This window comes from Phyllostomus hastatus, unplaced genomic scaffold (assembly GCF_019186645.2).
Source record: "Phyllostomus hastatus isolate PE091 unplaced genomic scaffold, TTU_PhHast_1.1 phas_scaffold_501, whole genome shotgun sequence".
Classification (NCBI taxonomy): Eukaryota; Metazoa; Chordata; class Mammalia; order Chiroptera; family Phyllostomidae; genus Phyllostomus; species Phyllostomus hastatus.
Window position 1 is genome coordinate 65,413,422 of NW_025334033.1, and position 142,096 is coordinate 65,555,517.

At 54.1% G+C, this 142,096-nt stretch overlaps 1 protein-coding gene and 1 pseudogene across 1 annotated transcript; both read right to left on the reverse strand.

The window, feature by feature from the left end:
* Positions 1–50,207: 50,207 nt before the first annotated feature.
* GSC (goosecoid homeobox) lies at positions 50,208–52,039 on the reverse strand. The gene is made up of 3 exons (XM_045823417.1): positions 51,600–52,039; positions 50,875–51,134; positions 50,208–50,560 (listed from the first exon to the last, which is right to left on the reverse strand). The coding sequence occupies exons 1-3, from the start codon at positions 51,961–51,963 to the stop codon at positions 50,405–50,407; spliced, it is 780 nt and encodes a 259-aa protein (XP_045679373.1). The 5' UTR covers positions 51,964–52,039; the 3' UTR covers positions 50,208–50,404.
* Positions 52,040–53,307: 1,268 nt separating this feature from the next.
* On the reverse strand, positions 53,308–81,670 carry LOC123807917 (annotated as a pseudogene).
* Positions 81,671–142,096: the final 60,426 nt, after the last annotated feature.

The following is a 142,096-nucleotide window of genomic DNA, read 5'->3' on the forward strand; positions in this document are numbered from 1 at the left end:
CAGAGGTGACGGTGGCCTCGGTTCACTGCAATGGATGCCTTTGGCACGAAGCTAATATTTCTGGGGCCCTTGCATCTCAAATTTGCAACCCAGGGACGGCCTTCCCTCCCTGCGTCTCAGTTTCTCCCTGGACGGAGGGAGGCGCAGGCGCTACAGCCCCCTGAGGCTGCGGGCCCTCTGCCGGGCTCGCTTCTGTCCAGCGCAGACTCCAGTCTGAGAGCAGAGGTCCCCAGGCGACCCCTGCCCGAGACGGGTCGCAGTCGGGGGCGTGGCTCCCAGGTGTTCGTGCAGCCCCCGCCCTTCCGGTGCTGCAGACCCTGACCAGGCCAGCCCACTGCCTGGTGCCCGGCTCAGGTTAGCTGCCCTTGACGGCTGTGCCGGGGGAATCTGCCGACAGAGTGCTCTGGGAGATGTCTGCCTGTTCTCTGTGGCCAGGACGGGCGGGCACACCTACTCTGTTCTTTAGGCCTTGGGATAGGACTTGGACCAAGGGCCCAAGCAGTGACCCTTGTCAAGCCTAAGTGATTCTAATGGAACCTGTCCCCTGGCCATGAAGCATTTCTTAGTCTCTTCTAGGCCCTCAAGGTCCGGCCAGTGGACACCACCTCCAGGAAGCCTCCCCTGTCTTGTGCAGCACTGACGGACCGTCTACGTCCTGCCGGGCACTTTGGAGAGCCAGGAGTGGTGGTGTTCCCTCTGCTCTGAGCTCCCGGGCACTCTCCGGCCTCCCAGCCACCGGCTCCGTTGCTCTGTGGCTTCTCTCTGATGGTTACCTGCCCTTTCCCGACTTTGCCTCTCTGCCCACCATCCCCGGAATATGCACAGTTTAGTGCTCAAGAGCCAGGCAGTCTGGGTTCAAATCCTGACCCTGACGCTTTGGGCTGTGTGTCCTCAGACAACTTACTGAACCTCTCTCTGCCTCGGTTTCTTTACACTCGTAATGAGGATCATAACAGTATTGGCCTCATAGGATGTCCATGAAGATAGAAAGAGGAATTCTGGAACGCTCTCAGGACAGCACCTGGCCCTAGGTAAGCACCAGGTAATAAAGCATTGGTAAGACAGGGCACGCATGGTCTCCCCAGGGGTCTCACACCCCCACCCCCACGCCTGGAGACATCAGACAACACGCACATGAGCAGAGGGGGTGCTGGGGGAGCCCGCGGCAAACCCGAGGGGTCCAGCCTGGTGAGGGCAGCGGCCGCCCTGCTCCTGGGCTCTCTGTGCTGTGGGACTGAATGTTGGATTTCCGTTTTCCAGAGAAGCTAGAAGTCCTGTCTGAGGATTTATTTTTAATGTGAAATCTCTCGGCTTTGTTTCCCACTGATTTTAGAGAGAGGAAGGGAGAGAAAGAAACATGGATGTGAGAGAGGGGCACCAAGCAGTTGCCTCTCGGACACACCTGCACCCAGGGTTGCATGTGTCTGGACTGAGAGTCGCACACTCCGGTGCCCGGACCAGGGATCGAACCTGCCACCCAGGTATGTGCCCCAACCGGGAACTGAACCCTCAACATTTCGGTTACGGGACAACGCTCCAAGCAGCGGAGCCGCACCAGCCAGGGCAAATCTCTCCACTTTTCAATGTTGGCAGCTAATTTAGAAAAAGTTAGAAAACTTATGTCCACACAAAAATCTGTGCATGGACATTTATTCCGCTTTACTCATAATTGCCCAAACCTGGAAGCAACCAAGGTGACCTTCAGCAGGTGAAGGGATAAACACCCTGCGGCCTGTCAGACAGAGGAATACAATTTAGGGCTAAGAAGAAATAAATTAGGGAGCATTTGAGACATCGCTCCCCGGCATATGTCATCAGTTTGGCTGAAATAGACTCTTATTTAAAAAAAAAAAAAAGAAGAAAGGAAATGGACTATCAAGCCATTCGAATACACGGAGGAAACCTAAGTGCACGTTACTGAGCGAAAGAAGCCAGCCCGCAAGGGCCGCGTGCCGGGGGAGTCCGCCGACGTGACGACCCAGAAAAGGTGAGATGGTGGCGACGCCAGAGATATCCGTGGGTGCCAGTGCTGGGGAGCAGGGGGCGGGGGTCGGGGTGGGGATGAAGAGGTGGACACAGCAAATTTCCGGGTGGCGAAGCTGTTCTGTACGGGACTGCGGTGGCGGACTCACGCCACCACACATGTGGCAAAGCCCCCAGCCCGTGCCCCACCGAGAGTGAGACTGAGTGTCAGCTACGGGTTTGAGGCAATGATCATGTCGGTTCCTTGGCAACCGGTCTGGGTTGGGGGAAGCTATTATCGGTGGGGAGATGTGCAGGGGAGTGGGAAACCTCTGTACTTTCTGCTCCGTTTTGCTGTGAATCTAAAACTGCTCTAAAAAATAAAGTCTGTTTTTTAAAAAAGTCAACACGTTGCTGGCCGAGCCGAACACACGTATGGGCTGGATAAGGAAGACCGGGCTGCGATCTCAGGGCTGGGCGGGGTTTGCTCGACAGCCGGACTGCACACGGCATGCAGGCAGAGGCTCGGCTGCTCTCGTTCCCAGCTCTGTCCCCAGGCAGGGCCTGCCGCCGCGCCGGGCAGGAGCGAGCGCGGGAAAGAATGAATGAACTGCACGTCCTAGACAGGAAGCGTGATGGAAACCACGTCTCCTGAGTGCCAGGTATGCAACAAGCACCACTCTGGGCACTTGCAGGCCCGGCTCACACGGATGCCACTTAACCCTCTCCCGATGGAGCTGGTATCAGCTCTGCTTTGCGGGGATAGAAACAGAGGCTCAGAGGGGTTGCTTTGGTTGCCCAGATTCACACAGCAGGTCAGCGGCAGAGCCCGGGACGGGTGGATGGACAGAGTGGACGGACAGTCGGTGGATGGATGGATAACCAGAGATGGCTGAACGGACAGTAAATGGTTGGGTGGACAGTCGGACAGGTCGATGGGTGGCGAACGGGTCTGGAGAGCCCTTTCTCTGATGAGATGTCCAGCACAATCTTCCTTTCCTTTTTCAACTCCCATCTCTGCGGAGACTCCACTCTTCCCATTAGGCAGCTAAAGGAGATCCCCAAACAGGGTTCTTTTCACACTTCACAACAAAGCCAGCTTACACTGGGCTGGGGGTGAAGAGAACACCTGTCTTTCCCCTTCGCACCTGGCCAGATGTAAACAGTATAATTAGGCTAATCACAGAGCCATCCCCGAATCCACATTTCCTAAGCCCCCAGTGAGGATCAGGAAGAGCTGCCCCCCCCTTCCTCCACCACCTCCCCAGGATGACGGGCCCTCCTGGGGGAAGAGGCGAGATGCACATAACTCCCCAGACATTTCCACACCCACTCTCTTCCCCTCTGTGTGATCTGGGGCAATGGTCTTAGCCCAGCTGAGCCTCTACGTCCTCATCTGCGTAAAGGAGGTAAGTCAGACTTTCCCGGCTGTTCTGATGCCAAAGAGAAGTTAGCATACATGTACAGTGCCGAGCGCGGAGCAGGTGGTCATGAACTTTTAGTTTCCTTCGGCCCCCTTACTCAGCCCTTTCCTATACAGTTAATTCAAGTTCATGGTAACAGAGCAGGGGCTGGCCATTTCCTTCGATGAATTGAACGACGTTATCTTCTTGCAAGAGGCTGGTGAACACCCATCTGGGTCCCAGGTACTTCTGGCCTGGGGTCATGCCGAGTGCAGAGCTAGACTAACCCTTTCAGTCTGAGCCAGGCGGTGTGTCCAAGGCTACTTTTGCCTCCCCAGGTGCCGGCTTCCCCACGAGCGCTGGTCCTGACCTCAGATGCTCAGGGCCCCCACTTGCTCCCCACTTAGGTACCTGAACCAAGAGTTCGGTTAGCCTCCGAGGGAAAAGGACATTCTGCTTGCCCCCCTGCGCCTTCCTGCCAGGACCTGCCTCTGCCTATTCTGTGCCCCACTGGACACCCAAGGTCTTCTTCAGGTTATATGGTGATCACGGCTCCCAAGTCAGCGGAAAGCATAAGCCTCTCCCAGAGTCCCCGAAAAGAAGGTCCTAAACCTGGGCCATAAAAATGAGACCCCAATGCAGTGAACTAGAGTCCTGGAAGCAGCGCAGCATCATGGGAAGAAGCGGAGGTCCATGTCCCAGGAAAGTTCCCCACGGCCCCTGCCCTTGCCCTGACCCAGCCGAGGCACCTAGCTCCTGGGCCCCAGGGCCCCATCTGTACTGTGGGGTCGCCACCCCCACCCACACTGCTGTGGCCCATGGGTGCTGTGTTCGTGCATGCGTTCACCCAACAGGGACTCAGGAGCGGTCTGCTATGCGCTAGGCGGCAGGAACAAGTGACGCCATCCCGTTCCTACACAAACCTTCTGAAGTGGGCACTAGTGTCTCCACCTAAAGAAATGGGACTCGCAGAGAGCGGGTGCCTTACCCAAGGCCACACAGCTAATGAGGAACAGAGCGGTGGCCAAATGCAGGTGTCTTTGGTGCCAGCACCTGTATCCCTGAAACTGAGCAATGAAGGTCCCCATGGAATGCTCGGGTCAGAGCCAGAGTGACCTCAGGAGGGTCCAGGTGAGAAAACTAAGGCTCAGAGAGACGGTGACTTGCCCAAGGCCACGGCTGTGTTTGGGACCTCTCCGGAGGTGGAGGCGGACATTGTCACAGATGATGGCCATGATCTCCTGTAACACTCCTTGTGCAAAAGCAACGCCCGCGGTATGCAGCAACCTCTGTCTGGAGCAGAGACACCCAAAGGCAGGGGCGGGCCAGCGGTGGCTGGGGAAGCCCCAGACAGCACCTTGAAGAACAGCCACTCCGTGGGACGGTTAGTCCGTTTAGGGTTCCTTTCCAGTCCTGCTGACTATGTCAAGGGGAAGAGAGGCTGGGCTGGGCTAACGCTTTGAATGCCTCTCTATCACCTGCTCGTCCATCCTCCAGCTGAGAGAGAGCCTGTCTCCCGGGCCCATCCTCCAGCAGACAAACAACGGAAGTATACAGAGTTGCTTTTCATTTTGCTTCCTTTTACAGGGAAAGATGACTTTCCGTGTATAGCAAGGAAACCTGGGAGCCGCCCTGCTGTTCATTGGGGAGGAGCCCAGCCTCGGAGAGGTGTCGGGACTCAGGAGCCGAAGACCCGGGAAGCGCCAAGCGGCGGACGTAATTAATGGCAGATTACAATGTTGGCTTTATCAGGACGGCGGACGGGAGAGCCAGGCTTCCATGTGTGGCCCGGTCTGGGTCCCTAAGACTTCCGCACAGAGTTCATTCTACCACGCAGCTCAGGCCTCTCTGCTCCCCAGGGGAGGGGCTGGGATGCACCCCCTGCTCCCCACCCCAAAGTTACTCCTCTTCCCCAAGAAAAGATGGAGTCGGGAGCTGGTGAGAGGCAACACTGGCTCCCTCGAACTTCTCTGTCCTGCAGGGGGGAGAACAGTGTCCCCTCCACGGACGCGTGAGGAGTGTGGAGTTAACAGGAGGGACTTGTCTCCGATCACACGTCGGCTCTTGGTGGCGGAGCTGGACTAGAGGGAAAAGAAAAATATATTGAGCACAACATATTGAGAGGCCAGGCAGGAAAAACGGTGGCGAGATCCACAGTTAGCGTCAAGGAAGAGGGCCCTAAAGGGACCGGTCCTGGAGTGGGGCCGAGGCAAGGGGACCAGCAAAAGAAACGCAGTCCCACCCCTCAGGGCTGCGATCAGACTGCAGAAAACTGTGTTACTGGAGCCCAGTGAGAGCTGGAGCCTGGTAGGGGGCTGCCCAGGTCGGAGCCATAATCGTAGAAGGACTCAGTTACCCCCGAGGTGCCAGCCGTGTGAAACAAGCGAGGGAGAGGGGAGGGAATACCCCAGCCTTTCCCTGCTGCCACCGGCTGACAACGTGCCCTGCCATTGGCTGAGGCCACAGAGCAGGGGAACCTGGGAAATGAAGTCCACAGGGGTAACCGTCCCAGGCACAGAGCAGCAGGGAATGGATCTGGAGGGCCCTGGCGGCACCGAAAGGATGCTGCAGGCAACAAACATGGCATGAAGAGCACGAAAGCTGACTGTGCCACGTCCTTTCTGTATTTCATTTCATCCTCCCAGGATGCTTTGAGGTAGGAGGCATCTGCCCCTTCTACAGATGCAAAAGCTGAGAGGCTCAGACTGGTTTGGAAACTTGGCGGAAGGATCACCGTGCAGCGTCGCTGGGGCCAATATTGGAATCTCCATCTTCAAAGTCTTTCCACTCCCTCACCGCAGTGGGACCATCGAGCTTCCCGGGGTTCCGCCTGGGTCCCCGCCAGGCTGGGAAAAGGCTGGCTTTTCGAATGTTCCAAAGTTCTATAAATTCGTCCTGCATTCGCTCCAAGCGCCACTTTATCTGCCAATTCTGCAGTGAAGTGCGAGTCTCTGCTAATCAAGTCCCCAAGGCCATCGACTCCGAGAGCTTTCAGCTTCATTACCCAAGCGCACCCCTCATTGCGATTCTGCAGACGTTTAGAAGTGCTGGCTCAGCATGTGGCTCGTGCAGCAGTCAGACGCTCCACTTCGGGAGAACTCAGATGAACGCATCAAAGACGGTGAGGAAGGACGGAGAGCAGGAAGGGTGTGAGAAGAGGTCGCCCCGACCCCAGCTGAGATGCTGGAAAGTCCTGTGAAGCTGGGGTGCAGGGAGGAGGGCAAGGAGGGGGGTGCTGCTGTCAGTATCTGCACTAGCAGCTGCTTCAGAAATTCTTCTGAACTGAACATGCCCGGCCTTGTGCCTGTACATGCAACCTTCCGGGGGCGGGGCCCAGCAGAGCCGGAAGTGCAGGCGCAGGGGTGGGGGGGGGATGAATGCCGTAGCTCCCGGCGGGGTCTGGGTTCGGATCCTGCCTGCCCTGCTGGGAGACTGTGTGTGATAGTGGTGAGTACTGGCTTGTCCTGTCTCATTTTCCAAATTTGTGAAATAAGATTCATGAACATGAACCAAATGACCAGTACCTACCCCACAGGATTGGTAAAAAAATATTAAATGAGCTAAGAGTTGGGAAATAGTTAACCCTGTTACAGGGGTGTCCAACATTTTAGCATCTTTGTGCCACACTGAAAGAAGAGTTTTCTTGGGTCACACATTAAGCACTCAAACACTAATGAAAACAAAAAAAAAATCTTATAATCTTTTAAGTAAATTTATGATTTTGTGTTGGGCCAAATTCATAGCCATCCTGGGCCTCATGTGGCCTGGAGGCCGTGGGTTGGACACCCGTGGAAAGCATACAATAAATGACACCTGTGGTTATTTTAACGAGCTACGTGATCTCGGTCTCGGTTTCTTCATCTATAAATGGAGATACAGTGGTACCCACCTAATCAGGTTGTCGTGTGGATTACATAAATAAGCACGTGCACAGTATAAATTTCCTAAATGCCAGCTGTCTTAGCAGCAACCATCATCATCAGGCTGATGCGCTAAAGTGAGTTTCTCTTCCCCTACCCAACTCTAACTCATCCTACAAGGGCCACCTCCTCCAGGAAGGCCTCCTGGACCTTGCTCTGGAATCGCAAAGTTGCACAGCTTTCACCCTGAACAGGGCACCGGGAATGTAACTGAACTCGGTATTTGATGGGTAAATGAGTGGAGAAATGAATGAATGACCCAGAGGACACACCAGCAGTGTGTAGTGGGGCTCGAACCTGAGCCCAGATGGTCTGAGTGCTCAGAGAGAAGGAGACCCAGCCTGGGGCCAGGGGGCTGACAAGCGAGGACATGACAGGTAAACACGTGATGAGAGTGGGACAGGTTCGTGAGCCAGGACAAGTGTGACAGGGAAACTGAGACATAGTTAAACAGTCAAGCAGTTTACAGCCATTAATCAATCACAAAATCCCGTCTTCCCCAACTAAGGACTCTGAAGAGGAAGTGGTTTGCACTTCTGCTCCCGAAGCCAGGGTGTAAAATAGTTTAAACCACCCTACTCAAGGGACTAGATAGTAAAAATCCAATTAGTGCCGTGGGTGCCAACCCCACCCAAGGACGGATGAAGCCAGGAGGACAAACCTCACTTTAGCGCATCGGCCTAAAGCTGAAGATTATTCCATTGAGACCCTCCCCCTAAACACCCGGCCTTAAAAACCCTCCAGACGAAGGACCCAGCTGATGCTTTCTTTCCCTCTGGGAGCATGTTGGCACCTACCCTTCTGCCTCCTCTTCTCCCGGCACGTTACCTTGACCTTTCTCTTACGTTCTGCCCCTGTAACCTGTTTCCTGAGCCTACACAGCCCAGCCGGTTCACTTCCACCACCTCTGTACCTTTCTTTTATGACCTGAATTCTTGCATCTGAATCCTTTCTTTGCCAAACTCAAGAGCCAAGTCCAGCTTCTCCGGTAACACCTCCTGCCATTTTGCAGCCAACATCCTCAGTAACAAGATGGTCGGTAAAAGTTTTGGGTGCTTTGTTTGACACCTAGAACATAGAAGCCATCGGTAACTATCCCAGGAAAGAGGAAGGTGGGAGGGAAGGAGAAAAGTAAGGAAAAGATTGAATTCGCTCTAATCAGAAGTTCTGCTATTTCATTCATTCAACCTGATAGCTACTAAACACAACCAGGCATCAGGCCGCAGTCTTGGTCCTGGGTCAATGAGGCAGATGAAATCTCTGCCCCGGTGTCCCTCACATTCCAGGGGGGAGGGGAGGACAGTAAATGAAGAAGGATTTTTAAAAGCAAATGACACTGTAATTTGGCTGATGATAACGCTATTGAGAAAACTAAAAGCAGAAAAGTTGTTTAGGGAGAGGGGGTTGGAGCGGGGAGGACACTGTTGCCCTTTTACAGCTATGACATCCTAGAGCAAGAAGCTTTACTTGAGTCTTTTCTAATTAAAAAAGAAAAAAAAAACACAATCCCGTTTAGGGATGCCCACAGGTGCCAGGCGGTTTGCATCAGTATCTCATACTTCTCCTATATGGGGACTCATTGTATGACCAGTACTAGCCCATTGTATAGATCAGGTTCAGAGATGTTAAAGACACTTCCAGAAGTCACAATTAGCAAGTGGCAGCCTTGGTTATCTTCTCTCAGCTTTGCATCCACCCGTCCACACTGTGTTTGGGCAAGCTGGGCTCTGGGGCGGCACGCATCATTCTCAGACCTATCAGGCAGGTGGCTCCCTGCTGGGCTGTGCCAGGCGGGGTGCCTGAGGGACCGGATGTGAGGAGGCAGTGGGAGGCGCAGCCTCCTTCCAGCTCTCGGCTGTTCCTATTGGTCCCGCCCAGCTACGTGACCCTTCACCCCAGCTCTGCAGTCAGTTGCAGGCTCATTTCTCTCTCCTTCCAGGGCTCTGTCCCCAGTCCCACACGCCTCTCCTCCAGGTTCTCATTCCCCAAGAGTGGCTGCTGCTTCCTGCGTTGCCACCTGGCTCAGCTCCTTGCCCCACTTTCTCTCTTTTAGGTCCCTGTCACCTGTGACAACCACCCCTGTACGAACCCCCTTCCCCAGAGCACCTCCTGCGGCTTGTTTGCCTGGGTGCACCCCAACTGATACAATCTTTGCCAGGAGTTGTGAGATAGAGAGCCACAAAGACAGGCTTTGAATCGGCATGGCTATGCCCTTGGTCTTGGACTCAGTACGCACCCTAATCTTTGGAAAGCAGCATCTGGTGATCCTTGGTGGCAGGGTGGCACGCTTGGACGGCTTGGGATGACAGGCCTTCTTGGCGCTTCCTGCTACTTGCAGTGATCTTGTTCATGAACTTGTTCAGTCGTTCCTCACCTGTCAGCGCCGTGGGTGCCAGGCCAAGGGCATTCTCCCAGTGCCAAGCACAGGACCTGGCGCAAAGTAGGCACACGTTTGCAGATGGACTGGCTGACTGCAGGAGGTCTGAAGGGCCCTGTTAGGGTGGTCGGTGCTGCAGTCTGTGAAAGGATTCACAAAGAGAACAAAGTGTAGAGGGTCAAGCTTTTATCCACTCTCCAGAAGAGCAGAGGGGCATGGTGCGGAGAGAGACGCCAGCACTGCGGAGTGGGGGCTTTGAGCTCTCATTGGATTATAATTGGATTTTAAAAAGGTGGGGGGTGCTGGGCTGTTGGGGCGTTGTAGCTGGATAGCCAGAGCTGCGGCTAGAGGTCCTTTGGGAAGGAAACCCCCAGAGCCTGGACGCTCTGGTGAGTGAAGAATATGAGGTATCTGAGGAGACAGGGCCTGACCACGAGGTAGAGGAAAAGGCTTCTCTAGGTCCTAGGAAGGGAATTAGCCAGGAAAACCAAGACCAGATATTGGCCTTAAAATCCCAAAAAGGGAGAGGGGGAATGGTCAGTGAATTCCATACAGCTGACACTGCATTGGTCTTTCTCAACGATTCCAAATCAAAGGATGAAAAAAAAAAAAAAAGCAAAACCTTAGCTTGGAAGGAAACTAGGAAAATGAGGATTCAGTCAGTTCATGGGTGACAATTGCACATTGGGATTTCCACCGAAAACACAGTTCCTCTCCCCCAAATCACTTTCACTTTATTAAAGAGGCTGCGTTAAGTCTGGTTCCGACTTGGCCTGATTATTTGCACGATCACAACAAGAATAGTAATTGATCACGCAGGTTCTTTTAAATCTGCTTTGCTGGAATTTTCCGAGGACCCTTCAGACCGAGCTTTAGTCAGCCTCTTAGGGCACAGAAGCCAAGCCGCACGGTGCCGTCTGGCTTTGCCTGAGACGCCTACATGTTTGGGGGGACTCCTCAAGTGCCTGAGGTCCCCAAAATGTCTCAAGGTTCCTTCCTTGCCATCTTTCAGGAAAGCAACCTTCGTTCCTTGCCTGGAAAGACTCCCCTGAACCACGTGACCGAGCAAGGTACCGGGCTGTTTCTCCAAGGGGATCTTGTTGGCTTCCGAAGTTAATCTTAATTCCTTAGGGCTTTCCGGTGACACGCAGAGTCCAAGCGTGACTCCTTCGATCGTGACATTCCAGACAAAGACTTGATTAATAAAACCACATTTTGAAACTGGTGCTATTAAAAAAGAGGACAGATTCTTATTGGGTTCATGCAAGCAAACACATCACTGTGAAAGTAATGCTTGACTCATCAAGAGTTGCTGAATTCTAGAGGGATTCAATAGGGAGAAAACAGAAATGTTTTAATATTGCTTATGAGGATAGAACTTAAAAATTGTTCTGGGAAAAAAACACAAGTTTTCTTCTATCTGGAAAACAAAAAGAATTAAAATTAGCAAAAGTTTGAACACCAGTCATAAGAATGACAGTTATCTGTACTTCATTCAGTCCCGTGTGACCGACTGTATTTGTCCTGACTGTTTGCCAATGTTTCCACCAATCTAGTTATTCCTTCGGGTGCCATAAATCTTTTACTTTAAAGCCATGACCTATGTAGATATCTGTAATTTAGAGTAAGTCAGAGTCTTCTTCCTGAACCTATCCAAAGAGACATTTGCAAATGCATTGCAGCAACAAAGTGGACTGTTCACAAAAATGACCACATTTAAAATGACGCGGTTGTAGATTTTACTAAAAGGCAGTCGGTACTAAAAAGCAAGCAACCGGCATCCCCTAGATTGACTTTTGAACACAGTGCAGGGCCGTTAGCAGCACAGGTTCCTCTCTTGGCCGGCACATTCTCGCTCGCAGGAAACACACCTCCAGCAAAGCACAAGGCGTGTGTCTACGGCTCCAGGTTCACTTCACAGCCTTTTTGTAATTAAAAGCCAAAAATAGGTCTAGCGAGCTATGTTTTGGCATTTCACGGGATTTCAAAATACCTAGACAGTCAATAGTTTTTATCAGAATTTACTAATTTGGAAAAGAATGGCTGGAATGAATTAAATTAACTTGCTCAGATATAGCAAAGGTTTTCCCCCTTTTGATAAGAATTATCTTCCCCAAATTTGTGTTTTAGAAGATGGCCTGGACAAGAGTTCTTAGAGAAGACCAGGTGTTTACACTTCCAAAAGGCAGGGAAAGAAAAACAAGCTTCTCCAGGAAGGAGTTCGTTTTATCAGGCGAAGGGGCAGAAAAGCAGCTTGAGTTTAAAATGTCCCTTTTCCTCTGCCTGGAGAGGCAGGCCCAGTTTTGCCCAGGATTTGGCAGCTCCCTGGTCTCCAGGAGAAGAATGTAAAGTGTTTTCCAGTCGGGGAGGGGCGTGAGATTTTCTTCCTCTTTGTAACCCTGTTTTTATTAACTCGGGCACCATGGGGCCAGGTCGGAGCCAGGCGTCCCTGGGCCCCGAGAGCAGACAGAACCAGCAGGGAGACGGCTGGAGGCATCCCTCCCCGCTGAAACCCTGCGAGAGTGACAGACCCAGAACAGGGGTTTACAGCGTCAACAATGAGATGAGTAGGATGTTTTCCTCCGGAGATTCAGAGAGACTTCACTGACTGCTGGCTGTGAAGACGGTGAGGAAGAGGCCGTCGGCAGGGTCCGGACGGGCGGAGAAGGATTAGAATCCTCTCCCCAAACCTCGCAGAGACAGGGCTGGGGGCTAGCCCGGAGGGGGCTTCCACCTCCCATTGCTCCCTTAGTTGCAAATCTCAGGAGGTCCCAGGGAGAAACAGAGAATGTCCCCATGACAGGCCACCAAGGGTTAGGGTTGTCTGTGACGCAGGCTGTGAAGGAATTCACAAAGAGAGAAAAGCATAGAGTCAAGCTTTTATTTACTCTCCAAGAGAGGAGAGAGACATGATGTGGAGAGAGACACAGCACTGGGGAGTGGGGAGTGGGGGCTTTGAGTTTTCACTGGATTATAACTGGATTAAAAAGGGTGGGGGTGCTGTGGCGCGGCCCCTGGGCTGTTGGGGTGCTGCAACACAAGGCTGCAGTTTGTTCCGACGTTATTTTCCACCCGTGGCTGTAGGGAGCAGGTAGTTCTGCTCTTGCTTCCAGCCATTTCCAGTCCTGGGGACACAAGCTCAGAGGAGTAAATGGCCGTCGTGTTCAAGAGGGTCACAGGCCTGCTGGGTAAATGCTGCCGCAGAGCTCATGGGGCTGGCTTGGTCCTTTTGGGCCCCTCGGCCCTGGTGGGGATTTGATTGATTCTAAAGGAAGAATCATTTGCTCTGATTCTAAAGGAAGGACCAGGTGACCTGCCAAGAACCAAGATGGGACTTCCACCCTTGTCCCTGGCCGGGGTCCCCAAACTTGCAGAGGGAAATAAAAGTGACACGGGACAGTTGGAAGGACACAGGCTGAGAGTCAGACCCCTTGGGCTCGAATCATGGCTCAGCTGCCGGGCTATTTGGGAGCTTAATAACTCCTCTAAGCTTCAGTTTTTGCATCTGATGTGGCATAATAATAATATCCACCTCTTTGGGTGTTCATGAGGGTAAGATATCACTGGTCTATTATCGGGCTGCACGGAGGAAAATTACATCAAGAATTCCAAGAATCCAGGAATCCTAGTTGTGATGTAATCGTGACACCAATTACATCAAGTTCAAGGATTCCAGGAATCCTAGTCTTGGAAGATAAGCAGACATCTGCTCACAAAGGCAACAATGAAATTGAAATTAACATTCACTCCTGCGGTCAGCAAGCTTTTCCTGAGGTCAACCAGCTGATCGCCCTTTCCTTCCGCCTCCGACACACCCAGCCCAAGGTCTCAATCTCCCCCAAACTCTGTCCCCAAACTCAGGTTCCTGGATCCTGACAAAAGTGACCTAGTGACCTTTGGGCAAAGCACTGCACCTCTCTGAGCCTCAACATCTGAAAAATGGAATAGGCGATTAAATGATACTAACATCTGTTGAGCGCCTAGAGGCAGGGCAGTACAGGGCTGGTCTAGATAAGCGGCATCTGCTTGCTCCTGGAATTGCTTTATTTCTGCCACCCAGGCTCACGTGAGGTCCTCTCATGGGTGGAGAGGATGGGAGGAGCAGCTGGGGGGAGGCCCAACTCATTCATTCACTCATTCATCCAGTGAAGTGCATACTATAAGCTGTGTGAAAAGGAGAACCCCGTGGGGTATCCTCATTCCCCAACAGCGCCCTCTAGGCCAGAGGGAAATGGCTATCATCCCTGCCCCCAGGGGGCTCCGGTCTGGGAAGCCAGGCCTGAACGGCAAAGGAGATACAGTGCAGGAACGACCCCTGGGGCTAGGGGGAGCCCACAAGGGGAGGCGACTCCCTCCCACGTCTCAAAGTGTGTGAGGGGGATTCAGATTCTATGAGGACATTCTAGACAGAGGGGACGAAATTATTGAGGCGTGATGGATTCAGAGAGGGACCTGCCTGTAACTCAGCACGGAGGAGAAGGCTCGGTTAGCATGGGTGGGAACGTCAACCAGTTTCAACGGCGTCAAGTCTGGTGGTGTCCACACGCCCTGTGGACAGAACTCCATTTACTGGGCGCCAACTATGTGTTGGCGACTGTTGTTGAGCTTTTCCTGTGATCCCCTAGTGTTGTTCTGCTGGCAAGAGGAAACATCTTTTGTTCTGATGATAAACCTAATGCGGACTACATTTTGAAAAAAAAAAATCAAGCGATACAAAATGAGGGAGAGGCAAAGACGGGCATGCTAGAGAGTGGAGGGACCAGGGCTGGGTGTGCTGGAGCAGCGGTGTCAGACTCACTGTCACCGGGGGCCACAGCAGCCTCCCGGTTGCCTTCAAAGGGCCGAATGTAATCTGAGGACTGTATAAATGGAACTACTCCTTAACAGTTAAGCGAGAGCTTGGCACTGCTGCCGGGTAGAAACAAGGCGCTGGGCTGGATAAAACAAGGCGGAGGGCCTTGTGTTGGCCACCTGTGTGCTAGAGAGTGAGCAGATCAAGGAGAGTATGCTAGCGAGCAGGGGTGTTAAGGGTGGATATGCTGGAGAGTGGAGGGACCACGAATGGGCACGCTCGAGAGAAGATAAAGGGTATGCTGGGGGGGGGGGCACATCTAGGATGGCAGTGTTCGAGAGAGGGGGCGTCAGGAGTGCAGGGCATGGGCCTCAGAGCTTCACAGGCAGGTCTGGCCAGATTCTGAAGGGCTTTGGATGCCTGGTTCCAGCCTATCACTTTATCACACTGAGGCCACACCCCCGCCGACTGCTAGGGGATCTGGAAGCCAATTTGCAAGCGCTACGGTGAAAAAAATTATGCATTAACAGCAAGCTTTGTGCTCATCAGAGTCCTAATTTCCACTGGTTTTTTGGTTTTCAGCTCTATAAATCCTAAATGTGCCTTTCATTTCAGTTTTCCAGCCTTTGAGGACATCTGTTTGGCATTTGCCTTGTATGACTGGGAAGGTGGGAAGAGGGTGCCAAGTAAGTTCCTTTTTAACTTCTTTGCATTGAAGTAGGAGAGGCCTCAAATGTGCCCCCGAGCGTGGGGCCACAGCCACTCCCTCCCGGCTCCCCGCGGCCGCTGCGCACCTCCCCATCCTCAGGTGCTTTGTGAAGATGGCTCAGTTTCAAGTCAGTGCATCAAAAACACCATCTCCACGCCGGCACAGGGCAACTTCACGTGTTTCCAATTTATGGTTTGTTGCATGGTGTAATATGGATTTTATATACATGTACAGTCAGGGTTTTTTTTTTCTCTTTTCTCTCTCTCATTTTTTTTTTCTCTCGATGAGCCTTACTTTGCCTGTATGTTTCCATTTTAATTTGGCCAAAAGTTGCTTAGCCGGACCTGTGGGCTTTTTCAGTAAGGACAAATGCTAACATAAGGATCGGAGTTGCTGCTTGGGACTCGTGATATCAAGAGCCCTTACAGACAGAACTTCTCCTGAACACCCACTGTGTGTCGCTGGCTACTGTGTTTTTCACCTTTTCTACGGTCTCTCGCTCTTTCGTTTTGTTTTTCTTTCGGCAAACTACATCAATGGGTGAGCACACATGTTTTCACTCCTATGCACGGGATGGTCCTGAACCAAACGTCTTTGCCTTTTGCTCAAATTACTCATCAGGCTCAATTTCACCAGTGGAATTACTGGGTCTGAAGATATAAACGTTGTTGATTGGAATCACCAAGTCGATACTGTTGAACCAATTTCCACGCCACTGACTGTGCAGGAGAGAGGACCTCTCCCCCAGCCCCTCACCTCATCATCACCTCATTTAAACCTTAGCTAACGCTGCAAGAGAAAGCTTGTTTTTCCCTGTGCCCCTGAGAAACTGAGGCTGATTCAGCCCCCGGAGTTCGAGATTCAGACCCGCCTACACCCCTCTAGAGATATCTGCTGCAGGGAAAATATGCAAGACAAGAGGTGATCTGGGCTGTCCTTGCTCCGGACCTGCTGACTCCATGGAAACCCTGCAGCCCGACAAAATTGCTCGAGAAAGGGAGACCAGATGAGCACCTACAGGGCGCCGGTACACGAACTGGAATAGGGCGCCCCCTCCAGGCGAAGGCAGCCTTGCACCAGGCAGCATGGTTTGGGGAGCTGAGCAAAATCCAGACGCTCACCCCACCCCTAACCCCCTCCAGGGAACCCGCACAACCTATGGCGTGGCTCTGCCAGGCACCTGCCCTCTACCTCAGTTTCCCCATCTGTCAGATAGAGAGCACGATGACCCGCCCTGCGGCCCCTTGGGCCTGCCATCGGGGTAGATCCCACTGAGGACGCGGAAGCAGACGTTTCTGGCTGGTTTCCTTCCCAGATGAGGAATCTGGGCCTAAAGCCCGCCCGGCCCCTGCCTGGCAGCCGCCCCTCCCCTCCTCCGTTGGGGAGACCGATCATTTCCCTCATCTGCCCCTCGGCCTGCGCGCTCCGCCGGCTCTGCTCTCGCTTGAAAACTCGAGTCCTTTTTATTGAGTTATAAAACCAGGATTGTTTTTGGATTGAGTTGGTAAAAAGGTCTGGAAACTTGGTAATCTGAACTTCTCAGGTTTGGAGACAGATCTTGTTGCTCGGAGAGATAATGAGGGCTGCGTTTGCAAGTATTAAATTATTTCCATTTTTGAAGATGGTGCCAGAGGCGACTGGGCCCTGCCTCCTCCACCGCGGCTGCGCGACGCGGAGTGGGGCTTAGGGCGCACTCCACGGACCGGACCTGGCAAGGCTGGGCCCACCGACAGGAATCACCGCCCACCCCCAGCGTGGAAGTAGACGCAAAGGTTGTCTGTCCCAACCTCCTTTGCGGGATGTGGGGGGCGGGGCCTGGGGCGGGGCCCAGATTGCTGCAGTGGCCAATGGGTGAAGAAGACCTGAAAGGTGCATTCATCAGTGCCCGGTTGCCCCATTATCCTGCAGGGTCAGCAGTTTCCCCGAGGCCACGGACTTGCGTGGCAGAAGAGGGATTCGAACCTGCACAGCCCTGCCTCTCAGACAGTGATGAGGGACTGGATCCCGCAAACTCTGGTCCTTCTGCTTTGCACAGCTGGTGAAAACCTGGGGGGGGGGCGGGGCTGCTGTGTTACTAAGAGTTGTAGAAGAGAGACTGAGATAGGGCCCAACCACCGAAAGAAGCAGGGGGCTCCAGGTCAGCGCGACTGCCTCCTGTTCCAAAGTTTCCAGGCCTGTCTGCCTGTGAGCGCCGAGAAGGGCAGGCGCATTCTCCGAGGCGAAGTGCAGACCGTGGCCAATCTAAAGTTCCACAAGCCCCCGGTGCCAATGGGAAAGCACGCCCCGTGCCAAGCCCACTGAGCCCTGCAGCCGGCAGACCCCTGGCCCTGGAAGAGCGGCGGCGGCGGCCCAGGGACTGCATTCTATTTCACGTCGCTGGCACGCCGGGCCCAGAAACTAAACAGCACGCACAGGGCAGGACTATTTCTAGACAGCAGCTCCCTTATAAAATAGGGCGCCTCTCCCCGAGCCGGGCTCTGGATCCCGTCAAAACGACGTGTGTCTTTCCTTTCCTTCCTCGAGAAGGTGAAATACAAGCCTGTAATAACACCGGGCTCCTGTTCTCCTCTGGACAAAAGTCAAAACTCGAATCTGATAAATCTGAAATCAGCGCTCATTTTCTAATTGGACTTCACGGGCTGGCCGTGGTGTCAGAGCCGGGGGTGCCGCACGTCGTACGTTACAGCCCGTGCTGACAGAAGAAATGAATCTTTCAGGAGATGCAAAAAGAAATGAATATTTCCATGAGTCCAGGGAACTACATGCCTCCTCCCACCCCCATTCTGCTTACTACAAAGGGGCCTATGTCCGGCCCTTAACACTTGGCAGTGACCCCAAAGGCAGACCTGAGGGTGACCTTCTTCACCCCTCCACACCCATGCGCAGACCCAGGAACCCTCTCCTCAGTTTTATCTCAATCTGAAAACCTCCTCCTCACCTTCCCAGACCCGGCTGAGAATGCCCCTTTCTGGGAATCCTTCCCCACTCCCCTAACCCTGTGGTCACCTTGACCTAGCCCATTTGGAGACCTCGCCTGGCTCCTGCCCTGCTCCAGAAGCAACACCACAGGGGCGGGGGGGGTACCCCACTCTTCGGTTCTTCCTGTGGTCCCCAGAGCACCCCCACAACAGCCTGGAGGTGCCCCCTGAACACTTGCTGGCCGAACGAGTAATTATCACTCTCATTAGTAGTGTGAAGCGGTGGTTCCCAGCCGGCTGATTTTGCACGCCTCCCCTGACCCCTGGGGGTCACCTGCAGGGTCTGGAGACATTTCAGAGGGTCGCCGTTTTGGAGAGGAAGGCTAGTGGCAACTACTGGGCAGAGGCAGGGCCATCCACTCTGACTCTGTGGGCGCTACACCTTTTCACCCATTGCGAGCCCCTTCCTCTGTAAAAAAAAAAAAATCAAGCATTTTCTTTTAAAACTAAGTTGGTGTGAAGAAAACTATAACCCAGGCTGGGTTCCTTGATGTATATTTATTATTGTTATGTGCGTTTTTTTCTTCTGATCTTAAAGTGAAATTAAAATGGAAACATTTTTGTAAGCCCGGAAAAGAACCAGCAGCCTTAGGCGCGGGGGTACTGTGGTGCAGGGGTGAGGGGGCCCCGGGTAGAGGCCAGGGAACCTGGGAGCCGCCCGGCACCACGAGGAAGGGCCCGGCCCCGGACGCCGACAGGGCCCGGGCTGAGACACCTGGCGTGAAGAAGCCCGTCATGGAAAAGCCTGGAAACTGCACTGCCACAGCCACCGTAAGGCAGCGCTGGCCGACCGGTGGCTTTTGGTAATTAGCGCGGCGCTGGGGTAGGGAAGGAGTCGATGAACACAGCGCATACTTTCATGAGAGCATTCATAAAAAATCCAAATGTGTGTTTTCTCTTTTTCTCCAAATGGTGGATAGAGCACGGAACACATATTTTGTTCATAGTCAGCTATGCAGGCAATGGGCAACACTTCATTATTCAGACAAATTGGGGAAGTCCCATGATGCCTCCTGCCTCGTGGTCAGCTTCTCATTATCTTGAAACAGAGCTCGCCGCTCAGCAGAGCGGCGCAGAGGCCCGCTGTGCGCTCCACCTGCCCGCTGAGGTGAGCGGGCAGAGGCGGGCCTGCCCCAGGGTGGGTGTCTGGGCCGACTCTTCGGAAGGAGGTGTTGGGCAACTCAGGGTTTGGAGGAGGGCTGGTGTTCACTGGGGGCTCTCCAGAGAGGTAGAACCAACGGGGGGGTGTGTCTGTGTTTGTTTGAACATGTGGAGGCGGGGCAGAGAAAGGGAGGGGAGGGGAGGGGAGGGGGGAGGAAGAAGAAAGGGGAAGGAGGAAGAGGGAAGGGGAGGGAGGGAAAGGGAAGGGGAGGGAGGGAGGAAGAAGAAAGGGGAAGGAGGAAGAGGGAAGGGGAAGGAGAGAGGGAAGGGGAGGGAGAGAGGGAAGGGGAGGGAGAGAGGGAAGGGGAGGGAGAGAGGGAAGGGGAGGGAGAGAGGGAAGGGGAGGGAGAGAGGGAAGGGGAGGGAGAGAGGGAAGGGGGAGGGAGAGAGGGAAGGGGAGGAAGAGGGAAGGGGAGGGTGGGAGAGGGAAGGGCAGGGAGGGAGAGGGAAGGGCAGGGAGGGAGAGGGAAGGGCAGGGAGGGAGAGGGAAGGGCAGGGAGGGAGAGGGAAGGGCAGGGAGGGAGAATTAGAAGGAGGGGGAAGGGAGGAGGGAGGGAGGGATGCATACTTATGTTAAGCAATTGGCACACACAAGTATAGAGGCTGAGGAGTCCACAACCCACACCGTAGGCTGCAGGTAGGAGATCCAGAGTTGCAGTGTGAGTCCATGAGCTGGTATCTTTCCTTCTTGCAGGGGGTGATGGGTCTTTGTTCTATGCAGGCCTTCACCTGACTGCATGGGCTCCCCCACACTAGGGAGGGTAATCTGCTTTACTTACTCAAAGTCCGCCAAGTTAAATGCCAATCTCATCCAAAACAAACAAACCAACAAACACCTTCACAGCAACATCCACGGTACCCAGTGTCTGGGCACTGTGGCCCAGCCAAGTTGACACATTCAGTTACCCATCACGGGTTGGAACTGCTTTTATTCTCGGTTGCCCCTCCCCTCCTGTCCCTGAAAGGCCGATGACTAACCATGCTGCGAGGGAAAGTGCACGAGGTTTCACGTGGGAAGGAGGCAGGCAGGTGCACTCACTGAGCGCTTCCTGCGCACCTGGCATTCGCAAACACGAGCTCATGCGGCCCTCACTGGCGTCCGTGGGGCGGGGCAGGGGCATCATATCACTGTCCTCATCTGACAGTTACGTCTCTTGTCCAGCGTCCCACAGCTGTCGTCAGCAGAGCCAGGACTCAAACCCAGGTCTCTCCTGAACCCACAGCTGTGGGCGCCCCACAGCAGCCGCCTGAACACCACCAGGGAAGGGACAGAAGGAAGAGGCCCAGGTCAAAGTCGTGAACTAGTGGGGACCCTGGGCAAGTCCTTCACTGCTCAGTCACCGTGCACTCTGCTCCTGTTCTCACACTAGGCTCTCCCTCTGTCTCCTGTGCACACACAGACACACACTCACACACACTCACACATGGGGAACATTTAGATAATGCATACAAGCTGCCTAATAGTGCATACGTATTTTGTGTTCGTTAAAACGATGGTCGTTGTTACAATAACTGTACGGCAATGTATGCGAGGTAGTGAAATGGTCCTATGTCAAAGGGGAGGGAGGAGGGGCATAGGAAACAAAAGATTTTGGGAGGGGACTTAAGATCAGTGAGACTTTGGAGGTGAACCCATGGGATACCACAAATTCCCCCCAAATGAACAATCAACAGATTCCTCCTTTCAAAGAAGGCCTTGCCTGCCCTGAGCCAATCCCCCAACAGCCTGGCGGAGTGGGCTGGGCGGGCCCCCTCCACCCATTCGATTGATGAGGAATCGGGGGCTTAGAGAGGCTGAGAGCCTTGTCCCAGGACACAGAGCATTCCGCTTCGGGCACTGGAGCAGGCCTCCTTCCACGGCCGTCTCCCTGGGGAGGAGACAGCCCAGGGGAGCGGGGAGGCTGGGGGGCCTCTCGGAGGCTCAGACATCTGCCTTCTGCATCTCTCAGGTCAGCCTGGGATCCGAGCTCCCTCCTCACGACCAGGAGGCCACAGAATGAGCCGCAGCTTGTGCAAACGTCCCCTCCTGGTATTCGGCACAAGATGGGCAGTAAGTAATATTGGTGAATAAGAATCAAATTGCAGTTACTATTGTGATTGTCCTCGTTCTGGCTTCCAGGTACGGCAGTTGGCACTGCAGCGCACAAAAGGCGAGCCCTGGACGGAGGCGGGGGAGGAACGGACCCTGTGAGTGCGCCCTGCAGCCCCCCGCTCCACCCCCTTCTCCCGGGCTGGGCTGGAGATTCCCCAGGCAGCCATGTAGCGATTCCCTATTTTTCACCTCCAATGTTCCTATTTACGGTCTGCAAATGTTGGCAGGGATGTGACGCGAGGACTTTTTCTCATTTTCATCCAGAAGGCCCGTAGCCATTACATCATTCCGAATTTCCCGGGCTTGTTCACAACACACCCACCCTCACTGTGCAGACACCCGCTTGATTTTCCGCATGACAGGCGGGGCCGGGAGAGGTCAGCACAACAGCCGTGCGCGCTGGGAAGGAGATGCGAAATCTGGATCAGACCTTCAGCGGGGACAGGGGAAGGCAGGCCTGCAGGCGGCCAGGGCGCTAGGGAATCGGCTCATTCCCTGGCAATGGAATGGCAGCAGACTCTGTTTTCCTTAAAAAAAAAAAGGTATTTTTTCCTTTGGGGAAAGGTGGTGGTGGAGTTCGTCACGCCACTCACGCCCTGGCGCTCTCCCGTCGTGGGGCCCTTCAAGGCCTCCGTCTTGACTCGTCATCGACTTTTCCCTTTCCTCCTCGCTCCCCGCCCCAGCCCCCGTCCCCTGGGCCATCACTCTGATGCATGTGTTTGTCAAGTTTTGAATTGACATAAGCAACATTGGGCCACAGGTCTACTTCTTACTTCTTTCACTCAGTGCTACATTATTCAAGATCTGTACTTTTTTTTAAGATCTTATTTATTTATTTTTAGAGAGGGAAGGGAGGGAAAAAGAAAGAGAGAGAGAAACATCAATGTGGGGTTGCTGGGGGTCATGGCCTGCAACCCAGGCATGTACCCTGACTGGGAATCGAACCTGTGACACTTTGGTTCGCAGCTCGTGCTCAATCCACTGAGCTACGCCAGCCAGGGCCAAGATCTGTACTTTTGCTGAGGGCTACCGCAGTGCACAGCCCGCGGTGCCTGTCTGCCATGCTACCCCAGGATGAGCTCCGAGGCTGCCTCTGCATGCCCCAAGGAGCTTGTGGTGAACGCTGCTGAGAAAGCATCCCGGGTTGAACTGCCGGGCCCTGGGGTGACAGACACACCCCTGCTGCACAAGGGACTCCCCAGGACAGCTGCACCCGTCTGAACTTTCCCACCAGCCGAGTACGCAGTTTCCTGGGTCCCCACATCTCTGCCACCTCTTGCATCATCTTGCTTTCTGTTTTTGTGTTTGTGCCAATCTGACAGGTGTAAGTGATGTCTCATCATTGTTCTAACGTGCATTTCTCTGCTGCTGAGTTGGAGCCTCTCTTCATGTGCCCGGTAGCCTTCTAGGTGTCCTCCTTCGAGGACTGACTGCTCATATCCTGTGCCCGGTGTTACCCCGCAGCTCCTGTCTTTTCTGGTTCTGCAGAAATTCCCTGGAGTATTTTCAATATTCATCCCTTGTCCATTTCTGACCTTGCAAACACCTTCTTTTGTTTCATTATTTGGGACCTTGCTCCAATGCGACCTTCACTGAGCAAAATTCTCTAATTGTATTATAATCAAGTTCACCCATTTTTTTATGGTTTGTGCTTTGGCAATGCCTCCCCCCACACACACATCAGTAGTTTCCCATACAAAAAAATGCTATAATATTTTTCCTATGTTCTATTGATAATCTGGCCTTACTTTGGAATTTGTCTCACTCCGTCCGCCACCATCTTTGTAAGCGGAATCAGGGAACCCAGGGTTCTGTTTGCCTTTATCTGGTGGTGCAGTTTTTCCACTTTCTGGCAACTGAACTGTCCCTTCTTTCCCCCACCGTCTTGTGGGAGCCCCTTTATTGTACCTCGAGTTTTCACGTGCACACACGGGCCAGCCTCTGAGTTCTCTGTTCTGTTCCACGGTCCAATGGAAAGTTGCTTTTCCACAGTGTTCTCATGACGCACCAGGGACAGGGGGCTCACTGCCTGAGAAGATAGCTCACAGTCGTGGAAGGGACATGGGCATTGGTGTCAGGCACTCCTGGACACTGGGCCACCCTACAGTCTGACTTATCAGCCGTGAACTTCAGTTTCCTCATCTGTCAGGTGGATGAAATAGCTGTGATAACCATATGAGATACATCTCCACACAGGGCCTAGAATGTACCAAGTGGTTAATAAGCGTTACTTTTTGCACCCGGTTGTGCCTTTGCATGCTGTAACTTCTACCTGAAGGCCCTGAACTTATGGGCAGAGACTGATCGGCCATGGTCACTCCCTCGCCCTGGGGCTCCATGCTCACATCTGTGCAGTGGGCGGTGCCGCCGGAGCGAAGCTTAGACTGCTCGCCCTCCGCCAAAGTCCGTGTGCAGACACGCTTGGCATTTGACCTGCATTTTTTTCTTTCATAACTAAAATGTATTCTCATTTATAAAAATGAGATGATTTCACCTGAAAATCAGGAGTTTTAGCATCTCTTAAGGAATAAACGATTTAGCAATACTGGGCCATTTCACTCATGGTACCTACTTGCGTCCATGGGACATGTGCTCTCAATGCACTGCAGTCCCCACCACTCCCTATTGCCCTGCTTCCCTCACTTCTACCATTTCTGGCTCCAGGAAACACTGGACTTCACAATTTCTATGATGTATGAGCTCCCTGGCTCCTTTCACCTCTGCTGGTCTCTGAATCCTGGAAACCATGAGTTGCTGCTCACAGAGGAAACTTTGTTGATGAATTACCAGAGGAGGATCTAACTACTGAGGGTTGGCTGCGGCCTTGACTTAAAACAGAAACCCTCCTGGCCTCTGAAGGAGAGTCTCTTTTGAAGAAATCCGTAGCCACCTTGTTAAAGTTAGTGGGAAGGCTGCTTTGATTTGCAAACCCCGTGAAGACTGAACAGGTCCAGGGCGGAAGGGGACACGGACTGGGAGGCCTCACGAGGACTGGTGGCCCGGGAGGGTGCCCCTGGGGCACTGTGACATCACGGAGCAGTCCCAGGCTCTCCCTATGGGGCTGCCCGATTCCCAGCACCAGGTGTCTGGAACCGACCCCCAGGAAGTAGGTGGTTTAGAGGGGTGATGTGGGGGTGACGTGCAGACACAAAAACGAAAACAAAAAATGGTGCTGTGGCCCACCCTGGAGATAAAGCTGCACCTCCCCGGTTAATCTCTGCGGGCCATCTACCTGTGCGGACGAAACCCTCTCCTGAGAATCTCTCCGTACAGATGACGCTGCAGGGTGAGGAACCCACAATTCAGACAGAGCTGACGCTTAAACACGCGCACGTGACCTCCGACAAGGCACCCTGTGTCACCGAGCCTCGGTGTCCTCATCGGAAAAATGGGGACAGTGAAAAGACCTGCTTGCTGGGGCGGCTGCCCGGCAGTTAATGGGTGTCTACTGCAACCCCGTCGTTGTGTCCATGACAAAACAGGCGTGTGGGAGGGAGAGTTGATTGGCGGCGCGTCCCTGCTTTGGGAAGTGCCTATGGCTGGCGAAGATGTAAACCCATTAATCAAATCCAAAGAGAAAACTTATTAAAAGCAGACCTCCGGGATAAACAAGAGGGTACTCTCCAGCCGGGGAAAACCAACACGCACACGTACTCCGCGCTGGCCTCGTTCTAGTGAGACAGCACACACGCGGTGCCGTGACGGGTCTGTCCTGTCACCAGTGGGGACCCACCGTGTCACCCGGGGGGGCTCTCCGTGTTCGTTCGCCGCGCTGCTGACTGAAAAGCGATGTGGCCGTCGTCTGGAGGGCCATGAACATGTTCATTATCTTTGCTCTTTTTGGCTTCCCTCCTGGAAGTTCTCTAATGACCCCATCTTATAGGGGAAAAATATATATATTTTAAAGGAATAATGTCTGTGAACGATTCAAGTCAGAAAATGCTTTTCAGTGTTTTCCAGGATCATGCAGAGCACCGGGTTGGACAGTGAGTCCCCAGGGAACTGCCATGGGAGCACAGGCCGCTGCCGCCACGGGAGCACCCGCTGTCGCAGTGAAGACCTGAAGTCGACCGTAGGCAGTGGTGGGGACACGTGCAGACACGAGGCGCCGTCCCTCGGCGTTTGGGGGGGGCACTGGCTGCCTGAGGGCAAGTGTTCACATTATGCTGTTACATCCCAGAAGGGAAGTAAAAGCCGTTCCGGAGGCAGCGATGAGGCGCAGGGGCGTGGAGATGAGTGTGGGAGCAGCAAGGGAGGGCAGACTGAGTGGGCATTTCCTCTCTGCGGCTTTTACAACCCGCACAGCTAGGAGAGAGGCTGCGGTCTGCACGCCATCAGGACTCGGACTGGGGCCTCTTGGTGCCACCACGGACTTCCTGATCTTTTCCTAGTGGAAGCCACCCACTAAGCTCCCACTGCATGCTAGGTGCACACTGTGCGGGGTGCTCTGCTGCGCCCGTGGGGGGCTCCCGTCTCGGCTGACCGGGTCTCAAAGGGAGGACTCGGCGCCGCTGTCTCCATCTCTAGGAATGGAAAAGCTGAGGGCAAGAGCTTGCCCAGGGGCCCACGGCTGGGAAGGGCAAAGCAGGGGTTGAAGCCCTGTGTGGTGTGGGGACAGAGTCGGGTCTCTTTCCAGCACCCAGGGTCCCCCCCAGAGAGGTGGGCCAGGGAGGAGGGCATTGAGCAGCCTTGACTGACAGTGCCTAAGGTCCTCCTTGTTCAGCCCTTTCGGGACTTCTGATGACTTCTGGAAGAAAGAGGCTCCTTTAGAGCAAAGACGAAGCCAGACTGGGGCCCAGAGGTCTCCCCAGACAAGAGAAGGAGCTAGAACTGAACAGCACCGCATGCTTCCACTGGTCACATCATCTTCACGGTCGTTTCCTCTCTGGCCATTCTCATCTCCGCGTGGCCGGCCGGACTTCCTTCCCATGGACTGTCCTCATAGAAGGACTCTCACTTTCTCTTCCCTCTCTGCGAATTCCGGAATGGCCTCTTTAAGCGGGTACTTGGGATTCGGGCTCTCTGAGACCACACCCCCATCACGGCGTTTTCTGATCCAAACCACCTGAAAGCCCCCCTCTGCACCCGGCCGAGCAGGGTCCCCAAGATTAATCACAAAGTTGTGCTGCGTTATTATGAGCCCGGTGAAAATGGAGCAGCTGATCAGGTCTAGGCTGTTTCATTTTTCAATAAATGCATTTGTTTTAAAACATGAAACAGCTCAAAGAAATATGAAGTAAACCATCGAACAGGTGTGAGGCTGGCACGCCATGTGCAGCTGGCTGGCGTTTTGGCCGCGCCGCCTGGGACCAGGCCTCTGAGCTCTGCAGACCGTCCCGCCCGCCCCCCCCCCCGCCCCGCCCCGCGGCCGGGGTTCAGGATGCTCGTCAGGGTCCCTTCTACGCCACCAGCTTCTCTGGGGGCTGGAGTCCCTGCGCTCGGCTGAGCTGCCGGACTTGGAGCCTCTCCTTAGGTGACTGACTGGGTCCCACTTGAAACTCTGCAGAGCTGCAGACGCCCGATGACCAAAGGGGGAGCTGGCCGGTGGCAGGAAAATACCGCTGGAAGTCAAAAAGCAGCCAAAGCCTTGGTAAGCGGATTAACTCAGCTGCTGGAAGGTGAGCCTTGCTGGAGGGGCCGCCGAGTCGGGAGGTAGGCCAGCCGACTGCCGACTGACTGTCGGGTGGGTTCCTTCATGCAAACGGAATGCGGGTTTGGAGGCTGAGGCAGGCCCGGAGGGGCCGGAGACGCCGTGCGCAGCAGCCCCTGTTTCAGCCCGTGGACGCCAAGGTGCAGCCCGTTTGAACTGCCGAGGAAGAAGCGGCCGGAATGGAAGCGAGGGGCTGGCAGGGGGTTCTCTGGGGGCTCACTTCCCCTTGCATCCTGAACCTGCTGTCCTTAGAGCATAAGGAAGCGGTTTCTTCAGGAAGAATCCCTTGAAACTCCGCAGAGAGGGCAGAAGGAGTTTCCTGGGCTGGTGGGTAAACAGACAGAACCCATTGGCACCAGTGAAAAATTGCGAAGTTAAATCTCCAGATTATACGTTCGAGCTGGAGTCTTAACTTACAAATCACTTTCCTTCCAGTAATAGGTGTGTGCCCAGAGTGTGTATTATTAAAAAAAAAATGGTTTGACTACTATCCTTCAAATAGCCAAGAATACCTGAAGAAGATAGTCCCAGTATACCCACCCATTCCTCTGCTCCCTAAGCTCTCGTCTGTGGCAAGTTAGAATGTGAAAAAGCTGGTCCCTCGACCACGTGAATTAAGTTCTTACAGAAATGCCTTCACTAAATTGCACTGAAAGAACAACATCCTTTGCTTTTATATTGGAATGTTATGGCATCTTTAGAAAAAGCCTTATGCTGCTTAATATCCTTGACTTAGAATCCTCATGAGAACATATTATTTGCAACATGTGGAATGAGGATTACTTTAACTCTCTTAAGAGTCTGGTATGTTTCCTTTAATCATATAAGCCACCCCATTTCTATTTTTGCTTTGGCTGCCAGGGAGCTCAAAGTTAAATTATCTGTTTAACACCAGTAGCTATATTGGTCTAAATTTTGAATATGATCATTTTTCTAGTTCCCTTAATATTTTTAAATAATCCCCAATAACAATATTAATAGCCCTACTATATCTGAGTCTGGCATGTATTGTATCTGTTATATACTGGATAGATCATATATAGTACATTATATTAGGCCTCTTTTTGCTTGCAACTGACAGGTATCCAAACCAAATGAGCTTAAAGAATAAAAGGGGCAGGGGAGACTTATTGGCTTCTGGATCTGAAAAGTCGAAAAGTTCAGGGTAGATTCAATCATAACCTCAGATGACAGACAAGTTGACAGCTTCAGGAGCCAACCTGGAAGAATTCCCAGGGACCGAAGCTGGAACAGTTTGAACAAAAAAATAAGTAACATGGGCCCTGGCTGGCGTAGTTCAGTGGATTAAGTGCGGGCTGAGAACCAGGCATCGCAGGTTCGATTCCCAGTCAGGGCACATGCCTGGGTTGCAGGCTATGGCCCTCAGCAACTGCACATTGATATTTCTCTCTCTCTTTCTCTTCCCTTCCCTCTCTAAAAATAAATAAATAAAATAAAAAAATAAGTAACATGGTATTGATTTATACCCCAAAGTATACAATAAATGTACAAGTCCATACTTATATACATGAGTGAGTAAATAAATAGCAACAGCATACAAGTCTCCCTGACAAAAGAATTCCAAGTCACATATGTAGACATTCCCTTTCTGGGAGGCAGAGAGCGTAATCCCCCCGTTTCCCCCCATTTGGGGGGGCGGACCAGGTCGGTGACTTGCTTCCACAGAGCAGGGCATGGGGAGGGGAAGATGGCGGCTTTATAGCCGAGAAGCTGGACGAGCCCCGCCTGAACCCAGCGACGAGGGTGACCGTCAGCAGCGCTGAGTCCTGAGGCGACAAGGAGGGCACTTCACTCCCATGGCGCTGCATTTTCTTTCCAAACCCCATAACCTCGGTCTGATCGGGAGAGAAGCGTCGGACACACCCAAGTTGGGGCACGTTCTACAGGACACACCTGGCCGGTCACCTCAAGCCTGTCAAGGTCAGGAGAACAAGGCCAGACTGAGAAGCTGTCACAGACCAGAGGAGATGAAGGCAGAATGACCACACGCAAGGTGGCACCTGGGTCGAAGAGAGGACGTTAATGGGAAAATCGTGAAACTGGAATAAAGTCTGGAGCTTCGTTAGCAGCAACCTGCCAAGGCCGGTTCTGTACTTCTGACGTTAAGGACCACGGTAAGGTGTGGGCTAGGGTGTTAAACACGGGGCAACAAGGTGAGGGGCACGTGGAACTCTCCGTACTATTTATTGTTTGTGTCCCCCGCTCTGGCTGCTGGGGCAGAAGGCTGCAGACTAGGGGGCTTGTAGGCACCAGACATTTATTTCCCACTGTCCTGGGAGCTGGAAGCCCAAGGTCGGGGGGTCAAGCTTGGCCAGTTCGTGTGAGGGTCCTCTCCCTGGTTTGCAGATGGCTGAGGCAGAGAGAGAAAGGGGGATCTGGTGTCTCCTTCTTTCACGAGGACACCCATCCCATTCCCAAAGGCTCCACCCTCGTGACCCACGCACCTCCCACAGGCTCCGCCTCCTGACACCGCCATGGGGGGGGATCAGGGTTTCGGCCAGCGAACCAAGTGGCAGGACACGGGCTTTCAGTCCACAGCTCCGCTTGCGCCTTCTCTGTGAATTTTCAGTTATTATTGAAAACAGTTTAAAAATATCGGGGCGGGGGCGGGGATCACTGCATAACTTATAAAAATGTCTAACCACTGTGCTGGACACCTGAAACCAATAAAATGTGGAATGTCAACTATAATTGAAAAAATTTATAAAAATCTTAAAAACCAACAAAGGGACAAACCAAAAATAGATAAAATGGAGCCCTAAATCCAATCGCATCAGTCGGCACCTAAATCTCGGTGGCCTGAACAGCCCAATGAAAAGGTAGAGGGATCGGAATGGATGAGAGAGACCCACCTGTACGTTGCCTAAACGTGATGTACTTTAGTTATAAAGACAGATACACTGAAAGCAAGGGGATGGCAAATAATCCACCATACGAACAGTAACACTGAGAAGCATCGAGTGACAATATTAATATCGGGCAAGATACACTTCAAGGCAGAGGGTGTGGAAGAGATGAGGGACAGATAAACACGTGTGTGCCGTCTTAAATAACACCTAGACGACGTCCCCGCCACCCCGCGGTGTCAGGTCTGAGCTCGCTCCCGTCTTACGTTTGCCTTTCCCCTGTTCCGGGCCCCCCAGCCCCGTCCGCACCCCACCGCCCTGGACCCGTGTTAGCAGCCCAGGGCTCGTCTTTCCCCAGTTCTCCCCATGCTTGTAAGTTTTTTCTAAACGTACCATGAGTCCACACAGACATGTATTGTTTCTTCACTTATACAACATATTTTTGTCAACATTCTTAGGAAAACACAGGTTCGTACTGGACACATTTGAACTTGTTTTCTCTCTCCCTGCCTCCTGCAGATTACTGCAGGTCCCTGGATACAGGGCCAATTCATTGTGCTCAATGAATTATTAAGAACTATCCATTACTACAGTTATAATGAATTAGGACAAATTATTACAAATTACCCACAACGTATCCAACACGGCAGAGGTAGCTTTATGCTGTCTGTATGATCAATATCCTCGGGGGTGGAATTCTGGGTCAAAGGGGCTGTGCTTGCAATTTCAATACATTTTGGCACAATCATTTCTGAAAAGGCTGTGACTATCGCGTGTCCACCAGCAGCAGGTATGTGCGTCTTTTTCCCTGCACGGGAAGCAGGCGCCCGCTGCTCCACCTGGATTTCTGCACCGCCCCCCTCGGTCAGTCTAGGAACAGGCGCCGTGGGTGCTCCTGCACGTGGTCCTGGACTTCTGGCCTCCAGAACCATGGAAGATACATTGCTATTGTGTTAAGCCACCTAGCGTGTGGTGCTTTGTTACAGTGGCCCCAGGAAACGAATACACACCACGGTCCCCTAGAGCGCTGACCTCCAAAAGGCGCCCCCGACAGGCCCGACTCTGATTACGTATCTGGACCCCGACCGTCTGAGCGAGGATTGGCAGGTTCCAGACACACGTGTGAGGTTTCGCTGTGTGCTCACACCAGGCCAAGCGCACACAGATCCCACCTGGCCAGACAGACACAGTCTGGGATGGCCTGGCGGCCCGTGCGTCAGGCAACTTGTCTGACAGAAGGAGAAGGAGCGGGGGCTTTTGTTCCAGTGCGCGCTGTATCACGGGAGTTCTTGTTTATCCAAAGGATTTTCCATGTAAATAAAGACATTTGCAAATTGATTTAGATTAATCAGGTGTGACTGCTGGATAAACAGAGGGAAAATCTCGGTCCCTGGGATCCGGGCACTGGGACAGCCAAACCTTGCACAGCACTGGCGGCGGCACCGGCGGGACCTCCGTGGGCCAGCAGAGAAGATGAAAACCAGAAAGGGAAGAAACCCGGAAAGATGAAAAACGTCTCGGGCTGTAATCCCGAAGGAGGCAGCAGGCTGAAAGGTCACCCGAGAGATGAGAGTTTAAAATACAACACCCCCAAACCCAGGTCTCAGGGAGTCAGACCTTCTGGCCTTTCCCGCGGACACACACACACACACACACACACAGAAACAAAGTTACAGACCCTCACAGACACAACACAGACACACACCACCACAGACACAAACATACACAGACAGAAACATACTGTGATATATAGACACAGACACACTCACACTCACACACACACACACACACACACAGAAACAGAGTTATAGACACTCACAGACATAACACACACACCACCACAGACACACACATACACAGAAACATACTGTGATACATAGACACACTCGTACTCACACACATACACACACCTCGGGCACAGGGATCGCTGCACATTTAAAGTGTTTTTAGAGAATATAGTGCTGTATTTTGCATTCAGTTAAATAAAATGTTTAATGAACTGTGTAATGAATAATCGATAGTAAATGAAATATTAAATAAAAGAAGCAGAGAGCACTCAGCACCACGCTCAAATCAGCCCGTCTCCAGCCAACTCACGGACCTGGGACCAATAATGAATAGCTGTGTTTAAGCCTCTAAGTGTGGGATGGTTTGTTACACAGCGAGAGCTGACTGATGCACATCATACTCCTGATTGGTGAGACTCACTATTGCAAAGAGGTGCCTTTTCTGTGAATGACGTTCAAGTGTGACTCCAGTCAAAACACCAAGTTACTTACTTCTCTGGGATGTTTTTAAAGATTTTTATTTATTTATTTTTAGAGAGGGGAAGGGAGGGAGAAAGAGAGGGAGAGGAACACTGATGTGTGAGAGAAACATCAGTTGGTTGCCTCTTGTACACCCCCACCTGGGGACCTGGCCTACAACCCAGGCATGTGCCTGACCCAGAATTGAACACTTGACCTTTCCATTCGTAGGCAGGCGCTCCATCCACTGAGCCACACCAGCCAACGCTTCTTTGAGGTTTTTAAAATAAATTGTAAAACAAAATTAGCCACTAAAAATCTTGGGGAAAAAACTAATGGAAGAGAATCAGATCTTACCCCATCAGAGGTACCGTAAAACCAGGACAGTTAACCCGGAAACAGACAAATAAACCAAAGGAACACAACCAACAGGGCAGAAAAAGGTCATTGAAAGGTAGATAGAGATACAACAGACAAACACAACAGACAGACAGAGCAAATGCTGTATTACAAATCGATGGTGAGGGGTGACAGGTTACACAGTAAACAGCATGGAATAACAGGTTATCACGTTGAAAAACATAAAGTTGAACTGTTACATCACCCTAGAAACGAAAATAAACTCCAGATGGATTAAAGGCCTAAATGTAATAAATCAAACTATACAAGCACCAGGAAAAAAAGCACAGCAGACTATTGTCATAATCTGGGGGTGAAACAGAACCTTCTGAGCAAGATGTAATCCAGAAGCCATTAAAAAATAGACTCACAAATTTTAGTCCATAAAAATCAAATGCTCTGTAGAGCAAAAGACCACAGACAGAGTTAAAATGCAAATGACAGTTTGAACGTTGATGTAATGCGCAAGGTCTGTCCAGAAAAAACCCCGCCACTGTTAATGTGACGAGAGCAGTTTGCATGACGACGCAACCGAACCAGCTTCCCCTGAACCAGGCCTCCTCCAGGAGGCCCTAACCAGGGGTGAGTCGCGGGTCTACGGCTGTGACCCGGAGACCAGGGCCCAGCCGTCCCAACGGAGGTCACCTGGTTCCCCACGCCCGAAGAAGGTGTGGCAAAGTCGCAGCAAGGTCAAGACCATGTATTCAACGGTGGAAGAGACACTGGGAGAACTGGGTGAGGTCCCAAGGTGCCTACTTTGAAGGGGACTGAGGCATCATTGTCCTATGTACAGTGTTTCTTGTTCCTTCTTCAATAAATGTCTCTATTTTTCATAGTGCAGGGCCGGATACTTTCTGGACGGACTGTGTGTTTCTCTCTCTCTCTTCTCTCTCTCTCTCTCTCCATCTGGCAAAATATGAGTTTTCCTGACTTGATCAAAGCTCTAACAGTAAGAAGACCACCACTGTTCCATCTAAAGAAAAAATGGGGAAGGGTGTGAACAGGCAATTCATGAAATAAGGAGACATGCAACAAGCAGTTCAAAAAACTTAACAAGCCCACCCTTGCTGTGGTGCCCCTCAGCCTGGCTCACATCCGCGACTTGCCCCTGCAGTGTGGGGAGGCGAGACCCTGTCCCCCCAGACCTCCCCTGGTGGGGACAGGGTGAGGGGGGTCCCCGCCCAGCAGTCTCCGGGTGCCGACTGTGCCGGTTAAAGATCAGAAGTGGTTTCCTGGCCAGCAGCACACAGATGGGCCAACAAATCGCAGTGCACAGCTGCCCACTGCGGGTAGGAGGCTGGTCCACACACATGGACCACGGGTGGGGAGAGATGGTTGTGACGGACTGTGTAACAAAACACACTCGGGAAAAGCACTGACGAGGGAGGGCCAGTTGTCACCCCTCACTAGCCGCTCCTGTGTGTTTTAAACTGTACATGGGCAGGTGGGACTTACGTCATCCTGGGAAACAGACTCGGAAGTGAGCGGATGCCGGTGCTTTAGGCACGAGGCAGGTTTGGGTAGGGATTCTGGGGAAAGAACAGGCACAGACGTGGTGTGGACACGGGTGTCGGGAGCAGAGGTTTTTCACCCCCTCACCGCTTTCTATGTTAACATTCACGGTCTCTAAAACCTAGGCGCCACCCCCGGGTGACCCACACAGCAGGGCACGTTCTGAAGCGTGAAGGGACCTGTCACCGATTTCAGGCACAGTCACCCTCCCTGGCCAGACCCGTGACACCTTTGTCTTGGTGAGGACCCTGGGAACCTCACTCCAAGGGGAAGTCGGGGACCCGTCCCTGACCGTGCGCTCGGTCCCACTGCAGCCCCACTGGTCCAGCCCCATGAGTGTCCACCCAGGGCCTCCCTCCCCCCTCCCCCACCCCAGCCTCTTCAAACTCCACGGGGATGCTGTGTGGGTGGCCCCCTTGGAGAAGGCTTTAGGGCATGAGTCTTAAACTCTTTATTAATTCTGAAAGTTTTTCTTCCCGGTAGAGTAATAACGCCAGAGCAACCAGCGTTGAGGCAGGGCCCGGGCGCCAGGGAGGACTCCGCGCCCTCTGGCTCCTCCACTGGGCCTGCGCCCGAGGCTCCCTCCGTGCTGTCCCCGCCCCCACGGGGCTCAAGTTTCCAGTGCGTCTCCTGCCCTGGCTGGAGCTCTGCCCTGGGCCATCCTCCTCGTGTCCCAGCCCCCAGCAAAGGGCCACGGTGACAGGGGCGGGCAAGAACACGGGAAGGAAGGAATAAAGCAAGGGAAAGAGGGGAAAGGAGAAAAACTCAAACAGGACGAAGGAAGCGAAGGCCCCGTGTACGGTCTGGAGAGCGAGGCGATGGGACAAGACGGGCAGCCCTGTGGAGGTCAAGGCAGGAAGTGGTCACATTTCATCATGGACCTTCGTCCCAGTGTTGGCTAAAAATAGTGCCGTTCCCACGGAGACTGCGCTCACCCAGCCCCCGGGGGCAGAGTCCGAGGTGGACCTGTGACTCTGGGCCTGCAACCTTTTCTCCTGCAGGCCTGCCCCGTCCTCACCCCGCCCACAGCGCCGCCCCTCACCACACACCCCAGCGCACCCCACGCCCCATTTCCGAAAGCGTTCAGCAAGCGTTTCCTGGACTAAACGCCTGGGTCCCGATCTCTGCCTCTCCTTACCCTCACAACCTGAGGCTGAGGATGTCTGCTTGGTCGCCACCCTCGGCCATGCCGGCTCAACCATCTGCCTGCCGGTGCTCTGGGCACCCCTGGGAGACCCCGTCCCGGGCTCCGAGCTCAGCTGGCCCGCCGCGCCTCGCAGATGCAGCAGCGGGGGCAGTGAGACCCAGGGCATGTGCGGCCCCGCCTCCTCCCTCGGCCTCCACGCCCCGTCCAGAACATTCCTGGCCCATCGCATCCGCTATCGCAAGCATTCATCAGGAAGATGCCTCGCTCGCCCTGGACTCGGGGTGGCGGCTCTTTCCCAGCACGCAGACCGTTTTCACATCGCGCGTACCAGGCCTCCCAGATAGATGCTCTGTCGGGGGGTCTGTGGAAAAGAAAACCCAGATGAGGGCAAAAATATATAGACTGTTATCAACGTCATATTCTGCCACTTCACATCCAATTCACTTGAAGAGTCCAGCCCTCTCCCTCTCCGAGGGGAAAGGGGGAAAAGCTGCTTTCGTGCTTCCAGGATGCCGTGGTGTGCCCCGGAGAGAACAAAGGGACAAGAGTTATTAGCTCGGTTTTGTGCTGGAGGCAGCCGTGTCTCCGGAAGATGAAACGGCTCGCCTGTTTGGCCAGGCTGGGGAAGCTGAGCCAGGCGGCCTCCGCCCCCCTCCCCGGACGGACGGGATCCCCAGCACCCCGTCCTGCTGAAGCACTCTTACCGCCGTCTGTCGGCAGGCACATAATTTGGACCAAATGCAGCCCAACCCCGCAGGACAGTAAAAATAGAGATGGCCTCGACGATGCGACTGAATGGGGTTGAAATGATTGAAAATCACTCCTTTCCAGCGAGGCCCCGAAGGAAAGCAGGAGCCAACCGGAGGACATGCTAGCATTCTGGCAACAGAGGCACCGGGGGGACCATCACGTGCGTGGGGCCGCTGCACACTGGATCCCTTCACCTTTGCCCCGAAAACAAGGGCTCGTCCTACGAGAGGCCGATGCGTCCAGATTTCCAGGGGCAGTGACGAGAACGCCCCACGCGTTGGAAAGAATGAGCAACTTCAAGGTCAACCGCCCTTCGCTGCAAAGGCACACCCACCCGTTGTGGCTGGCTGGCTGGCTGGCTGGCTGGCGGTCACCTCCATCCCGAGAAGATGCTGGTCAGTCTCCAAATGACCCCTCTACTTGGAAGCCCAGAGCTCGGCTCAGCCTGGAAACCGTTGCTATGTGTGGGGAAGGTTTTTCCCCCAAGCACGAAACGTAATTGCAGGCAGGCAAGAGGCTGTGTGTGCCAGTGACATCCCCGCGGACCTGGTTTGGATGATCGGAAAGAAGGCAGCAGTTGATCGGGCCAGGCCTGCCGCGTTCCAGCGAGAGAAGGGGAAGTCGCTGGAGAGGGAAGGCCAGGGCTGTTGTGGACTAAAAGGACGGTGGGGGTGCCTGAGCCGGGTGTTGAGAAAGCTCTTCTCTGAAGGACAGAGGTAAGAGAGGACGGTAGGAGGAGAAAGCCTCGAGTCAGCGGTGTGGTTTCGAGGCACCCCCCGACGCGGGACACTTCCGAGTGGGGGATCTCCCCGCTCTGAGCCTCAGGCCCCTCATCAGTCAAAGGGAACAAATGGTGGTCCCCACCTCTAGGGGAGGGTGAAGTGTGGCCTGGATGCGGGGTGTGAACTGTCTGGCGCTGGCCCTGCGTGGCACTCAGTGTGAGAGGGGGGTGTCACTAGTGGCATCATCAGGTCAAGGCCTGTGAAGGTCACGCCGGTGGCTGGAGCTCTGATGGGCGGTGCCGATTCACCAAACCAGAAGAAAACCACGTGACCCGACGCCCAGTGGGCCAGATCTGGCAACACCGTGGTCCGTCCGTGAGGCTGACCAAAGGCCGTGCTCTGGACCGAAATGTGTCCCCTCCCAGTTTACACGTGGACACCCCCACTCCCCCATGGATTTTGTCATCAGGCCTTTAAGGAGGTAACTGAGGTCCAGTGAAGTCGTAGGGGTGGGCCCTGGTCTCCTGGGGTTCGCGTCCTCACAAGCAGGGGGAGTGCGCGCACAGAGGAGAGACCGCGTGAGGACAAGGAGATGAGGGGTTAGCTGCCTGCCAGCCGAGAGCCCAACCTGCCGGCACCTTGACCTTGGACTTCCAGGCTCCAGCTGTGGGAGGAAATAACTCTGTGCTCTTTAAGACGCTCCATTCACAGCATTTAGCTCTGGCAGCCAGAGATGACCGAAATGGGGAAGGGGTCTTCAGTCCCGTCTGTCACTTGCTATTCCCAGGGTTCTCATCTCCCCGGCCCTTGAAGCCCACCCAGAAGGTGCGGGGGGACAGCGCTCAGGCCCCAAAGCATCGTAGGCAGATGCAGGCCACCTCGGCGCGAAAGCGGGGCGAGGGCCGTGGCGGGGGGGTGGGGGGGTCTTGGGGTGGTGAGCAGGAGAAGCGTCCCGTCCTCTACCGAGACACAGGGTCACAGCGGGTCCTTCCTATTCCTTACCTCCCGCAGGGGCTTCGGCGGGGGCGCATCCGGACCCCGGGGACCGGTGGGCGTGGCCTCACGTGGGAAAAGGGCCTTTGCGGATGAAGCTGAGTTACGGATCCCGAGAGGAGATCACCCTGGACTTGCATCCAACGACGAGTGTCCTCAGGGGAGAAAAGCAGAAAGAGATCCGACGCACACAGACACGGGGGAGGCGGTCTGGCGGACATGGAGACAGAGACCGGGGTGATGCTCCGCGAGCCCGGGATGCCTAGAGCCGCTGAAGCCGGAAGCAGCTGGAGCTGAACCGCCTCTCGGGCCCGGAGGGGGCAGGCCCCCGCCAGCACCTTGACCTCGGGCTTCTTCTAGCCTCCCTAACTGTGACAGAATAAATTCCTGGTGTCTGAAGTCACTAAGTTTATGGTACCTGATACACTGCCCCCCCCCCCCATTCCCTACTAGTTCAATTCCTAATCTTAGATTAATGATCAGGTAAAATCGTAAGTAGCAGATAATGTCATAACACAAAGTTTCCAATGATAACACCTCCCTCTTCTTGAGGATTTCTCCTTGTAGGCACTGGAGAAAGTGTGTTGCATCCATTCTGTCTCTCCAGCGGGAGAACACAAAGCTCGGAAAGGCTAGGCGACTGGCCCAAGGTCACGAAGCTCACCCCTGGCAGTGCCAGAAGGAGAATGGAGCCTGTCCAACCCCAGTGCCAGTGGGAGCTGGAATCAGACCTCCAGGTACCGGCAGTGAAGCTCTGTGAGCCCCAGCCACCTCCCGGTGACCACCAGCAGGAGCTGTGGTGACGAATTGCCAGGCAGAATCCGAACCCTCCAGCCCAGTCCAGGAAGCGGTGGTTCCTTGGGGGGTTTGGCAATAGGACTTCATCTCAGGGAGCATGTATGGGTCTGGGCTGGGTGATCATAATGCCCTCAGGTGCCCTGGCCACCCAAACACCTGGTCACATCATCTGAGCCCAGTCACTCAGTAAAATTCCCAAGTCTGCAGCATTCACAGCCCCTCCCACCAAGGAGCCACCTAACACGTGGCAGAAGCCACACGTCCCGGGCCAGACCAGGGGCCGGGCTGGTGAAGAACACACGCTGGCCGCTGTTCCAGCAGGCAGCCCGGGCTGTGGGAGGGGCCAGGACACGGAGGTTGGGATGTGGGAGCCGAGCATCGCCAGGTAGAATCCAAGCCCTCCGGCCGAGGGGACGCCAACACACGACCATGGGACAGCCACCGATGACCGTCACATCCATCGACCTACGTGAGCCTCTCAGCATCCCTGACAGGTGGCCAAGGCAGGACTCCAGGCTCTCCCCAACAGATGGGGAAACTGAGGCCCAGAGGTTGGGTGTGGCAGCGAAGGGTCACCGAGTCAGGCAGTGGCAGAGGCCTAACTTCAGAGGGTCGATTCAGTTCTCTCTCTGCCCTGCCCCTCCCCAGCCCCAGGCTCCGTCCTCGTGGGAAGCCCGACTCGGCACAAGGCACCACCGGCAGGAGAGAGCTGCAGCCGGGGCTGTGGGCCCGTGCGGCCAGGGCCCAGGTTGCAGAGCGCGTCAGGGGCTGCACTCCTGGCCTGCATCTCGGGGTGCCCAACCCAGCTCTTTTTTTAAAAAAAATATTTTATTTATTTATTTTTAGAGAGGGAAGGGAGGGAAAAAGAGAGAGAGAGAAACACCAATGTGCGGTTGCTGGGGCTCCTGGCCTGCAACCCAGGCATGTACCCTGCCTGGGAATCGAACCTGCGACACTTTGGTTCTCAGCCCACGCTCAATCCACTGAGCTACGCCAGCCAGGGCCCAACCTGGATCTTAGGCCACAGTTGCCCTTAACACCCCCTCTGGAAAAGCAACCTGGCAGGTGGGGGGGACTCCTTCCCGTCCTTTGCCTGTGGGCTCAGAGCAGCCCCGCCGCCCCACTGCTGAGCTCAGAGAAGGGGCCGGCTCCCTCCGCCCACCGGAGCACCTCCCCTGGGCCTGGAGAGCTGGGCGGAGGCGAGCAGCGTCAAGTAGCCGTTCTCGGGCTGCCTCATCCAGAAGAAAGGTCAGCAGGAGCAGAGAGAAGACCGAGAGACGGCTGCCTCTGTCCAGCCGCAGCCCCTGAGTGACCTTCCGACCCTGGAGCCTCACAGGAACTGGGCTCGTGGGCCCCCGCCTGCCCCTCACTCCAGCCTGAGCCTCGAGGGCCACGCCCTCCCCCGTGTGCTGGGGAAAGGAACACTTGTCCCAGAGGGAGGTGGTGGGGACCCAAGGACAAGCTGCACGCAAAAATCACTCTTAGACTGCCAAGGGCTTTACAAACACGCACTGTTTTCGTTGTCAAAACTGACCGTCATCCCATCCCGTGAGACAAAACAGCTGAAACGTGGATCCATGCCAGTGAGTTAGGAGCACTCGGCCAGGTTTCCCTTTGACCAGAGGTTGTAAGTAGAGCTAACTCCCCTCTCTGTCAAGGGAGTGTGAGAAGGACGCCATCCCCGTGCCTCGGAACTCTGTGCAGGGGTGGGGGCGGGGGAGGCAGCAGGTATTAGGGGCAGATCTGCTCTGTGAAGCATTAGAATTTCATGGTCACAGGCAGACGTGAAGCTTGACTCAATCCAGCAGAGGGGACATGGGAACTCCAGGCATGTCCAAGAATCTTCACCACTCCCGGAGACCCCAAGAGGTCAGGCCAAAGTCTCTGAGGCCCAAGAAAGGCTGGAGTGATCCAAGAAGGCTGCCTGGAGTAAGTGGCATTTGGAGAAGCTGGTCACGAGGAAGAGCATGCCTTTTGGGCTCACTGGAGGCGGAATCACACACGCTGTCGCCTCCAGGAAGCGCAGCGGTACCCTTGAGACAAAAGCAGATATGAATGGAAAGTTTCAGGGTTTGGAAGCCTTCTGCCCTTCCACTCATCTGCTGTGGCTGTGTGACCTCAGGAAAGCAGCTCGACCTCTCTGATCTCTTGAAAGTGGAAGGAACAGTCCCTGCCATGGCCACATCTTCCGGTTTTGGCAGAGACGGGTTCTCGAAGCTGTGAGACGCCTCGCGCCTGCCTCAGCCAGTCACAGTGGGGAAGGACTGATGCCGAAGGCTGGAGAGAGACTTAGAACATGGTGCGGGGGCGGGGGGGGGGCCTCAATGTGTCAGCTGCCCCAGAACTACAGCATCTGGAAAAATCACTTTGATGAACTCGACTACCAGCCACAAATCACTATTTTAAAACCCATTCCAAATTAGAAAAAAAAAAAACCCTTCTCTGCAGACGGCTCCGAGATGTTTTCCTCTCTTTCTGGAGCAGCAGATGGAAGGGACACTAAGCAGATGCTGCCGAGATAGGGCCCCCGCAGCCTCTCTCTGGGCCAGACGGGCCCACGGCGGACGGTGGACGCGAATGCTGTGTTAGGAGGACCCTGGTCATCCCCAAGACTGCCCTCTGACCTCCGGGAGGGCAGGGGAGGGGAGCCGACACTGTAGGTTGGTTTTAAAACAGCGAACTCAGTGCCAGACGGCAGATTCCCACCAAGTTCCTGCCTTCAGTGTTTTCAGCCTCTGCCCAGCCAAACCCCGTACTGGTCTTTCTCTTCCACACCCGGTCCTCTCACCTCTGAGCCTCTGTTCAAGCTGTTCCCTCTTCCTGCTCCCCCCCGCCCATCACCAGGTGCCTCAAACCACATGGCTCCCATGATCCACCACCAAAGGCCTAGGACCCCTCCTCTGGCAACCACAGCCTGTGAAGGGGTCCCCCACCCTCCACCTCAACACCGGTCATTTAGTACTGGGTCGGCCTAATCCACGTGCCTGAGGACAGACGCTGCTGACCACTCAGTGGGTGGCTGGTGAATGTTGGATGAACAGAGGGAGCTAGCTGGGACAGGGCAGTGTCAGGGTGTGACAGTCAGGCAGCCTCCTCTCTGGTCATCCAGAGAGGATGATTAAAGGGACCAGACATCTCTGGTCTGATTAAAGGGACCTTTTTGCTGGCCAAATGCTAACCCACCTGCAACTACCACCTCCTCCAGGAAGCCTTCTGGGGTTGCAGCTGTCTTTCCTCTTTGTCTCCTAGTCAATGTCACATAATTGAGCACTTTTTGATAGCCTGTTTTCTATGGTTTAGAAATTGTTTCTTGCAGGTGCAGACCACATCACCGAGAGAGCAGCTCTCTGGGGTCAGGTGCCATAATATATATACATCGGGCTTCCATCTCCAGCCTCATATCACCCCCACCCCGTCATCATAGGACAGGGGCTAACACTGTGCTAAGCCCACAGAGAACGGAAATGAGGCATTAGGCAAATGGGAGTCCATCCTGGCCCCATCCTCACTACCAACAGCCCCCATTTCTGGCTTAAATTCTAAACTGTAGACCAGGGCTCTGCAAACTTTTCCTGTGAAAGGCCAGATAATAATTATTTTCAGTTTTGCAGTCCCCACAGTCTCTATTGCAATAAACAACGCAACTCTGCCCTTAAAGGGGGAAGCCACCATAGACAACACTTAAATAAACAGGTACGGTTATGTTCCAATAAAGCTTTATTGACAATACAGGCAGAGCCCATCACCCCCGCTCTGGAGGATTGCTTGAGGTGGCATTTACTCCCCTTGCCACAGGGACCGTATATATACTCATTGTAAATTATTCCAAATCCTCCCCCAGCCCCTGCGGCCTTCCCAGCGGACTTGGTGTTCATCTCAGCACTTACAAAGTCTCAGACCACAGCCTGTCTGCTCGGAGACGGACTGCCTGCCCCCACACCACAGAAAACCCCAGGAGGGCGGAGCCTGTGTCTCCCGAACCTAGAACAGCACCTGGCGCAGACCAGGCGTCCTTTTAGTATCTGTGAACGGAATGGAGGCCGTGGTTTTTAATACTCTCGTTGTTGTTGAAGTCATCAACAAACATATTGTGCACTCCTGACTATTTTTAACATACTGAGCTAATTTACCTCGATTAATCACTTGCCTTTGCAAAAACCCACATAATTGTCACGTGTTGCAGGGCCACGCTCCTCCCACGTTGGAAAGGAGTAGGCAGCTCAGAGGTGACACCGCCTGCCGGTGGCCAGGCTGAGATTCGGTCCCAGACGCCCTGGCTGGTCTTTAGGCAGGGGGTGGTCTGGGAGGGAGGAAAGAGCACTGGACCTGGAGCCTAAGATCCGACCTTGCTGTGAACGGACACACCTGCACAATGGGAGCAATAAAGCCGATTCCACAGGGGCGCTGACAAGATGAAACAAACTGCAGGGGGTAACGCACCCAGATCAGTACCCGAGACCGGGCAAATCCTGTCGCTGCAGCCGAGGCCAGGTAACGAGGTGACAGGAACCGCCCTGGCTCATAAGGCTGAGAAGGGGCTAGAGAAGAACACGCCCAGGAAAGGGATTATAAAACTGCCAACCCCCAAATAATGTTAAGATCCACACTTTATGACACCCTCCATGCAATGCAGAAATCGTTTCTCCTCTTTAAAAATTTTTTTTCAAATGTACATACAAACATCTTCCTTAATGACAACAATAAATCATAAAGACCCACGCACGATCTTTCCAGAGCAGACACCCCAGTCAAGGTTAAGTTTTCTTCTACTCACATTTGTATCAGAATCCAGGCCACAGAGGCCAGCCCCGAAACAAAACCCAGAGAGAGGGTCATCAAGCTAAAGTACAAGGGTCTCTGTTCCGACCGGGGCATGTCGGGAGTCTTCTGCTGCAAAAGCAGCCGCGAGCGGAAAATAGCAACCCTACACCAGAGGGGGCGCCACCGTGCTCCTGGCGTCCTGCCGCAGGGCACAGGGGACGAGCTCTGGAAAGGTTTCGAGCGTGGCAGGGATCCCGCGCGCTGGGGTAGCACTTAGGGTTCCGGCAACCTTTCGCGCGCGCACCCACCCAGCTTTCCGTCCCTGCCCACGTCAGTAGAAAGTGATTCTCTTGGATTCAGATTTGAATATTTAGTCCTCAAACCCAAAACCACACGGAACACGCACATGCCCCGTCATGTCCCGGCCATCTGGCCCTCGCAGGAACGTACATCTTCAGAGGGAACCGCCAGCTGGGATGCCGGCGTCCCAGGGCCCCGAGCCTCCTCGCTCGCAGAGGGGCCGTCTCAGCTGCTCTGGGCCTCCCTTCTTCTTCGAGCGGCGCAGTTTCCTTCTTCTGGTCCCCAGAGTTCCCACTTTGAGGATTTTCAAAGGAGGATTAATCATACTCCATCTGGGGAGAAACGTCTCTTGGCCTTGCCGGGTGGTTGTCAACAATTGGCTCGGGACGCCATGAAAGCGGACGTGGTCACGGGGAGGCAGGCCGGCTGGCCGAACACCCTCGGGGGGACCCCCAGGCCGCCTCTGCAGTGAGCCCCTCGCTGGCTGCTGCGCCCACCCCCACCGAGCCCACCTTCTCAGGAGGGATGCCGTCCCCAGCGTGCCCATTCTCCCTGCAGCCCTGCAGCCACGTGGGACCAACCGCCCCCCCCCCCCCCTACAACCCGGGCTTCCTGCAGCCTCTCGGCCACCCTATGCCTGTGGCAGACTGTGTTTCTCACTGCAGGCAGCTGGACAACATGGGTCTATTCTTTGAAAACAATTTGTACTTTTTAAAAGATTCTATTTCATTTACTTAGAGAGAGGGGAGGGAGCAAGAGAGGGAGAGAAACATGGGTGCGCAAGAGATATACATGGATCAGCTGCCTCTCCCACGCCCCCCACTGAGCACCTGGCCCGAAACCCAGGTGTGTGCCCTGACAGGGGATCGAGCCGGTGACCTTTCAGTTCGCAGGCCGGCGCTCAGTCCGCTTTGGCCACACCAGCCAGGGCTGAAATCCTTATTTTTAAGATACTTCCGTCCCACTCTCCCCTGTCCCCTCCACATTTTTAACGAGCTACCCCGTGTGAGTTCCGAGTGTTGGGGGCAGTTCTGGGAGCAGAGCCCAGCCTTCCCCGGGCCGCCAAGGAGAACCTGTCCCCTCAGCCTGCGGTGGCTCTCTCGCTGCCCGTAACGCCGCAGCAGGGTGGCAGCGTTCCCTGGGCCTGGCGTGACTCAGCTAGTAAATCAGTGAGGGAAGGACACGCACACTTTTGATCACGCTCAGTCCATCCCAGCTAAAATGATTTCACTAATGATAGCTTCTATAAATCTTCTCAGGTTAAGGGACAGGGTACCCCCCCCAGGGGGCGGGCAGGGCACGGGGGTCGGGAGGAGGGGGGATGCAACTCCACTCGACTAAGTCTGGCCGCTGGATTTGGTCCGCAGACTCTGGAGGACTGCAAAATTAGGAAAACAGAAGGAGTCGGCAGAATGAACTCCTCACGAAAGGGGGAAGCTGGGAGAGGAATTCTCAGGGTCTCTCCTCAGGGACGCCCCCCAGGGCTGGACGCGAGAGAACGAACGGGAAAACGGAATCCAGAAACCACGGTTCACCCTGCTGGCTCCTGGGCCGTATCTGCTGCAAAGACAATGGCTTCTTATTTTTCCCAGATTTCACAGGAAGCCGTGACCAGCAGAGGTCTTCCCTACTGTCACACAGCTCTAGGCTGGGCCTCTGGGACGCACCCCCATCCCCCCCCCCCCCCCCCCCCACCCCCCCCCAGCCAGTGGTCCCAACTGGCCAAACCTCGCTGGGTCCTTTTCTTCCAGAACTCTCTCAAGGAGCTCTGCACAGGCTACTGTGTTGTTTTCATTTTACTTTGGGGGAGGGGGGACTGTCAAGGTCATTTGGTGAAGCTTAGAAATGTAATTGAATTCCACTCCAAATTCTCTTCTTCTTCTTCACTCTAGATATCCTCCTCCTAAACCCCCCCGCAGGGAGATTCTAACCAATTATACCTTATCAGATGCTTCCTTGTCTTAAATCCACCACAATCACCTTTCATTTCCTCAGGGTTTGTGTCCTGGGGTCATAGGTAAAGTCCTAAACCAACAGCAATTAAAAACAAGGTATGTTCCTTAATTCCTAATTCCAATCTATTTATGCAGGATTTTACCCAGCCAATTTGAAGGTATTTTTCAAAGCACATATTAAGACACTCTGTTGGGTTCTTACTTTATCTCTAGTCCTCTGCTCCACCGTGCACGGGTGAGGAAGGGAACTCTCCCAGGTCACTCGGGGAGCCCAGGGCCCCACGCTGGTGCAGGCGTGGGCCGTGGGGCGTAACCGCCAGCCACCCAGCCGTCCATTCTCTCGCTGAGCTCCCCAGCCCTCCCCAGGCTGGACTTCCTCTATTTCCCTTAAGGAGGCGGCCAGATTGGATATGTGATGAGTAAAACTGAATCTGGGGGACCTACCGTGGGGACCTCAAGATATCTGGGTGCCTAGACTATTCTACTTGAGTCCCTTAAAACCTCATCTAATTCTGAAAATGAGCCCCCGTCAGCCCTACCTCCTGGCCCCGTCCCCCCCCACTCCGAGGGAAGAGGAATCTGCTGGCTTCCTCCCCACACCAGCCTTCACACAGGCTCAGGCATGAGCTCCATGCTCAAAAGTTGGTGACAGGCAACTTGATTGAAGAACTGTCGTTGAGATACGCTCTTCATGGGTGCGGTTTGTAAAGCACGGTTCAACCTCCCCCCACCCGCAACACACAGCCCGCTGCTGAGGACAGAAAGAACTCACCCTGTGCATAGCTTACTTGGAGTCAGAGGACCCGGGTCCTCCCCCACACTGCCCATGTCTTTGCGTGGCTCAGGGGGCCCAGAGCACCTGGGAGCTGTTACCCCATGCCTTGCCACCACCCCAGGAGGTCTGTGGAGAGTCTGCTCGGGTGTGGGGGCTGGGGGCCTGCTCTGCCATTTCCTAAGTGTCCGGGGGCAAGGCCTTGCGCCTGAGTCTCCACTTCCCACCGGCAAAATGGCTACGATTCCCAGCTCCTAAGGACCCGAGATGCGTGTGGACGGCCCTTGCAGTGGAAAGTGCTAGACCCATGTTAGGGGTTGTAATTGTTGTTTCTGTTCTTTGTCTGGCACTTCCCGGCGGGTGAGTTCCCCAGGGGCAACTGCATGCACTTGTGCGGTCACGTGCTGTTGGTGAACTTTCATACCCGCTGCATCGCCCCCAGAAATGCCAGTCTGGGTGCTGCGAGGCAGCCTGGCGTCCGGAAATCACAAGGGCCTTGTCCCCTGCAGATGACAGTTCTCATTTTGGCCCCCTGTGTCGCCTCTGTGCCTTGGCTTGCTCATCTGTGAAGTGGGGGGAACACCCTCAGTTTCAGGGGTGGAAAACACGCAGGCACCATGTGGGGTACGCCCTGCCCGCTTGAACACATGCACACACCCCTTTCCAACACCCTGACCCAAATGCCCACAGTCACGAGGCCCGGAGACCGCTCTCGAGGGCCACGTGCCTTCCGCTCCTGCCGCCATCTGGCCCTCGCTGACTCCAGCAGCCAGGCCATGACAATGGCTGGAGCCCCACCGCTGCCTGGGGAACGCAGAAGAAAGATGGGCAGACTATAATTAGACGGGCCGTGATGACATTTCTCCCTTCACTCCAGATGTTTACTGTGTTTATTTCCTGTGAGCCGGGCTCATACTTCACGGGGGCCTCCGGTGTGGCCACGTGGACAGGGGGAGAGCCCTCGCTTGCCACCTCCAGCCTTCCTGGGCCAAGCTGGGAGCAGCTCTACCCCCTTCCTGGAGCCCTCTGGCCCCCCCACCCCCGCCCCAGTGTTCCTGGGGGAGGTGTCTGAGAAACCGCTCTTCCCTCAGCCCCCCTCTCCCTGTCACTTGCATGGACCCCTCTCCAGACTAGACAAATGCATTTTTTTAAATTTTTAAAATATTTTATTTATTTATTTATTTATTTATTTTAGAGAGGGAAGGGAGAGAGAGAGAGAGAGAGAGAGAGAGAAGCATCAATGTGCGGTTGCTGGGGGTTATGGCCTACAACCCTGGAATGTACCCTGGCTGGGAATCGAACCTGCGACACTTTGGTTCCCAGCCCGCGCTCAATCCACTGAGCTATGCTAGCCAGGGCCAAATGCATTTTTTTTAATGTAATAAATAAATAAATAAATAAATAAATAAAAGATCCCCTCCTAGAGGGGGTCTGAGGGCGAGTTATGAACAAAAAGACACAAAGGAGTTTACAGAATTCTGAAGATGTCCAATCTCTCCGGGTGGAAGGATGCTGCCACTCTGTCCCAGGTTAGAATGTTCTAGAATCATAGAGAACTAAAGGAAGGGAATTGAGGGCTCATCCTGGACACCCCTGCAGGCTCACCGCTTTCCAATGAGACGGGGGACGGCCCCCAGGAGCGGCCACGGGGGTGCAGAGGGGCACAGCAGGCCGGGTGCTCCCCCTGAAAGCCTGAATCTGGGGTGGTGGTGCTAATAGCCAGCGCAGGATCCACTTGAAATTAAGGGATCCGCTTCTTGGAGTATTTCTCACCAGCGCTGGCGGCGGCGGCAACATTCCCAATTACGGTATAAGGCTTAGATGGGCGAAGAGGCTGTCCCCTACGGCTTGCGAGCTGAGTGGGGCTAAATTAGCTAACCTTTCTGAACCTTAATTTCCTCCTCTGTAAAATGGTGAAAACACCCCCCCCCCAGAGTTCTTGAAAAGGAAAATGAGATCACGTACACAAATCCTGAAGTGCTGGCCCGTCACAATATAAATCGTTACATTAAAAAAAAAAAACAAAAAAAACCCAGCCCTGGCCGCGTTGGCTCAGTTGCTTGGAGCGTTGTCCCGTACTCCAAGAGGCTGGGGGTTCAATTCCCAGTCTGGGCACGTAACCTAAGTGGTGGGTTCAATCCCCACTTGAGGCGTGAACGGGAGGCACCCCATTGATGTTTCTCTCACACTCATGTCTCTCTCTCTCTCTCCCTAGAATCACTAAACATTTAAAAACGTAAGGAGCCACCGTGAAGGGACATTGCGCTGTGCCAGGCCCCATTCTGCCCCAGTGAACGCCTTTGATGCCCACACCTCTGAGAAGCAGAGGCTATTACTGTGCCCATTGCACAGCTACCCCGAAAGCAAGGAGCCGTAACTGGTCCAAGGTCACAAGTGACGGAGTCTGGATAGGAACCAAGGTGACCTTGTCCCTGGGGGCAGATCCGGTCTGCAAACTGCCACCTCCTCCTTCCATCCAGGAGTAATCCTCACTAAAAAGGCCCTGTCGGGAGCCACCCTGTATTTCATCTGCTCCAGGAGCACCTTTGAAATGTATCAGAAGCTGTAAAAAATACTGCTTCTTGTAAAGAGCCGTTCCCTCGCGGGCAGTGTGCTCCCCAGCCAGCCGGGGCCCAGCCTTCCCCTGGAGGGTCCTTACACGGAATGGGGAGGCAGCTGGGGAAGCCCCGGCTCCCCTACTCCCGGGGAAGCAAATAAATCAGCCAAGCAGGGAAGCTCTGAGTCTTAGCTTCCTTGTGTATAAAATGGATTTAATGCAAAAATCTATACAGTTGAACACACTAAAAGCCATTTCTGCTGGCCCTTGGCCTCTCCTACCGCCCTCCCCCACGCACGGCCCTGGAAACCATACAGAAGGCATGCTCTAGTCTTGGGTCCTATCCCAAGCACTGATCAGGAAAGCTTCTTCAGCCCTTCTCAGGGCGAGGCCCAGCACACAGGGCGGGCGGGCTCCTGGCCCCAGTTTATGCAGACGGGAGACGGCAGGTTTGAGACAAGAGAGCGGGGGTCTCTGCACTCCCGACCCGCAGACTCAGCAGCCAGTGCGCTCTCGGCTCTCGGGCCTGGTTGGCCTACGGAGCGCTGGGACCTCAAACTTAACCCACCTCCCACTGCCCTGGTCGAGTTTCTTGCCAAAGGAAGAGGTGCCCTTACAAGACGCCCCAAGGAAGGGCTAAACAAAAAGCGCCCAGCACCACTGAGGTCTCTACTGTGCGCGGGGTCGCGGGCTGGGGGGAAGTAGATCCGGCCACCAGGTGAAAGAGCCGTGCGCAGCGCGAGTTGTGGGGCAGTAGCGCCTGCCCTGGAGCAGATGGGCTGCAGTAGAGACCACGAAAGAGCCAGGAACGCGTAGGGAGACAGGGCTTTTGGACTGCGTAATTTCTGCGGGGAACCCTCCTCCTTCGGTCTGGGGACTTCGCAGGAGCAGGGCCTGGCGAGCAGCCGGGAGTCCCGAGAGGTTCCCAGGTTTTCCCAGCTTCGGGGTGGATGCTGCTGCCCGGATACAGCTTCCCGTGGGCAGCGGGGAGGGCGCGTCCTCCTCCCCACGGACCTGGGACCCCGGGCTGCCCCTCTCCCGGGCAATGCCACACCCCGCCCCCCAACAACCCCCGTATTCTTCACTCCTTCCTGGAGACCTAGAGACCAACTGTGCTTTCAAACCAGAACACCCGCCCCTTGACTGATTCCTACCCAGACTTTCTTTCTTTCTCTCTCTCTTTTTTTTTTTGGACAGGTTAGAGACGCTCAATTTTTCTCCCGAAGCTAGATTATTAAATAGTTTTCTTTCCTGGGCCTCAGATGGTGGCGTTGGAGAGGTACGCAATACGGAATGTGACCCGTCTACATCATCATCACTTTATTGTAGTGTCACCGTTAACTTAACTATAAATACTACGGCGCGGAACAAGGCGCCGGCGGCAGCCGCCTCTGCTGCCGGGCTGGAGCCCCCGCGCGGCCCCGGCCTCCGCGCGGCCCTCCGGGCTCCGTACACTATTAACAGCTCCTCGTTCCGCTTTCTCGACCCCCTCCCGCAAGGCAGCGTGTGTGCAAGAAAGTAGCATCGTCCGTGTGTGCAAGTCCTTCGAGTTAGGCAAGCGCCACGGCCGGCCGGCGGCCGTCAGCTGTCCGAGTCCAAATCACTTTTACCTTCTTCTTCCCTCTTCTCCGGCGACGCCTTGGACGACGCCTTGTTCCACTTCTCCGCGTTTTCCGACTCCTCCGACGAGGACCGCTTCTGCCGCCTCCACTTGGCCCGGCGGTTTTTAAACCAGACCTGTTGCGCAAGGGCGGGCAAACAGTTAAAATCAAAGGCGCGCCGCCCCAGTGCCCGGGCAACCCGGGGCTCAGTGTGGCTCGGACCCCGGGACGCCCCCCGCGCTCGCACCAACAAAAAGAAAGGAGGCTCGCGCCCGCTTCCGCCTTTTCCTTCAACTTCCTGGGCCTAAAGCGCCCCCCAGCAGCCTCCGGGCCTCCACTGGGATGTTTTTAGGTGCAGGGAGACCTCAAGGAGGGCCGGGCAAAACCGGTTGGGGGGCCTATTATTTGCAAAGGGGCCTTTAAGCGCACCCAGCAGCGCCTGGCGCCTACCTCCACTTTCTCCTCGCGGAGGTGCACCTTCCGGGCCAGCTGCTCGCGGGTACCCACATCTGGGTACTTGGTCTCCTGGAAGAGGTTCTCGAGCGCTTCCAGTTGCTCGTCCGTGAAAATGGTGCGGTGCCGCCGCTTTCGCCGGCAGTGCAGCTGGTTGAGGAGCTGCAGCTCCGTGCGCGACAGCGTGCCCACGTTCATGTAGGGCAGCATCTGGTGCGGCACCGGGGACACCAGCACCGAGCCGGGGCCCTCGTAGCCTACAATAGAGGAGAGTACGCGATCAGCTACTCTCCTTGCCGCCACGCACTCTTCGGCCGCAGTCTCTCCACCTTTAAAATCGTCTGCAAGGGGGTGCTGGAAACTGGAGGTGCACAGAAATCGAGGGTGCAGGGGAATGGGGGAGGGTGCCCCGGCGTCCACCCGCACACCCCCAAAACCAGTTAGGGAATCCTGAAAGTCTGAGTCTCCCTATGCAGGCACTGAGTTACGTTTCCGCTAACTTCAGCATCAAGATTGCAGCGCGTGTGCAAACCCCTGCGCCCTATCGGCAAAAGGGGGTCGGGGTCGGCGCGGGGGGGGGGGTGGTGGGTAAGGATGGAGAATCCAGTCTTGCAAGAGGAGAAAACTGTGCAAAGTGAAAAAAGTTAGCGCCACCACCCGCTCACGCCCCAGAGGCTGCGGACCGCGGCAGGCGGCGAAGGCCGGAGCGAGCGCGATCCTACCTGCGGGCGTTGGGACGCAGGAGCACTGCTGGGCGCCCAGCGGCGGCACGGCCCCGCAGCAGGCCGGGCCCACGGGCGCCGCCTGCACGTGCAGCTGTCCGTAGAAGTAGTTGTTATAGCCCAGGCGGGAGCCACCGACCGCGGCCGGGAGGCCTGCGCCGCTGGGGGCCACAGGACGCGGGTAGAAGGCGCCATAGTCCGAGGCGGCGGCGGCGGCGGCGCCGCTGGAGCCGTAGAGCGAGTCCCCGTGCAGGGCCTGAAAGACGACGGGAGCCGCGGCGCTGGGAGCCAGCGGCAGCACCGAGTCCTTGCAGCGCGGCCGAGCGGCCAGGATGTTGTCGATGCTGAACATGCTGGCGGGCATCCCCGAGCCCCGCGCCGGGACCTGGGGGCGGCAGAGACGCGCGGAGGGAAGAGCCGCAAAGTGGGGGGGTCCGCTCTCCTCCCGAGGCGGACCAAACCGAAAGAGAGCGCGGGCGAGCGCGCGGTCCTCTCCCCTCCCCGCCCCCTGCGTCCGCTCTCCCTCCTCCAGCCCTCCCCTCGCCGCAGCGTCGGCTGAACTCAACCCGCGGGTAGGACGGAGTTTAGCCCAACTGAACCTCTTGTTGGTTTTATACTGAGTCGACGTCATCCTGGATTTAGTTCCTGGTAATATGCAGATGACAAACAGAAACAGACCTGGCCCTTTATGTTCCTTTGGGTGGGGGGCCTTCGGGGCGGGGGGAGGGGGAGAGGTGCGGAGGGGAGGAGGTTAAACGGCCTGAAAAAAGGTTGTGGATTGTGAATTAATGAAATTAACCTAATCTTTTCCATTCGGCCGCCCCTGCCGCGGACCTGCAGAGCGGGCCGGGCAGCCTAATTGCCTCGGTTAATCTCATTAATGCCATTCATTGTGCAGCCGCAGTTAACAACTCCCTCCGCGGGTCCTCTCCGGTACCCCCGCACCCCCCTCCCCGCCTCTCCCCTCAGATTGGGTCCTATTATTGGGTGCGATTTCCTCTGCACGAAGCTCGAATTCATTGTGGCCGGTTTTTACTTTGGGGCTACTTCTCTCTCTTGCCCTCTTTTCCTTTCTGAGTTAGTTTTGTTTTGTTTTTAGAAAATGTGGGGGGGGGGCGGGGCTGCGTCCGCCGCGGGAAGGACCGAAAATGCCCCTCTTCCTCCGGGCCCCCGTGCACTCACTGCCTAATTGCTCCTCTATTTCATTACTTTATTTTATCTTGAGATTTTCTCCCTAATGGAATATTGGTTAACCGCCACTCCCAACACTTTCGTTTTTGCACAGCCCAAAATTTGTAAAGGCAAAGCCGGTGAAAGACGTATTGTGCTTCTTTAAATATTTATATACATTTAAGTTTTTGCAGTCACTTTGGGTTTGAAGACTGCCATAGCCGTCAGTCCCTAGGCCTCACCCAGCGGAACCCGAATTCAGCCACTGTTTTAAACTGGCCACCAAAAGTAGCGTTCTGAACCGGTGTTTCCAGCTGTTTCCTGCATGGGTGTCGGTAGGTTTCGTGTTTTTTTTTTCTTTTCTTTTAAAAATCATTATTTTTGGAAATGTGGTGTCTCCCTCCAAACTTTTTGTTTTAATCCAAAAATGAGGCTTTGAGGATTCCCTAGCCGCCGCGCCGCCCGCCGCCCCCCCCACACACACAATTAAGACGCACTTCCCCCTTCTTTTGCCGGCTCTCTGACCGGGACAGGCCCCCTAAGCGGTCCTTCGGCTGGCAGGCCCAGGCTGCGCTCTCCGTGCCTCGGCGGGCCAGCGCTGCTCTCCGCGGGCGGCCGCGGTGATCTGCCGGATCCTCTGCGCGGCACTCCCCGCTCGCCAGAGCCTCTGGAGGCGCCTCCAGCCCACGATGGCGCGCAGGCGGCCCAGAGCCCCGCGAGAAGGTAGGAGACGGTGCGCGCGGGACGAAAGGACACCCCGAGGTCCTGCGGGCTCCGCGCAAGGCCGGGTCTTGCAGAGCTGTTCGTTCTCGGCCTTTCACGTAGGCCATTCCGGTCACTCCAGGGGAGGGAGCAATGCAGGCCCTAGCGGGACGGCGGCGGGACGAGAGGCCGGGTTTTCCGAAAGAGGGGCAACTTTAACTCACGCCCGTGTCCCCCTGTTTCTCTCTGGTTAACTGACAGGGGTCCTCGCGGGGTTGTCTGGAGTGGCCGTACTAGGTCTAAGCATGTGGGCTGCCTCCTCCTCGGCGCTGGAGCAAAGGGGAAAGGGCACTGGTCAATTGCTGTCCCCGGGTCAGAGCGCAGAACTCTGGCGGCGCGCAAGAGTGGCCCGGAGAAACTGGGCGGCGGCGCTTCCTTCCTGGTAGGCCTCCGGGTACGGGCCTCGGTGCCCTCACGCCCACCCGCTGGTGGCCTGAGAGCCTTGCTTTTTTTCAAGTGCTGAGCAAACTAAGAAGCGATTGTAGGGCGGAGATTAGGGCAGGACGGAGATGGGACTCGATTTGGGGAGACGGTGGGGTTTTCCTACACACACCGCTTGCAGAGGAAGGAGGGTGGTCCTCCCCTTCAGAGAGGTGAGGTCTAGGTAAGGAAGTGTGTGTAGCGCCTTCTCTCTCCTACCGACCAAGGAAAGAGGCATTTACCCCCTGTTCTTACAGACGTAAAAACCGCCAGTTTCCGGGCACACACCCTCCTCCCAGCCCGTCCCGGGTACAGTCGCTGGAAGACCGCGGGAGGCTGCACTCCCGCAGGGTCGCGGGCTGCGTTTGAGTCGGTGGCTGGGCGCGGGCGGCGGTGATGCGGGAGTGGACCTTTTCAGACGTTCGCGGAGCCTGCCCGAGGCGCCGCGGGAACCAGGGAACGAGTCCTCGTCGGTTTCTGCCAAGGTGCTCAGACCAGAGCGGCGCGGAGACTTCACCGCAGATCTCCGAGTGCCTCCGAGTTTGCGAATAAGGCAGCCTCCCCTGCGCACGCCGTCATGCCTCCTTGCACTTGGTACATTGCTCTTTTCAAGAATCAGATTTGGCCTTCACCCCTGCTTTCGTGCGGTCCTTCCCCCTGTGCCACTGACTCCCGGGAGAAAGGGCACTCGTACCGCGAGTCCGAGCTCTAGACCGCGCGTTGCCACTTTTGCAAACCATCCCTCCCCTCTCGGCCTAAGGTTTTTCAGTTAATTGAACCAACGCGGGCTTCGTTGGGTCTCTTACATCCCTAACACGTAACGAGGCTCCGTAATTGTTACCCGTCCGCCCAGGAGAGTGGGGCTGGATTTGGGGGCATTTTTTTTTTTTAGTCCTTTTCATTGGGACAGAGGAGTGTGCTGTCCCCACCCCTACCTGAGGGCAGGGTCCGGGTATCAGCTGGGACCAAAAAAAGGAAAGGGGGTCGAAAGGTATGTTCTCTTGCAGAGGGCACTTTCTGGGAAGAGGTCACAGGGACCCCGAGGTCATCCTCCAGTTATTCAGCACGCTGTCCAGGAGCTCACCCCCGGCACGATGGGGACCTCCCCCGCCTCCACCCCAGCTGGCCCCTCGGTCTCCAGGCGTCCCACTCTGTCCGCAGGGAGGCAGGAGCCCGAGGCAGTCGGGATCGCGGCCACCTCCTCCTCCTCCGGCCGAAACCCACAAGTGTCCGAAACGCGCTAAACAAACAATCAGCGGCCTCGTGTCTCCCTGTACTGCTGGAATAACAAATGCGACGAACGCAAATTGCCCACCTCGTGTTGCTACGCGATTGTTTGTCAGCCCCGCACGCACGGCTCAGCATGGGAGGACCCGGAGCTGCCGCGGGCGGCGGGCGAGCGCTTAGGTCGGAGACGCGGTAAACACGCCGTTGATTTTCCCTATTATCACCCAAACACGATTTCACACAAAGCAATCACCACGCAGAAGTCTATGAAAATGTGTTTGCCGAGGAGTCGGTCGCCCCGGTAATAGCCCTCATTTTTAAGACATTAAAGAATGCGTAAGCGGATTCTACATGCATAAGGTCTATTTGCGGTTTCGCATCTATCCGGGCGCTTTTGCGCCGACAGTCATCGCTAAATTGATTCATAGAGCATAGATTAAATTGCTTCTCTGCTGTCAAACAGCGTGCCCAAATTTAGAGCGTGTGTTTGGGTATCTCCTCCTGCCCCAAGATATTTTCATCATGGAGAAAAGCGTCGCCCACTCTCATCACACACACACACACACATGCACAGCGTGGCTCTTTAAAAATTGCATCTACGGCCCCAACTTCTTACGGTTTCAGGAACTTTCTTTTCTTAATTCTTTCAGCCTCTTGCCCTGTCACAGAGCAGAGTTCATAATCAGATGCCTTTCAATAGAGTTTTTCGTGACACGTGCGAGAGGCTGGCGTGTCCTTTGCAGAGGTGTGGAGCTCCCGTTGCAAGGCCAGTTAGAGGGGTCGGGGCAATAGGGACACGGCGCAGAGCCGGAGGCAACCTGTGCGCAGCAGGCAGATCCCGCACGGTTTTGACAGCGCAATTCCACTTTGTATTTGGGGTTTAAAAAAAAAATCCAGCGCCTCAAAATTAGTGCTCAAAACGGGCTCAACGGCCGTGCCGCTCCGTCAAGGACACCTCCGGTAGCCTCCAGGAATTTCCCCTGTGAGGGTAGGTGGGCGGAGGCACGAAGGCCACCCCACTAAGGGGCAGCGCGCACCAGGGCTGGCCCCCCCCCCCCCTCCCGCATTCCGCGGGAGGTAGGGACGCTTACTACCTGAGTTCGGCTGGAAGTTTTGCAGCATTCCTAACGCACGCACCGAGCCCCTGAGGACGGAATAATCAAGGTGTTAGGAAAATTCAACATAACACTGGGGATAAAGAAGAGGGTGTCGAAAAACGACGTGTTCCCAAAGCATCAAGGGGGAAAAAGAAAAAAAAAAAAAAAAGAGCCCCGGGTTGCCAGGGGCTGCAGAAATCCGCTTTCAGCGGAGCTATTTACTAACGTTTGTTTCAAAGTGGCTGCACCCTTGCTTTCGCGAATCACGGCATGCAAATGACGATAATTTGTTCTCAGTGGAACTTTCTCTTGAAATGATTAGCGAAGTCAGTCATTTGAAAATTAGAGCGAGTGCACAGACGGTTCCCGAAGCCCCTCGCTAATCGATATCAGCTTCTAAAGTTTTCATTCATGTAAACCTCATTAATGAAGATCTTTTATTTAAACGTCAAGGGGATTTGAAATTTAGAGTAAATTATGAAGCTTGTATGTCTAGCCAAGTCACGGGTCAAATGCATTTGTAAAAACTGCTAAAAGAGCATATGGTTTTGAATTTTTCTACAATGACTAGTGTTTAAATAAATTGCTTGTACTGCTTAACTTCATGTGTAATTTTGACAGAAATTGGCCTATAGCCTTTTGATATGTAAACATTTCAGCCTTTTATGCGGCATAAAAAAAGACACTTGCTTTTTAGGATCAGCTCAGCCAGTCACCCTGTAATTCAGAAAGCTGGCACCAACCATTACCGTTCTTGCTGGATTTCAACTTTCAAGTGGCAGCCTTGGGGAGAAAAAAAGAAAGAAAGAAAGAAAGAAAGAGGATATTTCAAAAGCAATGTCCATTTGAGATTAAAAGCTGCAAATGAGGTGAGAACGTGCCACTTACTATCTGAAAGGAACGGGTAAACCATAGTCATTAAAGAACATTTTCTGTCATTCTCCTTTAAGCTGGCCCATCGGAGGGGACACTTAAGCGGAGCTGGGACTGACTGGCGTGTCATTAAATGCTTGTCTTAGAGCCGAGCCAATCAGTCCAACACACAAATAGGTGTTAAGAAATCCGGGTCTCACTTCGGGATGTTCCCAGCGAAACGGCTCCGTGTCCCTGAGCCATTAAGATGCAGACATCACTCCGTCTCCGAGGAGAGTCACCTTGGACATGGAATCACTGGACACAAATGGCGGCGGGCCTGAGCCAGGCACGGGGTCTTTCTTGGTGGGAGGCTGCTGCTGGGAGAGGAGTCGGGGCAGGGCACCGTCCAGGGGCCGCTGTGGGCTGCCAGGCTTTCTGAAACACATGTATCTGCATAAGCCCATTTGTTGCTAATAGATCCGTCTCCCATCCATAAGCATTGGAATGTGGATTGGTCAGCAGGTCTCCCAGGGGGGTGCAGAGCTAGGGCCCCGTGGTTGCTAGACAGGGCCACATGCTGATTCCCAGTGTGTGGGGACAGGGCCGCCCCCCCCCTGTTCTCCCCATTCTGCCCGTGTTTATTGTGCCTGTCAGCTTGTCACACACAGACTTGCCCAGAGGCACCGTCCCTTTGTGAGGTTTTGGGGTTGCGGGGGGGACAAGGCCACTCATGAAGCCATGGAGACCTGTTTCACCGTCACAGCTGAAACTTCGGAGCAAACGGAGATCCTCTTCGTCAAAACAGGGGGTTGGGGGCATGTAATTAAGAAAAAAAAAGACTCTCAGGCGAAGATAGGAGGGGGTGTTTCAGTCACATTTCTTGTGCATTCCGACACGCACGTTGCGGTCCGCAAGCCAGAAAGGAAAGGACGCGTTCCATGACATACAGAAGCCACCAGGCTTTTGAGTTTTTGTGTCTTGTTTTTGTCTTTCTAAGCATTCTACATCCCGGTCTAAACTTTCTGTTCATTTTGATATGGATAAAGGTAATTTTTTTTTTGTTAGCTATAGTTTTAAAGTCTTGGAAAAACAATCGACTTGCTAATAAAATAATTCCGAAGCTTTAAGCTGCTTAACTTTCAGGAACTTACCCTCAAAACTTTGTGATTAAAGTTAGCAAAGCAAGGCATATATTTTGGGTAAAAAGGGAACACTTAATACTTAAAAGATAACTTGGGAGGTTGAAGAGTTTTCTTCTTTATTTTATTTTTAAGAAAGAGTATTATCAAATAAAACTGAAGATTATAGGGAAAGATAGCCGTGCGTGGGTGGCCGGATTACATATATGAAATTTTGGGTCAAGGGAAGTTACTGTTGGTGGAGATAGGTGCAATATGCCACCTCATCAGTGCATGTGTATTTTTAAAGGGGATTTGGTAAAGTGGACATTTGCTGACAGGTCGTCTCAGGAGCTGGATGGGGAATTTCTGTGAGGTAGCGTTGTGTGTGTGTGTTTTAGTAATTTTTTTCTTTTTATCGAGTTTATTGGGGTGATGTTGTTGATTCTTTTTCATCGAGGCAGTGAGGAGCTGACAAGCACTTCCCAGGTGTGCCTCGTCCTGCAAGGTGGGGCTGGAGGAAGTTCCAGCTCGCTTCCGTGTGGTTTTGGGCCGTTTTCTGCACTCCTGGGGGAGGGCGCTCACCAGGGCCCGTGACTCCTGTCTGCTGCCTTTTCAAGCTGCAGCCGGCTCCCTCGCCCGCAGCTCGTGTGCAGAAACCAAGGTTTTGGAAGCCTGAGGAGTCAGGCAGAGTCAGGGAAATGGGGAGGAGGCGGTGGGAGGAAGGCCACAGGCTGTGTCACCTGTTTAATGCCACCATCAGAGTGGCCTGAAGCGGTGACTCAAGCTGGCCTTGCTGTGAGCAGAGGAGGCGGAGCCCTTACTGGCCTGGCCTGTCTGGAGAATTCAGGCCAGTTCCCTGCTTGCCCCTGATGGGGAAAAGGAGAATTCCCAGGGACAACCCAGACTGTGAGTTTGATTTTTGGTGGGGCGTTCATTGTCTTTTCTTAGCCAGGAATACACTGCCCTACACATACACGCGCACACACACACATGCACACACACACACACACACACCCTCCTTCCCTGACCTGCTACTCCTTTGTGTGACATGCTTGACCATTTCTGAACCAGTCGGTTCCAATACCAGCCAGCTCCTTGGTCACCCGCTTCCTGAAGCTTGTGTTTATTTTCTTGTTTTGGGCGTCTGCCCTCAGCCAGGGAGCAAACCTGAATGGTGCTTGAACCAGGATGTGGATTTGGTTTCACTTAGCAGTAAAATTCTTTCTGCAGACCAGAAGGTCTTGGCTTTAAAATCACAGGAGTCCATCTCCCATGCCGTTGGCTTGTTGGTAATTTATGTATTATGGGGAAAGTCGTCTGTTCTTAGTAATGATAGCTTGGGGAATTCAGTATATGAGCCAAACATAGGACAGTTGAACTGAAAAGAGCTCCTTCTTGTCTACATGATCCCTCGCAGGGTTTTTTTTTCTTCACAGGTTTTTGTTTTTTTAAACAGGTCCCTAAAGAACATTTTATTCCCCTCTCATCAGGTTTGTAGAAATAGTCATTTTCTGCCCTGCCTGGTAGGTCAGTGCAACATTTGCAAGTGAAATGATGACGTCGACACACATTGGTGCCCAACTAATTGACAATACTTTCTCTGAAACTCTAGAATTCTGGAGTGATTTGGATCTTAAAATATCTCCAGTTGACTCTGAGACGGGAACATAAGTTTTTGATAATGCCGTCCACATTCTGATTTTAAGCCTTGGCCATTCTCCCCCCGCCCCCAAACCCCGCCCAAACCCTCAGAAAGTAGCTTTCCAAGTTAAACTAGACCGGGGTGACCAAGTGAAAGTTGGGCTTGAAATAATTTTTCAAAGCGCTCGTTCGCCGCTCGAGCCCTGCAGTGCAGGGGAGCGGCGGCAGGGCGGGCTGCTGTACAGAGCCCTCGCTTGGCAGACGGACTCGGCACTTCCGATGAAAGATGGATATTGAATATGTGTAGCGAATGCACGCTGCGCCATGTTTCGGGGAAGTTCTTTATTGAATATTTCTCGCTCACAGGGCCGGCGTCGCTGTGAAATCTCCCTTCTCGGGTCCATGTCGGGGGAGGGGGGGGATGGAGGGGGCCCAGCCTCCCAACCTGGTAACAAATTGCCTTTTTTATGGGTTCGTGTCCTAACTGAGAGCAAGCATCTGTGTCCTGGGGCAGAGAGCGGCCTGGGCCGGAGCCGAGGGCCAGCGCGCCCGTGTGCAAATCAGCGCGGACTATTGGTTCAGTTGTTCTAGAAGGTGGAGCCAGTGGACCTGGCGCCCGATCCTGAAGCCCTGGCCCAAAAGGCAGAGAGAAGCAGAGGACCATCGGGGTGTGCCCAGCACATGGTCGCCGCACCGTCTGAAGGTGGGGCCTGTTTCTGAAGAGGACACCAAGACCAGACAGGGGTCCTGGTCTGCCCAAGGTCTCCCAGCTGAGGCCTGAATCTGAGCTCAGTGCTGGTCAGCTCCAAGAGCCAGCCTCTTGCTCTCATCCTGAGTCCACTCTTGTCAAACAACGGAGCTTTCCCAGGTCAGCCTGGCAGGCAAGACCGTTGGCTCCCTGGCGCCGAGTCCCTTCCCTGCCTCCCCTTCCCACAATCCCTCGGGGACTCTTAGCTGCCCAGAGGGCTCCTGCTCCGTGCCACTCAGTCCCCTTGTGCCCTCTCCTCCTCCATGGCCGTCCCCTGCTGGTTCTGATGTCCACCCCTGGTTTCCCTGTCCTGCCGTGTGCATGTGTCCCCTCTCTCACTCTGAACACCCGGAGGTACTTGCTGGGGACTGCCCGCACCCCAGAACAAGTTTCCCCGCAGGCAGAGGTGTCCGACCGGAGACCACACTGAATCAGCGTGGATTCAGCTCTGCATCTCCCACAGCTGGCCACAGGCCTTGGCACAATGGGTGTGCTAACTAACTCTTTGTTTAGGGAAAGAATACATTTTCACCTTTGCCCCCCGCCCCCCTGCTTCTAGATCGCCCCAAATTCCAGGCCAAAGACCATTAGCAGGAGAGTGTTAATTAAACACAGTGGGTGCCCTGCTGGAATAAAGAAAAGAGGAGGAGAGGGAGAAGTCAGGTCCCCAGAAGCTGGCTGGGGTCGTGGTGCAGCTAGGGTTGGCCTGCACGGAACACCTGTGTCTCTTCAGCCACACCTGTGTACACAGGCAGGCATGCCGGCTGTCACCTTTGAACCTGAGGACTGACACGTCTGAGCGGGGTGCCCCATAGTGGGTCCTGAATGGAGGAAGCGTGAAGACTCCCCAGACCTGCCTGGTTACGTCCCGGTTGGAGCCTTCCTTTTCCCATCTGTGAGCTGGGGGAGCAGCCTGGACACAAAATGCACGTTTCCTCCTAGCTCGGGCACCTGACGTGACTCAACGTGAATCGGAGTCCCGCTGTCTTCCGGGAAGATATCTCCCTCCCCGCTGGCGCCGCCGGAGGGGCAGAAAGGTCAGGATCTACTAGCTCCAGGCCACCTAGGGGCGCGGGAGCAGAGCTGCCCAGACACAACCGGCCTCCCACGATGCTTTCTCCTGGCCATGGAAAGGTGAAAACGGCTACCTCTAGAGACCTGAGCGGGGACGTGTAGGTCAGCTGACTGGTGCTCATGAGCTGTGTGAGCTGGAGCAAGCCCTGTGACCGCTGAGGCTCGGCCTTCAGCTCTGCAAAATGGGGCGGGGGAGGTAGGGGCCCCTTCAGAGGGCGAGAGAGTGAGGGTAGGAGGCAAGCTCCCAGCAGGCAGCTGCAGTCGTCTCTACAGGCGCCAAGTCCCCAGCACATCCAGAGACTTTCCACTGAGGCCCCCACTCCCCCACACAGGCAGTTTAAGCGCTGTGTTCACCCAGGGATGGTGAAGACTGGCTGCACGACAGGAGGTTAAATCCTGTGGGGAGGGGGCGGGGGATTTTCAAGGGAAATGGTGTTTTCCTTAGGAACTGGAATTCTCTACGACTTCATTTGATTGTCAGGTGAAAGCAATGGGGGCGGGGCACGGGGCAGGAGCTTGGCTTTCCTGATGAGGAAACCGAGGGCCAGAGTCCCCCAGTAACTCGCTGCAGGTCTCAGCGCTGCAAGTCACGGCCTCCATGGGCCTCCCGGTGGCCCGGGAGCTCCGGCCCACTGACCCCTCCCAGTACAGCCTGGCCTTTTGCTCCTTCAAACAACTGGCCACTGAGACTCCGCTTTGGGAGACATCCAGGTGGCCTCCAGCTGCGGTGAATCTGCTGCGCCCCAGGACCACCTGCTGGGATGGGAGGGTGTGGCCCCTCCCCAGGTGAGGCGGGCCTTGCCCGTGTCTCTCTCTGCCGGCCTAGGAAAGCCAGTGGGACGGGGCCAGTTTCCAGGTCGGAGTTCAGTCGTAAGCTCCCCACCCACAGCTGACCCACCGACCCACCGACCCACTGATAGGCCCAACCCCTCTGCCCAAGCACATGCAACTCAGAGATTAACCTGCTGAAGGTAAGGTTCCAGACCCCCAACCTGAGTCTACCCCAGAAATCCCTTCCGCCCTTACTGGCGTAGTCAGGGTTTTGTGGGTGGGTATTCATGGCGTGGAAGTAACCTGAATGTTCGTTCACCAGTAGGGTACTCATTAAAAAGACCACCGCACACTCACACTGGGTAAACAACCACGCAGCCATTGAAGACAGGAAAGCAACCGTTTGCGTGCGGAGACGGGAAAACCCCAGGATGTATTGTTACTGTTGAGTGACAAGGGCAAGTTAGAGAAGCGTGGTGTCACTCCGTGCGCGTGTGTGCTCATCCGCAGGACACCGCACTACTTTCTGTGGGGTCGAGAACATAAATGAGTTAATATCCGGAAGGCAGTTCAGACAATGCCTGGAACATAGCACGTGTTATAGCACGTTTAAGGGAGAAATAAAAATGCGAGAGAAAAAGACCTGAAGGTCCGCGACCCAAATCAACCGCCGTGATAACCTGTTCGTGGGAGGGGCTGGGGTGGGGGCTGGTGAAAGGGGTGTGGAGCCTCATCGCCAGTATTTTTCCTGTTTTGCACAAAGACAGGCCCTCTATGTTTTGCTTGTGAAATGAAAGTTAAACAAGCATCCAAACCCAGGATCTCCGACACAGGAATCTCTTTTCCTCCTCCGCACCGGCGGCGGCAAGGTCAGACAAAGGACTCGTGATAAGGACCTGCCCAGCCAGTCCCTCCTCCCTTCCTCCAGCAACACTTCATCCCGGGGAAACGGCATCCCTGGGAAGGTGGCCCCCCCTGCTAATGACCTGCTCCCCTGGGTTCCTAGACAGCAGCTGGACAAATTGCAGGTTTAAAGTCTCAAGACCAGATTCAAGTCCCAAAACTTGCCCCTCACGTGTGTTCACTTATCTCTGCAATGAGGACCTCAGTCTTTGCCTCCTTCCTGCCCCTCTTCATCTTTGGGAAACAAGTGGGGGTGGGGGGGGTGAGTGTAATTACTAACACCTGTGTCCCTTGGCACCTGACCGTGCCTGGCAGGGGCACGGTGGGTGTTCATGAAACAGAGCTGGAGGTAGCGAACAAGGAATTAAAACAACAACAAAGGCACTGCTGCTATGAAGCATGGAATTGATATTTTCGATCTTTTGCATTCATACTCATGGGGCAATCACTCCATGGGCGTTTCTCATCTGCCTTCTGGGTGCCGGGAAGAAGAGGAGGACGAGGAAAAGCCCTGGACCTCATGGAGCTTACACTCGAAAGAGATTCCAGCAATGAAAGGGATGGAGAAGGAGGAACTCTAACAGGTGATCTTAGCTGCCCCGTGCAGCGAACAGGGGCAGGCAGTTACTGTCATAGTGCAAAGTTATCGGGAGTCACGTGGACTCGTAACTCCAATGCAGACACAAGTTTGATTTTTCCATATGCATATTCGTATATCCTGCCAGGCTTTTTTTTTTTTCCCAGTGAGCCTGCTTCGTCTGTGTTGACAGTCTTGGGGAGTATTAGCCTCGAGGTTTTGGACCAGCCATTCTCCTGAGACAAACCTGAGCTCACACCCCGGGTTCACCCACTCAGAGCTGGTTCTTTGGGGTGACAGAGCAGTTTCCAGGGTCTCTGGGTCTGAGGATTCGTCCATGTCGGACAGCTTGCTGGGGTATTGTTGCAAGACTCCAGCGCACAAAAGGGATTCCGCCGATAAGAACGTTCTAGGGACAGCAAGATACCTACCTGCACCCCATGTGGGCTGGTCTGAACTTTGGCCTGCGGAGGCAGCCTGGGGGTCCGGATGTAGCATTTTCCAAGGCTTTGAACACTTCTGTGACTCAAGTCATTGTATGGAAACTCAACTGGGCTCACAAAATTAATCTAGGTCCCCAGTTGAATGGGAAAGATAAAGAGAATCTCAATAGTATTTCCTTATCTTTAATACACTTTAAAGTCCCTATAATTAGCATTATTATCCCCATTTGCACAGGAGGAAAAGTGCTCCTCAGCGATTAAACAAGAGGTTCCCCAGGTTGTAAGAAGGAAGCAGGAGCATTATGCAAACCCGGACCTGCCCAAAGCCTCATTCTATTTGCTCAGCCCCCAGCTAGGCAAGGAGGAAATTTTCAGCCAGGGCTTTGGTGTAGGCAAGACTCTTGTCTGTATCAGTTTGCTTGGGCAAGTTTTTCAGCCTCTGGCTGGCCCTCAGTTTTTGCATCTGTAAATTGGGGTTAACTGTAGTCCAGCCCATATACACTGTGAGGACGAGAGGAGTTTGTTGTGAATGGTTTCAGCATGTGTGGCGGCCCAGCAGCTGAGGCTCCGTGGGAACCCAGGGGCCGGATTCCCAGAAGTCAGACTCTGACGCCGGAGGAGGAAAATTCATACTGCGTGTGTTTTTTGTTTTTTATGTGAGCACGAGAGAGTGATACATGCAGGGTGGGGCAGAAGCAGATTTACAGTTGTGAGTACGCAAAACAAAGAGTTCATTCTCTTATTATTATTTATTGTTGATTTTCCATAGGAACAACTGTAAACCTACTCTTGCCCCACCCTGTACACACAAAATCACTCTCTGACTGCAGAAGCCTAAAAGTCTCACTGCCTGAGAACAGAGGTGCTAAGTGGCACACGTATGCACAGACACACGTGCGGCCTCAGTGTGGTGCGCAGTGGATGCTGAGGTAGAGCTCACTAAGAGATATGGTGAGCAGACCCTGGCTGGTGTGGCTCAGTGGGTTGAGTGCTGGCCTGTGAACCAAAGGGTCATCAGTTTGATTCCCAGTCAGGGCACCTGCTTAGGTTGCTGGCCAGGTTCCTGGATGGGGGTGCATGAGAGGCAACCACACATTGATGTTTTTCTCTCTCCCTCCCTTCCCCTTTTTCTAAAAATAAATAAACAAACAAACAAACAAACAAATAAATAAATAAAATCTTTAAAAAGGGGGAGAGAGAGAGAGATTGTGAGCAAGGGGACCCAGGATTGGAAACAGGTGCCTGGCTCTTGAGCAGATGCAGGTAGCTGCCTGGCTGCCTTCTAGATCCTTCTGCCTCCCAGGGGTGCTGCTGAGACCAGCTGAGACAGGAGACGTGGCAGTACTTTGCACACTGCCTCAGGGTGTTGGTGGCGGGGGCCCTGCAGGATTTCGGAATCTCCACCGCAGCCCCTTCCTCCCGGCTGTACCTGGGACCAGGTGGAGCGTTGCGGAGAGGTGGGATTGAGCACGGGCGTGGGAGGTGGCCAAATCTGATTATCCCAATCCCCTCGGGAGGAGGGCTGTGGCAGCCCCGGGGCATCCACCTGGGGCAGATGGACTGACAACCAGGCCAGCTGCTCAGAGCTGGGAGTCTGGCCTTGCCGGGCTGCCTCCAGCCATGGAAGAATGCGCTGGAAATATGTGCCCTTATGAGGAGAACATTTAAGGTTTACTCTATTGGCAGCTGACAACGCTATGGACTCCGGTCACCGTGCTGGATGTCATTATGGCCTCCTCTAGCACGGGAATCAAAATGCGCCTGCTGGAGCTGAGGTCGAGTTAGGACTGCTGCTGGTGCTAAGGATGGGGCTGCTTTTAGGGTCAGGCTGAGGTCCAGAGCCAGGGCAGATAAGGGTGCGGGGCAGGGGCCACCACGGGAGCTGGATGAACCTTAGACTTGGTTTGGATTGGCTGTAAGGACTGAACAGACCCCAGAATTGTTGCAGGTCCGAGTCAACTCGGATGAAGTGCTTGACATTTACGATCTTTTCCTCAATTCTGAGATGCACCTATTTATTATTGCATTTTATTCAACACGTGTATGAAGTTAGGGTTTCATGGTGAGCTGTCATTACATTGGGAGCACTTTTATCTTTCTTTATATATGTAGAATAATGGTGCCTCTTAGCCTGGACAACTGACACCCGTAGTTAAAAGAAATACACAGTATGCTGCTGTTCTCCAGACACCAGTCCCCGCCTGACGCACAGCACGCCCCTGGGTCTGCTCGGAGGGGCCGCCATGCCCCGCCTCCACGGTGCCCTGGGCTCCCATCATGGCTCCAGCACGTGTCCCATGGGATTCCCTGCTCCCCGAATTGATAGTTCTCATCCTGCTCCTGTGAGATTCTGCAGAGAAGGAGCTGGTCTTCCCCGCGCCTCCCTCCCCACTGGGCCCTGGGCCCCAGCACAGCGCTGGGGGTCTGATACGAACCACGGTGTTAGAAAAAGCCCCTGTTTATTAGGCACTCACCGTGAGTGAGCATCTGCCAAACGTCTTACGTTCATATTTTCATTTAATCCTCATACTGGCTCTCCGAGCTAGCTATTATGATCACTACTTTAATTTATATATGAGGAAACTGAGGCACAGAGCACTTGAGGGGGTTATTCAAGGTCACTTTTTTAATAGTGTCCTTGGTGGCAGCTCTAAAGGCAAATTAAAAAAAAAACTAGCTTTATTAAATACAATTCACTTCCCATAAAGGTTATCCTTTTAAATTGTGCACTTGGCTGGTTTCTAGTGAAGTCGCAAGACTGGGCAGCGATGCGCATGCCCACTCTCAGACGCGCCACCCTCCGGCACAGAAACCCCGCCCACCCCCCCGTTCCCACCCTCAACCATCACGAACCTGCTGTCCATGCCTACGGGTCTGCCTCCTCCGGACATGTCCTGTAAGTGGAATCATACACTGTAAGACCTTCGTGCCTGGCTTCTTGCCATGTTTTCAGGGCTCATCCATGATGTGTTACCTGTCAGCACCTCATTCTGCTTTAAGGAGGAATAGTCCATTGCGTGGACAGACCCCATTTTGTGTATCCATCAGTTGGTGGACATACGAGTGTTTTGCTTCTTTTGGCGGTCGTCACTAATGCTGCCATGAACGTCTGTGTGCAAGTTGTTGTGTGGATATGTGTTTTCATTCCTCTTGGGTGCATACCCAGGAGCGGCATTGCTGGGTCTAAGGTGCCTCCCTGTTTAACCATGTATGGAACTGGCTGCCAGGCCGTGTCCAGGATGGCCACGGCGTTTCGCAGACTCGCCAGCAGTGTACGAAGCTCCCGGTTGCTTCACCTCCTTGCCAGTATATTATTATTGTCCGTCTTTGTTCATTGTAGCTATTCTAGTGGTATATAGTAGTATCTTACTATAGTTTTGATTTGTGTTTTCCTAATGACTAATGCCGGTGGGCATTTTTTTGTATCCTGAGTGGCCGTTTGTGTATCTTCTTTGGAGAAATATCTATTCAAATGCTTTGCCCATTTTTTAAATTGGGTTGTTTGTGTTTTTATCGTTGACTTGTAAAAATTCTCTGTATATTCTGGACACAGTTCTCTTATCAGATATGTAAATACTTCTCTCATTCTGTGGGTTCTTCTCACTTCCCTGGCAGTGCTAGAAATCATTTCCCATGTGGCTGCGCCTCCTGCGTTGCTGTCAGCGTCGCATATTTATATGTTTATTCATCACCTTCATTTACCAGTATTCAAACTAGTAAGCTGGCTCTCCAGTGAACTCCAAGGGTGACCAGTGCATTATATTTTCTTCTTCTGAGTACCAAGAGTTCATGCATTTAAATTTATTTTGTGTCTCACTAGACCGAAATAATTTCCTACTGATACATTTTCCCGTCTTTGGTGGGTGGGGACCTTGGCCGATTTGCTCCTGAGTCTTAGATGACAAGATGTTCCAGAGCCCTCTCGCCCATTCTTTTGCCCAAGACCTAGAGTACACCATTCCTGATTTTTTTTTTTTAAAGTGAGAAATAGTATTTGGAGACCATAATCTGGATACTGGGGATGCTCATTTATTTTGGTTGGATATTGTTTCTAGACCTTTTCAGTAGGTCTCAAGTAAGCAGAGTTAAAAAATACAATTTTTTGAAAGAGATAAAATATATCATGCATTTGTGCTGATGCTTCTCATACCAATTCAGGCTACATTTTACCTTTTAAACATCCTATTTCTCTCTCTTTCTACCTACATCAGAGATCCTGCCTCCCACTGCCAAGTGGGGGAGAGAAGGTCGATTTGCTGGTAAGTGCGGTGCAAACACAACTAGCTGACGTTTATTGAGTGATTATTATGTGCCCGGCCCCATCCAATCCTCACAGCCAGCCTAGGACCAAGCTATTATTTCAGGAGAGGAGGCATGGTGTGGGGGGGGGGGGTGGGGGGGGGGCAGTGCCCACGTGCCTCGGGGGCGGGGCCGGGCCAGAGGAAACTGCCTGAGGCAATGACGTCTCATTAACTTGATTTCCTCTAAAAAGTAAGTACCTTTTAAGATAGGACTTTATCTAAAGCAGCACAACCTTTTGGGAACCAGGGACCGTTTTTTCCAGAGACGGGTGTGGTGGTATGCGGCGGGCGGGGCCGGGGGCGGGGCGGGGACGGGCGGGACGGGAGCCGCTCTCCTGCCACTCACTTTCTGGGCCGGCCTGGTGCCGGGGGTTTGGGGGTCCCTGCTAACGCCAATATAGCCCTTCACTCGTGTTCCCCTCACTCACTCTCTCTCACATCTTTAAAAATAATGTGCAACCATCCTAATACAAAGGGATTCAGGGCAGGAATCACCCATGAATGTTAAAACCGCTGGGTAAAAATTGTTGGGAAATGTGACATTTGTACAGACGCAAAGCCTCGTGCTGATGACGAAAGGAGACCCCCGGATTCCTCCTAATGAAATGGGAAAAATCGGGCGAGCCTCGCCTCGGTCAGGGCTCCCTGTTCCCTCACCGGGACTGGACGGGCCGCCACCCCAACCCCCTCCAGGGGACGCAGGGGGGAGGGGGCAGCGTCATTTATGTTGCACATTTGCAAAGCTCTTGAAACGTGAATTCATGATAAAAACCAGGACTTGGTCAGCAAATTCAGATGGTGGAGGACTCTGCAAAACAGCTACACTGTGCTCTTCAAAAGTACTCTAATGTCACGGAAGGTCAAGGATGGCCAAGGTGGTGTCCCAGGCCAGAGGAGGCCAAGGATGACCCGCGACCACTAAACGCAATGTGAGATCCTGCTGTGCATCCTAGATCGGGGAGGTTGCCAGAAAGACGTTTAGCGGGGGTTTGAATGCAGAATACATATTAGATAACAGTATTTTTAAAATGTTAACTTTCCCGATTTTCAGAATTGTAACCATTACGTTAGAGAATGACCTTGTTAAGCAATACAGACTGACAGGTGACCAGAGGGGAGGGGAGTAATGGTGGCAAGAAGGGGACAGGACTAGTCCAAGAATGTGTATGAATGACCTTTGCACTTGGACGACAGGGTGGGGACTGACTTTGGGAGCAGGGTGGGGGGTGTGTGGTGCGGGTGGGCTGGGAGAGGGAGGGCAAAGGGGGAAAAACTTGGACAACTTGTAACTGTAATACGTATTGTAACACAATTGTAATAGAGTAACAATAAAAATTTTTAAAAAGAAATACATACCGAAATTATGAGGATTAAAATGTCATGATACCTGTAATTTACTCTCAAACGGTTCATCAAGGTAACAACGAGAGGTAGGAAAATTATGTAAACTTATGTTTTACCATGTACTGTTATCTACTGCACGTTACTGGGTCTGTCCTACACAAACACGTGCATGTTGTCACGGACGAAACCAAGGACACGCTACCTCATCCCGGGGCTGAGGGTTTTCCTGGATAACTTCACCTAGGGTGCGTTTTGCCTTACATCCTGACTTCAGACCCTGAACCCCACCTAGGAGGCGTCTCCAGGGTCATTACCCGTGAACAACAGGTGATTGACCTGCACTTGCCCTGGGACTGGGGTAGGCTGAGGCTGGGTACTCGCGGTGCGTGGGGAGGAGGAGGGCCAGCAGTCCCGGCATGCATCGGGGTGTGCATGACGCAGGGGCTGGCCGGGGCGCAGTGGCGTGCAGCAGCTCGGGCCTTAGACCGCACGGTCCGACAGAAAGAGCACGCGAGGCACAGAGCAGCTTTAATTTTTCTAGTAGCCACACTGAAAATGTAAGAAGGGACAGGTCAGCTTAATTTTGATACTGTATTTGATTTAACCTCATATATCTCAAATAGACTATGTCAGTATGTACCCAATATGAAAACCTTCAATGAGGTATTTTCATTCTTTTAAAAAAAAATTTTAACTACATCTTTGAAATCTGGGATGTATTTTACCTTTACAGCACATTTTAACTCGGACCAGCCACAAGTCAGGTCTTCAGGAGCTGCCTGTTGCTGGTGGCCATGACATTCGCTAGCACAGGATTGTAACCACGAAACAAGTGGTGGGTTCAAATGCCTGCCTTGCCACTTCTTAGTTTTGGGAACTTTGGGCAAACAATTTAATCTCTTAATGCCTTGATGTTTCCTAAACTGTAAAATGGGATTTGACCTGGGAAAGTATCTCTCAAGGTTGTTCTGAAGATGAAAGTCAACTGATCTGTGTAAAGTGCTTTATGGAGTGTGTGTTCATTCCTGCATTCACCCTCCCTGTAATTCACCCACACAGCTGACGCACTCATACAAGCGTTTCTATGCATACCAAACACGCCACTGAGCGAGATTCCGACGGTGCTGTAATGGTGATAAACGCGTCTCAAAGAGGCTGGGCAGAACCGGCATCCTCTGAGGTCGCCTGGACAATGCGATGACCCCCAGCTCAGAGGTGGGCCTTTCCGAGTGACTGGGTTGGCTTAGGGACTCAATTCTTCGACAGTCCTTCACCCTGCAAGCATTTGCTGTACCAAATAGTTGTGCCTGAAGTGTGACAGGAAGTAGCGCTTGCACGAGAGGCCGAAGCAAGCATAGAAGAGCTGGAAAGTGAGCCGGGCAAGGAACCCGGAGATGTGGGAGGCAGGGAAGGGCTACCAGGGACCATGAGACAAAGGCCACGGTGAAAAAGGTGGGAGGCCATGTACAGTACCGGGACCATCGTGTGGACCCAGTGGCCAGGAAGGGCGAGCCGTGTCTTGCACAAGAGGAAAAGACAGGCGGATGGCATTTCTGAGAGGAAAAACCACCACGTGAGGGTCAACTGTCAGGAAAGGGCTGGGGAGTTTGGGGTCCGGACGAGGCTGAAAAGACGGGGTTGGGGGAAGGTAGGGCGTGGCTGAAGCTGGAAGGCAGGTGCACGGAGAGGGGCGTGTGGAGGTATTAAAGAGGTCTGGAGTGTTATCAAATGGCATTAAAAAGGAGTGGAATGGTTCTGCTGGGCAGGGGCGGGAAGGAGGCTCTTTAGCACAGGAGGGTCCCGTCTCAGGATAAGATGGATGATGATCAAAGAGGAATTCGCTGGGGGCGGAAGAATGAGAAGCAGCCCTGTCTTCTCCATGGAAACCAGATTCCTGGAAATCAGCCCCAGGGCCGAGAATCAGGCTGGGCTCTCCGCCTGAGTTTATTTTCAGAGATAGCCAGAGTGCTCAACAACGGGAGTGAGGGAAGAGGGCTGATTGTGGGGTACTGAGGGAGAGGATTCACAAATTCCCTCTAATACATCCAGATCATTCCATCCTTGTCTAGACTAGGCCTTGGCACTTGCTGTTCTCGGCGGGTGCCTAGAAGCGGAAGCCCAGTCTCCGGGCTCGTGCGGCTGCCCCTTTCCTAGCGAGGTGGTTTTCCCATTCAAACACCGCCTCGTCCTCCTCCTTCCCACCCCTCCGAGGTGTTATCCTGTCTTCAACTCCCACCTTCTGTCACCCGAAATCATCTTATGGGGTGCAACTGTCTATTTCCTTCCTTAGAATGTCACACGGACCAAGAGCGGGGACAGTCTTGTACCCTGTTTCTCCCTCCTCCTTTTTGGACAGTAGGGGTCATCTCCTAGGCGTCTAAAAGATAGCTGTTGTCTGAAGGAAGGAACACACGAGGGGAAGGATGGAAGGATGGACAAATTGGGTGACTTTCCATGTCATTAAAACTTGGATGGATGGAGAGGCTGCCCAAAATCTGAACAGAAGGTGCAGGTTTTTGGGTGTCATCCTATTTCAGAAATATTTCAGGGCTGGACTTGATCCTCTGACTGACTGCACACTGTGTGCGTGGGGGTGAGAGCTAAGGAGGAGTGACCCTACGGCAGAGGACGTGAGGGGCCACCAAGGGCCACACCCAGGCTATGGGGATGGCTGATTTGAACTGTACCATGTTCAAACACGTTTAACAATGAGTTGCCAGCATTTAAAAATCCCTGAAGAGTTCCAATAACAAATGTAGATATCTATGTTCACTCAACCCAAAGATGTGGTAACACCAGGCCTACAGTTTCATGGGGCAGTAACTGGCTGGAGCGGACCACTGTTTGCCCCCGTTTACTCTGGCCTTTGCCGTCCAGCCTGTGGAAACCCACCTGGCTGCCTCCTCATTCTCGTCCTGGCCTTGTCAGCCTTTGGATTTGCTTTTTTCCCCCCGAATGCTCAAAATAATCATCTCAAGTAGTGGTCCCCAACTCTTTGAAGTTTGAGGACTCATTTGTAAATCATTTTCCCTGTAATCATAGAACTAATACATCTTCACAGCAGGAACTCAAGAAGCACAGGAAAGGAGGAATAGAAGATAATAAGTATAACTCACACGCCCAGCGTGTGTGAATAAGCACTGTTTGCATTTAGTGGATGTTGAGAACCCCTAAAATCTTCATGGTCCTCATACCCTAATAGTTTTACGCATGGTGAATATTGATTGATCAAAATAACGTGTAATAAAAAAGACACTAGGAAGGAACACGAAGGAAAGAACATGCATTTCCTTCAACCCATCGGTTAGCCACAGCCTTTGGGGAAATAGCCACGCACGCCCACGGGCCCATGTGCTGGGCTAATCCGGTTGGCACCCCGTGGTGCCCACGGGGAGGTTCAGATGTTCTGTTTACCTCTGTGGCCCCATAACTTCTCAGAAAGTGTAGGGAAGACTGTCAAGTGAGCCAGCTGGGCGTTACGGTGCTCGAGGCACACTAAGGCGCTCCCTTATCACAATCCAATCCTGGCTAATGATGGGTATTAGAAATCAGGAAACTCTTAAGGGTAAATACATAATCCATGAGATAAACAAACAAACAATGTCAGAAAGCTGAAAGCAGAGCCAGGGTGGTGTAGGGTGAGGAGATAACGTAGAAATAACAGTGAGATAGGATTGTCCTGCGGTCAGTGAGGAACCAGATTGGGTGGGCTCTTGGAAGGGTGGGGCGGCTGAGTCTGAGACAGCTATGTTGAGCCCTGGATTCTCTAAATAACTGATAAGACAAGAAAAAATAAGCATTGAGAAAAAGCAAGTTCAAATGATGTGAACAAAGTCCAGTTTTTTCAATAATCACAATAAATTTAAGTGGACTAAACCTACCAGCTAAAAGACAAAGATGGTAACTTTTAAAAAATTTAGTGGCGTATTAATTACTAGAAACAGTTGAAACTAAAAACAGAAAGGCTGTAAGAAAAAGGAAGATAAGGAATACATGAGACAAATAATGAACAGCAAGTAAAATAATGTTTAAAATATGCAATGTTATGAAGAGGGTCAACATATAATAATAATAATTCAATCTGCCAGTAAGACATGATAGTTGTAAGCTTACACACCCATTTTATGAAGCCTCAAATATATAAAACAAAGATTGAAAATAAGTACAGGGAGAAATAAACCAATCTACCATAATAGGAAATTTCAACACACTTTTGTTAATTATTGGTAAGTCAAACAGACGGAATATTAGCAAAGACACAGAAGATTTGAGGTCTGATTTAACAAACAACAAATGATGCTCATTCTCCTCAAGGAATGTGGAAACTTGTGTTTGAAGACTTCTTACCATTTATAAAAGTGGATTTTTAACTCAATTGCATTGTGGTCAGAAAACACGGTTGAGATGTAGAGACTTTATTTAGCCACAAGTCATTTGACATTATATTGAAAATAATCATTATCACACAGATATCATAACCCTCTGATTCTAATGGCATCAAGAAAATAGAACTAGATAATGGAAAGACAAATTTCAGTAATCTTCTATGTTTAAAATTTAAAAGTACACTTTAAAATAACTCATGAGTGAAATAAAAATAATAATATGCATTTTAAAGTAAGAAATGATACTGAAAATGCCTTGTTACTTTAATGATATTACAAATGTCTTGTGACTTTTTTATGTCTACCGTATTTAAATTGATCTCATATCCCAGAATTCAGATCATGAATGGCTGATAGAGCATTTCTTTGGGGCAGTTCTGATTTAAATAATATTGGCTTGTGGTTAAATGATTACAATCAGCTTGAACTTGGATGGTAATTTCGGTTCAGCAACTGCTATCACTATGTTCCCCTTCTAAAAATAGGATTGGACTCAGTTGGTAATATCACCTTTTCACAGAGATGGTGAAGGCTGTCTCAAAACCTGTAGGGGATTGGTTTTTTATTTAGATTTATGTAACTGCTAATATGAACATTTTAAACACTGAGAAAATCCCCTCACTGTTTATTAGAAAAGCAAGACTTGCTTGTGTTTCAAATTGTGTCCATTAGCCTGTTGAAAGGCAAGGGCTGAAGAAAAGCTGGCAGTGTCCATTTTATCTTTTTGGTCCTAACTATGCCAATTAAAAAAAATATATCCTGTATCTGAACTGTTGCCTTTAACTCACTGAAAGGCATTTTAGTGTGGTTTATGTATAATATCAAATAAAGAATATTTAACGCTTCTCACATTTTATAAAAAAAAGAGAACATTAATAAATTAATGGAATAGGGAAAAAAGGTCTAACAGAGTATATCCACAAGGTTACATGTTGGTTCTTTGAAAAGATTAGTAAAATAGACAAACTTCTGGTAAGAACGATAAAAACAGCACACACAGACAAAAAACAATATTAAGAACACAAAGGGATCAAAACTAGAGCGCCAGCAAATAATGGAACTTAAACCTTTCGATTCCTACCGAGCGGGCTGCGGTAGATGGCCATGTCCTGCTCCAGCCGCGTCTTGTGTCTTGGTGCCCGTGCGCTGCTGGTACTCCAGGTTCTGCCGCTCCATGTTGGCACGCACCTGAGTCCGCTGGGCTTCGGTACTGCTGATCAGCGATCAGCGTCTGGATCTGTGCCAGCTGGGCCCCAAAGCGCGGCCCCCTTTCTGCCAGCGTGCCTTACAAGGTCACTTTCGGGCTTAGGAGACCCTGCAGCTAGATCTCCAGACCCCGGATGCTGTGGCGCAGGTCAGTGACGTCAGTTTTGCCGGTCTGCGGTTGCTCCACGTGGCCAGCCACCTCCCGATTCAACTCTTCCACCCGGATGATGAACTGGCCTTCAGTATCCTTCCGGTTTCTTCTCAGCCATGACCTCAGACCTCATATCGGCTTATTCTGCCGCTCAGGATGTTGGCTAGGTCAATGCCGGGAGCAGAATCCACCTCCACCGTTGAGCACCCACCTGGCCCCTCGGGACACGGATTTCGTCCTCGTGGGTCTTTGCCAGGTGGGCCCGCTCTTCCTTCAGGCCTCAGTGTGCATGCCCACAATTGCTCTGGCCGGGGTCGGCTCGTCCAGCACCCTGCGCAGGCCGTCGATGTCGGCCTCCGCGCTCTTGTGCACGGCCTGCTCCGTCCCAAACTCCCTTCGGGACTCCTCCGCAGCCTGATGGGCACTGTCGATCTGCAGGACGACCTTGGAGTTCTCGACAATGGCACCAGGAATCGTGTCCCGCAGCTCCCCAATGGTCTGGTAGTAGTGGCAGTGTCGTGGTGGGTGGACCTGGGCCCCTGCTTCTGGTACCCGTCACGGATCTTCACGTCCAGGTTGCTGTTGGCCGCCTCCAGGGTAAGCACCTTCTCCAGGTGGGAGGCAAGGTTCTGCACGGTCAACTTCCTGTTACCCAGCGGAAGCCTGTCGGACTCGACCAGGGTGCCCACATAGCCGCTGTCATGGCCCCCAGAGGAAGACAAGGGCATGAAGTGGGCGGACAACGACACGCCGCGGCGGCCGGAGCCTGTGCGGATGCTGGGCGCGCAGTAGGCCACTCCCGCTCCGAAGCGCATGTCGCTGCCGCCCATTCCCCGGAAGGACGAGGAGGCCCTCGGCTGGCGACAGCTGTAGCCTGATTCCAGATCGCGTATCACGGAATATATACTTGAAACCTAGATGACCCTATTAACAAATGTACCCCAATCAATTTAATAAAATAAAAACATAATAATATAAAGTTTTTTAAAGAGTCTACAAATTCTTAAGATTAATGAGAGTTTAGCAAAGTACCTAGATATAAAATCAATAATAAAAAACTTAATTGCATTTCTATATACCAGCAATATGCAATTAGAAAATGTACTTTCAAAAATGATACCATTTATACTAGCACCAGGAAAAGAGGTATGAGTCATCTGAGGATATTTTTTTTTAGATGTGGAAGACTTTTATAGAGCAAATTACATAATGTTAGAGAAAATCATTAAAGGAGTCATAACTACATGGAGAAATATTTCTTATTTCATAACTCGAAAGACTTGATATGTTGAAAGTCTCAAATCTCCCCAAATTGAGCCATACTTAATAGAATTCCAACCAAAATCCCCACTGGATTTTTCAAGAATCTGAACAAGCTGATTCTAAGATTTATAAGGAAGAACAAAGGCCCCAGACAAGCCAAGGCATTCCCGGAGAAGCATGAAGCGGGGCAACTCGCCCAGGAGATGTTGAGATGGATTGCAGAGCTGTGGGGACTATGGCGGCGCACTACTGGCACCGAGAAAGTGACCACTGAGGCGCACTCAGAAGCTCAGAAGTGAGCCCCAGCGCAGCTGGTAACAGGTCATGGACCGAAGCAGCTTTCTAGTCCCCAGAGAAGAGGGGGGAACTGGTCCTCGGACGGGTCGGCGCGAGAACCGCTGGTTACCCTCCGGGCCAAAAACAAAAGTGGATCCTTACCTGACCCTGTCACTTGCACAATCTAGATCCAGATAAGTTAAGTATGGAAGAGAAAAGGCTTGGTTTAAAGCCTTTTTAGAAGAAAATGTGGGAGGATGTCTTTATGACCCCCAAATAAGGGAGCCTGTTGGAAACCACACTCAAAAAGGATAATCATGGCAAAGATGAGTAAATACGACAAGTAAAATTTTTAAAAAGTTGTCCAAATTCACCTTCAACAAACAAACCACAAATTGGATGAGACAATTCAGTGCTTTCCCAGACCAAGGATTATATCCAGGACAGTAAACCGTTCCTGTAATGCAACAAGAAAAAAAACAAACAACCTACAATTTCGATAGTAGAGAGGGGTCCTCCCGTCCATCCCCCAGAACATAAACTGAGTGTCATTTCTGGTGCTTTTTGGTGGTCTCTGAGTTTTGTGCTAGGTGAAACCTAAAGAAATACACTGGACAAGAGCCCTCTTTCTTGGAGAAACGGGTCGTATTGCATTGAGGAAGCTTGGAATGCAGGCAGCAAATTCAAATTGCCGGGGGCTGCCGATAGCAAGAGCACGGAATGCTGAGCACGCATTGCCGAGGGGCTGCCGATAACGAGGGGCTGCGATAATGAGGGGCTGCCGATAACGGGAGTCCAGAATGCTGAGGGTGTTGCTGGACACAAGCAAAAGTGTTTTATAAATGGGGAAATAGGAATCCTGCTCTTCTCCTTTCTAGATTCCTTTGGGATTAACATAAAGCTAAAAGATTTTGAAAACAAAATCCTTTTATCAATGGTGAGGCGGGACCCCTTTCCGGTGCGGAGCTACTAGCTTGATCCTGTTGTGAGTTAGAAGCTCTTAAAGACCAAGGACAAAGGAGCACCATGAAGTCTCCAGGCAATGCCAGGATGCCAGCTGAGATGGCCAGACACATGGGCATTAAGTTCTGGGACAAGCAGGGTGACCTTGGGCAGGTTGGGGACACTAAGCTTCAGGTTCCTGTCCTCTAAGAGGGGTGGCAACCCCGTCCTCCCAAGAGATATGACTGGTGTCACTTGGGTAGCCTGAGGCCTGGCTCACCGCAGAACCTCAGCCAGGTTCCCTGGCCCTTTCTCCCTTGGAAAGCTTGATGCCACAGCTCTAGGCCGAGGCCGCAGTTCCTTCCTCCCACCTCCTCCATTTCTTCTCTCCCCCTCCCACATTTTTCCTTTTCCTCTTTCTATCAACACTAACCCAATAGTTTTCCAACATGTTTGGATTTCCAAGCCCCAAACGGGGATGCAGGTAAACACATCACCACACACACAGCCACGCTAGCAATCATGGACGGAAGGCACCACTCTGGAGTTACAGGCCACAGTGGTTGTAAAAATGAACACCAGTCCAGTAAATTGTCACGGTAATGAAGCTTGCTGCAGTGCGGCCAGCACGGTGCCCAGGCTCTGTGCGAACTATGTGGTACACTTTCCCCAATCTAATCCTCATTCTACCCCTAGAACCAGACGCCGCTCTTGTTAAGCCCATTTTGCCGACGAGGAAACTGAAGCCGGAGCGAGGTTGCGTACCTTGCCCAAGGTCACGGGCTTTCGTCAGCAGGAATCGTACATTTCCTGTGGGCCCGTGTGTCCTCTCGGTGCAGTGGTTGCGGGTAGCTTGGTGCCACAGTTGCTAATGTGTCCTGGGAGGGACGGGCCCGGCGCAAGCCTGCTGCCTGTCGGCCTCGGAACCTCGGCCAGGGACTGCGCGGGCACTCAGCGGGTCTTGCCTGTCAAAGCGGGTGACCGCTGCCTCCGAGCATGTTGGCAAGGATTCTTTTTATAAAATATATATCTTTAAAAGAGCTTTATTTACTTATTTTTAGAGAGAGGAAGAAAGAGAGGGAGAGAAACGTTAGTGTGAGAGAGAAACATCCATAGTTTGCCTCTCTCATGCGTCCGACCGGGGACCCAACCCGCAACCCCGGCAGGTGCCCTGACCGCGAGTCAAACCGGGGACCTTTCGCGTGGCGGTAGGACGCCCAACCCACTGAGCCACCCTGGTCCGGGTTGGCAAGGGTTCCATCAGATAAAATACTTAAAAGGCTTAACGCGGTGCCCGACACACCATTTGTGAGGATTACACGAGTTAGTTCATGTGAAGTACTTAGAGCCGCACCGGACACCAGCCGCTGCTGCCGAAGCGCTTGCGGGCCTTACTGCAGTTAGCGCCGGCGCCGTCCGATTAGGCGGAGCCCTGCGCCCGGCTGCGCAGTGTGCCGGGGTTGGACGAGCAGACCAACCGCGATCTTAGCGCTCTGCAGAAAACAAAGACCCCTTTCAGCCCGTAGATGTCTTGGGGAGGGGGCGAATCAAATTTTACACACCAAAAATCTGAATATCCACCTTCTTTTGGAAAGCTAGATCTGCTGGTCTGAGGCCCACATTCCTGTAGGTGACAGCTACCTCTTTATCGCTGTCAGCCCCAGGAGGGAAATGCCACTTGCCTGGTCCCTATAGGGGTGTCGAGCTCATTTTCACCAGGGGTCACCTCACCCTCGCAGTTGCCTTCAAAGGGCCGAATGTAATTTTAGGACCCCGGAGTAATTAAAATTTTAATTACATAAATTTTATGTAATTTATAATTTGTAATTTATACAAATGCCCCTTAACTAGGGGCAAGGAGCTTGGCGCTGCCTGGGGTAGAAGCAAGGTGCTGGGCTGGATAAAACAAGGCGGAGGGCCGGATTTGTTCCACGGGCCCTGTGTTTGCCACCTGTGCTGTAGGTGTTGGAGTGTGTGGTCCCTGGAGGAAGTGCTTCCGGAATGGAGACGAGAAGAGGATGTGTCTCTCCAGGTCTGAGAAGGGTAAGGAAGGCTTCTAAGGGGTGATCTCTCAGCAGGTTTCTTGTACAATTATGAGACATAGCATATGAACTAAAGAGCATAAAATGTATATGGCTAGTTTAAATAAAGAGCGATAAGAAAACGCATACCTGCTTCCTATCCCCCTGAGAAATTGAACATCACCTAGTAACTCCGAGTCCTGGTAGTGGGTATGGTCCCCAGACCCGCAGCGTGGGCCTCCCTGGGTGGGGGGCTTGTTGGTAATGCAGCATCTGTGGCCTTTTTGGGTCCTGCAGAACCAGGTAACTCCTGCGCGCATTAGAGCTGGGAAGGGCTGCTTTGGAGGTCCCCCACGCGGCTCAGAGTTGTGCCCACCCCTTCCCCACACCAGAAGATTCTTCAGCCTACTTACAGTTAGCTTTTCCACCGCATAGGTGTCTCTCCAAAATACTGTTTAGTTTTGAAAAGCAGCATGAACCTGGCTGTTTAAAGAAGGGCCGTGTGCTTGCTGAGAGCTGAGTGCAGACCATGGTGTCTGGGGACAAGCTCAGTTCAGCTCCCCTGCCAGCTCCCTGGAAAGGAAGTCGGGTGAGGGCACCCAAGTGGGGCATTTGGAGGGGCCACCGTGTAACCTGGGGACAGGCCAACCCTGTATTTTCTGCTTGCAAGCCCAGGAGCAGACCAAAGCAGAACACTCCCGTGGGGTGAAATGAGCATCTCCGTTGGACTGGACCTGCTGGAGAGAGCAGGACACCCGTCTGCTCGTGGCCAAGGGCAGGGGTGAAGCAGGCCAGGCTCGCCGGGCCAGAAGTGCGGTCTTAGGGATGACGCCCTCAATAACCCCTTCTGCAGGCCCCAAGATGGAGGTCGTGCATCAGGCCAAGGGGAAGGCCAGCCAGATTAGCACCGTGACACAACATTCTGTGGTTTTCTCCACCCTTAAAATCCCTTTCCTGTAACTTGGGGGGATTTTTGAAAGGAGTGAAATTAAAAGTGCGTGTTCAGCTTGCTGCCTAAACCAGGAGCTCTTTGGCCAGACCTTCGGATGACGAAGGATGCTCAGAGGGTGTGGAGAGGCAGTGTGCCCGCAGGGCTGGAGCCCAGGCAGGGAGAAAAGGGGTGTACCCATCTCCGAGGGCCACGGGACAAAGGACGTCAGACCGGGCGGCTTGAATCAACAGAAACGTGCCGTCTCCCAGCTCTGGAGGCGGGAAGTCTGAGATCGAGGTGTCAGCAAGCCCGCTGAGATCTCAGACTTCCCGCCGTCCCCCTGGAGATCCCAGGGCAGGGCCCTTCCTCGCCGCATCCTGGCTTCTGTTGGTGGCCCGCCATCCTCGGCCTGTAGCTCTGTCACTCCAGCCTCTGTCTCCATCGTCACATGGCCTCCTTCCCCATGTGTCCGTGTCCTCCCCTCTTCCTATCAGGACACCACCATGGGGCCGGGGCCACCCTGCTCCAGCATGACTTCATCTTCACCAGTTACATCCGCAAAGACCATCTTTCGGAAGAAGGTCACATTCAGAGGTTCTGGGTTGACATGAATTCTGGTGGTGGGGGGAGTGGGTGACACTACTAGACCCACTACAGATGGTGTGGCTGGAACTCAGGGGGTGGCAGGGAGAGGGTGGCAGGAGTTGCAGGTGGAGGGACGTGACCCCGTGTCTCACTGGTTGGACTTCATTCTCTGCCCGTGGAGGGTTTTAAGCGTTCCAGTGATGTTGTCCCCACTGCAACACCCCCCACGTCTCTGTGCTTCTCTCTACCCTTGACCTTAGCCAAAAGGCCAAGAAGCGATCTGCACTTCTCTCTGCCTGGCAGGCTCACATCAGCTCCCCTGCGGAGCCTGTCCGCCCGGCCATGAGGGGATCTCGGCCTGGCCTCTGCTCACTCCCTGGCCCTGAGCTGCCCCGTGCTCACCTGTCAGTCCCCACGGCCGCGTCCGTCTCTCTCCTCGTACGGGAGGCCTTGGGGGACAGGGCCACCTGCCGTTCCTTCCTGTCCCCTCTGCTCCTGACGGAGTTGGTTGGGTGCAGGGTGGACGGCGACCAGGGAAAGCTTCACAAGTCCAGTCCCAGAGCCAGCGCCTGGGTCTGTCGGGATTGTTTCCCCGAAAGGGATTTTCTTCCCTGCGTTTCACGGGAGCACAGTTTTTGCAGATCAGAGATTCTTTATAGTGTCTCTCCGAAGTCACACTCCCTTCTAAATGTGCTTCTCTTCCTCAGCAGCCAGAAGAGGAGTTGACCGTCCTCAGGGCCCGCATGCCTCTGGAGTATCAGAGTCCCGAGTCCCCGCCTGCCCGGCCAGCAGCCCTGCGTCCCTGCCGCCGAGACCCCTCGGCTTGCAGCCCTCGCCTTTGACGACAGGCCTCGCGTTTCCAAGACAAGGCACGATCATAAAATCAACTGTCCGCAGCCATTAGGTGCAGGCATGGTTAATGCCAAAACTGGCCTCCAAATTGACAGTTAATGAGGGAAAATGACGAGGGGGCGTGTTAACAGATGCAGGCTCAAGGTAATAAACAGGCCATTAAAGCCAAGTAGTAAACAGCTTGCCAAGGACCATTTATGAATTTATTTTTTTGAAGGGGAAAACGAACCAACGAAACTCGTCTCCTTCGGCGACTGGGTCCAGCTGGCGGCAGGAAGTGAGAGATTCCTGGGAAGGCAGAGATGGTGGGGATGTGGGGGCTGACCTCGGAGGCCCCCTTAGGTTGGGAGTGCAGGTGTGGGCGGGGCACAGGAGCCTGGCACCTAGGCTGGCTGTGGGCCCGATGGACTGGACTCTGGTCTCAATTGTCCCACAGAGCCTTGGAGCGTATACGGCATCAGGATCCTGGCACTGAACACAGCTCTGCTTTTGGATGCTGGGACCTGGAAGAAGTCACCTGATTTCTCAGGCCTCAGTTTGCCCACTGGAAACATGAGGAGGGGCTCCATCGTCTCTTTGAGGCCTTGACCTTAGTTAAGTAGTGCTCCCCCCGCTTCATATCCTTCCTGGACCCTCATGATGCGACTTTGTTTGGAAACAGGGTCGTTGCAGATGTAATTAGTTAAGATGACGTCATACTGGAGCAGGATGGGTCCCTGCCCCACCATGACTGGTGTCCTTACCAGAAGAGAAGACACCGTGGTATCTTGTCCCGGCCCTGGCCTGGCAGGGGACGCTCTGCTGTCAGGAGCACCCACCTGGGGGTGCAGAGAGGCGCCAGCTGCATCCTCTTACTCCTGCTTTTTGTTGTCACCCCCCAGCCCCCTAGCTCGGTGAGTGGCGAGCAGACAGCTAAACTCTGGGCTCTGGCTTCAGGGGGCTTCTTGGCTCAACAGCCAACCTGTGGCTTCTGTAAGTTCCAGAAGCTGCGGAAGCCACTGTCCCTCATTTATAAAATGTGGACCATCGTAGTGGCATAAACCTGCCCTGTTCTGTGAGGATAAATGACATGATCCAGCAGGAAAGCACTTAGCATGGCTCCTGGCACAAAGGACATGCAGCAGGGGCCCCCATGCGACAGAGCCAGGCCCCCTGCCCCCCGCCCCTAAGCACAGGCTTTGGGAGACAGATAGGCACTGGCTGGGTGGCTCTTTGTTAGTGACTGGACTCAGTTTGCGCAGCTGTAAGATGGGAATAATGCTTGTTTTCATGAATATAATTGGGAATATTAAATTAAATCAAACCCTTAGCAAGGTACCTGTGGGGATTTATACTCATTCCTTCCCCTCCCTCCACACTGTGACCAGGGGCTGCCTTTCCTGCCACTGAGGACATCGGGTCCCCGCCAGAAGAGTGGGGCTCCCAGGGTGTCTCACCACGACACCTGGAGGCCGCCCCGTCTCTTTCTGGAAGCACATGCAGGCCTGGTTTTAGGGTGTTCCCTAGAGATAATGGCACCCAACTTCCCGATCTTACAAAGGGAAGCCTGAGATCCGGATAGGACCGGGCCCCACCCCCCCCAAAGGCCAGAGCCGAGGCCCACAGTCTCTCCTGTGTCCCTTACGCTTTTCTACCGGGTTCATTCAGGAAGTGCCTGGGGTCCCTGCAGAGCCCTGCACTGTGTGAGGGGCCAGCACAGTTCCGTGTCCGCCCCCTCAAACCACTGCTGACTGGTGGCTCTCAAAGGGACACGTGCGAGTTCTGCAGGTGTTTCTTTGGAAAAGGTTCTTTGTAGATGTAATTACATTAAGAATCTCAAAATATGATTCTCCTGGGTTACCCAGGCGGACCCTGAGTCCAGTGGGCTTTGGAGAGACAAGAGAGGGAGAAGGGAAGGCCATGTGGGGATGGAAGCAGGGGTTGGAGACAGGTGCCCTTAGCATCCCATTTCACAGGTAAGAAAACTGAGATGCAGAGAGGCCAGGAGGAGGTGGGACTGGGAAGCACCTGTTTGCTTCCGGCCCATGCTCTTGACCTCAATGCTGGGCTGCCAAATGCTAGAAACCAGTCATCACTTTCTCTACAGTTCTGCCACCAAGCCAACTTTTGGTAGAGACCCTGCCCAGCCCAGCAGCTCTGGGGAAGCCAGGCCAGTGGGGAATAATAATAATAATAATAATAATAATAATAATAATAATAAATAGCAGCAGCAAGAAACATTTACTGAGCATCTCCCTGTGCCAGCACTCTGCAAACACGTCCATAGTCCCATGACTACTGTTATCCCATTTCACAGATGGGAAAATTGAGGTTTCCAATGTAGGCCAGTTTGGCCAGACTTCCGGGTCTCAAGTTGTGCCTCAAGCTGTTCCCAGAGGGGTCTAGGCCATCGGCCGGAGCGTTCGCGCGTGGCTCTCGTGTGATGTCTGGCTCTGACGTCTGCTGACATCACGGCTCTGAGCTCTCAGCACGACGCAGAAAGATCGTCTGTCACTCGTTTGCTTCCACACACGCTGTTGGAAGAGTCGTCAGATATCTGCCTCCCCGAGTAGACGCTGAGCTCTCTGGGGTCAGGATTTGTCCCTGGACCCCAGCGTGTCATGCGGGCCGAGGCTGAGCGTCTGCACAGCAACGACCTCAAAGCAGCGGTTGGAAAGTAAATGGGGAGGCGACGGAAACCCACGGAGGAAGACCTGAAACCAATACCCCCATTGCTGGGCCTGATATATGTGAATGAAAATGATATTTAATTGGCTAAAACCAGAGCTGTCAGCAGCCAATCAGGGAGCCTGAAACGGACTCTCAGCACCTTCCGCGTGTGCTGGGGAACAGCGGGCGGGCGCGCGCCCTGGGAGACCGGGGCCGCTGGAAATGTCGGCCGGCGTCTGTCTGTCTGGACAGCACCCAGGGGTTTGGTTTTTCGATCAGGGGAGTCCGCTGTGATGGAGAAGGCTCAGGGTGCTGAGGAAGCCCGCATTTCCCGGAAAGCCAACCACCCCGTTTGTTTCTGTGGCCTGAGTAATGGTCAGCACGGTTCCCTTGGGTCCCACAAAGTGCCTTCAAGTTCACAAAGTCTCCCCTGTGTGCCGGGAGGGGTCAGACGGGACGGTCACCCCAGAGGTATAGACAAGGGAACTGGGGGCCGCACAGCTGCCTCCTCCAAAGGTGACCTTCAGAGTCTCATTTTCCACGTGCAGGCGCGTCCTTCCCACCAGTGGGGTGGGGCTGTCAGAGCCTGCCTTCCACCCATTGTACACGTCACGCTTGGGACCCCTTCTCACTACCTGCACCCTTCTTGGTTCACCGCTGCTGTCCTGACACCTGGGTACCCGTCTCACTGGTCAGGTTCTCTCCATGGTGGAATGCCAGCCCCTTGTCTGCCCGCCTTCCCAGCACTTGTCCCTGGGACGCTCAGCTCAGAACCACCCTCCCCTGACCCTGCAGGCCGGGTGGAGTGACCTTCACAACTCAATTCCAGAACCTTCTCCCTAAGGCTGAAGGTGGAGGTGGACTTCGCTTTGACAGAGATTGAGGGCCACGTGGAACCAGAAGGCAGAGACACTGGGGGTGTCACTGAAGACGGCGGGATGGAGGGACGGAGGTGTGGGCAGGGCTGGGGGAACCTCCGAGGGGTGGTGAGGCACCCCTGCCCTAGCAACAGAGCGGGGCTGTTACTACTGCCGGCTCTGAAGGGACAAGTGGGGGTGCTCTGAGAGAGGGCTGCCATGGCCTTGACCGGCTGCCACCCAGCACGGAGGAAAATGAGCAGCAAACGGCACCCACACTCCTCACTCCCGGTCTCTTACATCTGCCCCACAGGCCAAACCCAGCAGGAAGCCAGAAGGGGAGGAGCCAGGGTGAGGTGCCCCACACAGGGCACTCTTGGCCGGAGAAGGGTGGAGGAGAGGAGGGGAGTGAGGGAGGCGGGTGGAGAAAATGCAATTCATGGGCTTCCGGGAAAGCGGAGAGGCCCACGCTGACCGGTCCATCGGATCCCCGCCAGGGGTGGTTTTGAGTTTCAAGATTCAGACCCCCTGCCTCTCCCCCACGTCTGGGGTTCTAGTTTAGTAGGTCTGGGGTGTGTCTCCAGAATCTACTGTTCAAACAGTGTTCTGGGTGGCTTTTCAGGGCAGACTCGGCACCACCCCAGCGTTCTTTTGGGCAGCGATGTTCTCGGGGCGCTGAGCGGTCTGAGCTCGGGTCTGGTCCCGGCTTCACTGTGTGCCCTTGGGCTGGTCACTTCCACATTCTGGGCCTCAGCCCCCCCATCAGTAAACACAGGGGGCTGGAGGCTTCCAATAGAATGGATTGTGCTAAGTTGCTAGCCATTCAGCCAGCCTGGTAACCCTTCCCTGAGCCCCAGGGACAGGGGAGGGGAGGAGGGGGTTGAGGTGGAGGTGACAGGCCAGGCCCTCAGCTCCGGACACTCCCCAGCTCTTTGAAGTCAACAAAGGCCGAGAGAGATTGAGTCACCTGCCCGCAAGTGCACGGCTGCCCTCTGTGTGTGTCGGTCTGTGGGCTGAGTGTGTGTTCTCCTGACGTGAGTGGAGGTGGCCAGCACTGGGGACCTAGGACAGAGGCAGGGAGGCTGGAGGGAGGGGTGGGTTCACATGGATTCCTGATGCGTCCACCATCAGGCCTCCATGGTCAACGGGTACAGGCAGGGCGATGAGCCGCAGCCCGGAATCCTTGGGGAGCCCTGCCTGGCCTCCGTACCTTGGTTGGGGAGTACCCAGGAGGAAGGATGTACTGCAGCCTGTCCCAAAGGTGACTGTGCTCTCGAGGGGCCGGTACACCCACTCCCCTAAGTAGTCCCCGTGAGGCCAGATGGAGAGGAACACTCTCATTCACGGGGCCCCCGGCCTTTGCATGGGAGCGCAGGGCTGGCCATTCTTTCTGGACTGTCGCGGGCCTCATATATCTTCTGTCCTGAGAGCCCAGCGCACGCCTAGAACCCAGTAGATCAGGCCAATAGGCAAACACAAGGTCCACTTGGACTTCCCTGTGTATTGCCAGCCCTTGAGAAAGAGCTGTGTGTTATTTCCCTGACCTTGAATGAAACGCACAACCAAGTCCACTCGCCTGCCCAGCTGCCCAGTGGACACCCAGCCACCACGTTGCAGCCAATTCTCAGGCATCCTCCAGTGGCTGAGGAGGGCAGCGGCTGAGGTGAAAGAGTTCCCCCAGAACCAGGTGCAGGGGGAGGGATCTGCAGTCCTCAGGGTTTGTTACTCCTCCTGCTGTATTGCTGCTGACAACGGTTATCACGCACACAGGCTCAGGGATCTTAGGAGACTTGCCTGCGCTCACTCAGCTACCAAGCGACCTCATCCTTCCCAGTGTGTCCGGCATTAGACTCTGCTGACCCCCCCACCGCACCCCACCCACCCCCTCGGCTCCTCTGTCACCTCCTTCTGAGGAGACATCATCTCTCTGTGTCTTCAGCTCCTGGTAACGTTCCTTCTCAGTCTCCTTTTCTGGCTCCGGGGCATCTTCTGCCTCTAGCTGCGGGCACTCTGCGGAGCCGAGGACCGCCCCCTGCCACGGGCGCCTCACCGTCTTGAGGACCGGAGCAGCCCCGGTTGGTTAGTTGAGGGGCCGAGCCCTGAACTTGCAGCTGCCTCTGGGCCACACCTTTGGGGGGGATCCCCCGTCCTTGCAAGTTTGCCATCCTCCCCCTAAAATCTGTCCCTTCTTCACCTTGCAGACAGTGCCATCAGCTAGAAGCTTTCCTCCCTTTACTTGGGGCACAGGGCACAGGCGGAGCCAGGACTTGAACCCAGGCTGCTGAGTCCAGGGCTCAAGCCCTCAGGCCTTAATCGCTCCCTGAGAGGCACGAGCACATCATTATGAGGATATCAGCGTTTTTTTTTTTTTAAACAACTCTTTGTGTTTATTTTATTTTTTTCTTGGGAGACTTTCCATTGCTTGGCCACACATCCCCTGGCTCCCCCTGTAATGATGCCGCGGTGTCCCCGCCAGCGTCCTCAGAGGCCACTACAGAAAGAAGCCTCGTAGCTGAGGCACAGGCCTGAGTCACGCAGCACTTGTACCCTGGCATTAAGCTGAGTCACGCCGGTTTCATGTTCCCAAAGCGCGGAGAAGCTCCCGGCTGGCATTTCTCACCCCCAGGGACGCCCAGAGGCTCCAGGCTCTGAGCCGCCCTGCACCCACACACTGCCCAGGCAGTGACGCATTCGGTCCTCATTCCCTGTCCTCGGCTCCACGGGGACAGCAGGAAATGAGACAGGTACGTCCCGCTCTCCTGGGGCTGATATACCAGGGGAGGAACCCTGAGTACAAGGGAAGGTCATTTCAGAGTGTGACAGCCTCGACAAGAACGTGACCTACACGATACAAGGATGACGGTGGGAGGCAACGTCAGCTGGGGCGGTTGGGGAAGGTGTCCTAAGGAGGCGACACCCACAGGGTGAAAAGGAGCAGCCCGCCAGCGGAGATGGGAGGGCGACGAGCACAGAGGCCCCGGGCAGGCCAGTGTCGCTGGGGCAGGGTGAGCGAGGGCAGCGGGGCGGGGGTCAGGAGTCGGGTCCCTCTGGGCCTGGAAGGCCAGGCTAAGCTATTTAAATTTTGTTCCGGGTTAATGGGCCTTCATCTAACGGGGTGTGCCGTGGATGACAAGCTCTGCCCCCTCTCTACCTGAGCCATTTCTCGGGGTTGTGCCCGCAGTGAGTAAGCCTGAATGAAGTCATGTGCCCCCCCTGATATAGAGCCGACGTATGTCCTGCCTGCTCTAAAACAGGGAGTTCCCCAAGCTCAGAGTTCCCCTACTGCAGTGCACCCCCCGCCCCCAACATGTTCAAGCATTCGTCTACGCCCACCCGTGTCGCCTCTGTGTGAGCTGGGACTACGGGGCCCTTGGTGAGACGCCGACTCCCTGCCTGCTGCTCTTGCTGTCCACGACAGTCTTTGGTCTCTGACCCAGGTCTCTCGTGCCTTCTGTCCGCATCCAGGAAACCAGCTTATTCATTCGTTACCTTTCGGGGCGCGTGGAGTCTCACAGGTCTTCGCAGGATGGCTTGTGGCAGGTGGGAGGACAGGGCACGCGTGGAGAGGAAGCAGGAGTACCGGTCGGGAGGCTCCTGCAGGGGCCCAGACGGAAGGTGATGGCAGGCCCGCCGAGGGGCCGACTGTGGGAATGCAGTCCGTGGGCTGATGGGGGATTTACTCTGGAGGTGGAGGTGCTGGGTCTCCCTGAAGGATGCAGGGAAGAAGGAAAGAGAGCCGTTAAGGGGGACCCTGTGCCGTGTGGCCCGTGCAGCTGGGTGGCGGTGGGACACTTCAGCGGGATGCGGAGGATTGGTAGAGGACAGTTTGATGAGCTTCAGTTCAGCCACCTCGAGTCGGAGACCCTGTGGGACATTCAGTGAGGTGGAGTGACTGGTGTTTAGGCAGAGGCCCGGGCTGGGCTTGGGGACTTAGGAATTATCAGCATGGGGTGACATGGAAAGCCATGTGATGGCGTGGTGGCCCTCCCAGCCAGGAGTGGAGTCCTGGGTGCCTGCCCTGCAGAACCGCCCCAGCTAGCCCGGTGGGACCAACAGCTGGGCTTGCAAGGGCCCTGCGGCCCCCAGAGCTCCCCGTGGCCACAAGGGTTCTAAAGCCCTCTCTCTCTGGACCCGCCCGAGGGATGGCACGAAGTCTCTGCAGCCAGACCAGCGGCCTTCAGAATCCTTGGAATCTGGCCTTTCCCACCCACACTCAGGGAGCTGTTGGGCACTTCACGTGGCTTCTTTAAACCTTGTTTTCTAACCTTGTAAAACACGGATAACAGCCCCCACCCCTTGGGTCATCCCCTGGATTAAGAGACACTTCGTGTGAAACTTTACCTGACACGTTATGAATACTCAGGGCCACTGGCTGCCGCTTCTACCCACTTTTTCATTTTCTTCCGTGAATGCTCCTTGTGCCTGTCCTCTGGGCCAGGCGCTGTTCCGGGCTCCCCGGGGACAGCGGGGGAGAAAACAAGAAGCGAAGAGATGGGGGGCACAGAGTAGGAATAAAAAAATCAGTGGAGAACAACAATGCAGGACACGGTGGGCTCTGCGCCGTGCCACCCAGGTGCCCCTTCTCCAGGATGGGCCCCTGCATCCTCCACCTGCTGGGGGCGTCGGCTGCCACAGGTTCTCATCGGAGTCTCTTTCTGCCAGTTGCCCTCAGCTGAAGACGGCCATCTCATCCAAGGTCACATGCATTGCCAGGGGCATCTGCCTCCCGTGACTGGTTGATGTGGGGTATAAAGGCTTTGGCTTAACTGGGCACAAAGGGCCATCCCAGTGCCAGAGCTCCTGGAAGGTATGTGACCTTTGTTGTGTGGTGGAGTTTAGAAGTGTTGGATTGAAGGATGGATGAGTGGATGGATAGATGGATAGAGGGATGGATGAGCAGATGGATGGATGGATGGATGGATGGTGGAAGGATGGATGGATAGATAGATGAATAGATGGATGGATGGAGGGATGGATGAATAGATGAATAGATGGGTGGATGGAGGGATGGATGAGCAGATGGATGGATGGATGGATGGACGGATGGACGGACGAGCAGATGGCAGTGGTATGCTTCAGCGCAATGGGGAGCATGGGGTGAGCAGATGGATGAGCAGATGGATGGATGGATGGATGGATGGTGGAAGGATGGATGGATGAATAGATGGATGGATGGACGGATGAGCAGATGGATGGATGGATGGATGGATGGATGGTGGAAGGATGAATGGATGAATAGATGAATAGATGGATGGATGGACGGATGAGCAGATGGATGGATGGATGGATGGATGGTGGAAGGATGAATGGATGAATAGATGAATAGATGGATGGATGGACGGATGAGCAGATGGATGGATGGATGGATGGTGGAAGGATGAATGGATGAATAGATGAATAGATGGATGGATGGACAGATGAGCAGATGGATGGATGGATGGATGGATGAGCAGATGGATGGATGGATGGATGGATGGATGGATGGATGGATGAATAGATGGATGGATGGATGGATGGATGGTGGAAGGATGAATGGATGAATATAGATGGATGGATGAATGGATGGATAGATGGATGGATGGATGGATGAGGAGATGGATGGATGGATAGATGGATGCTTTGGGCTTGCTGTGTTTAACCTGTTCACCGGAAGTCCAGTCTCTTTGGTCTTTCTTGCTAACATCAGCCAAACTCATCCTCTGCCCTCTGGCACATGGTACTCTGCCGTTCACAGGCATATCCTGCCACTGCTGGCCTTTCCCCGTGGGCTGTTGGAGCAGTGGGATCATGCTGTGGTGCTTGTATAGCTCTGGAATCAGAGAGACCTGGATCCAAGCTTGACACAGCCATTCTGACTTAGAGGATGTGCTGTGAATCTTAAATTTTTTGAAACTTATTTTAAGTGCTTACATAATGCAAGGCACATAGCCCATGCGCCCGGGAGGCTGTTTTCCTCCTCTCCTTCCTTCTGTCCTGATCATTTCTGTCCGTCCAGGTTCTGTGCCTCGTTCATCTTGAGCTTCCATTCTAAGAGCAGGGGTCTCACCAAAAGTAAGAACTATTTTAAAACGATTATCTCTTTGTATCCTGCTTCTTTCTGAAGACATGATGGGTAAACTTATGATAAAATTTAGCCTTGGAAAAAGGATAATCAAAGGTGAAATCAGGAGTTAGGAAAATATAGGACTCCGAGATGCTACCCATAGGCATAAGCAATTGCTGGCCCTGAGCTACCTAGCAGACAAGGTAAAAAGGGGAATGTGACCATGTGCATAGTTCTTATTATCAGAAAACAAAGAATCCACCAGCCATCCCAGGAGATCAGAAATGGAGCATTCTACATGCAACAAAAGAAATGAAATCCCATACCCATCTAGAATTCTTCAATTGAAAGAATTATGGAATGCTGCGCCTGCCTGTTTCTAGGTAGAATTTCCACATAAAACCTAGACTGAGGTGGGGGGAGGGGAAGGTTGGAAAGAAGGGAAGTAGATACTGCGAACAAATTATTATTATTACACATAGCAATGGACTTAAACTAACATCTTTGATCTGATGTGTCTCTACGGAGAAATGAAACTCATATGCACACTGGTCGGAAAAATGCTTCCACCTAATTGCTTGTGGATAAAGCACGTTATTTATAGACATCCAGAAGGAAATTTGGCTCCCCTGCTCTGTAATAGGGCAGGGAACGGGGCCAGGTAGTGGCTGCGTCCAGGACACTCGGGTTCCATACGGCAAGAATGTGGAACCACTTTCCCTATAAACACAGTGGGTTCTTCCCTTTTTCTTGCTTATACTTAGAAAACATTTTTTAAGAGCTTTTTGAAGAAGAACCGCTTAACCATGAGGACGAGGGGCCCTGCCAGACCTCACTGTGCTTCCTCGGGCTTTGATCCCGAGGAGATAAGGAGCATGAAGCCCACCCAGCTCCCGGATTCTGGAAACGACGCAGAAGGCAGTTTGCTGTCCTCATGAGTGCTCCGCATTAAAGGGAAGTGAGACTTGGGGGCATCGCAGAGAATCGAATCACTGCTGCGCCGCCCACCGGCCCCTCCCAGCAGGAGGGCTCCCTGGCACTCACCATGGGTTCATGGGTCAAGGGAAAGGGGATTATCAAAGGTGAAATCAGGAATTAGGAAAATAGAAGACTCCAAGAAACTGGCCATAGGCATAAGCAATTGCTGGCCCTGAGCTACCTAGCAGACAAGGTAAAAGGGGAAATGCGATCATGTGCATAGTTCTTATTATCAGAAAACGAAGAATCCACCCATGGGTCGGGGTGAACCGGAGGGAATTGTTGAACGTGGGCCGGGGCCAGCTCCAGTCCAAGCTGGAATGGGGTCTAGGGTTTGAGCTGCAGCGAGGGTTCCTCCGTGCTCCTTGGGTCCACAGAAAGAGGCCTGCGCGGAGGAGGCCCAAGGGAGACAACAGAGCGTGTGGACAGTGCTTTAGAGTCTGCAGAATGCTCTCGGCCAGTCCTTCGTTCACGCGTCCCCGGACAGCACACGCAGCTGGGGCACCTGCTGTGTGCGGGCACATCCCGCGGTGGGATTGTCTGGGGGGGGGACAGAAATAATGAGCAGCTGCCAGTTCCCGCTGCAGGGCGGAGTCGCACACTCATGAGTGTGCAGCCTCTGGGAGGTCACCGCGGCCCAGGCACTCCCCCCCCCCCCGCCCCCCACGACCTCGCCTGGTGCCTGCAGTGGCCTCCTCGCCGACCTCCCAGGTGGCAGCCAGCTATGCTTCCGCAGACCGGTCTCCATTGAGAAGCCAGGGGCATCTAAACACAGGCTGACCTTTGAGCAATCCTGTCCTCGGGTGTGTACCCAGGAGAAACGGGTGTGCGAGCACCCAAGAGACCCGCACAAGAATGTTCATGGGAGCTTTGTTCACAATCGTCGCTCACTGGACGCGACCCCAGGGCCCTCCAACCAGGGAATGCATACATAAATCGTGGCACATATGTGCAGTTAAGTGCTGCATGGTAACATGAAAGAACACATGATTGATACACGGATGAATTTCTTGAACATGATAATGACCCAGACATATCCTGTAAATGGAATCATGCAACATGCACGCTTTTGTGTCTGCATCCTGGATAATTCCGTTTACAGGAAGTTCAAACGCAGGCAGAACTAACTGATGGGCAAGGGAATTTGGCGGGTTGTCCTTGGGGGGGGGGCTAGAAGAAGGCGGAGTGTGAGGGACACTAAAGGCATTCTGTGTGTTGGTCATGATGGAGGCCGCATGATACACGTGTTCCTATCTGTCAAGTGGTACACTCGAGGTTTATGTATTTTATCATATGTAGGTTATTCCTACCTTGAAATTTATTTGTAAAAACGAGTCAAAAGCAGGGATACTGAGCGTGGACAGGGGCCAAGGCAGTGACCTCTGGCCTGCGCACACAGAAGATGTCAGTAAAATTATGGTTGGAAGAATGAGTGAGGGAATGGCATCAGTGATCTTACCTGGAAAAAAAAAAACCCAGCTCCTCACAGAGGAGAAGGAAATGGGAAATGAAGCTGGACCAAACACTCAGGTTAATAAAGCACAAATACCCGCTCATCTATCCAATTTGGGGAAAGCGAAAGAGAGCTGGGTGACCGTGATTACCACGCCGGCCCTCGTTTTGGCTGACAAATTAATCTGCCCGGGGTTTGGGGAGCGAGGAAGCGTCTTCCCCAATCATCCCACGGGCCTGGCGGCCTCAGCTGATGTCAGTGGAATGGATGAAGCGGCCTGATTTTCATGTAGATTACTCGGAGCTGAATGTAAATTGATGTAAATCAGGGAAACAGATCAGCGGCCACGACACCTCATTCTCCAAGGTGGGGCCTCCCTGGGCGTGTGTGGCCTGGACCAGGGGCTCCCTGGGCACGCACCTTCTGGGTACCTTCCCCGTCTGAACCAGGAGGGCCTGATGGGGGAAGGGGTGGCCAGGAGGGGCATGTGGGGGGGGGGGCAAGAAAGCCCAAGGGGAGGCCGTGCGGGCTCCGTGGAGCCCCTGAGGACAGAACACATCCCAGGAAGGATATCTGTGACAGCCACCAGCAGCGTCGCCCCTCGAGGTCCCCACAGACTCATCCCCGCGCTAATCGACACATCGGGCCTGCAAGGTGAAGGTGGTTATGGTGTTTACAAAGGCAATGAGTGTGCCCTGTAGGAGGACCAGCGAATTTAGACAAGCGAAGCGAGAAACATCATGAGCGCCCACCACTCCAGGGGTCGCGGATAATCAGCTGAAATTTGAATTCCTTTCAGACCGGTTCTAATAAACATGCAGCTATGTCTGTGTGCGTATAAAATTCAGTTTTTAGTGGTCTGTCACTTTTAACTGTTGTATTCCTTTGACTCCATGCGATGCGTTTAGAAGCTGAATCGGGATGAAGGAGGTGTATTCGGGGCAGACGTCCTGTGAGGCCGCTGGAACCGCGGGGCCCTCTCGTGCTCAGCCCCTCCTAGGGCCCTGCACCTAAATTCGCACTCACAATTCTGTGTCCTCTTTCTTACCGAGAGCCGGCTCCCCAAGCTGTGTCTCTGTGTGTCTCTGTGCCCCAGGAAACCTGATTCCGTGCCTGCATTTCACCAAAGCTGGTGCTATGGGTGGAACCGTGTCCCCTAAAAAGATACGTTGAAGTCCTAACCCCCTAGTCCTTGGGAATGTGAGCTTATTTGGAAATACGCTCTTTGCAGATGGCATCAAGTTAAGATGCGATCCTGCTGGAGTAGGGTGGGCCCTCAACCCAATGAGGGGTGTCCTGGTAAGAAGAGGGGAGATGGGGAGGGACAGACGAGGCACAGCGCCACACGAAGGCTGAGGCAGAGACGGGGGTGATGCATCTACAAGCCACGCACAGCCGGGGACCGCCAACCACCCCCAGAAGCCGGGAGAGAGCAAGGGAGGACCCTCCCCTAGAGTCTTCCGGGAGAGCGTGGCCCGGTGGACGACACCTTCCCTGCAGACCTTTAGCCTCCAGAGCTGGCAGAGAACAGTTTTCCGCTGTTTTAAGCCACGCAGTGTGTTGTGTTGTTACGGCCGCCGCAGGAAACCAGTGTAGCCGGTGAAGCCCAAAGCTGGCCAGGCCTCGGAGTCGCTGGGGATGGACAGCGACCGACAGGAGGCCGCCAGGTGAGGCAGGGCCCCCAATCCGAGAAAGGGAGCCTGTTGCTGGCACGTCCTGGCTCACCATGGAGACACCTCCCCTGCCTGCGAACACTCCTGTGTGCTAGTCGGGGTCAGCCTGGGGCGGGTCCGGAGTAGAGACAGCCGCAGCCTCGCAGTCCGGACTTCCTTGTGTCTCCCCCGACCCACGGGAAGAAAGGTGAGCTTCCCTGCTCAGTGTGGGGTGCAGAGTTGGGTCTCTGCGTTGGTGAGTGATTTGCACAAATCTCACAGGAGCTCCCCGGGTCACGGAATTGTCCCCATTTCATGGACAAGAAAGCGGAGGCTCTGGGAGCTTACACAGCTTGCTCAGGGTCACAGGGAGCTGACGACAGAGAGAGGGTCTGGACCCAAAGGGTTCTTGCCCCAAAGCCTGTACGCTTTCCCCTCTTGTTCCCTAAAAGCAGCTGGTTCCCGTGTCTGAATTTCAGCCCCCCGCCGTCCACAGCTGCAGGTAAAAGTAACTGGACGGAAGCCCTCAGTGCGCAGGAGAGTTTGGGAGTTTCTTCAGAGCCCGACTTGCCTGGGGTCCCGCCAGCGGTGATGCCGCGGAGGGCAGGGCTGGACCCCCCTGTTCCCCACCGTTTGCCAGCCAGGGAGACCCTGGGGAGTACGGAGGAGGACAAGAAAGAATCTCCACTTAAAAAAAAACCCTTAACATTAAAAAAAATTAAAGGAAAGTAACTGTTAGTGAGCACGTGCAGACGTTGGAGGCTTGGACCCTGTCGGCGGGAATAAGCAAAGCAGAGAGTTACCCGTGCCCCCGCCGTTCTGCTGCCGGGACGCACCCCAAAGAGGCGGCCACAGGTGTTCAAGAAAAAACTTACACAGAGAGGATCATGGGCAGCGCCACCCACTGCATCCGACAGGGGGACGTGACCCTAATGTCTGTGAGCAAACAGATGACCAACAAAATGTGATCGGCCCACGCAGGGGGGTGTTACGCAGCCACAGGAAGAAGGAAAGTGCGGCTCCGTGCTGCACCGTGGGTGCACCTCAAAGACGGGGTGCTGCAGGCAGAAGCCCGTCACGGAAGGCCGCAGCTGACGTGGTTCTGCTCACGTGGAACGCCCAGAAGAGGCACGGCCTCGGAGACAGAGTGCGGACTGCGGGTTGCCAGGGGCTGGAATGGGAGGGACTGCCGAAGGGCACGGGGTCCCGTCTGGGGGTGATGAGCATGTTTTGGAACTTGATGGTGGTGAGGAGTGCACAGCATTGTGAACATATTAGTGCCACCAAGGTGTGGGCATTACATGTGGCAAATGATATGTTATGTGTATTTTACCAAAATGAAAGCTATTTCAAACGAACTGACCTCCAGTGGATTTCTTATGCTGCTGCTGCTTTTTCTACCATCTTGTCTCTCTGTCACAGTGAGACTCCTCGGAAGTGCTGTTTGTACAGAGGCTTTGTCTGTGTGGCTGTCACCAACCCCCCCCCCCCCCCGTCCCCGCCACCCCATGACCCCCTCAGTCTGGTTTTGGGCACTATCGTGTCCCTGAAGTTGTTACCTTCTCTTGTTGTCTACTTGGTATGAAGGTATTATACCACATACACACACCCCTCTTTCCACCTGGGGTAGCCGCCTTCTCTGAAGACGGTCCTGTTCCTGATGCAGCTCACTTGGCCTTGGGAACTTTCAGACTGACACCTCAGTGCTGACCTTGAGCAAGATTTCATGTCCCAGCCAGAGAGACGGGCCCGAGCCCAGCAATTACGCCCTGATGGCCGTCATCCCAGCGCATCCAGGGGACAGAGAGGCTCGCCCCGGTGTCATCGGATGCAGAACGTGTATTCATGAGACTCAGAAGGTAATTTGCACATGTCTCAAACGGCGCCCTCCCTTTCCCCATCCATTTCCCTCTGCTGCGGAAGGTAAAATTAAAGCCTTCAGAATATGACACCTCTTAGTAGTTCCCGGGTAACCAGGAATCACAGTGTCAAAGCTATTGACAGGCTGACAGGTTGAACTTGAGCTTGGACTATCCCTTTATCGCAGCTACAATGAGGACACTTTGTAACCATGCCCCAAGGACGAGAGCAATTAATTTAGGGAAAACACAGCCAGAGTGAGAGCTCCAGGGGATCCTTTTCCCAGCCTGCCCCCTGCACACTTGGGGTGCGCTGGGGTTCACTGTCCCTGAACTTCGGAGGTGATAGCACGCCGGGGCTCAGCATGCAAGGCCCTCCAGTCCTGGCACTGCCACTTGCTGGCTGTGTGGCCTAGGACCAGTCACTTGCCTTTCAGAAGTCGGGCTTCTGGCCACTCTTCCTCCTTCTATCACTCAGCATTGGCTTTGCCAGGCTCGAACTTTATGTGACTAGGATCTTACACAATTGCTCTTTTATCTCCGGCTTCTTTCATTTAAGTTTGGGTCTGAGAGGCCCATCCACAGTGCCTGTAGCAGAGTTCATTTCTCCATTTCACATTGCTGTGTTGCCCGGAGACCTGTCTACTATGCATCATATACTAAAATACGACCCTGTCCCGTGGCCCCGCCTCCTCGCCGGGTAGAGGGAACGCAGGGGCACGCCCAGCTCAGGCCGTGCCCAGGGAGCGCACGGTTTAAGAGCGCATGGGAAACAGTCTAAATGTCCCCAGTGTGAGACGTCCCGTCGGGGGTACCCCCCCCGATCCCCCTTGTAGAACACAGACATCAGTCACGATGACGACTAAGGCGATCTTCCTAAAGTGCCAGCACAGCCTGTGGCCCAGAGTGGACCTTCAGTAACGGGCAGGTCGCCGTCTTCCTCTCGCCCTGTCAGTCACTTAGGTGTCCACTCTGAGGACCAAGAGGTGTCGAGGGTCGTCAGAGAGACGTCCCCACCTTCCTGCACTGTTGCTCACGGCAGCCGAGGCTCCCGTGAACGCATCCTTTCTGCCGGCATGCGGTCTGGTACCGGGCCCAGGCGCACCTCCCAAACGAAACTTGCTGGGAACCAGTCCTAAGCCCCCTCCAGAATTTGATCAAAAATTAAAAAAAAAAGTGGTTGTGAACCAGCTTCCAGGGCAGTGGGTCGGGCCACTTTTGGAGTGATCGGCGAGGCCTGAGATCTTTAACACTGCACTTGGAGGCTGCGTTCCTGCCCCTCTCCTCCTGTGTGCGCGTCTGGGCCTCGGCTGTAATCTGTTTAAAGTTGCAGTCCACGTGACCCCTCTGGTGTGGCTCTGCCTGGCTGCTGGGGTCCAGAAGACGATGCGCCCACCCTGTGTGGGCCGTCGCATTTCCGAGGGCGGGCGGCCTAGCGGAGCGGCCTGGGGGATGGTGTGTGCATGCTGGGGAGCGCCTTGCATGGAAGGAAGGATGAGTTAACGGGCTGGTCCTCACTCGGGAGGGCGAGGGTTTCGTGCCAGGACGCGGAGGACCACAACTATTTCAGGCAAGCAGGTTGGCAGTTCACGTCCACAGAGCCTCGGGGAAGGTTGCAGGGCTCACCACCTCTTCCAGAATTTGCAGCACCAAGGCAGCTGTGCTGTGAGGGAACGCTGGCCAGCGCTGCAGCCGGCAAACCTGGCTTCGGCTCCCCGCGCTGCCTCTCCCAGCCCGGCCTCCGCGTCTTCACGGGTGAGATGGGGCTCATGGCACACTGCTCCCGAGTGACCGAAGGACTCAAAGCAATAACGTGTGACAAGGGGTGCCCGTCTTAAATTGGTACTTCCTAAGTATTTACTAAATTGAAACTTAGAGAGTGCACCCGGTCCTGGGGAAGAGTTAGTGAGAGGACCTTCTCAAGCTCTGTGGCTGTGAGAAACACGCAAAAGGATCTCGGAACTCGGAAAGGCGCCATGGCCGTGCGTGGTGAGGGCTTCCCGCGAGGTCTCGGTGGGAGGCCTGCCTGCGTCTGCAGGCTTCAGAGAAGGGCCTGCAGAGGAACAGCATATATTTTAGGCAGCTCAGAAGAGATAGCCGAGCGTTCTGTTCCCTTTGGCTGGCTATTTGCTTCCTTTGTTCCCAAGAGTAATTACACCCTGGTATTCATCCTCTCTTTTCCCTCTTTTGTCCTTGTAAATACTACAGTTCCTTCCCCTGCACGCGCGCACACGCACACACACACATTGACTTACCCCATCAGCAGGGCTATTGCTACCCACCGAGACCCTCTACTCCCAGCCTCCCTTGCAGCTCTACGTGGCCTTGCAGTTACATTCTGGGCGATACAATCTGGGCGGGAGTATGCAACTTTGAGGCACATCCTTAAAAAGGAAGGTGCTTGTCCTCTCTGCCCCCTTTCCCTCCTTCCCTCTGGCAGCACTGGAACCACCACTATCGATACAGGACTGGGAACTGTGCATTCCAGGCCCGGACCACCCACCTACCTCTGCACTAAAAACAAGAAAGAGAAATACAATTCTCTCTTATTTAAGTCACTGAACTTTGGAGTCTCTTTGTTCAAGTGGCTTTACTGCCACCCAGTTTTATGCACAGGGACAGTGCGGCATTCAAGCCCGACCAGCTGGGCTCACTTTTGCTCAGGTCAGTTCTTAACGGGGGGATTTGGGAGGCAGTTCCCTCCACGTGCCCCTCGGGACAGCAGGAGATTTTCTCTCGGAACTAACATAACCATCGTTGGTTATTTCAGTCTCATTGTCATTGCAGCGCCTGCTCATGGTAGCAAATTTGGAAACTAATAATGAAAATCACTTACAATCGCATCAGATGTAGGTTATTTCTGTTAATCATTTCATGACATGTGCTTTTGGTAATTGTATGATTCTCTTACAAAGAGAATTCACACTGTATACTAGCTTGTGTATTTTGTGGGCTTTTCCCACTTAACTTTATATGGTGAAGTCTATCTCCTAAACACAGCAAGTATGGATGTTATTTTGTGTGTGTTTTAAAGGTCACCATTGGTACACACACTCGGATGTAAACTAAATCCACACAACAGTTGCAAAGTATGGATGAAGAGATCATCAGAGGCGAAGAAAGGGACTTTGAGTGGCTGTGTCTTTTGTGAGAAACTTCGAGATGACACAAGTGAGTCTCTAGGTCCCAAGGCAGCTGCTAGGTGGACTGTGGTGTTGGTCTGAGCCAGTCTCTTACGTGACTAACGCTGAGTATCCAAGTGTTTCTGTCTTTAATAAATGCAGACATGTCGCCTCCTCTTCCCTGCCAGGCTGCACTGTGAGCACTTCCCCAAGTTGTTACGTTTTCCTTGGAGAACACGATTTTTATCGGATAATAATGTTCTAGAGCATGCAGAGACCACTCATTACTTATGTAATCTACTGTTGGACATTTGATGATCTCATTTTCCCACTCTTTTACTATTTAAAAATGCATTTACATGAGAAACTTTATACTGATGTCTTAGTGCACGTTTCCGATCCTAGCTTTTGGGGTGATTATTGAAAATGGAGTTATCGTGTCAAAGGGCATGACTATATTTAAGATTCTTAATATACGTTGGCAAATTTCCCTCCAAAAAATTTGCAGCATTCCCACCAGCAGCCTCTGAGAATAGGACTTAGAACCACGGCCTGCCCGGACCCCGACCCTGACGGCCCCCAAAGAGCATGTCTGTCCTCATTCGCTGACAACGTGATTCACAGAGAATGACAGATACCCAGCTGCTGAGTGGCAATGGTCACTGTGAGGGCACGCTCTGGCATGGTTCCGCCCCTCGCAGGGGCCCCTGGGGCTGCCACACTGGTCTCTGCTTCCCTCTTCATCGAGGGACAGGGACTCGTCAGCCACAGTGACCAGGGCACTGGCTGCAGGTCTGGCTGAGTCTGAATGTTTCATCTGTCCAAGCCGCCTTCTCATTCCACACCGGGCTGCCCAGGCGCATGCCCAGGTGCGGTCACTTGCTTTGGGTGGCATCTCTGCTCAGAGTTTCTGCCTGAGACCACTTTCCACCGAGTCCTTAAGTGGATTACTGAGCAGGGTAGTCTTCTCACATACTCTCAGCCTGAAGTCTGCCACCAGGAGCTTGAGGCATTCCCTCATCTCTTGAGTCATGTGTTTCTCCTTGAACACATACGCGATGACTAGCTACTCTGTGCCAGGCGCAGTGGGATGCGCAGAGGCAGGCGACACATGCACGGTCCCTCTCCCCATGGAGCTTCTTGGCTGGTGGTGGAGGTACGTAACAGGCTATAGACAAACAAAATAACATATAATTGCCAAACTTTGCTATTCACCCCAAAAAATACAAAGGAGCTCTGTGCTAGAGACCCCTGTGGATCTCCTTCTGAGAAGTGGGCAGGGATGCTCCTGGGAGGAGGTGGTGTTTATACTCTGAGACTTGAAGGATGAGAAGGAGAATGGGATGGTTGAGGGGAAAGCATTCTTGGCGGAGGGAAGAGCTTCTCCTTGAGATGGAAGATTCTTTGTGTGTCTGAGGGACTAAAAGGTAGCAGTGGGCTGGAGCAGAGGGCATGGAGCAGGGGGCAGTGAGCTGTCTCCCTCGTCCTAAGTGGAGGCACCTGGGGGGACCGGGGTGCTGTGAGCCTCCTCTCATTTGCAAATGGATTAAAGCGAACACCGAAGGGGCCCGGGAGAGAGATGGCAATGACCGACACCAGGATTAGGGTGTAAGATGAAGCCAGGGAACGCAGGGGCCCGGGCAGGCTGGCCGAGGAGGAGCCGTGGGGTGTTAGTCGTTTACGCAGGCCACCCCCGCAGCATGAGAACGGAGCCTGACCCGAGACTCTCCTTCACCTGCAAAGGCCTCGAACCCCATTTGCAGACGGGCGCTCACCCCCCAAAGGCCTGTGTAATTTTTAAAGGAGAAATCAGCGCCGGAGAGGTCTCATGTCAGCAGTGTATTCTCAGTTCCTGGCATCCGAGCGGGAAAGAGTTTCTGAGGCTAAACCTCGGCCGAGTGACCCTCTCCACACTGGCTTCTGTTTCTGCCTCCCTCTCTCCCTCTGTCCGTCCACTCAGCAACGCCCGGGGCCCCGGGGCCTGCCCAGGTGTTCGGAAGCCAGGTGAGGGAGATACACTCTCCGCCCCCCACCTCCGGCAGCTGGACATCCAGTGGGTCTCTAAGGGTCCTGTTAGTCTAATGAGAATAGTCCTGTTAGTCCGTGAGAATAAACCCGGCTGAGATAAACCCACGCGGCCGAGCATCACTCCTGACTCGCCGGGCATCCCTGCGCCTCCTCTCAGACCTCCTCTGCCGGGTCCTTCCCATGGCGTTGCTGTTGCATGAAGCTCTCCCTCCAGTCTCCGGGCCGGGAGGAAGGTGGTTGGGGATGCACTCTGATCTGTTGCTGCTGGCTCGGGGAAGGACGGGCCTTTCACTCAGAGGCATCTGTGACAAAGGCTAAGCATTGTGACATTTGTGCCCCTGGGCGACCTTCTCAGATCTCTCCCTCCCAGGGGTTGCTTCTCCTGCCCCGCCCCCCTCAGCAAAACCCCCCTCCTGTCCGAGCCGGGTCTCTGCCTGGGCCAGAGATCAGTCACCGGGGACTGTCAGAGTGAATTTCCGCGGCCCGAGGACATTCAAACGCCGCCGCCAAGGCTACCGCCACAGCTTGTTACTGCAGCGCTAATGTGGATTCTTTCAAGAAGGGTCTTGCTCGGGAAGCCAAAAACCTGTTTGGTTTTCTTAAGAGGGGGGAGACGTGAAGTGAGATCAAAGAACAGGAAGGAAAGGAAAAGCTCGAACAGACACGGAAGGCCTACTATGTGCCCAGAGATGTCACCTACGTTAACCTTCTGGTCGACCACGTTACAGATGGGCCTTTGGAGGCCGGGAGGTGGAGGGACTTGAACCTTCCGTGAGTGTGAGGGCTGGGAACCCGATCAAATTGGTTCATCTCCAGAATGTTTCCTCTTTCCCACCTGAGCACTCAGATGCACTCAGGGCTGGAGTACCGACTGGGGGGCTCTGTGACATGGTTCACACACCCCTTTTTGCGGCTCATTGAGTTCCCTCATTCCAGCCAGCACTGAGTGAGCCCACGCATGCCTGGGCGGAACGGCCCGGAGATCCCACGGGGCGCTCCCTGTCCTCACAGAGCTCACGGCTGGCAGGGAGATAGCTGACACCTGCCCATAGCTGACACCTGCCCACAAAGAGATGGACGACTACAGAACAGGCTGCATGTTAAGGCAGCACCTGCTCCCAGGGAACAAGACCACATGCCCTCCCAGGTTCAGCACGACTCTGACCCTCTCTTCCCCTGGGCAGTTTCCTCCTTTACGGTGGGACGTTGGCTGGCCCCGCCATCACAGCACGTGGACATGGCACAAATGCCCCTCTGGGCAGAAACACGTGTTCTACAGACGTCTGAAAGAACACAGTGCTGGGCAGCGTGCATGCCACCCTGTCTGGTGCCCAAGTGGCAGACTTCCAGGCCCCCCCGAACCACACGCCACCAGCGTTGGCTCTCCAGAAAACACAGAGGAAAGTCTGTTCTGGGGTTTGCTTCTGTATCGTCTGGAATGACAGGGGAAACTCTCCATGATGTGCCTAAAAAAAGAAAGAAGGAAGAGAAGAAGGGTAGGAAAAAAAGAGTGTGTTCGTGTTCTATTGTGTGTAACAAATGACCACAGATTTAGCGACTCGCAGGAGCACAATGGACTATCCCGCCGTTTCCGCGGGTCAGCCGACGGCCTCATGAGGCGGGGATGAAGGAGCTGGCCCAGGCTGTGGGCTCACCTGGATCTCTGGCATGCTCGTTCAGGTTGTTGACAGAATTCTGGTTCTTGCATCCTTGATTCCCTGCACGCTGTCGAGTGCGGCCACTCTCAGCTCCCAGAGGCCACCACACTTCCTGTCACGTGTCCCTAGCACTTTCATGCCACCAAGGGAGCTGCTCTGGGGTTGGTTGTGACAGTGGCTGGGGAGGGGGCATGACTGGCATTTCTCGGGCGGACAGGTGCCCTCCTCCTCCCAAGGCACAAGGCAGACCCACGGGACAAAGGCTTTCCCAGCTGGCCAGGCGTGTAAGTAAATAAGAGGAAAAATCTTCATGCAATTACCCAAGCCCCGAGTTGTGGTTCTCCAGCGAAGGAGCTTGTGTCCATCAGAGGACACTGGACGTGGGGAGAAACGTTTAGGTTGCACACTGGACGTGGGGGCTCCGATGTCGAACGGGCGGAGTCTGGGCAGCTGCTGAGCACCTGCAACGCCAACGGTACTGAGGGATCCCGCTCCAGGGCCTTCCTCCGTTTTACGCACAAATGCAGTCTCTTCTGCAAGGTGGTTAATACACACTGGATTTTTCTAGAATGGAACTAATATAAGTCAGTGGAACTTAATGATAAATCATCTTTCTTTCAGGAAAGCACCTCCCTGGGCACCACTGAGTCACGCCCTCCACCAGCGACACTCTGCTCCTCTGGAAAGCCCAGTGTCCACCCCTATGATCCCGCTGGCCCCCTCACTTCCCAGGGTGGGGTCTCGAGGTAGGGCCGTGCCGAGAGATCGCCAGCCTTGCTCAAGGAGGCATAATTTACCCCCCGAAGAACTCATGTCTCACCCAAGTTCCCTCCCGGGACCTTGAGTTCATGGTTCTCTCTCTCTGACCCTGAACTTGCGATAAAATGGACATGGTTATAGTACCTGACTGGGGGGACACAGGGACTGGAGGGGCTAATCCCCTGGGTTCACATCCCAGTCTCGCCACTTCCAACTGGAGGAATCCAGCAGGGACCTGAACTTCCCTGTGCCTCAGTTTCCTTCTCTGTGAAATGCGGATAATAATTGGGCCCACCCACCTGGGTAGATTAAATCAGCCAAGCGTCTCTCCCAGTAGGTGGACTCAAGCAAACACTCAGGAAGCGTTAGCTACTGCTGTTCCTGAGTTGACTAGCACTGTGAATCAATACCTCCTAAAACACAGTGTGTCTGCTCTGGTGGTTTCTTTTTTTTCTGACATTCCAGTGTATGCTTCACGCCCCTCCACCCTCCTCTGACTGGGTCAACATGCCCATGGCTCGCCTTGCCAAGGTGTCCTCTCAAGGGTGTGCCCTGTATTGTGCCTGTTTGGTTCCCACAGAGGCGCCGGGGGAGCTGTGCGGGAGTTATCAACCCTGGCCCGGCCCCACTCCCATGGGGTACGGTCCGGTGGGTAGACGTTCCTGCCTCCCGTTTTTCATGGGGGTGACTTCCGGAGGCGCCTCCAGAGTTCTCAGGATATCACAGCAGAATCAGGCCCCTACGCCTACCGCGACCTGGGAAGGGTGTCCTTGTGTTGGCTCCTCCCCCCACTCCGTCTCACTCGCCCCCTCGCCTGCCACTCCTGCTTCCTGGGGTCACCGCCCAAACAAACGACCTGCCCCCAAGTCTGCATGGAAGGTCTGATTTGAAGGGAACTCAAATTAAGACACTCCAAATTCAAGAATTTTAGGCGTGAACCAATATTTAAAATCACCCTCATTCGATCGTGCTGTGACAAAGACAAGTTTCCTTTCTTTGCGTGTTGCCAGGTTGCTTACCTTCCACCACGCGCGCTGCCCCCCAGGCGCAGCCGCAGTGGGTGCACTCGCCAGGAAAATGCTCGTGTGCGTGCGCGACAGCAAGGGTGCCCCCTTCCTAGTTCCCACAGTCTCTTACTTTTCCTGGTTCCTTTAATGGCCATCTCGTTGATAGTTTATTGAAGTAATCCTCTGATTTTGGATGCTTGCAGAGTTTCCAAGATTTCTTCACTATAGAGAACTTTGTAATGATGTCCGTGTGTGTCTGTTTTCACTTCTAGGTCTTCATCACTTGCGACATCATGATTCACTGATTTGCAAAAGTATGAGAGTGACGTAGAATGCTACCAGCACATCCATGCTAGCTTTGTGTCAACCACACCAGCAAGGGCAATTACCATTTGATCATGTTTTCTACTGTATTAAGAATAAAATAGTACATCCACTTAGTTTAAATTGCATTTCTGTTAATGATAATCATAATAGACATAAATCTCCTGTGTGTATTTGTGTGTGTTCCCTTTGTCTGTGTGTGACTTGTCTGTCCATGTCTTTTGTTGATTATTTCTTCTCGAGTAGGTTACATTTGTATTTGGATAGACATGTAACCAAATACTTGCTACGAATGCGTGTACACAGGAACAATACACATGACCTGTGTTTGGGCAGGATCGTGTCCCCCCAAAAAGACATCATGTTGAAGTCCTAACTCTCGGCCCCTCAGAATGTGACCTTATTTAGAAATAGGGTCATTGCAGACGTAATCAGTTAAGATGACGTCATAGTGGACCATTGTCCTCGTAAAAGAGAAGGGACGCGGAGACATCAACACCCGGAGAGGAGATGGCCACGTGACGGTAGAGCCAGAGACCGGAGCGCTGCAGCTCCGAGCCGAGGACCACTGAGGATGGCTGGCGGACCCCGGAAGCTAGAAGGGTAGGGGAGATTCTCCTCCAGAGCTCTCAGAAGGTGCCTGGTTCTGCCGACATCTTGCTTTCAGACTTCTCCTTCCGGAGCTGCGAGACCATGTGTTTCTGTTGTTCAGGCTGCCTGGGGCCCTGGCCCTTGGCTGTGGCAGCCCTGCCAACCAGCGCAGTGTCGGGTAAAAGCCGTCCACATGGTGAAGTTGAAAACCGAGCTGATGAGCAGGCTGGCAGGAGAGCAGAGCGGTAAGGGGGATGAGACCACCGGGCCCAGCCCCCTCGCTCCCCTCGCTCTCCAGCTGCGTGTACTGAGCAAGTCATTTCGGGCTCTGAGACTCAGTTTCCTCACCTGGAGAATGGGGTGTTGCCCCCCATCCTGTCTTCCTCTGAGGTCTTGGGAACCTCAGTGTGGTTGCTCGTACGTAGAAACACGCCACTGGCTTTAAACTAACTAAAGAGTTGCGTTTTGCAGAGACAGACTCATAGATGGAGAAGAGATGGTGGCTAATGGGGGGCAGAGGTGAGGGGCGGAGGGGCTGAGTGAGAAGGGAAAAGGACAACAGCGTGGTAACTGCAGGGGGAAGGTATAAGGGGACTAAGTGGTAAAGGGAAAAATGTAATAAAGATAAAAAAATAAAGAAAAAAGTTGAGCTTTACCACGAAGTGAATAATTTACTCAGTAAACATTATTATCGTGGGCCTACTACATGCTAGGTTTTGTGGCAGGAGGTGCGAAGACTGACTCAGGGTCAGACATGCTCTTTGAGGGATCTTGGATACAAGAAGCCACAGGGTAGAAAGTAGATTTCCGCGGAACCCTCAGAGGAACATCCTGAAAAGGGTGCGTAATGGCGCCGACCTTACGTGATGCGGTACAGCGTGGTGGGCAAAGGCCAGGCCACCTGGGCTCCAGTGCCAGGCCTGCATTTACAGGCTGTGTGATTCAGGAAAGCTCAGAACCTCTCTGGGCCTCACGTGCTTGCCTGGGAAGGAGGTGGTCTAGCAGGAGTGTCTAGGGGGACAGGCACGCACATGCCTGGGGGTGTGGATGCAGTTGGTGCACAAGCAGGTGACCTGGGGGCCCTGAACTCCCGACAGTTGACAAACCCGGGGCCGGGCCCTCCGGGAGCTCACCAGCCAGGGGACACGAACACATGATGCTGACACAGGTGAGATACCACCCATGTCATGAGATGACGTCACGGAGGGGGTCGAGAATGGCTGTGAGCCAGGCGGCATTCGCGAGGGCTTTGTAGGATGGCTCGGGTGTGGACCTCCGGGGGTGCAGAGGGAGGATGCGCCCTGGGGGCGGACAGGCCTGGTCCCTGTGGGGGGCAGCCGGGCACGGCTCTGTTTCCGAAGGCCTTCTTTGTGCCCAGTGGCGTGAGGGGCTCTCTCTCTACGTTATTTCATTTGATCCCGCAACACACTCGAGAGGCAGACATTTCCAGAGGAGGAAGCGGAGGCGCAGGGAGGGGAAGAAGCGTCCCACACTCGACCGCAGAACCAGACTTTGAATCTCCCAGGCGCACACCTGCTCTTCCCGGTTGTTCACTCGGCTCGCTCACCCGAGTGCCCGCCATGTGGCGGGAAGCCGTGTCTGCGGTGAGCCCGCCCGGCTCGGAACTCCGGCTGCACCTCCTACTAGTTCTGTGGCTTTGGGTGAGTTGTTGTTACTAGTATGATAAGTTATATTACTGCCTCAGTTTTCCCGTCCACGAAATGAAGGAATAATGTTGAGTGCCCTCCTGGAGCTGCTTTGAGAATTAAAGGTGTATTACATGTAATGTGCTTTCAGCAGCGCCTGGCACTCAGCAGAGGATTTTGTTTTCATTATTATTATTAAGCAGGGCACCACTCCAGTTTGGTGCTAGCCCCCAGGGATGCCCTAACCTGACTTTGGTCATTAGAGTTCTGGGCACCCTGGCACTGTCACGTAATACCATGTGACTTTGGGGACAGTCACCACCACCCTACTTCGGTTTCCCCATATGTAGGGCAGATGGAGCAAGGTCAGTGATTCTGAGCCCCGATGGGGGCGTGAGCCTTTGAGAATTGAGGGAAGCCGCGAACACTGTCCAGAACAATTCTTCCTGTGACTTCAGCATTTCTCAGACCCGCTCCCCCTGCCACCGTCCCGCAAAGTCTACACGTGAGCCTCGGTTTGAGGACTGCAGGCTCTGTGGGCTCCCCGAGCTTCCACCCAGCTCCGGCAAGAAGGGGAGGGGTGCAGGGTGGGAGCTGGAGGATGGCTCCCGGTGTCCCTTCTTTGCTTTTTGTCTTTTTTCCTTCCCCCCTTTCTTCATTTTCTGCTTCTCAGAACCCTGTGGCAACTGCGAGGTTAGAAAAGCTCAAGTTCAGGGTAGAGATCGACTTAGCCTGGGTGTCCCCCACCCCATTTCTGCTGAGGTTTCCTTGGCTCTCCCACAGCTCACAGCTCCGAGAGAGCCTTCCTTAGCACAGCGGGGCGGGGGGCAGGGCAGGGGTGCATGTTGACGAGAAAACAAGGTAATCCACACCAAGGGAAGAGGCCCCGGGAGAAACCCAAGATGTTGGGGAAGGCGTCCCTCTTGATCCGCCGGCTTGGGGGCCAGCTGCCTTTGCAGCGGACCATCTCATTCCGCGCGCGGTGGCAATCAGGGGGATTTACCGCGCCGTCCTGGCAGGAAAGCCAAAACCAGCCCCACCAGGAGAAACAAAGCCTCCCGAGCCCAGGCCTTCGTCATCGAGGTGTCACACGCCCTCCTTATAAAAAAAAAAAAGAGAGAGAGAGACCAGCACGGCGCCCGGGGGCCAACGAGCCCCCTTGGCCGGGGCGAGAGGGGCAGCTGTAAAGCCCCCTCCCCAGGCGTGCGGCCGTCCTCACACACGTCCCACCCATAAACGGTCCAGCCAGGCGGCAGTCTGCTCTCGCCATTTTTATTTGGGGTCATTCCCAAAGGCCACGTGGCAAGGCGACAGGGCTGGGGACACAATGGCGCACAGTGACCAGCAGCCTGGCCCTGGGCTAATCACTCGAAACACCTGGAGGAACTCGTCGCAGGAAACGAGAGACGGAACCCCTGCGATTAGGGTTGCAGGCTTCTGGTGGTCCCAGCTAATCTCTTTCAGGTGGAGGGCCCGTGGGGGTGCCGGGCTGCCTCCCTGACCCCGAGCCGCCCTGGAGCCGCCGGGGGCCTGGGGGCCGGCGGTCGCAGAGCGCGTCCAGCCATGGGGTTCGCAAGGCTGGCCTGAACGTCTGTGGCGACAGGTGCCCTGCGAGCGCCAGGGGACCGTCGAGACAAGCCACCGTGTGTGCAGGAACCCCATAAAAGGGATCAAGCTATTTAACAGACCACCCCTCTCTCCAGGGAAGCCCCCCCTCCCTCCAGCCCCAGAGCAGGTCCAGAGAGGGAACAGTGCCCAGCTTCCCACACCGAATAAGCAAACACTCAGTGCTGTTGCTCAGTCCAGAAGTAATACATGTTTACGGTGCAAAGTTAAAATGATATATAGATGAGAAAAAGAGGCGAAAATTAGTGCCACCAAGTCCTACCACTCAGAAATAACCGTGTTTAACAGTGGGGCTTATCCTTTATTGCTATATAGAGTTGAGATTTATAAATGTGATGTAAATGGGTTTTTTCCCCAAACAGAATCATGTCATATTCTCACGTTACCCTGTTTCATTTACTCATCCGACGTCCTGAGCGTCTTCCTGCGACACGAGCCGTTCCCCAGCCTCATTCACGCGCCTCCACGGTCTTGCAGGTGGGAAACTGGGGTTCCCTGGTGAGTCCCGGCCAGACGGCTTCCCCAGGGCTCCCGCACCCACGTTCAGGGTGACTCCGATGCATTTCCAGTCTTGACAATGTCATGAACTCCCCCTTGGGCAACTGTTTGGAAAAAAGAATACCACAAAATAATAAAAAGCTTTAATGAACTGAAGGAGCAGTTTACACAAGTCGGCGTATTGACGACCACATCGGTCCAGGGCGCGTCTTGAGGAGGAGGGGCGCTTTGGGGGAGGCAGCTGTGACCTGGTCCAACCCCAGCCGCTCTGCCCTCACCACCAGCTTTGCACGAGATGAACACTGAGCCCTGGAGAGGGACGTAAGTGCCCGAGGCAGGATCTGAACCCCCGGCTCTGGCCGGCAGGACGGCAAGGCCCTCCGAGGGGTTCGGGCAGAGTTCTGCTTCGGTCACAGGCGAGTCTGACCCTTCCAGGGGGAGAGTGCCTATGGGAGTGACATTTTTCTTACGTTATTTTTTTCTTTCACCAGAAAAGACTTTTGGTACATTCACACAATGGGATTCTATGCAGCAGAGAGAAAGAAGGAGCTCCTACCCTTTGCAACAGCTTGGATGGAGCTGGAAAGCATTATGCTAAGCGAAACAAGCCAGGAGGTGAAAGACAAATACCATATGATCTCACCTTTAACAGGAACCTAAACAACAAAACAAAGAAACAAGCAAAATATAACCAAAGACACTGAAATAGAGGACAGGCTGATGGTGACCAGAGAGGAGAGGGGAGGGAATTTCAGGGGACAATGGGAAGGGTTTACAGGAACAAATTTAAAGGACACATGGACAAAAGCTAGGGGGAGGGTGGTAATGGGAGGGAAGAGGGGAGGGTTGGGGCGGGTGGGCTGGATTGGGAGTAAAAGGGAGAAAACTGTACTTGAACAATGATTACAATAAAATAAAAAAAAAGACTTTTGTTCTCCAAACAACTGAGGGCAGAAACCACCTCGTCTTTTGAGTGTTGGTTTTCAGAATGACTCAGCCTGTCCCACAAGAGAGACTGGGCCAAAAGGAATGCTGAGCAGCTGAAAATCGAGTCACCGCCTGCCACTGAGAGGGGGCACCGGGGACCTCTCTGAGGACAGTGTTTTCGGGCGGGGCCGGGTTCACGGGCAACACCCAGAAAGACCCACACTCAGCTTAATGCTCCGCTACAGCCACCTTGAATTGTTTTAAAGGTTTTGTTTGTTTGTTTGTTCGTTTTCCAGAGAGGAAAAGGGAGGGAGAAAGAGAGGGAGAGAAACACCAGGAGGTCCAGGTCGGCCGGCGGCCAACAACCTGACACCAGACCTCCTTTAGACACAACCATTTCGTAAGTCGGGCTGTCGTCCTTTCCTGTCGGGAGGCAAGACCACGCAGGGAAGTGATTCTGGCCAGGATTTCTGCCTGCGGACACCGCTCCCCCGGGCCCGCCATGCTGCCCAAGGTCCACCCTCTGAGACGGCTCGGCCCCAGGCACTGGGTCCTCAAGGCGCACCTTTGGCAACGTTTGTGGATGGGTACGCTGCCACGCACGGCTCTCCAGCAGCTTAGGGGGCCCAGCGAGCCTGCTGGCGGTGAGGCACTCAGACCGCAGGTGCACACTCCTGCAGGCAGGCGACCCCTGGGGTGTCCTCGGGCTCCCCGGGGAGGCTTCGCTGTCCTGCCCTGGGTCCTGCCCTGGGACGTCACTGCACCACCTGAGCCTCAGGCGCTTCCTCACTGAAGTGGGGGACACGCGCTCTGCAGGGCCTTCACCTGCAGGTAGGCAGCTCGTGCAGGGCGTGACACACGGACATGCAAATAGCATGCGCCTTCCCCTCAGTCAGGTCCTGCTTTTCATGCCCCCTCCAAGAGGACCCCCAGACAGCCCCTCCTAAAGAAACCCTCCCATCCACCTCATCACTCCCTCTCACCTGAATTCCGGCTCATAGCTCACCTCCCACGCCGATGTTTCCCTTTGAGTCTCCTTGTCATGCGCTGTGGGGGTGGCAGCTGCTTTTCTCACCCCCTGCTCTCCCCACGCCCAGGCCTGGCACACAGTAGGTGCTCAGTAAACACTTGGGGAATGGGGTGAACGTGATGCTGATGCAAGGTCCCACTGCTCCCTTGCTCATCCTGCCTTAAACTGCCCTCTGTTGCACCAGAAAGAAACCCAAGGCCCTCCTGACATTCAAGCCCTTGGCGATGGCCCTGCCTCAGCCGTCTGCTCCAGCCTCACTCCCGGGACACTGCCCACATTCCTGCCACAGGCATGTCCTGGCATGTTCCAGTGTCCTGGTGTGAGCCTGGGGTCCCTTTGCTCCCGGGGTCCCTCTGGTGCACAGCCCGCCCCCTCACTTCTGCTGCCCATGTCCCGAGTCTTCTCCCACCTGTTTGCAGCTCGTCTCAGGAATCCAGCTGAGCCGGAGGAGGGCACGTCCTGGGCATGGAGAAGCGTTGGGCCGGACACGGGGACACAGGCGGTGGTGGACAGAGCTTGGGCTGTGGGGTGGGAACAGGGAAGGGTGGAGATGACTTCCTGGTCTGGCCTGGGGGACCGGCGATGCTGGCGCCCTCACTCGAGAAAGAGCACACGTCTGGCCGTCAAGCCTGGAAGGTCGTCCATCCCCAGGACTCTGCCCGCAGAGTGGAGTCCTGGGGCCCCCGGCCAGGCTCCTTGGGCTCAGATGCATGTATCCTACTCACGGGTCAGCCTCCTTTGGGAAGGAACCCAGCAGGGCCCCCTAGGGACCACAGCATGTCCCCGTCGACAGGCGGGGGGGGGGGGGCCTGGGCGGGAGGAAGCACAGAAGGGAGGGGCCCCTTCTCCGGGCCCTGGTTCTGAACCCTGCGTCCTGGCTTCAGAAATGACACCTCCCCCAGTTTCCACACTGAGGCCGTGACAGCCAAGCTGGCCACCTGAGGTCACCGCACAGGCATGCAGCTGGGCCAGGACCCAGAGCCCCGTTCTCAGGGCCAGACGCCATGCCGAGGTTCAACCGGGATGCCATCCACCCTCTGAGTAGAGGGGGCGTCACGGGCCACCTGCCTGCGCAAGGCCCCCCAGCTCCACCCCACCCCAAACGCCCAGTCTGGTCCCGTTATCACCACACACACCACACCCCCTTACCCACACACAACACACCCCTACACATGCACACCTACAAGCACGTGTGCACACACACCCACTTACCAGCACACACACAAGTGCAAGCCGCATCAAAAGGACACAGGCCCTGGGCACCCCAAACTTCTTGTGAGAGCTGAAGCGCAGTGATCCGATGCACAGGCTCCTCCTCGCTCTGTCACCCACGAGCTGGGGACTCTTGGGCAAGTCGCTGCCACTGCATCTCAGCTTCCTCGCCTGCGCCACGGAGCTGTTAGCAGCCCCGCCTCAGAGACTGTCCTGAGGACCGCGTGGCCCAGTGCGTGGCACCTAGCCAGTGCTCGAGAAATGTCACCTAACGGTGATCAGCCAGGCCTCCGGCCCCTGCATCTCTGGGTCTTTTTTCAAATTTGCAATGACTGTATTTCCTCAAAAACCCGTGTGAAGTGTTTTTCATGTTTATGGGGACAAAGTGATGGCATTTGCTCGGAGCTGTGCACGTCCAGGGGGAGAGAAAACTCAGGTGGCCGTTTGGACCAGGTTCTCCTGACTTCCCGGCGGGGGCAGGGACGCGGTGCCTCCTCCCCACCCTGCACACCGCTCCCCTCTCGGCTCGCACGCTCGCCGCTGCTTTCACCGTTTGCCGACCCAAGAACAGTCATTGCATTGTTTCATCCTCGGCCCAGCTCCGCTCCCTTCACATTTTTACCGCTAAATTGAATCTACTGCCAGTAATCTAATTTACATCCGAAGGCACGCAATGCCAACATGACCAAACGCCAATAAAATTTCGAGTAAAACCCATAAATGGCTCGGTGCTCGTGTTTATGGAAATCTTAGCTTGCTCCTGCCCCAAGAACCCCACAGCCCAGAATCCTAATCATTCCCACATGACAGGGAGACACTCTGGATGCCCCCGGCGATGGGGCCCGCGGTGGAGACCCCAGGCCCCTGCCCTGTCTAGTGGAAGGGGGCGGGGCCAGCCCTGTGTCAGGTGCACCCACCTGCAGAGTCAGGCAGCTCCTCCTGCCCCGGATCTGAGACTTCCTCTTTGTGGGGCTGCCCATCAGGTGCGGGGGTAGGAGCTGGAGGGGCCACACTCCCCACTTACAGATGCAGAGACTGAGGCATCTGCAGGCCACACAGCAAGGCCAGGACAGGGGACTTACCTGACTTTATGCCACACTCCAAGTCAGAGCTTCCTGGTGGGGGTCAGGGCAATGGCTGCAGCTTGGGCAGGGGTGCTGGGCCCCCTCCTTGGCTGAGGCATCTGACAGACACAGCCGTGAGCACCCCAAGCAGTCCAAGAAAGGGGGGCTCCTGGGAGGGTGCTGAGGACCCTCCGACGTGGGAGTGGCCTGTAACAGGAAGCTGCTGGAACCAAGAGAGGGATCGGAGTCTTCAGACTCAGTGGCTCAGGCTTGGACCGAGGGAGCTGTGAAGAAACAGACAGGGAAGGAAGCCGAGCCCCTCTTGCGGGTAAATGTTTATTGTAAACTTGACTCGTATGAAAGATGTGCAGCGCAAGTTAACAAATCATAAAGTTACACCACACGCTTTACTGCGAAGTCCACACAGCCAGTTGCTTCTCAACGGATGCTTTCCTAGCTTGCTGTTGGACCCCACACCCTCAGCCGCCCCGTGGTTGCGACAGAAGAATGAGGGCATTGCCCAAGGCGGGTGCTGGTGGACGTTTCTGTTTGCGTGGATAAGCAAGGCAAAGCACACAACGGGGACTTTGCCAGCTCGTCAGCGACGGAAGCGCCCTCTTTGAGGACTCAGGGAGCGGTTTTCGGAGGGCAGCTCCTCGACTTCGGGTGGGTGTCTGTCACGGCACAGCTGTCCACGAGGCACATCTTTAAGTTCACTCTGCAGACCTTCTGGAGTCTGAACAATGATCCCAACGACATTAATCAAGCCCTGAGGTGTAGCGGTTGTCCTTGGCCAGGGCGTCACGCCTGGTTTCCAGCTACCGACGTGCTGTCACTTGAACGAAGAGCCGGGAGGAGACGCCCGGTGTCACGTCCCATCTGGTGTTTCCACTGGGTGGACGCGACAGACACAGATAAGTTCAAGAGCTTAGGCAGCAGCAACATATGGAGTAAAGTAATCAGGAAGTGATGAGGTTTGAGTCATTTTTACCTTTGCTTTTTAAAAAACTGAATCAACTTTATTTTTAGAGCCATTTTCGGTTCAGAGGAAAGCTGAGCTGAAGCTGCAGTTCCCCTGTCCCCCCTGCCCCCGACCCGTGCACCGCCCCTCACTTCCAACGCCCCCCTGCACCGACGGTACACTCGGCGAACCTGCGCTGTGCATGGTTTGCGTCGGAGTTCTCTCTCCGTGCTGTACGCTATTTTATGTGGGTTTGGACACATGTGTAGTAACATGCATTCACCATTATAGTTTCTTTTTTAAAAAATATTTTATTTATTTATTTTTAGAGAGGGGAGGGAGGGAGAAAGAGAGGGAGAGAGAAACATCAATGTGAGGTTGCTGGGGGCTGGGGCCTGCAACCCAGGCATGTGCCCTGACTGGGAATCGAACCTGCGACACTTTGGTTCGCAGCCCGAGCTCAGTCCACTGAGCTACACCAGCCAGGGCTTATAGTTTCCTACAGAGTCGTTTAACTGGTACCTTTGTTCTTCATATAAGTTATTTAATTATAAGTTCACATAATTTAATTTTTAATGACGCTTTTGTTTAGTGACCTGCTCGTACAGTTCCTGAAATTTCAACAATTGGTTCTCAGGGGCTCGTGATGTCCTCCAGTCGAGGCCAGTCTTGTCCCGGGGACCTCTGAGCTCAGAAGACCTACCTTGGAACCGAGTCTCCCAGAGCAGGTGGGGCCCCGGCTTCCGCCACTTTGTGCCAGCTCTGGAAGACATCAGGTGTAAGTGGGGACCTTCTGCTTTGGGTGTCTGCCCAGATGTGGGGAGCCCAACAGGGGCAGCTGCCCCAGATGGGCCATCAGCAAGGACGGCTTCTCCAAACCTTTTACTCCTCCAGCGTGCAGCCGCTTGGGCAAGCGTCATCATGCTTTTGAATGGAAGGCGCCATTAAGTTTACAATAAAAATCAAAATAATATTCCTGGCTGACGTAGCTCAGTGGATTGAGCGCGGGCTGCAAACAAAAGCATCGCAGGTTCGATTCCCAGTCAGGGCACATGCCTGGGTTGCAGGCCACGGCCCCCAGCAACCGCACATTGATGTTTCTCTCTTTCTCTCTCCTTCTCTCTCTCTCTCTCTCTCTTTCTCCCTCCCTTCCCTCTCTAAAAAAATAAATAAATAAAATCTTTAAAAAAATCAAAATAATACTAAGTTGAGGAAGAACCATTTCATCGGAGAGCCACACTCGGGAGTTTCTCTGTTCACAGGCTTAACCAGCATGGCCGCCGTTGTTACGGCCGCCAGAGACATTTCTGCAGGGCCACTGCCTCACACGGCCCTCGGAGCCGGGCCTGGCTGGCTGGGAGGGGACCCCTGCATGCATATGAGTGGGTATGTGGGGGGTGGGATAAAGAAACTGGGACCCAACAAGAGTAAGAAAAATGTGCAGCATCATCCAGTAAGTCTAGGGGGAGCCTGGACTGGAACCCAGGGCTGTCTGACTGAAACCGTCATGGTGCCTGCCTGTTGTCTCAGGGCACCATGGGAATTTCGGATGTGCCTTGGAAATATCCAAGGATCAAGGCAGCAGCACGTTTTTTCCCAGGCTGCATGTCCTCTCCGACAGCCTGACCTCCCGTCCCGGGGGCAACGCTGGCGGTCACTTTCTGGAGGCCTCACAGGACGGCTGCCTCCAGGTCAGTAACCACCAGCGACCCTCGTCGGTGTAAAAAGACTGGTGTGCCTTCTTCACAGCCTGATAAGCGGCGACACCCCTCCACCTGCTGCTCCCGCTCCCCGAGCCCTTTCCTGTGCTTCCCGTTCCTGTGAGCAAGAGAGCTTCCCGCAGAGGGAGCCTGTTGATGTCGGAACAGGGGATGCATCTTGGCGGAGGCCTGGCCATTGGGTCAGGGACCTGGGTTCCATTCCTGGCCTCAGCACCTGCTGGTTGTAAAGTGGGCATGAAACAACTGTTCACAGCAGGTAACCTCGGAGACACACAAAGCCCAGGGCTGGGGCCGAAGGCATGCTCACTGAGCGCCCAGAAACAGCAGGGGTGGCAGTGGGGCGGCAGTGGGGCAGCAGTGGGGCAGTGTCCTCTGGGGTGCGAAAGGTGTAAGTGGGATAGTTGTGCAAAAGGGTCCTTCATTCAACTTCTGGGGAAGCGGTCACAGAGAGCTGCCCAAGGGGACAGAGCCACCGACGTGACCTCTCCGTCCACAAGTCCCGAGGCTTGCAGGGCAACAGCGAAAGGAAAGACCAGCGGTGACAGCCTGGAGTCCCAGCTCTGACACGCATGTGCTGGGCAACATCACCAAAATCACACGGCCTCCCTGAGCCTCAGTTTCCTCTTCTGCAAAGTGGAGATAATTGACTTCCACCTCTGAGCTCTCATGACGGCTGCAGACTGTGCGGAAAGGCCCGGACATGGAGCGGATGTTCAGTAAACAGCGGTTCCTGGAGAGTCGCCGTTGCTGGGACAGCTCCCTCCCCGAGACGGAGAAGCCGCTCCGCGAGGCCTCAGGAAATCTCCAGACTGCCTGCGGCGAGCGAACCTCCCAGCACCTCCTTCCCGGCCGGCACCGGGGGCTTCGCTTACCTCTCTGAAAATTAAATTAAACCCTAACAGTACTACCATTGTGGCTCACGCATCGCCGGCCTTGCCAACGAATAGTCTTTAATATCCACCGCTGACAGGATGGAATTAGTTGCATTTTTTTGTTTGGGTTTTTCTTTCTTGCTCTAACTTTCATCCTCTCCACCCCCGCCCCCCCAGGGTGTAAGCTGGTGTTTAATCCCATCCTGAGAGCCCCGGGCGGCCATTCTTCTGTAGGACAGGTGGGAGGCCTTGGCCCCGGGGGGACCGAGGTGAGCAGCGGGCGCGGCCCGTGGGTCCGCGGCCCTCCGAGTTGGCCAACACAGGCTCCGCAGGCACAAGAGAATCAATGAAGAATTACCGTTAAGCCTCCTGATCGTTATCCTCATTAGAGGTAACCGGAGCTCGCCAGGCCCGAACGCAGCTCTAAACCCCACTAAGACGGGACACACCGGGGAAGAATACGCTGTGTGTAATTTAATAATCCTGGAAACAAGTCCACATTCTTTTTTGTCTTTGGCCCAGAGGAGAGGTAATTCCTGACTCGGCCGGAGGAGCGGAACCCGGCCGACTTGGGAGAAAGGCCCAGGCTGGGTGAACAGGGAGGCTTGGTGTGATTTGGAGGCTGTGCTCTGCTTCTCCTGGAAGGAATCACCTCCCCTTCCTCCACCGCCCCACCAGGGCCTCTTCTAGCCCTTTAGAACCTTCCAGAACCTTCACGTGCATTAGAGAAAGAAGCCCCTTCGCCCAGGTCATCTCGGTCCTGCGCCGGCCATGGCATGGCAAGTGGAAAGTCAGCTGGGGTTCAACCCACTTAGGCCCCCTCTGTGTGCCCCTACGCGGGGGGCTCGCCTGTCACCCACCCACCTAGGGTGACTGTCTTCCCCGCGTGCCCACCCACTGGTCTCCACCCAAACCTCATGCAGCAGGAGGGCCCCTGACCTCCGAAACCCTGCCATCCGTGAGGCCCTCTCGCGGCCCCACCATCTACACTGTATGGCGCCCCTCAGCGTGGCCCCCGGGCCTGCCTTGTGCCAACCCGCCCTTTAACCTGATCCTCCCTGACTCGCCTCCAGCCCGGCCCGCGTCCCTGTCTCAACTTGTACGCAGGCCCATCCCAGCACGAGGGTCATTGGGGGTGACACAGAGACAGGGCCTTCCGGTTTAGAGAGCACCTTGTCACCTTGAGCATCTGTGAATTCTCCCACAGTCCCGTGAGAGAGGCAGGGTGGGGTCGTTAAGGGCACTTCACAGCCAGGGGAACAGAGGCTCAGGCCCGTGAAATGTCGTCCGCAAACACGGCTGCAGGCGCCATGGCTGGGCCTCTGACCCAGGCCGTCTGACGCTGGGTCCAGGTACACTTCTCGTCACCTCCAGGCTGCAATGGGCTGAACTGTGTCCCCCACTGTCCTCTGTTGAAGCCCTCACCCTCAGCACCTCAGAATGTGAAGTATGTGGGGACAGTGTCTTTAAAGAGGTGATCAAGTTAAAATGAGGTTAGCAGGGCAGGCCCTAATCCAGTGCAACCGGTGTCCTTGTAAGAAGAGGAGAATAAGACACAGGCGTCACACTGCAGGGTGACCATGTGAAGACCAGGGAGAAGACAGCCACCTGCACTTCAAGATGAGAGGCCTCCGAGGAAACCAGCCCTTGAGGCACCCCCACGGCCTGGGAGAAAGTTAATTTTGGTGGTGTAAGCTGCCTGGTCTGCGGTGTTTAGTTATGTCGGCTCAGCCTTGCTAAGCGAGGCTGTGCCAGGCCTCCCTGCCTCCAGGGAGTCTGCTCCGTTAACCGGGCCTCCAGCAGGCTCTTGCCACCCCCATCTTTTGAGACTGAGACCTGGATTGTGGTGGCTCTGGTAGGAAAGGGACCCAACCCAGTGTGTGACTGAGCTGCAGTCTTCTGGGGCCAGTTGGATTTTTTTTGGATAGTCTTACTTCTTCACCTGTGTTTTCATTAGATTTTATACTGTGGGCCCTGACCGGTGTGGCCTGGGGGGTTGGGCATCATTCCACAAAGCAAAAGGTCACCGGTTTGATTCCCCATCAGGGCACATGCCCGGGTTGGGGGTTTGGTCCCCGTTTGGGGCACGCAACCTAGTGATGTTCCTCTCTCATGTTGATGTTTCTCTCCCTCCCTGTCTCGCTCCCTTTCCATGTCTCTAAAAAAATAAATACAGTAAATTAGACTTCTGGCCAGGATGGAGGCGTAGGTAGACACACTGTGACTCCTCATACAACTGAAAGAAGGACAACAGACAAATTTAAAAACAAAACAAACAGAACTGACAGAAAATTGAACTGTATGGAAGTCTGACAACCAAGGCGTTACAGAAGAAACATTCATCCAGACCAGTAGGAGGGGCAGAGATGGGCACCCGGACGAAGAGGACTCGTGGCAAGGCAGTGGCTGGAGGACCAGGTGGTCCCACATTTGTGGGCAGAAAAACTGGGGAGCGAGACAGGCCAGAGTTTCAGTGAGGGCAAATAAAGCCTCAAACCACCTATCGAAAACACCTTTGGGGGTTGAGGCAGCAGGAGAAACTCCCAGCCTCACAGGAGAGCTCGTTGGAGAGACCCACAGGGTCCTAGAATGTACACAAATTCACCCACCTGGGAATGAGCACCAGAAGGGCCCAATTTAATTGAGGGTAGCGGTGGAAGTGACTGAAAACCAGAAGAGAGCTGAGTAGGTGGCATTGTTCCCTCTTGGACACCTGCCCCACATATAGCGTCACAACGTAGCCACCTGGGTTCCCCAGCCCCGGTGAACACTTAAGGCTCTACCCCTTACTTTGTAACAGGTGTGCTAAGACAAAAAATGGCCCAAATGAAAGAACAGATCAAAGCTCCAGAAAAAATACAACTAAGCAATGAAGAGATAGCCAACTTATCAGGTGCAGAGTTCAAAACATTGGTAATTGGGATGCTCACAGAATTGGTTGAATATAGTTTCATATTAGATGAAAAAATGAAGGTTATGCTAAGTGAAATAAAAGAAAATGTACACAGAACCAATAGTGATGGGAAGGTAACCAGGACTCAAATCAACAGTGTGTGCCAGAGGGAAGAAAGAAACAGTCAACCAGAACAGAATGAAGAAAGAAGAATTCAGAAAAATGAGAAGAGGGTTAGGAACCTCTGGGACATGTTTAAATGTTCCAACTTCTGAATCATAGGGCTGCCAGAAGGAGAAGAGGAAGAGAAACAAATTGAAAACTCATTTGAACAAATAATGAGGGAGAACTTCCCCAATCTGGCAAAGGAAATAGACTTCCAGTAAGTCCAGGAAGCTCGGAGTCCCCCAAAAAATTGGACCCAAGGAGGAATATACCAAGGCACATCATAATTACAATAGCCAGGATTAAAGATAAGGAGAGCATCTGAAAAGCAGCAAGAGAAACAGGGAACAGTTACCTATGAATAAGTGCCCATAAGGCTGTCAGCTGATTTCTCAAAAGAAATCTTGCAGGCAAGAAGAGGCTGGAAAGAAGTATTCAAAGTCATGAAAGGCAAGAACCTATATCCAAGCTTACTCTACCCAGCAAAGCTTTCATTGAGAATGGGAGGGCAGATAAAGTGCTTCCTGGATAAGGTCAGGTTAAAGGAGTTCATCATCACCAAGCCCTTATTATATGAAATGTTAAAGGACTTATCTAAGAAAAAGAAGATGAAAAATATGAACAGTAAAATGACAACAAACTCACAGTTATTAACAATCGAACACAAACAAAACCAAAAAGAAACTAAGCAAACAACTAGAACAGGAACAGAACCACAGAAATGGAGATCACATGGGGGGTTATCAGCGGGGGAGTGGGAGGAGGAGAGAGGGGGAAAAGGTACAGAGAATAAGTAGCATAGATGGTAGGTAGAAAATAGGGGGAGGGTAAGAATAGTATAGGAAGTATGGAAGCTAAAGAACTTATGACACATGGACATGAACTAAAGGGGGGAATGTGGGTGGGAGGGGGTGTGCAGGGTGGAGGGGAGTGAAGGGGGGAAATGGGACAATTGTAATAGCATAATCAATAAAATATATTTAATAAATAAAAAATAAATACGGTAAATTAAATCTTTAAAAACAAGGAATTTATACCATGATATCAGCTTCATGTGTATCATGGGAACAGGGCTCTTGGAAGGACTTTTTGTAACTTTCATGCTTAGAGTCATATAAATAGCATGTGTAGATTATACACACAGACGTGGGCAGACATGTTCATGTTTCATGATGAGTTTTATGATCAAGTTATCTGTCCAAACCTTATCATAAGCCTTATTACATATCTATACCAATACACACGTGCTCGTGTTTTCTTCACACATGCAAACTTGTAGTTTTATATTCAGCCTATGCTTATCATCAGCACGTGAACATAAACAAAAGGCATATTCCTCTTTCCAGTAGTTTCCTCTTCCAGAAACCTACTGCCTTGTCATTAAAAGAGGTTAAGCCACTATCGTATCTACTCCATTTGACCTAGGTATTTTCCACAACCTCCTTTAAAGGGTTCGGAGGCTTGTGTGTTAGACCCTTACATTAGGCATGAATCCTCACAACCAACAAGCTGATCTCCACTTCTCCCATGTCTGTGTCTTTGTCCGTCTTGTGTGGGAGGGTCCTCCACGGACCTGAGCACGGGGTGAAGGGTATACAGCAGGTGCTTGGTGAAGGCCAATGTTTTTTCCAGCCCTAGTCCCAGCCAGCTGGGTCCTGGCCCACTTGGGCAGGTGCACTGGGGACACTGAGCAACAGCCCCTTGTCCCGCCCTCCGACGTCCCCTTCTCACCTGGAAGGGCAGGCACTGTGGCCGGAATGTCCATGTTGAGGTCAGCAGTGCTGAAGCCTCTTGCAGACGTGCGTGTGCATGTGTGAGTGAGTGTGTGTGTATGTGTGTGTGCCAGCCTACAGGCACAGGACAACCCAAATGCTCACCTGCCTCTGGCCCACACAGGGGCCAGCCCAGGCCACCCTGGCCACTCCTGGCTTCCCAGTGCTGGCGACTGGGAACCACCAGCACACAGGGATGCGGCCCATGGAGAATCCCACCCAAGAGAAGCAGGCAGGGCCTTCTGTTGAGACACTTGTGGCTCAGGGTTGGGATGGCAGGGCCGAGGGCATGGTGGCACAACCAGGAGGGAGCAGGGAGACTGCAGAGGAGCCCCATTTTTAATGAGCCTTGAAGGTGAATGAGTGCTCATAGACAGGGAATCTGCTATGCACTTGAGGCCGTCTCAGCTGCTCCTTGGTCTGTCCTCTGACCTCCTTGAACCTGTCTCTGTGACCTTGGCTAAGTCTCCCCCTGCCTGGACCACAGGGACAGGCAGGAAAAGCAAGTGAGTTTCCTGTAACATCCCAGACTGACTGAATCCCAGTGATGTGAGTGGATTACCAGGTCTTTGTGGGGTGTCGTGGAGTGGGGGGGGCTGGTGCAGGAAACTGGCAGGAAGGCGGGCAATCCCTCCTGAAAGTGAAAGCAAGAAACAAGGGCTAAGGGGGTGCCCCTTGGAAGAAGCTCGCTCTCCCGAGCAGCCTGCGGGAACGTGAGGATGGACAGGGGGCCCTTCCGTCCGGCTCTCTGATAACAACAGCGTCTGTCTTACAGTCCAGGGCACCCTCTCTCCCCCGTGGGCCTCCGCAGCACCTGAGACGGATACTCAACGCCGGGCCTCGGACTATTGAATTAGGCTGCGCTGGCCTGGCTGCGGTTCGCACGGGGGTTCCTCCGTGATTGTTATCAGCTATAATCAAATCTGCAGAGTGGCTGGAACGCTAATGCCTCTCCAGTGCTGTGTCCTTCTGTGGACACAGGCGGCCGATTCCCTCCTGGCCTCGTGGCCCCAGGTGGCTCTAATCCACCAGCCCTGCAGGTTTCGGTGAGGCCTTCGGCCCGCAGCTGGAATAGCCTTCCCTGTCTTCCTTACGCCGTCACCTCTCCTCCTCCTTTCAAGACCAAGTGCAAAGCCCCACAACTCCGCTTCTTCTGGGCCCCCGCTCTTGGGAGCCCTGCAGTTCCTGCCCCGCACGGCCCAGTCGCGGGCATCAGAGTCCAAGCCCCGCCTGTGCTGCCTCCAAAGCTGTGTGACCGCCAGGCCTTGGCTTCCCCGTCTGTGCAATGGGGATGGTAATGCTGCTCGGAGGAGGACGGGCTGCTCTGAGGACACGGCCCGGTGCCTGGCCTGTCACCAGTGCTCAGTGCTGACATTGCTACTCACCCCCAGTGCATTACTTACCACTCAGTCACTTACAGCCCCGCCCCCACCCATGCCAAGTGGTCCCGGAGGATGGCTAAGGAACTGAAACTTTTTTTTTAAATAGAAAAAGGATTATTCTTTATTTTTATTTCTTTATTTTTTTATTGCTTTTAGAGAGAGAGGGAGGGAGAGAGAGAAACATTGATGTGAGAGAGAAACACCAACTGCTTTCCTCCCACCTGGGCCTGGACCAGGGACCAAACCCACAGCCTAGGCATGTGCCCTGACCGGGAATCGAACCAGTAACCTTTCGGTTACAGGACGATGCTCCAACCAACTGAGCCACACTGGCCGAGGCAGCAACTGAAACCATAACAGTAACATGCCTTGTGCAGCCTCTTCTAAAGGACTTTCGCTTGTGTTGGTCCATGTTATTCCTCCATGTGACCCTGTAGAACGGGGTGAGGGGGGCAGCAAGCACATTTACATCCACTTTTCAAATGTGGAGAAAATTCCAGGGCTGCCCACTGGGGTCCTGGTGTTCCATACACCCCGACGCTGCAGCTGCAGGGCCAGTTCCTCATAACGCAAGAGGCGGATGCACAAGCTCGAAGCAAGAGAGCAGGAGCGACTATGGTTCAACTGCGGTCCAGCTGTTCTCCCCAATGCTGGGTCCAGAGGACGACAGGTTATCAGGCAGGGTGTAGCTTGGGTAGCTCTGGAGGGGAGTGGCAGGGAGGAAACCCAGGCCAACTGGCAGACCAGACCATGCACACCGGAACTGTCTCAGGGGCCCCGGGGCTCAGCGGATTTGTGCCACAGGGAGGGCTTTGGAAGACCACCCTTGATAAAGTGAAGAAGCTTCGCACACACTGTTTCATGCAATCCCTGCGCATCCCCTACGGTCAGCATCACTGTGATCCCCAATATACAGGTGAGAAAACTGAGGCCGGGGAGGATGGCCACCTGCCTAGGCTATGTGGCTCCTAGGGCAGGCAGGGGTTTCACCCGGACTTTCCTTCTCCGCTTCTCTCTTCACTGGGCTTCCTTCAGAAAGGCCGGCGTGACACGCCCAGAGGCTGCCCCATAGGCCCGGGACCACCCCTGCTCCCTGTGTGGAATGGGGTTCTGAACCACCCATGGATGGGGCGGTTGCACATGCAAGGAGAGCCCCCTCAACCAGAAACAGCCTCCTCCCGGGCATCCCCGAAAACCTGAGGACTGCTGTCTACCTTCAGAAGCGGCACTGGAACGCCCCAGGCACTTGCTGCCTCTGTGAGGCTCTGAGGCCACTCGGGCTGCCAAGCCCAGACAGCCCCCAAGAACTGAGTGCACATCTGCCGTAAACATTTCGTAGTTCTGTGTCGTTTGTCCCTGGGCCGGTGACTAGGACGTCGCTTTAGCGTGTCATAATGTGAAAGGGTGTTCCTGGGCATATGTTTGCCCATTCATCAAACATGCCTTGCGGGGGGCGGGGGGGGTCTCCCAGGTCCCAGCCACAGGGCTGAGTGCTGCTCTGCAGTGGGGCAGAGTCCTCCTCTTCTCGGAGCGCATGCGTGGGGGTGGGGTGGGGGAGGGGCAGTCACAGACAGCAGCCAACCAGGTGCACTAGTCAGAGCAGCGGGAAGGAGACCAAGAGAGCGAGAGCGAGGGGCTCGGGGTTGGCCGCTGTGAGGTGTGGCCACTGGGCTGAACCTGGGGGGCCGTGGGTGGTCCTCACCTCTCCCTCTGAGGCAGGTGGTCCAAAGAATATTCGTTCCCATTCTCCAGAAAACCCAGGCTCAGAGAGGTTAGGTTGCTTCCCTGAGTTCGCACAGCTAACAATCCACAGAACCAGGGCTCAAATGTGGACCCCCCGGACCCCCAAGCCCGGGGCCCTTTCTCTTAAACCTTCACCGCCTTACACCATGTCCCTGCAAATTACCCAGCAGAGTCAAAACACAGAGTTGATGCTGAATAAGCCGCCTGTAACTGAAAAAAAAAATAGTTCTTTTTCCATTTCGAAAGGGTCCTGGCCCACGCTGTAAGTGAAGCAAGACACCTCGGAACGTGCTAACAGTCACGTGACGAGGTCCTGGCAAGGACCGTCTGCAAAACTCACGTCTTGTCAGTACGTTTTTAGAGACGTCAACACGCCCGCGGTCTAAGAGCCACCGACAATAAAGACAGGCCTGGGCAGAGGCTAACGGGGGGGTGGGGGGGTGCATGTGCGGGGGCTGGGGGTGCGCACACATGAGCACGCACACACGCAGTTCCACGCCCGCTGCTCCAGGCTTCCCCCCTCACCGTGACAGGGCCGGGGAAGAATTTTCTGTGACTAATTAGGTTTTAACTTGCCAGAGAGAAAGTGGACATTGGCAGCCTATTGTAAAGAGTGAAACAAAGTTTGAACTAGAGTGAACTTAATTTCCTTTGCACTGAAAGGAAAGAAAGATTAATGAAATATCCCCAAATCCATCCTGTTAGTTTTTATTAAATCAGCAAATGAAATTTAACCTCCAGTTCTGTTATAACGCCCTTTCCTGCAGATTGGGTTTCAACAAGCCCGAGTGAAATAGACACCCTCCTTCTAGAGCAGCGTTTCGATAGGAAAATTGCATTACGGCCGTCAACACCGGGTCACCTGCGGAACAAGCCACTCGGAAAACAGCTATTTCCACCCAGAGCGGAAAGACACCGACGTCCCTCGAACGTAAGAGAGCCGCCAGGTTCTGACTGCGGTATCTGTGCGATGCCTCTCAGCACCTCTCTGCTGGGCGCTAATGACAAAACCCATCGGGTTCCACGTGGTGGCAGCTGCAATACTGTTCCCTCCCAAGAGGGGTAAGAGAAAGGGAGGGGCAGGGGACAGTCAGCAGTGACCTGTCATGCACCACTCACCCTTCTCCTGATGCTTCAAGGGGATGATACTGACTCATCATAAGGACGAGGGAACTGAAGTCTCAGGAAGGCAGAGTGCCTTGGCAAAGTGCACAGAGAACTCCTTGAGCCCGTGGGTCTGGCCTTGGCGAAGTGCACAGAGACGCTCCTGGAGCCCGTGGGTCTGGCCTGCCGTCACGTCCTGGCGCCGTGGCACAGAAGCTTGGGTGCAGCTTCATCCACTCACTGGACACACTGGGACCAGCTGAGCATCCCTGTGTGCTGGGTGCCCCGATGGTCTTGGGTACCCTGAACCCGTACTGATGACAGCAACTCTGACAGTGTCTGGGTGACCCCTGGGCCTCTGTGACTTCTTGCATGTGACCTTCACACAGCCCCACGGGAGGAGACAGGTATGCCATTGCACAGAGCACTGGAGACGGGAAGTAATGAGTCTGGGGTGACAGAGAGTCAGTGGTCAGCCTCTAGGTCCAGGGCAGTTCCTTGTGACAGTGCACGCAAAGGTGACACTCACTGTGTCTGTCCTGCGGGCGCTGTGGTGAGGAGGGGACGACAGCACTCTCAGGACTCCCGCAAAAGTGGGTTTCAAGTGGGTCACACGGAAAAGCCGGCTTCCTTTTCAGCCTTCTGCTGCTGTGGGGTTGAAGGGGAACACACCAAAGGGAGGTGGTTTGGGGAGTTTGGAAACTCTCTATTCTTCAGGACGCAGACAGACTGGGGGGACGGAGGCAAGAGCGTCCTGTTCTCCGAGGCTGGGAGAACCTACCAGGCTCAGATCTCAGCCCAGAAAAGGGTTCCGTCCGCCAGAGCTGCCCTCGGATGGGCCTGTCCGCCTTCGGGGGGAAATGAGACGGCTGTGGCCGGAGGACGCACGGAGACAAACGGACCGAGTGGTGAGCAGGTCACAGTTCTGTCATTTGGGGACTCTGTGCCTTCGGAAACTTGGCGTCCACTTTTTTTCTGGACCACGGCTCGGTGACCCCTGAGGACGGCATACAGTGCTGCCCAGAGCTGCTTCAGGCGGCCCGCCAACCGGGAGAGGCGCCCTCTCGCCAGACTTGCACCTGGGCTGGAGCGAGGGCAGAGCCGCCCTGCCAGCCCCCGGCTGCCTGGGCGAGCCCTGCACATCTGGGAGGCTTGGCTGTTGGATCTGGAAAACGGGGACGGGCCATCGGTCCCTCCCCAGTGGGCCGTTTGTCATCAGGCTCAAACGAGAGAGAGAGCACGCAGCACAGACCGAGGCACCAGGCACACAGTAAGGGCTCAGTAAATGCAGGCCACAAGGCTCAGCCTGTCCTCAAGACCCTGTTGTCCTTTGCAGCATGAAAATGCACGCAAACCTCCTGGCCTCCCAACCTGAACTCACTTCGTGCCCAGCCCGGGGGTCTCCAGGGAACAGCTCTCAGGGGGAGGGTGGCAACCATCAAACATGAACTCAGATGGGACCCCATTGCCATGCTATTAGCTGCGCAGAATGTTCAAAGGGCCGGCCAAGGAGGAGGCCCCTTTGCCAAGGTCCTCCCAGCCCGGCCTCTGGAACTGATTACTCAGAGCCTCTCGGAAACACAGAAATAGAACGGAGCTGGGGTGGACGGGCCGCTGAGGAGGAGGACCGGTGTTTCCAATCCAGGGGCCCCCTCCCGCCCCCACCCCGGAACAAAGCCCTCTCTGGTTTTTAGTGAACTGAATTTGACAATCGTCAAAGGGAATCAGGCCACGCAGTAACGAAGCCTTTAAGAGATGTCAGAAGAAGTCAGAATTGGTAGAAATCTACTATGCTTCCCACCTCCCCGTCCCTCCCCTGAATTAGTATTTAAATCTTTTAGGAACGGGCTCCAGGGGCCAGGTTATTCAACTTGCTGGCAAGAATGCACTTAAGAAGGGCCCTCGTGTTTATTTTGGGTGTTACCCTCTCACCTCCTCGCTGTAATCCCCAGACTTAATCGGAGGGTTATTGGGAAGACACCCATCAATCAGCAGCGCTGGCTGTCCCCCGCCCCACCCAAATCCCCACAGCGGAGGGGGGAAGCCCCTGGAAGGTGGGTAATTAGCAGAAGGTGCCGCTCTGGGCTCTGCAGACCACCAACAGACTGAGGGGCTCTGAACACACACCCCTGCTTTATCAGAAGGGCCCCCGCCAGCTAAGTGGATGCCTCCCTCCCCTGCTCATTAACAACTCCAGCTGGGGGCTTTTCCACACACAAAGCCTCTTTACAGCACGGGGATTTAGCACCAAATAGGCCTGAGGTGCACACAAAACATCTGGGCGCAGCTGGCTTGCGGCGGGGAGCGCCTCACTGGCCTCAGCTTCCCCGATCATCATGCCCGACGTGTCCAATCCCTGCTGGGCACGAGGGGGGAGAAATGCATATTCGTTGATAATCTCCCATGCGGAGCCAGGCTGGGCAATTTACACACTCTTTTTAATTGAATTCCGCAGAAAGAGACCCCTGTCACGTCTCCACCAGCCGCTTCCTGCTGGGGTGTCCCCAGGGGAGGTACTCAGGCCAGGTCAGGGGAAAGGTGTGTGTGTAGGTGTGATATTTGCATATGCACGTGCGCGCGCGCACACACACACACACACACACACACACACACACACACGGCTCCCACTGCCTGACTGGGGTATCTCATGGCCAAAGGCAGCTGAGGGGCCGCCTCCTCCGGCCCCAGGATTTCCAAGGCCTCCCCTTTTTTTTTGGCTTTGTGACCAGCTCAGAGGGACCATTTGGACACAAATCTACTGCTGTTTCCTTCCTAGCCGCAAAGCGGAAGGTCTCCAGCCTACCGGGGTTGGGAGTCTTCCGTCTGACGCTAAGGAGCTGGTCTGTTAGAAGCCAGTACGGTGACTGAAAAAATCAGACGTCAGAGCTGGGGCCAAAGACAATGTCTCTGGCCAGGCCTAGCTGGGGGACGTGGCTGGGTGGTGTGGCTGGGTCGCTTGACGTCTGTGGCCACTGTCCCCTTGACTGTAAGTCCGGAGAGTCACCTGCCTTCTGGGGCTCTGGGGACCTCAAGCATGTGCAGCGCCTGGCCCGTTCCCAGCACCTGGGGAACTCAATGAATGAGGTTCCTTTCTTCTTTGAGTGGAAGTCAGAGAATGTTCTGGAAAGATGTTAACTGCAATGGTGCAGGGAGGGTGTTTTTTACGCTCTGAGGAAGACATCGTCTCCCCTTTCAAACAGCTTTCTGACCTCGTGAAATACGGGAGCTTGGCAAGGGAGATGGCAAATGTTTTAACACCAAAGCTTCCTGAGTCTGGGGGTGCTTCCAGACCACTGCCCTGGGGCTCCGGGGGGCTCTGAGCCCTGCTCTTCTGCTTTCCCAGGAGAAAGCCCTGGGCTAATGCCGCCCACTTCCAAAGGGCCCTGAGAACCGTGAGGGTGGGCACCAGCAGCAGCATCGTCGTAGGACGGTGAGGTGGGGCCCTGGGAGATGGGAACCTCCTGCTGTGTGAGGTGTCCCGTGTGAGGAGACCAAGTGTCGGAGGGAGGGATAGACCCGACCCTGCTGCCGAATTGCCCTTTGACCTCAGCCCTGTGGACCCCTCCGTGTCTCTGGGTTCTCATCTCCCAGTCAGGGCATTGGACGGGTGGTCCAGGTCTAAGAATCTGTCTTACAGGGGGCGGGACTGAGCCCTGGAGACCCCGGGGGCAGTCCTCCCTGCACAAGCGTTCCTGCATTGGCCGAATGAGCCTGGAGGTCTCAGGGGCGGGGGTGGGGAGGGCTTCCTGCCAGATGGGTTTACCTTGGGTTTCATGCGTGGGCTTTCTGCTTAGGATGTGCAGCAAGAACATACTGGACGGAATCTCTCTAGAGAGCAGATTCGAGCCACGGCGTCCAGGCCGGCGCCCAGGGTGAGACGAGGTCCAGGGGCCACCCGGAGCTGCTGGTTCTGGGACGCGACCACGGTTAGGAGGTCGGCCCCCCTCTCCCCCTGTGCGAGGGCACCGGTTCCGGGGGACGTGCTGCCAGGTAGAGGGGGGCGGGGCTCTGAGTCTGACGCCCCGTTCCTGTCCCAGCCTTACTCACCGTGCGCGGCCTTGGGCCAGACCCTCGCCTCTCCCATTCTCTGTTTGCTTGTCTGTGTGCTGGGGATAACGGTGCTACTCCTCGGGTGGCTGGGAGGACGGAGAGGCGGAAGGGACACAGTGGGGCAGGAGCAAGGGGCCTCCTCATGAGACTTCCTCCTCCAACCTGCCGCTGGCTCGCCTGGCCATCCCATTGTCCTCGGTAGAGCTGCCTGACCGTGGGCACAGTGGGGACCAGGGCTGGCCAATCCCATCATTTTATTCTTTCTCCCATTCCTTGAGTGGCTGTTATTCAGGAGCTACTATGTGCCCGTCTGGTGCCCAGTTGTTGGGACAGAGATGGGGAAGGCACCCTCCTTGCTTCCTGGAGGACGGAGATGTGCAAGTAACTATATGAGGGTGCAGGTTGTGATACAAGGGGCCCTGGGAGCACGAGAAGGGGGTTTAGGTGCCATGATCCCAAGGGACCTTTCTATTACCTGTCCCAGGAGTGACAAGGGGGATTCTCTCTGAGTCCCATGTTTTGGGGTCTTTGCCTAACTTAAAGCTCTGTATGAATGGGAGGTTTTCACCATGCCACCCCCTGCCACTCTAATGCAGAGCACCCCAACTTCTCTCAGGGCTCCCCCCGTGGCGAGCTCCTAGCTCAGGAGACACTGGAACACCCAAATGACGCCCAAGCCACCCTCCCCACGCTGTCCTCCTCTGCTGGCTGCCAACAACAGTGACGTGAGTTACTGTTTGGTGAGAACCTCCAGGAGACCCCCCCCCCAGCAGAACCCTCAGCCTACGGACCCCAAAGGACAGCAGTCCTAGAGGCAGACCCCCACCTCATGGTCCCCCACACCCCCCTTCTGCTCTGCCTTCCAGCCTTCCTGCCCGCCTCTCTGTCCAACACACACGCCTCCTCTCTCAGCGTCTTTTTTGTTCCCAGGACAGACTGAGATTCCACAGATGGGCAAATCCTGGAAGAGCTGGCTGAGACTGGCCTCTGACTTCTGGCTAACTCCCGGTGAGTCCCCGGGCCTGTGACGGCTCCAGAGACCAGCCCCCGGGCTCCCGCGGCCCCTCCCCTCCGCCCTCTGCAGTGCAATGTCAGGGAAAGAGGAGTGGGGCGAATTATGTGGATAGATGCGGAATTTGATGAAATATAAGAAGAAAAATGCTCTAAAACCCATAATCATAAACACAGCATATGGAAAGAGGAAAGAGCGAGTTTTGAGTAAGAAGCGTCTTTTATCTGCTCCCGCCCCTCCCCTTTCTGGTCAATATTGGATACATAATCAGAGAAATGCTTAAATTTCACCCAAGGCTTGCTGGAGTTGGAAGCTTGATTTTTTTTTTTTTTTTAAGAAATTTCCGACCATCCGTTCTATTAGAAGAGGGATTTTCTTTCTCAAATGCTTTCACTTGTCAAAAGCCCTCTGTCCAGAAACTGAACAGATCCCTCTTGGCTCGCTGGTTCCGCAAAGCGGAGGGGAAGGGAGACCACGCCCACTGTCTGCAGGCCGCCGGGCGCAGGCGCAGACATCTGGCATCGCCCACGGCCTCCAGGAGGTTCTGCTGGTGCAGCGGGCTGCCCACGGGCTCAGAGAGGCCGCGGGCCTCGCCCCCGGCCAACAGCTAGGGGCCGGCAGAGCCGGGATTCTGTGTCGGCCCAAAGCCCAGTGCGCGCCCCCTCCCCGCACAGGGCTCACCTTCGAGCAGGCTGCCTGTTGAAACTAGGACGTTGGAACAGAGTGATGTTCACCCCCATCAATCCGGGTGCATGTTCCGGGGTTCCTTTGCGCTTCTGCCTTTGCTTCCCTCACCCACAAAAGAGCCCTGTCGATGCACTGCCTGGCCACTTTTAGGTCCTCCCTCCCTCTCTCCTTCCCATCCTTCTCTTCTTCCTTCCCTCCCTCTCTGCCTCTCTGTGTTTTTACTTTCTCGATTGCTAATTTTTCTTATTTACCGAGATCTGACGTACGAGGTCTGTCTGGAAAAAGTCCAACAACTGTTAGTATATTGAGGATGGTTTGCACAGCATCGATGGAACCCGGCAGCCAGGGAGAGAGGACTGGAATGTACTTGCGTGAACAATGACGACTTCACTGTACTCGTCAGTGGGGGCGGTAGAAGCCACTGAGTGAGCATGTGCACGGTGTGGCCGTCGCATTCAAAATGACTGAGTAGAGCACGAATCTGTATCAAATTGGGTGTTAAGCTTGGACATTCCTCCCCAGAAACTACTCAGGTGATCCAGAAGGCCGCAGCTGTGGGCAGCTGGTGATTGGCAGCTTCATCACCAAAATGCACCTGCTCATGCATCACGTCTCGTGCAAAGGTTTTTGGTGAAACATCAAATCACCCAGGTGGCTCAGCCCCCCTACAGCCCCTATTTGGCTCCCTGTGACTTCTGGCTTGTCCCCAAACTGAAATCACCTTTGAAAGGGGAGAGATTTCAGATCATCAGTGAGATTCAGGAAAGTACAACAGGGAAAGGGATGGCGATTGGGAGAACTGGGTGAAGTCCCAAGTGCCTACTTTGAAGGGGACTCAGGTGTCATTGTCCTGTGTACAATGTTTCTTGAATCTTGTATCTTCTTCAGTAAATGTCTCTATTTTTCACATTACATGGCTGGATACCTTCTGGACAGACCTTGTATATCATTACCGTGCACATGTCTGTCCGCTTGTGATGGACTTGTCCATTTACGTACCACTGTAGAATCCCCACTCCCCTCTCCTCCCCAACGAACTCCACGAGGACTCTCCTGGCCTTTGACACCACAGGTCGGTCCCGCCGGGTCTGGCTTCACTGTTTCGTGTGCCAGTAGTATGTCCTTCTTCCTTGCTGCCTAGCATTCCACTGGGTGCCGACACCACTAATAACATGTCCAGTCATGGGCATTGGGTTGTTTTCTTTCTTTCTTTTTTTTTTTTAGTTAATGTGTATAATGTTCCTTTGAGCATTCTTGTAGCTGTCTTTTGATGGCGATAAACACTCACTTGACTTGCGTGCACAACAAAGAGTAGAATTACTGAGTCTTGATACATAGGATACTCCTCTCAATTACCGCTCTTTTAACTTCAGCAGCGAGAGACCTTAACATAAAAGCGAAACAGAGAAAAAGTTAAGTCCCATCTCCTCGGGAGTCACCCTCTCAGGGTGTACTGGAACACACTTTTTTCCTTGTTTATACAAGCATGACATACATGCACACACGCACCACTCACATAGAGTACTCTGTGTTTCTTTCTTTTATTTAAAAAATTTTTAAACAAACGTAAGATCATTCTACTGGTCTCCAAGGGCTTTGACGTTTGGGGGGACAGAACCCAGTGCTGCATAAGATGCACCGATGTGAGGCCCAGACGCAAGACACGCGTGGCTGGCACAGCAAGACACGCGTGGCCCCAAGCGGACCACGGACCGCACCTGCACAAAGGTGTGTGCTGGCTCTTTGCTGGGTATTAGTGAGCCCCATTCCATACTACTACTTGTGACTTGCTTTTTTTTTTTTTTACTTACATTTTGCATATCTTGGCCACTGCCCCAGACTGACACATATGAATCCACTCATTCTGTTTAATAGCTGTGTAATATCCCAGAATATGGATGTAAAATTATTCAACCAGTGTTCTCTCTGGATGGGGGTGATTTCCAGGTTTTTCACCTTAACACAAATTGCTACAATAAAAATCTTTGAGACACATGTCATTTAATACTGCTGCTTTTATTTTTCTTGTGAACCAGATTCCGAGAATGGTGATTTTTGGGCCAAAGGATACGTGCACTTTCAGATTTAATATATTCAAGCCAGACATGGAAGGACAGATATTACATTACCCCATGTATTTGAGGCACACGGACCAGTCAGAGTGACAGAGGCAGAAAGGAGACCGGAGGTGGCGGTGGGGAGGCACAAGGAGGCCCCTGGTCCCTGCCTGCCGGATGGGGCGGTCCCGTCCTCTCCCCATGTCACCGGCAGATCGCAGGTCAGGAGCCGCAGGGACAACCTGCTTGGTGACACACCTGCTGTTGGCCTCCCCGCTGCCTTCTCCATGCTTCCTGGGCCCCCTCCCAAACAACTGTGACACTCGTCCTTGTCTCAGGGCCGGCCTCTGGGGGACCCAACCCAAGGCAATGACCACTTGCCGAACAGCCGCTGTGAGCCGGCACCGCACTGAGGATCGTGGAGGAGACAGTTGACCAGGCTGCGTGGGGCCGGAAGCCTCTCCACCGTATCGGGCAATGCGTCCGGGCTAAAACAGTCTAGAGACGGGCACACAGTCTCCGTGGCTGCCTCAGCTGGACAGCCTGGAAGAGCCCTCTGCAGAAGGGTGGATATGATGGGGGTGTAGTGGGGGGCGCAAGGGGAGGTGGCAGTGTACCTGTCAGGAGGACCGGCACAAGCAAAGGGCCGGAAGCTGGAATCTGCGAGCCCCGTGCAGTGTAGGGATACCTGGCTTTCACCATGAGTTTGTGACTCGCCTCTGCCCTGCAGTAGCTGGAGGTGGGGGGTAGGGGGTGGCTGGGAAATCACTCAGATGTGCGGGGCCTCTGTGCACTGCTCTGCAAATCAGAGCCACTGCCAGAGTCCAAGGGAGGACCCCTCGAGTCAGCGTGCGTGGCACAACCAGCAAAGCGTAGTACAGACGGTGGTCATTTGGGTGTGTGTCTCCTTCACCTCCGTGCCTCCCGTTCTGCCGTTAGAAGACAGCCGTTCCCCCACCCCACCCCCAACACACACACTGCCCGGAGCCCCTTGGAGCAGCGGGACTCTTGAAATAGGAAGGGCGGGCAAGGCTGCCTTGTCTGGGGGTCCTGATGCCGCAACAGAGAGCAGGATGGGCTGTGACTGCCCTCACCAGCACGATCAGGGCCCTCTCTAGAAAGAGGGTTTCTTACTTGCTTCCTCCTCCTCCTGTTTATTAGCTTAGCTGCCTGCAAACTTTCTTGCACTGTGCTAGGGCCACCAGACACAGAGACACACGATCCCTAAGCAGCTCATGTTCTGGTTGGGGATGCAGACCTGTGCGTGGTCCGTGACTCTGTGCGAGTCATTCACCTTCCGTAAGCCCCAGTTTCTCAGCTGCGAAGTGGGGAGAATGGCCCTAACCTCATACAGCTGTTCAAATGGTTCACCAAACCAAGAGACGTGGAAGAGCCCGTCTGGACCCCGCCCGGGAGCCCGGGAAGCGTGGCTCACCGTGGCCCACTCCGCACGCACAGCCGCCACAGGCACGTGAACCGGGGGACGTGCACTCAGCCACCAGCGTGGCGTCCAAACTGTGGGGACAGACCACATCGGACCTCTCTCTAGTCGTCCGTTAACGGACATCCAGGTTGTTTCCAAATGTGGGCTGCCAGGAACAACGCTGCTCTGACCACGCGTTACGTACGCGTTTCTGCTGAGCGAACACGAGGAGTGGAAAAGGTGAGACATCAAGTTCCGTGTGCACGTACGAACTTTAGGAGACTTAGAGGTTTATGAAGGGCATCATTCTGTGTTCAGAACATAGCTAAATCGGTAGGTCATTTCCTAAGGGTTTCTACAGGAGGCATGTTTTAACCATCAAGCCTACTTGGTAATGATGCAGGAATTCTGGGTATTGCCCTTATCCCATCAAGTTCCGGACGCACATGTGGAACTTTAGGAGACAAGGCCCCACGGGTCTCCGAAGCAAAGGCCACCAATGTCCACTCCTACCTCCAGGGCGTGTGAGTCCTTCTCGCTCCCATCTTGGCTGGCCCTTGGAATCGCCCGTCCCACATCCGAGCCATGCTGGGCAGGTAGGATTGCACTGCGGCTGTGTTTGCATCTCCCTGATCGCTGACTCAGTAAAATCGCTGTTCAGATAGCCGGCCTGTTTCCTCATTGGATGGTCTGCCGTGTTCTTACAGATCTGTAGGCGTTCTTTATAAATTCCGGCTACCAGCCCCGGGTCAATTGTATGGACCACACATGTCTCCTCCTCGTCTGTGAGGACATCTCAGAGAGATGACACGTAAGGTGCCCAGGACACCTTGCAGCTTGTACGGTCTCAGTCATCTTTTCCAGGGACAGACGTTAAGCGTCCATTCAGTTTGTCTGCGTGCTACACTGATGTCACCTGACGTCTAGATGTAACCTGTCTGTGACAGGCACAGAGCAATGACATCAGCCATCATGGACCGTGACGGTGAAACTGACTGTCCATTGCCCATCCGAAGCAGCATGCTGGGATACAGGCGAGACCCAGAATTCCTGCATCACTACCAAGCAGGCTTGATGGGTAAAACATGCCTCCTGCAGAAACCCCTAGGAAATGACCTACCGATCTGGCTGTGTTCTGAACGCAGAAGGATGCCCTTCGTAAGTCTCTAGGGCACTGGTTCTCCAGGTGTGGTCCCCCACCGGCATCACCTCGGAACTCATCAGAAATGCACATTCTCAGGTCCCACCTCAGTGTCCAGAATCAGAAACTCGGGCAGCACCCAGCCATCTGTGTTCTCACACGCCTCCGGGAGGTCCCGATACACAGCTGATGTCTGAAAACGACGGTCCTAACCAGTCTCACACTCATCAGAATGCAAAGGGTCTCCCTGGGCCCAGAGCGTCAGCTTCCTACAGCCAACCACGACTGCGTACCTTCCAGCCTTCTCCGGGCTAGACACAGATATCATCTCATCAAACCCTCAGAACAGCAAGGTGTGACACGATCATTTCCCTGTTTCCAACGAGAAAGCTGCAGCCCAGAAAGGCTGAGTGACTTACCCGAGGCCACACAGCACACCGGTCGGAGGAGCCAGGGTTGCAGCCCATGCCTATCTGACTCCAAGGTCCACAACTGCCCCCAAGCAGCTCCCCGGTCACCCGGGTGCAATGTCAATGTCCTGACGTAGTGAGAGGAGAGTCACTGTGGGAGCCTCACCTTCCCCTCTCTTCCACACACCCTGGACTGAGAACCGGAAGCTCAGAGAACTGTCCATCTGAGAATGCTGAAGCTAGGAGACCCCTCAGCACCTAAATAAAACAATCCATCCATTGATTAGATCCACGCCGAGCTGGGCATTCCTCCACACACCGTGGGGGGCCACGGATACTCTCAGCCCCGGTCCTGACCCTAAAGCAGTTCAGACGGCACCTGGACGAGGTGAACTGACCAGAGCTTTGGAAACCACCACAGGAGAGCATAGGAGGGAGGGATTCATCCCACGTGGGGGGCTCTGGGCTGGCTCTTTGCAGGAGCTGCGTCTAGCACGTCCCTGAGGGATGGGCAGGCAGGACCTCAGCAGGGCGAGGGACCTGAGGCAGCAGAGGAAGAAGGACTCGGGGTGCAGAGGAAGGGGTGGCAGGCTGTGTTTGTGGAGCCACCCCCCGCCACCCTATCATGGGGGCGGGAAGAGAGGGCAGATGGAGTGAATTGGAGGAAGGAAGTTGGAGCCGGCGGTCAAGATCAGACGGGCCGAAGAGTTTGGACTGATGTCGGCTGAGTCCAGAGGAGCTTCTGAGGGTGTGCACCTAGACCGGCACCGGCCTCGGGAATAGGGAGGTTCGCAAGGAATGTTCTTCTCCACCCGCTCTTGTCCAGCCAGTCCCTGGAGCAGAGAGGATGGTGCAGAGGCAGAGGCACGATGAGGCTGGAGCAGTCGATGGCAGAAGTCAAGGTCAAACTATTTCCCAGCCAGCATGGCATGGGCACTGACCAACCAGAATGGACACCAGCTGCCGCCGTACACGACCCCACAGATACACCGGTACAAAGAGACTGGTCGGTCACCGGCTGTGATTTACACCAGAGGCTGGCACTGGCTTTGAAGGCCAACACAGTTTCGTGATGCAATTAATCTAGAAAAGTCCAGCCGTCTTAGAGGTTTTCACTCAGTCCCAGATGGACAAGTCCCTCTTCACAGCAGCCGGTATGGGGCTCCGGGGGTGAACTACCCGAGAAGGTGCCCGAGTCTGGGGTGGAGGGCTGTCCCCGGCCTTACCTGCAGCAGCATCGCCTTAAGGAGCTGGGAACCAACCAGTCCGGGGCTCACCTGATGACAAATATAGAACGTGTTGGGTGACCGGTCTTTGTTAGTGTTTGAGAATCCGTCAAAGGTTTTTAATTAAAGTTAAGAGGATCTTTAAGGAGCATGTGGCTTTTCAGTCTGTGTGACTGTGAGATTAGTTCTGGCTGATTGATGGGGGCTAGGTGGTGGGCACGCGGGCCCCCTCAGAAGCCTGCGCCTGAGAAGGCAACGTCTTGACTTTGCGGGCGCTCGGGTTCAGCGAGGACCGTGGGCTCCCAGCAGGCTTAGTCTCTGCTGTTTACTTGGCTGTGAAAACCCAAAGTTACCAGTTCTAGTTTTTGCGGGGTTTTTTCTTTTCATCTTGGAACCCAGGTCTCTAACCTTCACTCCAGAGGTGCCTTCATTACCCGCCTGAGGCTTTCTCTCACGTATTTTTTAAAAGATTTTATTTATTTATTTTTAGGGAGGGAAGGGAGGGAGAAAGAGAGACAGAGAGAGAAACATCAATGTGTGGTTGCTGGGGGCTGTGGCCTGCAACCCGGGCATGTACCCTGACTGGGAATTGAACCTGCGATGCTTTGGTTCGCAGCCCGCGCTCAATCCACTGAGCTACGCCAGCCAGGGCCTTCTCATGTATTTTTTAAGAAAATGGGCAATGCTCCTTGGAATGGCTGACATTTCTCTAACATTCGCTAACATTTCTGATATATTCTTACGCTGCCCTTACTTCCAAGCTCCGAAAAGAGGCTGCATCCCTGTAGTTCTAGCAGGTCCTCCTGGCTGCAATACCTGGGTTAACAGATAAGACCCAATTTTAGAGAACTGGATGGAGAGAAAGAATAACTTGGAATTCAGAATATGGAATCCTCAAGGGTCGAGAGAGGACAGGTCGTCAGGTTTTAAAAGGAAGCGTCTGCCTCGGCACAGCTGACCGCCTGGGCCAGCAGGCCTGCTCTGCCGCGTTAGGCCGGTGGCCAGCAAAGCCTGTGCTGTGTGTGCGTCCAGCACGGGGCGGGACGTTGCAAGCAGCAAAAAGACAACAAGATGGTACGAAACCAGCTACGATAGGGGCGAGGCCACGGGAGAGCAGGGGGCAGAGCAGTTAACCACCTGCTTCTTCCGAATACCCCGGCTCCCCAGTCCTCCTCCCCGTCTTCGCTCCCCCAGCCCCGTGTCCCCCCCCCCACACCCCCCCTCCCCTTTAGATCTGACCACTGCTGCTTTGCGTGAGAATTGGTGGGTGGAGGCACCTCGAGAGCGTTTGCTCAACACTCTTCTCTCTGGTCCCCTGGCCCTTAGCTCAGGGTCTGGCACACGGTAGGTGCCCCATGGGTGTCTGGGGAGTCAATACGTCAATTCACGAGCGAGAGGACAAGAGCGGACGAAGGAGCCAGACGGAGCCCTCCAGCAGCTGGGTCTCAGAGGAGACCAGGGCAACACCAGCCCCTTGGAGAACAGAATCCAAGTCCTTCCAAATGCAGATTACATGCAAAGTTTGCAGGCCCCGAGTGTTCCACGGTTGCAAATACTGGTTTCAGGTGGAGAGAGCCATGGTGACGATCGATTTTGGTGTGGCCTGGGGCAGGGAAGTGGGGTGCAGGGCCACTCATGCAGCGACTGGGGGGCAGGCTGACTCACCCAGGGGGTGGTTGGAAGAGCCCAGGATTCTTCACCCACTGGGGGTGCAGGCTGAACAGAACAGGCTGCAGCTGCATCGCAGGTGGCGTCTGAAACCCCGTTTGGGTGTGGCTCTTACTCTGAGGTCTGAAAACCGTAAGCTCTCCCAGTGTAAGCAAATCCTA

Bases quoted from the DNA above. Each gene is read 5' to 3' on its own strand.
- GSC (XM_045823417.1), bottom strand. From the start codon at position 51,963: ATGCCCGCCAGCATGTTCAGCATCGACAACATCCTGGCCGCTCGGCCG. The intron at 51,135-51,599 runs GTAGGATCGCGC...CCTCTATTGTAG, and splicing joins CTGCGTCCCAACGCCCGCAG to GCTACGAGGGCCCCGGCTCG. The intron at 50,561-50,874 runs GTAGGCGCCAGG...CTTGCGCAACAG, and splicing joins TCCGCGAGGAGAAAGTGGAG to GTCTGGTTTAAAAACCGCCG.